Consider the following 135,939-nt stretch of genomic DNA (forward strand, 5'->3'; position numbering starts at 1 on the left):
AGATAAATAAAAAGTCTAAAATTTAATTTTAAATCATAAAAAAATACTTTAAAAAAAAGGTAATATTTTTTGCAGCTTCATCAGAAACATTTATTGAATAATATAATAAGATTATCCATGTAACAATGTTGAGGAAGTTAGAAAATTTCAGAGAGAGAGAGGGGGAAAAACACCTTTTAAAATTAATTTATAATATAATCAAATTACAATTTCTATATATAAAAAAAAATTTTCATATAAAATAAAGTATAAATAATTGTTTACTTTAATATTTATAACGTGTTTTTCTTTTACTGAATTGGTGGAAACACGACGAAGTACTTAAATACTTGAATAAGACAGCAATTATAGAGGTTAAACTGAAGTTTACAGGGTTTCAAAAGTCAGTTTATCATTCATATATAAGTGAACTGACAAAGCGATTAACTGTGTGTTTTCATGTGTGTGGTTATGTATACACAGCATACACAGATACACATACAGAGTGTCTTAAAAGTCACTGAACTGAGATTTCTTTGGTGTATATAATTAGTCAAATATTGCTAGAATATTTGAAAAATATCAAGTATCCAGTAATGGCCACCCCAAGATTTGTCTTCTAAAAATGTCAACTAAAAATAATTAAATAATATATTAAAAAATAAAGATCATTACGTATAACCAATCCTCCAAACAACGGTCATATGTTTCCGCCAGTGGCCATTGCATTGCTTAGAGGTTTGACTGTATACATAGTCCCCCCCCAGAATTCTAGCGATACGTTACTAATTATACACGTTAGAAAAAGTATAATTAATGTTTGATTTTAATTAAAAATCAAATAAATATCATATATTTTTAAAATTCTTATTATTAAATAATAAATATAGATCATTTATATATGTAGGCCTATACGTATTTTTTATATATTTGTTTTCTTTGGTTCATAAAATATTTATTTTTCCTTTTATTTTTTTCTTAAAAGAACGGCTTATTATAAAGATCTATAAAAGAAAAATTGGCATAAAAATTGGAAAATAAAAAAACTATATATAAAAAAAGAAAGAAATAACCTCAAAATTCTATTTGAAAAGACAGATTTTCAAATAGATTTTATTCTGACAGCATGAAAATACTTCATGAAAGTATTTATTTACTAAAAAAGAAAATATTATTTTGAATTTTAAATATTAAATATATATATATATATATATATAAACATACATACAATATATAATTTTCTTCTAAAAAATCATCTAAAACTTTTTTTTATTGTATAATAATGTATAAAAATATAAAAATCAATATATACAGGTTTATGTATTTTTACATATCATTTAAATATTAAAAAAAATTTTAAATAGATTTTTTACAAGAAATTCAAATTTTCTAGGAGAAAAATTTTAGAATATTTAACATATATATACAATCAAACCTTTGAACAACGGCCACTGACATTAAACATAAAAAAAAATGGCCATTGTTTGGAGATTATTTTGTATGCAGTTCAAAATATAACATTCCTAATAAATTGGCCGCCGTTTAGAGATGGCCGTCATTTAGAGGTTCGACTGTACACCTACCGATCTTTATTTCCTTATACAATAAAACCTGTTCAAAACGCAAACCTATCGTGCGAGTCCGGCTTATACAGGTTTTACCGTACATTATTTAAACTTTTAAACAAATGTTTAGGTGAAATTCCTTATAATAAATTGTTTTTTTTTTAAATATTTGAACAATATTTTATTTAATATTAATCATATAATGAGCAATATAAAATACATTTTTAGTATTGGTTTAAAATGAAATCAAATTTTTTAGAAGAAAATTGTTTTATAAATATTAATTTTATGGCATTGTTTTGTTTTTAAATTACATCTTTAAAGATGTGTTTAACTATGTTTTTATTGTATTAAAAGCATTATTATTATGTTTAATGAAGCAGAAACAATTCACTTGATGATTGTTAGCAAGAGAATTTTAAACAAGAGAAGGTGGAACTGATATAATTTTCTTTTTTTTTATTCTTTCTTTTCTTTTCTTTTCTAACATTTTACTCATTCTCAATTTTTGTCTTGCCTAATGGCACTCAAGAATAAGAAAAAAAAAACAAGAATTTTAATGGTTTTTTGATGACTTAGCAAATCATTTGATTGCATTAATTTATTGTTGAAAAATTGAGTAATTTTATCAACTGATTCTCTATATAAATATGTATGAAATTAATAAATTAAAAATAATTCTAAATAATAATATTTGAATTTATTTTATTTATTAACATTATTTTTTATTTATGTTTTTATTTAAAATTATACAAAAATTTCAAATTTATAATTTATATAATAAATATTTTATTTAGGAATTTAAAAATAAAATATTTTTTAAAACTTTAATGTAATATTTAAATATATTTTTTATTCTATAAATTAATTTTCTATATAAATTTATATAACTTTTTTAAATTAAAAATAATTCTAATATTTATTCTTTTGATTTAAATATGAAAATAAATATTAAATTCTAATACTGTATATAGATAAATAAATTTGCCGAAAAAAAAATATATATATATATATTAAATTAATAAATTAAATGATGTATTTTATAATTAATGTAATTAGAATTTTATTCAGTAATTTAATAATAAAATTACTAAATAAAATTTGAATTAAATTAATTCGAAAGATATATTAAATTAATGGGGACCAAAAAAAAATGTATTTATTAAAAAGAATTAAAATCGAATTTAAATTTATAATTATTAATTTATTATAAAGATATTTAATAAATGAAGTTTGTTAAAATATTAATTTTTCTACACATTTTTTTAAAGCATATTTTTAATTATTCATACAATTTTCTGACTATTCAGTGGATTAGAAAGGGAATAAAATTTTAAATAAATAAATAAGTGAAAGAAAAGAAGGAGAAAAATGCAAATTTATTGAATTTTAAAACTGATTTCATTTTACTAATTAAGTTATCCAAACCTTTCTAGCAATTCCTTTGACACTGTAAAGAGGGAAAGCTTACTTTCTGGAGCAGAAAGAAATTTATCTGTCGGAATTCTGTCAAGTATGCCAATTATTTAAATGGAATAACCTTAATGTATTGACTCGGCTACCTTTATAAATAATGTTTGAAGTTCAATTTGTTTGTTGCTACCATATTTTATTTTATTTTTTTATTTTTAAGAAACATCTACCATCTAATTTACCACTTTTATATATTTAAATTGTGACACATTTAACAGAATCATCTATAGAATATCTTGTTATTTCTTTGTTTCTTTCTTTTTTTAAATGGCACAGTTGATATCATCATATTTTAATATAAATGTAAAAGTTTTGATACATTAACAAATGCAAGTTTATGTTGAAATTTGTTCAATAATATTAAAATCAATAGACAAAATTGTTTCCTTACAAATTCTTACATTCTTCTTTTCTTTATTTTTTATTTAAAACTGTAAACTTTCTGATTTCTTTTTTTGTAAATTAATAATAAAAAATTCAGTAAATTATACCAGGAAGAAATTAAGCTTAATTTTATTAAATTTTTTTTTTGTATTTTTATAAGTAATTTTCTTGAATATTTCATTTCTTATTACTCATATTTTGCACATTTCTTATTTCATAAATTTTTTAATAATTTTCTTCTCATATTTTTTAGTTTAATTTTTTCAAATATATATATTTTTTATTTTCCAAATTTTATTTTTTTGATTTTTTATTTATATTTTGAAATTTTGTTTCTTCATTTTTTTAAATTTTAATTGTTTAATTTTCTCAGTTGTTTTTGAGATTACATTTTTTTATTAATTTTTTCAGCTATTTTGTTTGTTAATTTTCTTAAAATGACTTTATTTCCTTAGAATTTTTACATTTTCTTCATTTTTCAGATTAATTCAGTTCTAAATTTCCGATAGTTTTTAATTGTTAATTTTCTTTAAATTTTTTAAAATTATCTTTTTCTCGAATTTTTATTTTATTAAATATTTTACATTTTCCTTATTTTTACTACATATATACACAACATAATACATACAATTGATTTTAGCATTAAAAAAACAACTTTAATATATGCAAATGAGATAAAGTATTAATATAATTACATATAATTATGAAAATTTATAAAATATAAATCTAAAAAAGCCCATAATTTTAGATCAATATAAATATATATATATTTAACATATAAACTGACCTAAAAATTTTGTTTTTTAAGATAGAAACATGTAGAATTTTATAAATATCTCCTTTTTTTAATTTATTCGGTTCATAAATAACTATAAAATGAATTAAATCAAGATATAGAAGATATAATTTACATAACCTATATTATATAATGTAAGTATAAATCCTTTTTTATATATTACCTGGTAGTCAACATAAAAGATGACACAGTTTCAATGTTTAAAGATGTCACATTTGTGTCAAAAATATTTTTATTTTTTCAGCATCTTATTCCTGTAAGATAAACATTATTATTTTTAACTTATTTCTTTTCCTTTAAAGATAAACAAATGCAAAAAGATTTAATATGAATATATACAGATAAATGTGTACAAGTATCCATAACTCAGTAAAGGAAGGGGGTCATTTTATCATGAATACAAAAAAGAAAATTGGTTACTTTATCTAAAAAAAAAAAAAAACACCTCCAGAGAAAATTTGAATGCTGTTTACCATTCAATATTGCTAAATTTTATTAGATTTTGTTTTTTATTTTTTTTAAAGTGCATTATTTTGTATAATTTTATGCAATTTATTTCATTTCTTGCCTCAGTTCCATATATGTAACTGCATGCAGCTTTGTTTTTTTGAAAATATGTCTTATTATTTCTTCGAAGAATATTTAGAAAATATTTTTCTTTTAGAGTTTTAAATAAACATATTTTTTAAATAAAATATTTATGAAGAATTTTATGTTTTTAAAATTTAAATTTTAATTCTTGAGAGGCACAACCTAATGATATAGATATCATATTTTTGTAGGTGAATTTTCCGGTTAAATTATAATAACTTTATATTTTCTGAGTGTCTAGAGATTGAATTTCTTCTCAAATTTCAATAATACGAGTAAGAAAATTTTACTTAAGTTATGTAAATGAATTAAATTCTATATGGTATAATATATACTTCATTATTTAAACAAAATTTTAAATTATTCTTTAATGAAAATCCTTGAGTAAATATCTCCAAAAAAATTAATTCTATATATGCATATCTATACAAAAATTACAACTTTTTATCAATTTCTATGCAAAAAATCTAAAAAATTAGACTTACTTCAAGATGTAAGTTCTTAGAAATAATTATTTTAATTATATTTATAACTTTTATAGTGTATGAGTTTCCTTAATTAAATATATGACTGTAAGTAATATTTATTATAGAAAAAGCTTATTAATAGTTGAATGGTCAAAAGGCAGAAAAGACATTTTTTTTTAGATTAATTATCTTTCCTATCTTTTCTTTTTCCATAAAGGAAAAAAAAATAAAACAGAATATTAATTTATTTAATAAAGAAATATTACCTGAGGTATGTAAATTTTTCATAATTATTACTTTAAATTTTAAAAGTAATTTTTTTTTTTATGAGTTACTTATTGAATTAACTTATAGATTCATAATATTATATTATTTTTTCACTGTTTTGAAATTGTAAGTATATCCTTCTTGAGTTTTTAGAGCTATTAAAGAACTTTTTAAAATTAATTTTAGGTTTTTTTTTGAGAAGTTTTAAATTTCAAATAGTTTTTTAATTATTTTTTTAAATTGGAAAGGTATTTTTTCTCTGTTTTTTAGAGATTTTAGAGAATATTTAATGCTCTTTTAATCTATGGAGAGTTACAGATTCAAATAATTTTCGTTTTTCCGTGTTTTTAAGTTGTAAATATATATATTTCTTGAGTTTTTTTAACAGTTATTTTAGTTTTTAAAAAATGATAGATGCCAATAATTATTTTATTTTATTACTTTTTTGGAATTTTAGTCTATTCTTGAATTTTTTAGAGGTTTTAGAAGTGAAATATTTATTTTATTTATTCCCTTCTTTCAATTCATTTATAAAGTACTTTGTGTTGATGAATTAAATTTTTATTTCCCCATTTTTTAAAATTGTGAATATTTTCTATTGAAATTTGTAGAATTTTTTGAGTTATTAGAATTATTTTAAGTTGTTTAGAAGCTTATAGATTTAAATATTTATACAATTTGCCGATTTTTCTAGTCTCTCTCGGAGAAGATAAACTATAGATTTAAATAATTATTTTAATTATCTCATTTATTTTAAACTGTAGATATATTTGATATTTTAAGAGAGGAGTTAATATATGTTAATCACAGAATATTTTGATGAGGCAGCAGTTTAGTTTGAGAGAAAACAATGTAAAGTTCTTCGATGAATCAACATCGATGGAGAGTTGCTTTAGTAAAGATAAGGTGCTACTTTTGGTGCATAATCAATAAAGTATAGTCTGACCAGAGGCACACCGATCTTTTCTCGCAGAAATGGATCAATAAAAACAGGGTTGCTGAACTGTTAGAATGTCACACTAGTTCTTATTGGTGTATGACACCAATGTAAGTCCTTTGTAATATTCCTACTTAAGTTAATATTCTAAAAAATTCTTCAGAAATTGGGTAATTGAGTGACTTTATATAATATTTTTACTTCTAAAAAAATGCATGTAAATAGATTTTTTTCCATTCTTCAATTATATGAAAGCGTAATTCTTTTTTAATTTTTATGTCATTAAGGAAATGTAAACACCTAAAGTAAGAAAACACTTTTGTTTTAAATTTTTATTTAATAAAAATAAATAAAAAATATTAAACATAAATTCTGCTATTTTTGAAATTTTGTGTAATTGAAGGAAGCAAAGTTTAAACACAAAAATTGAATTTTTTTTTTTTTTGTTTGCATTTTATTCAATTAAAGAAAATGAATTATCTACCATAACATCTTTGACTTTTTTAAAGTTGTTTGCAATTGAAGGAAAGTGAAAAACCAAAAAACTCAATATAAAATCTTCGGTGTTTTGAATTTTTTTGTAATTAAAGAAAATAAAAATGCAACATAACTCAATTTTTTTAAGTACTATTCAATTAAAGAAAGTGAAAAACTCTTGGTAATTTTCATTTTTCTTTTTTTTGGGTCTATGTAAGGGAATAAAATAAAAATATCCCACATAAAATTAATTTTTTTAAGTTTCAATTCAATTAAAGAAAATGAAAAAAATAAACTGAAATTTTTTAATATTTTTAATATAAAAAATGAAAAAACTGAATATTTTTAAAAAAATTTAATATGAAAGAAAGCAAGAACACCATCAAAATTTCATCACATTTATATAAAAAATGACCCCTCCTTATACCAATGATAAGGTTCAGCAGCAATTTTTATAATTATCATTGGCAAATTTTATGTACTTAAACACTTCTAGAAAAATTGTTATTGATCTATATTAATAATTTTAAAACTATTTTAGTAGGAAATCAATTTAATTATCTGAAAGTGAATTTTTTCTGATAAAAAAATCATAATTAATTTAAATAATTAATGTTTTTGTAAAGGTTAATATACTTACCAATCAAGGAGTTTAAATTAGGTAAAATAAATTTTAAAGATAATTTAGAAAGTTAAAGAAAAATTAGAACAAACATAAAACTTTCTAAAATTGCCAAAAACTTTTTCTTTATATCTTTATGAAGGAAACTTTTTACCATATTTTACCATAACAACACAAACTTTACCTAATATAAATTTAAAAATTAATTTATTTAAAGAGATTTTATAACAAATATTTTTTATAAGAAATCAAATAAATTTTATAAAAAATTTAATAATAAATTAATATTTTATAAAACACATAATTATTATATTTACAGATCATTTTAAATTCAAAACATTGTCATTAAAAGACTTTTCAAAGCAGTTATTAGAAATTAAATTAGTTTTTTAAGTTTAATTTTAATTTTTTGTTTTCATTTTATAGTTGGATTTTTGTGATTTTTTTAAAATTAAAAAGTAAAATGTAAAGCTGTAAATATTGATGTTTTTGGGGGAAAAAAAAGACAAATTTTTCAGTTAAGAAGCAATTAAATTTGATAAAAAAGAAACTTTCTGATGAAATTTTATCAAAAAAATCTAAATCAATTACAAAATGATCAATATTAGATTAATAGATAAAAATCAGTTCTAAACAAAACACTTAAATTTACAAAAAAATAAAACTTTTTTTAGTTTTTTTTTGATGAAGTTTTATGATAAATTGATAATTAATCATTTAGATTTATTATTATTTTTTAAATTATATTTTTGATCAAAAACAATTATCAAATACTAAAAAATTCTATTTAAAAAATAATTTTTGATGAAAATTTTGAAACAAATTTTTTAGATTAAAAAAAATACATCGCATTCTACATTTATTCAGTCAATTTTTTCATATATTATAAAATATAGGATTTTTTAGATGCTAAAATCCATTCAAAATCCATTCAAAAGTATCAGAAAATACGATTAAACGGGTTAATTTATTGGATAAAATTAAGGGCAATTTTAGATAAAAAAAATAAATAAAATTTAGCTGAATACACCTAAAGTTTTTCAATTATCATCAAGATTTTGCTTCAGATTCAAAAAATCAACATGGGCTGTATCTATTTTGATGTGGATTTTGATGATGATTTTCATTCAAAGACTGGTTTACACTCTGCAAACATTCTAAAAATTCAATTGAACAATCTTTTTATTGTAATATTCACTTAGGAAAAAAAAAATCCTGCTTGCAACTTACTATTTTTGTCTATGTGCAACCATTGAAAGATATAGGGCAATATCATCTGTACAAGTGTCATAATTCAAAAAGAAACCATGATTTGCAAGGTTCTTTACAATTGAATTTATTGTACTGTTGGAAACAAGGATCATAAATAAACGGTGTTTCTAGTAAAGGGGGGACGAGTAGCAAGGGGTAGAGATGAATGTTAGCAACTAGGTTTGATGCTACCTGACAAGCCCATTGCACGTCGGAAAAGGGTGTAGAAGAGATGAAAGAAAGGCTTAATAAACAACTGCACAAAAGGATATTGTTGTTGGTGAGATGGAACAGCCATTGATACCGTCACCAAAGCACAAATCACGGGCACAACTCGCTCCCAAATTAGATCGTAATTCACAAGAATGTCTGCTGCATGCAAGACGTAACATGTTACATTATAACGTTTTTTAACTGTTGTACACTTTTGTTATGTACTTTAAAAACTAATTTAAAATCTCTTTTAGAATAATAAAGTATTATGCAGCTTATCTGATTCTTTTTTACATACGTTTTTATTGTTATTAATTGAGTGTTTATCTGGATAAAGTGTTATCTTCTAGAAACCATCTGAAATCAATTTTTTTGATTTCAATAATTTACGTATGTTATTAAATAAAAAAATATATATTTTTTTTATTTACTTTAGCTCTCATTCTTCTGTATAAAAATTTAAAAATTATTAGATTTTAATGACTTTTTACATGTTCGAAACAATCCATTTTTATCATTTATTGAATGTTATAAAGCAGCAATTTCACTTAATAATGGTTCTGATTTTCTAGATAATGTTTTTACAATTAATTTTTGAATTTTGTTTTAAAAAAATCAAATAATCAAGATTAAAAAAAACCACTAAAAAATGTTTAAAAAATAATTTATCTTGTTAAATCTGATAATTTATTATCTTATATGCGAATTTACTTACTTTTTTGGTTAATGTTACCTATGGTTCCAAGATGGCGGCTCGTCTGATTCCAGCAAGGAAGCAGTGGGGACGCACGTTCTAACCTAACCTAACCTATTCTAATAACTTTGTTAGTAATAATTATGGTAATTTATTAGAATAGGTTAGGTTAGGTTAGAACGTGCGACCCCACTGTTTCCTTTCTTCTATTTGCTGGAATCAGAGACGAGCCGCCATCTTGGAACCATAGGTAACATAACCATTTTTTTAGATTTGTTTTAAATAAATGCTGAAATAAGAGAAAAAATATTATAATTATTTTTTAAATCATTTTACACTTAAAGATTTTCTATTCAAAAATTCTCAAAATTTGTGAAATTTTTAAATTTAAAAATCTGTCAAATTTCTAAAAAAATTTTACATTTTAAAAACACAGAATTATTGTTTTTTTTATAAAAAAAATCAACTAAAAAAACACATTTTATAAAACTTAACAGAATTTTTGAATACTTTAAGAAATTCTCATTGATTTTATATTGAAATCTAAAAATAAGCATTAAATTATTCTTATTTTTATTTTAAAGTTTGGCTCTATTTTACAATTTCTAAATCATTATATTGAATTTTATTTTCTAAAAATACACAGAAGTGATTGATTCAAAATAAAATTATAATTACTAATAAATGGATGAATGTTTAAACTATTACCTCATTAATTATATTCTTAATAATTTTTAATTAAAATTATTATTTTTTAGGTATTTAAATTAAATTAATAAGGATTATATTTTGGAATAATTTAAATTTAATTTTACATTAATCATCTGTTTACTTATTTATTTATTTAGAATTCATAATTAGGATGGATTTTTATGTTTGTCTGTATTTAAATATATTTAAAACTATGAAAAAAAAATTTAGTTTTAAATTAATTAAATTCATAAACAGTTAACTTTTTGAATTTTTTCTTTTATAAAAGAAAATTAATTAATTAAAATGTAAGTAGTAAATTTGATTAAAAAAATAAAGAAAGAAAGAGAAGATTAAGTATAAATTTATTAAAAAATTAATAAATTGAGGGGAAAAAAATTTAAATATTACGTTGGGTAAATTAATATACATTTTAATATTTTAATAATGTAATGAATTAAATTTTTTTTTCTCTTTTAATTTTTACATAATTAAAAATAATTGCTTAATTTAATTATATTTATGAATTTTTTGTTTAAATTAAGCATTAATTTAAACAAAAATTAAATTAAATATTCCCAGACAAATAAAAATTATTAAAAAGTTTTTAAACATCACAAAAATTGGTGTAAAAATCAGAGAAAATTCATTTTTAACTTTTATGAATTATTTATTTAAATTTGAATAAATTAAATTAAAAGTTGCACCAAGTAAAAAAAACATACCGAAAACTTTTTTTTTAATTTATAAATCTTTTATTTGGCACAATTTTAGAAATTTTAATATTTTTATAATATTAAAACTTTTTTTTTTAATTTCAAAATTAATTTAATTTAATTATATTTGTGGCTTTTTAAAAATTAATGTTTAATTTAAAAATAAATTAAATATTCTAAAAAACTAAAATAAATATATTAATTTATATTTATATATATATATATATATATATATATATATGTTGCATGATAACATTTAAAAATTTATTTTAGATTTTTATAAATAATTTATTTATTTATATAAATAAGCTATAAGTTTTTAGAAATTTCCACATTACTTCTAATATTGAGAGGAATTTCTTTTAAAAAATACAATCAAATTTGATAATTCTAAATAATTTTTTTGATAGTTTTAAATTTAAAAATTAATGTTCTATTTTAGCACAATATTTATTAATTTTAATGATTCTTAATTTTGTATATAAATATATACATCTTAATTACACCTGATACACTGCAATAACTCACCTTCAAGGTGGGTTATTGGAGTGTATGTGTGGGGTGTAGAATATTTTAAGTTTAAATAAACACATTTAAAATATTGAAAATGTTTTTGTTAAATATAAAATTGAAAAAGAATTAAAAATAACTAAATTAATAAAAATTTAATTAACAACAATATAAAAGTTTTTAAATAAAACTAAAAATTGTGTCAAGTTAAAAAAAAAATGTTTAAATGTATAAAAATTTAAACTTTTACAAGAAATTTTCATAATTCTGTAGTATTGAGGAACTTTTTGAAGTATTTCTAAGGAATATTTTTTTTAATAACATAAATCTATATATATATATGTGTGTGTGTGTGTAATATGAAATGACCAGATCATTATGTCCAGAATATATTCAAGTAAATATCCTTTAGATACTATCAGGACATGTTATTCCAACGGCTACGAATATATTTAGACTGATAACATGGTACTTTAGATGATAGCATATCGTAAGAAAACCAATGTCAAGTACTATTTTTGTACTCTAAGATTATAATAATTTGTCTTATATTTGAATATCGTATGGAATCCGGAGCAAGAATAATATACAATTTAAATTTATTTATATAATTTAATATCACTATCCCAAAAAAAAGTACATTTTTAGTTTTCCTTGTTAACTCTACAACACTCAAAATTTTTTAATCAGATTTATTCACTCTTAATATGACTTTTTTTCGATTTACTTCTCGGATATTATTTACCCATTATAGCTTAATGGGGCCCATTGAAATTTGAATTAGGAGGCCTCATGTACAGTGTTGACTTCAGACATTTTTCTTCGGGAGAATTTATTGGGGAAGTATTTTCTTATAAAAGATTGTTTTGAGGCCTCCTGTGCCCCTTCTGCCCATTAGATAATCGGGTGTGAATACCGCGCGTTATTATTAAGTTTGAGTATATTCGAGATAATTTGAAAATTTATTTGAATAAAAAGGCGCCATTTTGATTTTTTTACACTTTTATTGTTTTTGTTTTGTTAAATTAAAGAGTCGAAAGTAGATATGATGAAATAAGAAACATCAACTCATAGGCGAACCGCCAAGGGAGGATGCCTACCGGGATGATTTTCTATGGAAATCATCCTGAATCAATTTTTACTTAGCAAAAATCACTTCTTTTTATTTAAATTTTTACAATGAATATTCTTTTTAATTTAATTCATCACACAATGGCATTTTTTAAATATTTAATTTAATACTTTTTACTTGGTGTCATCTTCAATTTTTATTTATTATCCACGTAAATGTTTTTGAAACTTATGATTTAAATGAAAAAAGTTTATCGTGACATCACAGAAAAAAAATATCCGGCAACGAGTTGCGTAACTTTCCCGGCAAAAGTTAACAATTGTGTCTAGCGCCATCTCTTATGATATTTTTATTTAAAAACCATTTTATATTATTAATTAATTATTGTAAAATTACGAAAAGCTTAATTTCGAGGGCAGAGAAGAATTTTATAAAAAAATAATAATAATTAAATTCTAATAACGAATAAAATCGTCATTAAATTCGACCCTACTCGAACTGTGACACGTGACCCTATCTCCCCACCTCCTCAACTTTAAACCACCAAAATTTACTAGGATCGATGCCCACAATAGAGAAACATCCCTGCAAAATTTCAAAAATTTTCGACAAAAGGCAAGGAATTATTAAGCTCCAAAGTGGATCAAATCTTGCTCCCCCACACACACACTAACATTCATACATACAGGAAACCCCCTAATTTTTTGCATTTCTCGACGTCTCAAGGACCTACGAGTCCAAAAATGTAGAAAATTTTTGGGAGGGTGCCATTTTTTCGAACCGATCGTCATACTGTTATACATAACAGCTGGGATAGTAAAAAGTGAAAATGTAATAATATCACATTCCATTTTCTCCTTTTTTTCACTTGGAGTTATTTTAAAAATTTTATTTACTTATATTATTATACATTCCCGGTACATTTCACACACCATTTATTTACATTATACATTTTTACCTCACCAAAAATGGATTTAGATTCAACTGTCAATAATAACTAAATTCAATACCAATGTGAGCGTGTATATAAATATAGTTTTTTTTCTTATCTATCGAGCTTTTTTTTCTCCTCCTTCTTCTTTTTTTGAGCAAGAAGTCCAGTTGAGAAAATGAGTGAAAAAGAAGTTTGGATCAAATAAAAATCCTAATGTACTTGTCAAGGTTTGAACAGGCGATGTCCCAGATGCGCCAAGCATGTCAAGCTGAGTGGACAAGTTTGCCTGAGGAAAGAACAGTCTTGGCATATCCTTGATTAAGTCTCAGCTTTCGTTAACAGATCACTATTTCCTCCTACTTAATACTCTAATCAATAATGCTGATATGGTTAAGAACTTCAAATCTTCAACTTGAATTTCTTGATTTATTTAAGAACTTGGTGAAGAAACTATCATCCTGTTCTGTTTTTTTCTCTCTTACTTATTTTATTTATTTATTTACTTTTAAATAGAATTTTAATTGTGGTCTGTTAACAATATATATTTTTTTTCTAATCGATAATTGATGTTTTATACATCGCTTCATTAAATAATACATTCATGTTTCGTGTCAACATGAACAGTAATAATAGGGGGTAGTTACGTTTGTTCTGATGATATTGAATATCGATAACGTTGTGTTTTTACAGGAAAATATTATATAATTGTTATCTTATAAATTATTAATGATAAATTTAAAGAAAAATGTTTTGTTTTCCTTGTTAAAAATTGTAATTTTTCTTGAATTTTCTGACATTTTTAATTGTTTTTTTTTACACAGCTATTTTACTAAGAATATTGATGAAAAGTCATGAGGGTTTTTGATAACAGATTGACTTTTTTTACAGTTTTTGATGTCAATAATACTAAAATAACTGATAAGAAATTCCAGAAGCGCACACAAAAACTTCCAGACTTAAATGAAGAGATTCTTACATATATTTTTTTTTCAAATATAAAAAAACACTGTTTTTAAACATTATTTTCTTTGTACTTGGTTGTAATCAATATTGCTGATATGAAGAAATTCTCGATTTATCTGAAAATATTTTTGCTATAAAGAAAACTATTTTTTTCTTCCTTCTCCACCTCTTCCTCCTCCTCCTCCTCCTCTTCCTTTTCTTCTTCTAAAAATACAGTCTATAGAGAATTTCAGTAATTGTTAGTAGCAGAAAAATGACAGCTTCTATTCAAAATAGTTTAACTTTTTAAAAAAAAAATTTTTTTTACATTTTTTCATGTAATATTTGATTAAAATTTAAATTTAGTTGGTTATTTTTATTTACTTTTTAGAAAAAAAAAATGTAATGAAATGTATGATTCTATATAAGCTTACATTACTTAACTGTTACTTTAGTTAAGTGTAATTGTCGCAATTAAATGTACTTAATTGTATGTTTTTGTAGAAAGAAATAATGAGTTATTTAATTCTCTCGTACTTTCTGATTGTTTAATTTAATGTTTTTTTTTTAGAAAAAGTGATAAAATATATACTAAAATGCTAGCTTATATTACTTTACTTAATTGTAGTTTTATCTACAGTAGTTTTAACAGTTAAGTGTACTTAAATATTTACTTTTATCTGTGTTTTTTTAGAAAAAGTAAAGAAATATATAGTCTAAAAAGCTTATAACACTTGACGTAAGTGCTTTTATTTAAGTTTTTTTTGAAAAAATTAGTTAATAAATGGATAAAACTAATGAAACATGCAATTCTATACAAGCATACATTACTTAATTATTACTTAAGTGTGTAGTTTCAAATAGTTTTAATAATTAAGTGTACTTACCTTTTATCTAAATTTAAAAAATGTGGACTTTTTACAAGTTTTAATTATTTAATTACTACTATAAGTGATTTTTATTTGTTTTTTTTTCAGAAAAAAGTAGATTTGTAATTTATTTGCAAACTTACATCCCTGAATACTTAAAATATATATTCTACATAGCTCAAACAAGTGCTAATTAAATGATATAAGTGTTTTTATTTATGATTTTTCAGAAGAACTAGTTAATAAGTGGATAAAACTAATGAAACTTGCAATTCTATACAAGCTTACATTACTTGATTATTACTTAAGGGTACAGTTTTAACTAGTTTTAATAATTAAGTGTATTTAAGTGTTTACTTTTTATCTAAATTAAAAAAAAATGCAGAATTTTTAGAAGCTTTAATTGCTTAATTATTACTTTATTTAAGTGATTTTATTTATTTTTCCCCCAGAAAAATAAAGAAATGTAATTTATTTACAAGATTACATCTCTTAGCCAGTACTTCATTCAACTGTATTTATTTTTGTTTTTTTTAGAATAATAATATATAATATATAATAATATATAATTCTAGATGTATTTATACTTATATATTTTTATAAAATGTATGTTTTTCTTTGTAAAAAAAAAATGTACATTTGATTTTTAAAAAATTTAATTTTTGTTTACCTTTTGTTTATTTTCTTAATAATTTTATTTTCTATCAAATTACATTTTTGATATTTTTATATTTATATGAGATATTAGAAAAGTAAAATAATAAGAAAATTCAATCGAATTTGAAATGAAATGTAAACACGAATTGTCAAAAAATAATAATAGATTAAAACAAATCCAAGAGATTTTAAGAAATTTAGAAAAAAAAAAAAAAATATTCGAATGTCGTTTTAATAAGATTGAAAGAAAATACTTTGACCAGATTTAATTTCGTTTTTATTTTAATTTTATTTTCTTCAAGTCATTTTACATAAAGAAGAATCAACAGTTGCAGATTATTCTATTCAATATTTTAGATCAGGGGTGTCCAACCTTTTTGTTTCATTGGGCCGCATTGGAAGAAGTCATGGAGTTATGGGCCACAAGTATATATAATATACTTGTGGCCCAATCCTTAAATAAACAAGTACATTTAAGGATTAACATATTTAGATTGTAGTAATAAGTATTAAAACTTTATCAGAAAAAAAAAATATTTAAAAAAATTACTTCTACAGACACTTTCGATTTTTACTTAGAAATAGATAAATTCATTTATTATAAAGGAGACGAACAAAAATTTATTTGAAAAACACAAATATTTGTTTTATTTGGGTCTCTAATTAATAAAAAAACGACGAAACACCCTTTTAAAGTGCATTTTTATTCGACTAATATATTTGTAAATAATATATAGCCCAAAAAGTAGCCAATGCGCCAAATGATATTTTTACGCCAAACTGAAAAAGGTAGCCAAATTTGGCGCAAAGTAGCCAAATCTTGCAATACTGGACGGAATACTAAATAAAGCTGGAGTTGGGACTCAAAGGATTATGGACCCAAATGCAGGGAAAGGAGAGGAAAAACAAAAGATAAAGAAGTGAGGAAGGTTGGAAAATTAATATTTGTCAATATTTGCATAACAGAAGATCTATTTAACCTTTCTCACTACTTTTCATCTTTTGGCCTTTCTTTGTTTTTCCTTGATTTGGGGTTTATAATCCTTTCAGTCACAACTCCAGCTTTATTTAGTATTCCTTCCTCATTCACACATTTCCAAATATTTGAAAATATTTCTTTTCCGCTCAAAAATAAAATATGTATAAACGTTTACGGCTTTGTGAAACTTCTTTGTTAAATTTATGCTGTTGAAATAAATAAATAATAAAAAAATATAACAAATTGTCGGTTTTGTTTACACGTTTATTGGGCCGCGGGTTGGACACCCCTGTTTTAGATTTAAAAAATGTAAAAAAAATAATAATAATTAAAAAAAAATTGTTTATATTTTTGATAATTTTCTAAAAATTTAGTACTTTTCTTGAAAAACTTTCTAACAATTCTTAACAATAAAACCTGTGTAGTAGTTGTTCAGAAAATGACCCCGAAGTTTTTTTATATTTTGAGGGTTTTTTTTCTGTATTTGTGTGGGAAGCGTGTTTTTTTTCCCCCACCCGATTTGAAGCTTAATAACTCCTGTGCTTTTCGTCGAAAATTTCTGAAATTTTGCATATAGGTTTCTGTACTAGAGTGAAATGTTTCTAGAAATTTTCAAGAAAATCGGACCATTGGTTCGGGAGATATAGCCTCATCCACTTAAATCTCCCGAACTAATCTGAAGACTTAAAGATAATGGTAGCAATTATTAAAGACTAAAACAAATAAAGAATGCCTGAAAAGTCCAGCAACAGTTTATCGAGTTTTTGTAGGAATTTATTTAATAAAATTCTCATAATTTTCGTAACTCCGAACGGAGGAAGTATCACTAAGTTTGTGTGAAAAATTCTTATACTTATTTAAAAGTTATAAATTAAGAATTATTTTTTAATCTGTAGAATTTTTTTTTTAAATAAGGAAATCGTAAAGGATAAGCTATTACTTTTGGAAAGATCACGGAAAGATGGAATTTGATGCTGTAGCAACTTGATACTATTAATACACAAATCCTCTAACGAAGCTAACTTTATAACTAAAACTACGTGTAACCTAATTATGTACTATGATAATTTATAATCAGGAAGTGAACGGAGATTAATACTTATTGGAATTATCTACAGTACAGTAGAGATTAGTGTACCATTTGTGGAACATTGGCTATTATTAGATAAAGATCATGTTTATCTAGAACATGAGAAGATCGTTACAAACAAGAAAATCTCCGATAAAATTTGAATATTTAATAGAAAAAATTAAAGATGTAAGATAATATTCTTTAAAAATTTACATTCTATTCGAAAAAATTCCCTGTTATTCTTACAGAAAAAATCTTCCAACAATGGTTGGAAGTTAACGGGGATACACGCAATTTCTTATTGAAAAATATTTATTAATTGGGTAGTAAAATCTAATAAAAGTTATAAAATTTTATCAATATCCTGTTTGAAACTATTGAGTTCCGTTAAACACACAAAACTTAAGAAGTTAAACTATTAGTATTAAACAAAGTAAATATAGAAAATAACCTCAGGGTAGCAACGTATTAATTCTTTGATGTTGTTTGATAAGAGGAATTAAAATCCTTTGGGGATTCTTCTTCAATTTTTTAATGAATGTATCATCAATATCTGAATGGAAATTAGTTATATATTAACATATAAATTTCCTATGCTGTCAGTTGAGAAAGTATATAAATCTGTACAAAAAAAAAAAATAGTCAAAGTATGTATGTATGTATTTTAGGTAAAGGGTTCTATACCGTTCAACTTCTCCTCACCAAATTTGGCTTGAATATTCTTCAACACTAGAAAATATACTATGGGGGTCGTCACCCCCAATCACATTTAAATCCCACCTCTCTTAACTTAAGTCCGAGCAATTTTTTGTGTTTTGCAGTTTCATTATGTAAATAATCGGTTCAATAAATGTATAGTACATTTTAGTTACTAAGATTATTGTTTTTATCACTCTCTTCAGTCTTCGCCCCTTCAAAGGCCCGAACAGAGCCAAATCTCACCAATCTTCACCCCCTCAAAGGCCCTAGCAGCCATGCAGCTAGTTATCAATAAAGTTTAATAGGTATGAATTCGATTGAACTAATTAAATGTTTGAAATTCATCTTTAATTTCTAATAAATTTATATCAATATGAGAAAGGAAATGATATAAAATGTGTTGTAAATTTCATGCACAGTAGTATCAATAGGAACTGGGAAGTCTTATGAGTAATCCATAGGTGAAATTCAGTAGTCATTGATGTTAGTAAAGGAAGTTCAATAGTCATTAATAAAATATAAGTTTTAAGTTTAAAATAATTAAGTTATTTCGGTTCTTCTTTAATTTACAATGAATTTATAGAAATATCTGAAAGAAAAATCATGTACAAGTTTCCTAAACCGATGGGAATAGAGAAATCTTTCAAGTGATCAATAGAAAGCTGTTCAATAACCATTGATGAGGCACGTATTCGATAAATGGAATTAAATGTTCTTAAGGCACTTCCCAATTTTTAATGAATATAAGTCAACATTTATTTGCAATTACGTTACATACATTATTAGAAGGTATAAAAGTGTATAAATTTCCGGTCAATTAGAAAATTCATGCAAGTTGCCAAGTTCAATAGATGATTAGAAATGCCAGATTACTCTTTAATTTATAGAAATATATGAATTATTTGATAATATAAAAGTATAAAAGTTCCCTAAACTATCAAGAAGAATAGGGAAATCAATAGAAGAGATTCAATAGATCATTGGTGAGGCGTGTGTTTTGACAGGAGAAATTAAAGTTTTATGGGGGTTTTTTTTAAATTTTTTAAATAAATTTTCATCAATACCTAGAAGTCATATGTTTCATTAGTGATATCAAGATATAACTGCTATTCAATAGAGGAAGTCGTATAAGTTGTCAATTGGGGAAGTTCAATAGTGATTGATGAGATGTGATTAGAAAAATTAAAGTGTTTGGAGTTATTTTTTAATTTATAACGGATTAAAATCGATATATGAGTGAACATGTGTCATATATTTTTATATTATAAGGTAAAATTTTTTAATCTTTTAACACAGGAAATCAGTAATCATTAGTGAGGTATACATTAGATTAGAAAAAAAATTAGAGCCTTTGGGGAGGTCTCCTCCAATTTTTTAATGAATGTGTATCAAAATCTGGACAGAAATATGTTATATGTTTCTTTTCAACGATATAAAAATATATAAATTTCGACTTGTCATTGAAAGAAGTGATACGAAGTCATTGATGAGGTAGATGACACGATAGCCTGCAGGCAACAGAAATAATCATCTCTTCATATTTATTATACTCAACTAAGATCTATAGGTACGAGAGCATTTATTATAAAAAATCTCATATCCTCACAATGTTTGGATTCATCTATTTGAGTGTCAATTTTAGTGAATAAACGTCTCTCGTGCGTCGTATATCATACGTTGCAAGATATTTATAGTTTCAGAAATATATTCGTCTCAAAAAAGGGGGAAAAATTGTTAAAAAATAATGTTTTTAAATTATATAAAAATGGATATATATATACACTTCTTTATCGCTTAAAAAATATAAATATTTTAAAGTAAAACTAACCAAAAAAATGCAATTTAAAAACTCTCCTCTGAAGTCCTCAACACGTTCAAGATTAATAGATAACGAAGAAGAATCATAAGAAATTTATATGAAATTTTAAAAAGTATTAATATTATAAAATTTCAATCGATTCTGTACTTAAAAATGTATACAAAATAGCTCTAATCTATCGAATATATCGATAGTCTATGATGTTATATACTTAACTCTTATACAGATAACCATACAACCTCATCAAATATCACCTATGGTTTCGGGCTAGTTCACGTCACGTATAGATTAGCGGTTTTGTCACGCACTCTTCAACGTGACCGTGTAGGTCACGTCATTATCACATTGGATTAACGAGTGTGCAATGGTCAGACAGTTATTTTCGATAGCCTCATTAGTCGCAAGCAACAGTTAAGATATCAAACTACTACACTACTTCATTATTGATGATGTGATTAAATATTTATTATCGAATTTCTATAAAAAAAAATTAACAATTATGTTGTGTTTTTTTGAAGAAATGAGGATCTAACTTACGAAAAACAAGTGGTTAAATTCGTAAAACCCAGTGTTTAAATTTAAAAAATAACTGGTTAATCAACAAAAAAGCAATGTTTACATTGAAAAAATAAGTGTTTATATTAAAAAAACAAGTGTTTAATTTAAAAAACATGTGTTCAAATTTAAAAATAAGTGTTTAATTTCAAAAAAACAAGTGTTTAACCTAAAAAAACAGTGTTTAATTAAAAAATAAGTGTTTAATAGACTAAAGTTTCCATTAATTAAATGTATAATTTTTTTTAATATTTTACTGATTTTTAAAAAAATTATTTACGTAAGATAGAAGAAAAGTAATTTAATAATTAGGTAAAGAAGTAGAAGAATTTTTTTTGGAATTAAATTTAGAAATATTTAGAAAAAATCATAATAAAGGATAAGAAATATAATAAAGTTGGAATACGAGTGTCTGGTTTCCTTAGAGTCATAAAATTATTTTAAAAATTAATCATTATAAACTAAAGCAAAATAAATGCAAAAATAAATAAATGATTCAAGTTAAAATTGTAGAAGATTTTTTCGTATAATAATAATAATAATAATAAACATAATTAAAAATATTATAAAAGTATTCTAGAATAAAAATTAATAATATAAATAAAAATATCTACAAAGTATCTTAGAATAAAAAATAAAGTTAAAAATTCTAAAAATTTTTCTAGAATTATTAAACAAAATTTAAGAAAATTCTTGAAAAAATTTATTATCAAGGAAAATTTATCTTTATATTTGTTCTAGAATAATTTTCTGGAACTCTAGAAAATTATCCTAGAAGAAATATTTTGAAAAAAATAATTAAAAATTCTAAAAGAATTATAAAATTTAAATTAAAATTCTCAGAAAATTATCCAATAATAAAAGGGAAAAAAAGAAAAAATTAAAAAGTAAAGTTGCGGTGTGTTTGCATATTATCACACAATTTATTTATCATTATTACAATTGTTTAAATATTTCAAAGAAAATTTACATGAAAAACAGAAAAAAATATCTAATTTACATTCATGGGATGATGATAGTTAGTGTGTGTATGTATATATAAGTCTATTGTTATTCATAAAAAATTAATCATTTAAGGACACCCTTGTCACAGGACAAATGATATATGATAAACACATTATTATTCAGAACACTAACCTCCTAATATCAAATAACTTTATTGTTTACTTACAAAACTGACATCATTCCTGATAAATGCTCTTTATCTTCTGTAAAAGTGTACATTTATCTAAAAAAATTTACAAAAAATTTTACTTAATTTGTTAAATATTTTAATAAGTAAGTGATAAGTTTTTAATATATATATGTGCCACTTCCTCGTTGGGTATTTTTTATAAAGATTTTAAGTAATTTGCATGTAAAAAATCTAATTCTAGAAACGAAAATGGATGGATTTTTTATTCGTATCAGTTTTTATGCAGTTTTTTTTTTGGTAGATTTTAATAAATTATGGATCAAAAAAATCTTCTTTTGTGTATTAAAATCTGAAACTAGGAAGGAGAATGGATACATTTTTTTTTTCTTTGAAGATTTTTGTTGAAATTATTGTGAATTTTACATGCTGTAATTGTCTTTTAGAATTTAATCTATTGTACAATTTGTTACGTGTCTAATTAATTTAAGAATTTTATTAAATTAAGTCTCAAAAAGCCTTTATTTCGTATAAAAAGTCTGAAAATGAAAACAAAAATGAATGGATAATATTTTTAAAGTTCGTAAATGTCAAATATTGTAATTGACTATAATATATTGTAAATTTTTTTAGATTTTAAATTAACTTAAAATGTATGAAATTATGGAGTGAATATTCTTATTTTATTCCCAAAAAATCTAAATGTAAAAAAGCAAGACTGGATGGATTTTTTTAAAATTAAAACCAATTTTTTAGAAGATTTTTCTTAAATATTTTAGTTCAAATTATGTTTAAAATATCTTACTTTGCTTCCAAAAAAAAAAAAAAACTTTAAATTCAAAAACAAAAATGCATTCGTGCTAGTTTTTTGAAGATTTTTCAGAATTTAAAGTAACCCAAGATCTATGTTAAATTATGTATTAAAAATCTTGAACTTCTTCTAAAAACTCTAAATCCATAAATAAAAACGAATAGATTTTTTTCCTGTTAATTTTTTGGATGTAAAGTTCGTAAACCGAAACTTTACTCGATACTTTACAAAATAAAAGCAGTAAAATTTATTCAATTTTCATAACTTTAACGGTAAAACGACAAGAAATTGTGTAGAGTACACTACATTTGTACTGATTTTTGAGTATATAAGGAGAATTTTTATAATTTTAAAAATTTATACTTATATTTATGGACATTTTTCGAGCAGTTTTTATATTCATTAAAAAGAAAACAAAAAAAAAAACTGACTAAAAAATTAACTTTTTAAAGTATCTTTATAATAATGTAAAGTCAAAAAATTAAGAATTTAGTGGTGTTTTCAAATTAATTGTTAAAACAATATTTAAAACTACTTTAAAGTAATTTCATTTACTCCAATAAAATAATATCTAAATGAAGATTTTACTGTGTAATATTTTTGAAAATGATCTCAGAATGATATGTTAAAAGGTTTAATTAATGCCTTATTACTCGAAAGCCTGGTTACTCAAAAATCTACTCCCTCGAAAGCTACTTCTGTATTTAAAATCCTGATTATTTAAAGTCTACTTGTAGAAAAACTTGTTTAAAATCGAAAAAAAAAAAAAATATTTAGCTAGGCAAAATCCCATTTATTGAATTTTTTAATCCGATTAATCAGTAATATATAATCAATAACTTGACTAGTGTTGTGAGCTTAACAATGAAGTTGACTTCTTTATATAATGATCACATATTGATTAGTAGATAGAGGGGAGAGAGAAAATTCAAAGAAATAATGTTAGCAAAACAAAACAAGGGGATAAAATTATTCATTTCGTGATATCATTAGTCATGCACTAATTTAGCAGCTGTCGTGCTTCAACTATAAAGATTTACAAAGTGGCCAACTAGAAGCTAAATTTAATCGCTTTTAAATTTATAGAACATTTTTCTTTTTTTTTTTTAATTTAGAGTATTTACTTTTTTTAGAAAAATCTATATATACAGTGTACGCAAAATATTCCTTAGAAAGTTTTTATATTTTTGAGAATTATTAAAGATTTTTGTTGTTTTGTGATCTAATTTAACAGAAAATAGATTTAAATTAGCTTAATCCAACCTCTTTGAATTACAGCTGTCAATCATTGTTACGTTGGCAATCGCTTCAACCAATCATAGTTTAAATATGTGTACATTTTATTCTACGTATATATCGCAGAGGACTACCGATGTTTTTTGAAGGTTTTACTTACTTTTAATAATTATTTTTAAAGTAATTTTACTTAATTTTAGTTTATTTTGCATTTCTGAGATCAAACAATAAATTTTAATTTAAAAAAAATATATATATATATATTTACTCAGGAATTGTAGCTGTAAGCTTAATTTAATTAAAAAAGGATTAGTTAATTTTGATTTATTTGACTGTAAATGTCTAAATACATAAACAATTAAACTAGTTTTTATTTATAAAGTTACAAAAAATATATTTATTATTAAAATAACAAATAAATTACTAATTATTCATGAAGAGAACCGTGATTTTTTCATTAATTATTCACTATATAAAATTGTATTTTAATTAATTATTTTTTAAAAATATATAAATATTAAATTAAAATAATGAATTCTATATAAACAAACGATTCGTTTGAATATTCCAAAAACCGAATATTTCTCAATTTAAAGAATATAAAGTGCAGTAATTCCATTATATTCTTTGCAATGTTATCATGATCATCAGGTTCATTGCTTTTGTAAGAGTGTCTCGGAATTTACACACCGTAGGCTGAATGTTATAAAAGAGGAGTTTATCTGAATGATACTACTCCTTAGAATGAATAAGGAGCTTCATTTTATATTCCTTTCTAAGAATTTTTCTTCTTTTCTTACGATTGAAAACTCTACTCTTCTATACAATTTACATTCTATTGGTAGTTTATAATCATTTAAATTTTATTATACCATTAAAAGGCTTTTAATTATTATAAAAAGTACTAATTTATTGAGAGTTATAGTAGAATTAATTCGTCAAAAAACTCTAAATTGGAAGAGAAAAATCGAGCTTTTAAATAGTGACGTATGCGTGTACTGTGTTAATATTTAATATAATTCAGGTATATTGTGTGCTAAGTTGAAGTGGTTACAGAAGTTTAAACATAGAGCAAGGTGTATAGATCGATGCCGTGCTATAATAAACAATTTATTCTCATAAATGCATTTGTTTTAATGCATATCTCTCACACATATATATTGATTTAACATTGTATCAAAGTGCACTTTTAAATAATGCAATTTGTGATGAATCATGTATATATGAAATATATTAACGTCTGTAGTGTCTTCACTGTCATTAGTAGACGTCAGTAACATCAATCTTCCATAAGGACTTTTGACACATATCCACTCTCAGGAGTACTATCAAAATACACTGGAAGCATCATTAAAGATCCCTTGGGTTTTTTCAACAATATTATTTTGATTTTTATCCAGTATTTTAAGAAAAATGAAAGAAATTTAGATGTATATATATATTTATTTATTTATTTTTCCTTATATTCGAATACTGTACAAAGAAAGATCTCGCGAAAGCACTTTGGTGTACAGTCAATGTGACGTTTGATTAGGGTAGATGTATCGAGCTTGACCAAGTCACTGCCTATCGCATGAATCTCTATCAGGCGTCAATGAAAGCACTCTTTCTCTTCAGACACTGATGTCTTGGGAATTGGATGACCAAAACTGATGAGCACAACCTATTGCCAAAAATAGAATCGATAAAAGGAAATTCACCATTGTGCTTAATATCAGATATGAAACCTTTCAAGATGTAATAACTAAGATTAAATAATAATTATCATCTTCATCCCTATTAAACCCTTGTATGCCACTACTTAGATAACGTTTCTTTATGTCTACTATCTAAAAATAATGGTGGTATTTTTTTTTTTTGATACTTTGGATGTATTAATTAGATTTAAGAGGAGGGGGAAAAGCACGGATGTATTTCCAACAAAATTTTCATACATAATTACTTTAAATTGCTGAAAATTTTTCTAAAATTGCTTATTAAGTAAACATCTTTGTTCTTATTTTCCAAGAAATAAGATTTTATTGTGAAGAATAAATTAGATTTATGAAGAATTTTTTTTCCACTTTCCATTTAAAGTTGTGGCACTAGTTGTGTACACTTAACACAAAGATAAACATTAATCTTGTGCAAATTTTTTTAAATATATTTTTTGGTGTTTTATTAAAAGCAAAGCTACAAGTTTATTCATGAGCATGTTTTTTTATAGATTTCTTTACTGTTTTTTTAGATAAATGGCACAACGTAATCAGTGCAACTGGCAATGAGTTATCGGCACAGAGCAGCTTTCCTTCTTCAGATCCGTGTAGGGATTTAGAGTTTGCCCTCAACTGAATAACCTCTGGAGGATTTGGATCCGTTTATCGATAGTGTGGCACAAATGCCAACTTTTTGGGCATTTTCTTTAACTTTAACACTTCTTAATGTTGTATATTAAATCGTTCTCTTCGATCGATTTCACTGCTTCGTGCATAGTCCAAAGAGTGTGAATGGCGCACAGAAAATCGATTGAAGAATATTATCTAATGTATACTTTTTTAAATTTAAATCACACTTTTCACTTTAATTCTGTGTATTTTACTCACATTTTTTGATAGTAATCACTCACTTACTTGATTAGCAATACATATTTCATTCACGTTTTCCATGATGACTTTGCACGCTTTAACTTTATTTCGATCACATTTTTATAGTGATTACTTATATCTCGATCACATTTTTATCGCACATACATTTATATGTTTTTTGTTCGATCCTCGTATAACAGCTCCAATCTTTCATTATTTCTCACTCGATTTTCACGCTCTTTCTCGAACATAGTTAATAAAAATGAATGGATTTTCTTGTATATTTCTACGTATTTACACAAATATAACAAAATATTGGCCAAATTTACCCCAAAAAATTAATCAAATTTATTTAAAAAATAGTCAAATTTACTCAAAAATTTCCCTAATTTTAATCTAAAATACCAAAATTTCGTCCGACGAAACTCAAATTTTACAAACAAAAAAAATTCAAATACTAACTTAAATAATAGTTTAACTTATCCACAAATACATGAATTTACCCTAAAATACCCTAAAATTATGTAAATTTATCCTAAAATACATAAAGTTTATAAAAATTTAAGGCAAAAGTCGAAAAGTTTCAAACACAAATTTGAAACTTTTTACATAAAATTTAAAAATTTTATGGTATTTCCGAGTAAAATTTAGGGTATGTTTTATGCATTTATAGCTTAAAAACTGACATAAAAATTAAATTCTACAGAAAACACCATTCAAAAAACATTAATTTAAACTAAAGAAAACTCTTTAGAAATTTATTTTATAAATAATCAACATAAAAACTTAAATATCCTTTATAAAAATAATGTCTTTCTCTTTAATAACAATATCTTTATATGTTTTAGTAATTAATAATCTCTGCAGCATTCTTTATCAAGATAAATTGTGCAAAGGTGCGGTAACGACCAACCTGTGTACAATTCATAGGTAAACGTGCAAGTAGAATGAGTACAATGGATAATTATATTTTCTATAAATAAATATATGCAATTGTTCTACTATAAATATATTTATTTCGGTATATTGAAGTATTAATTTTGTAAATAAAGATGTAACTTCATGATTAATATGAAACTCGTCACTCGAGTAAATGTTCTAGTTATGTATTTTTTATTAAGAAAGCGTAGGTATTTTTTTCGTTTTTATATCAGAAAAAATTCAAAAATATATAAAAATTTTCCTTAAAACATTATAAAATATGTAAAAATACTTTAATACATCCAAAAAAGCATTATAAAATATGCAAAAGTACTTTAATATATCCAGCATAAAGTATACAAATACATATACGAAAATTGTCATATAAAGTATGCAAAAATGCTTTAATATTTCCGAAAAAATAACCTAATTCATCCAAAAAGCACTTTTAAAGCGTAAAATATTCTACTATATTCAAAAAATCTCCGTATAATATATATAAAACAACGCTTTCCTACATCCATACAGTCAAAGCTCTGAACAACGGACAGTAGAATAAACATTAAAAATGGCCGTAATTCGAGGTTGCCGTTATTTTTATTAAATCAGAAAAATACTTTACTGAAAAGATGGCCGCTGTTCAGAGATGGCCGTCGTTTGCAGGTGGTTATTATTAATAAAACAGAAAATTACGTTCCCGAATTAGTGACCACAGTGATGGCCGCCATTGGAGATTCAACCCAATTTTCTACTAAAATATAATTAATTTAATATCTTAAAAAATCTTTATAAATTATTCAACATCCCTTAATAAATTATAGAGTGTTTTTTTCGAATAAATCCAGCGTTAACAATTTCGAATTGTAACTACTCAGCACGATTACTCGATACAGTCAATAGCATAAGAGCCATATAAAAGGCGGGGTGATAGTTAGAAAGGAGAAATTATACTTGGACCCCGCTAATGATTTCTGTTAACACTCCACCACCACAGTAGTAAAGTAGAAAATGTTAATGAGTAGTAAAGTCCGAAATCCACTAGCCATGGAGGAAAATGGGTATTGAAGAGTTCCCTCCCCCCCGTTCAACAAATACGTAAGTTGATGAGTGTAAACGAAGACCAGGACTTAAAAGCCTCTTTTGTCAAAAGATCTATACAATCGTCATCCTTTCAGCAAACGATGTCGCCCCGAAGACAAGGATTAATGGAATGTTTTAGCTTCTTTTACCCAAGAGATTCAGTCTAGACGAACGTAATCGATAATACTTAGTTGAAAGTTTTCATATCAAACCAATTTGATTCGTTTATTCATCTTTGCTTTTCACTACTGTAATGTAATTTATCCATTTTTCTTCTCCTCCTTCTGATGATAATCTTGCATACGTATATACTTTATGTGTAGTATGGTCTATAAATAAATATATATATATATATTGAATGCGAAAGAAGGTACTCCACTTGTATAAATAGGGGGAAAAGTGTGTAGAGGGTGTAATGTTTCGTAAGTCAAATAGGGTTATTGTATGTTGGAAATTATTTTTCTGTGTTTACTTGTTTTAATTCTTTTATTTAGAGTCCGGTTGCTGCTTAATTAATGTAAAGAATAGAGGTTAATTTAATTGTACAGAACATTCTTGTATAGGTATGTTCAGTAGAGTATTTATGTATGAATGTGAAAGAAGGTACTGCTGTGTATATAAACAGGGATGTAGCTTGATAATAAGTGTAACGAGGAGTGTTATTACGCGAAATATCACACACCCTTTATACTTTTTTCAGTCGACATCCCTATTTGTATAAATGGAAGTACTTTCTTATAATTCAGTATGTGTATATATTCGTAAGTTTTACATAAGTGCATATCTATGCAATTGTACAAGAATTGTACTATACAATTAAATTAATCCTTGTTCTTTATGTTCATTATACAGTAACCGAACTGTAAATAAAAGAATTAAAGAAAGAAAACACAGAAAAATCATTTCCAACACCACAATATTATGGTCTGTTGGAAATAATTTTTCTGTGTTTTCTTCCTTTAATTCTCTTATTTAGAGTCTAGTCACTGTATAATTAATATATAGAATAAAGGTTAATTTAATTGTACAATACAGTTCTTATACGGAAAAAATTATTTTAGGGTATTACCATTATATCATTATACAAATAGGAATATAGATTGAACAAAAAGTGAAGGTGGTAAATTCAATAAGTTCAATAGGGAGATTGTAGTGTTGCATATATAGGCCTATATATATATATATTTTATCTTAATGCTTTTAATTCTCCTGCTTAGAGCTTGATTACTGTATAATTAAGTTGATTAATATGAAGAGAAAGGGTTAATTTAATTCTCGAATAGAACAATTCGTTAAAAATAGATTTAATTCTTTCATTAAGAGATTAATCGTTTGAAATAATTCTTTTATTAAGTGTTTCCTGTATAGAGCAATACATGTAAATTCTTGCATAGATTAGTTTAATTCCCGTAGAAATCAATCCTTGCACTAAATACACTGATTTAATTCACGTACAGATGAATGTAATTCTTTGTACAAAGCAAATTATTATACAGAGCGAGTCCATAAGAAGATAAACTTTCTGTATTTACGTCTATACTTTTAAAACAAAAAATTAAATAAATTAATTTAAAAAATATACAGTAAATATTAAATTTTACAAAATATTCTTTTCAGAAGTTGTCTTTAAAGAAGGGGGGAAAGAATTCTCTTTAATGTGACAGAAAGATTTTTCTCCATCATTTCTATTTATCAAAATATATTATTAATTAAATTATTCGTTATTTTTTGAAATATTAAATTAGAATTGAAAGTCAATATTTTTAATTTTTCATTAATTTAATATTAGTTCTTTTTCCTTTTTAAAAAAACAAAACTGATATTAAATTAATGAAAACTTAAAGAATATTGATGTTCAACGGCCCAAGATTCAGTTAACGGTATTTTCGTGTGTTTAGGCAGAACACGGTAAACCGACGTGCGGGTAGACATACATACGTACGAATTTAAGAATTTCTTGTCATGTGAATTGTTCACTTTATCGATCTTCCCAGTTGAAAGGGATGATAGATCTGTTAGACTCTCGTCATCAATTTAATCTAAGAAAAATCAATATTTGAAATTTATAAATTGCAAAAAAATAAAAGAAATAAACAAAATTAAATCTTAAAATAAAATAAAATAAAATAAAAATTTAATATTTAAAAAAATAATAATAATCACAAATAAAAGAAAAAAGTCGTAACGGTGAGCCAAATTAGACGATGCTAAAACTCATTTTTAGACGTGATTTTTGGGTATTTTTAAATAAAATTTTTGAAATAATTTTTTTGGGAATAAGAAATTTACGTTTTAAATATTCGAAAAGTTTCAAAAAACGCAAAAAATATCAAAAAAAGCTTACGGATCAATCATTGTATTTCTCCATTCACTCAGCGAAAAATGGAGTTCGATTATCTATAATGGCAAAAATAGTAAAGTTGGTTTCACTAGGATTGTTTTCAGGAAACAAATACAAAATCAAATGAAAGTTTAGAACTTTTTAATATATATATATATATATAAAATAAATTTTTTAGATTTTTAAATATGGAAAAATCAAAGAAATCGCATCATATTTGTTAAGCTTTCTACTGTAGGAAGCTCTAAATCGAAGCGGCCATACCATAAATTTTTTAGATATTTCAATGAATCTTTTAGAAGAAAACTTTCCTCGAGTTATTAAAATCTAGATTTTTATATTTTTAATATGAAAAATATCGATTGCATTTAAAATAATCTAAAAAAAAAAAACTTTTGCAAACCTTTCACAATGCACAATGCTCAAATCAAATGGGTATAATATTGGTTTTTTTTTTAGATATATAAATGGTTTTTCTGGAAAAAAAAACCTTCCTTACTCTATTGCAGGATGTAATATTTTGATTTTTAAGTAAAAAATCTTAATTATCTTTTTAAAAATCTAAATTTTTTGCTAATTTTGCAAACCTTTCTGTTGCACGATGCTCAAATGCAACGGGTATAATATTGCTTTTTCTAGATTTTTAAATAGTTTTGCTAGAAAAAAACCCTTCTTAATCTATTGCAGAATGTAATTTTTAATTGTTTTAGTAAAAAAAAATCTAAAAATTTTACTAAATTTTACAAACTTTAATGCCATAAAAACCCGGTAATCAAAGAGTGCATAACAGGTTTTTGTAGATATTTCAACTGTTATTTTAGACGAAAAATTCTCTTAATCTATCAAAATCTATCTTTTATATATATATATATATATATTAATAAAAAAAATTCCATTATGAAAATCAACCACGAATGAGTTTATGTAGTGATCAATCACTAAAGAATTTTGTTATTTCGTTAATTTTCATCAAGTTTTATTTGCTATTAAGTCATTATGTTTTAGAAAAAAATTCAATTTAAAATTATTTTAAAAAAACAGTAAAAATTAGTAGTATCTTAAGCAGAAAATCACTATCTAAATCATCAAAAAAAAAAAAAATCCCTAAAATCATTCGACTCGAATACCAATTTAACAAAGAAAACATTAAAAAAAAATCAATTTTTCTTTCTGGATAAAGATTTTTTAGAAGAAGAGATTTTTTAATAAAACATTTATATACAATTGACTGTAAAGCAACCTTATTTAATTCAGTAATTTACAATACAATACGTTGAGAAACGATCCTCTTATTGAAACATTAGTTAATTAAACACGTTATCTACCCGACTAAACTCTAAAACTTTACAAGTAATTTAAGGACAAGTTTCAAAAAAGACAAGGAAAAAAATCCTTTAAAAAAACCTAACAATTGTTGTTACCTTAAATCCAATAATCTAAAACAGAAAACAGTGACAAGAAAATCCTTCTAATTGTCTGTTTTTGGATGGTTCGATGGAAGTAGAAATCCATTTTCAACTTAACAAAGATATCATGACAGCTGGCAATACTTTCAAACTATAACTTATTGATAATCGATAACCCGTGTAACTTGTCATAAATAAACATAGAAACATCTAAAAAAAATAAAATACTACAACAAACTTTGATATTATTTAGTTATTTACTTTCCTGGCTCTGTTATATATAACAGAAGGAAAGTATGGCGATGGGTCGAAAAATGACCCCTCGAGATCTTTACATTTTTGGACTCAGAGGGCTTTGAAACGTCGAAAAATGCAAAAAAAAATTCGGAGGTTTTTTATGTATGTATGAATATTAGTGTATGTGTATATCTAGATATGTGTGTGTGTGTGTGTGTGTATGGCTCGATTTTGTTCACCTTCTTTGAAGCTTAATAACTTCTGTGCTTTTTGTCGAAAATTTCTGAAATTTTGCACGGAGGTTTATGCATTAGTGGGATTGATGCTGTTAAATTTTGTTGGTTAAAGGTCAACTAGGTCGGGAGATAGAAGAGGTCGTGTGTCATATCTGGAGTAAGGTCGGGTTCAATGACAATTTTACACGTTATGAGCATTTATAATTTTTTATAAAACCCATCCCTGCCCTCAAAATTAAGATTTTTGTTATTTTATAATAATTAAAAATTATAAAAAGTTTTTAAATAAAATATAATAACAGATGGTGCTACCATATGTTGCCGGGAAAGTTAAGCAACTCGTTCTGGAATTTTTTTTTTTTGTTTTTAGAATTGAAGTGAATTTTTGATAGAATTTTAAAGATTATAGAAATTTTTGAGTTTTTAGAATAATAACGTCTGTATAACAGCATAAAAAACACACAATTTTTTGTATTTTATAAAATTTTGAATACTTTTCTTCTAAAGTTAAGACGTATCATCAATAAAATTCTATAAAATACAAAGAAATTTTAGTATATTTTTAATGATCTCTATGAATCAGTTATTTGAATAAACACAAGTATCTTCTAAAAATATAAGCTAACCTTCATTCTCTTATTTTCTATTTGAAATTTAAATAATAATTTTAGATTTTATTATTTTATGAAAAGATTTAGTTACAATTTTATTGACTATTCTCTTATGAATTTTTATGTTTTTATATAATCACTGTTGAAAATGTCTGAATCTAAAAATACTCGTAAAGAAAATGCAAAATATGAATTTTCACTTCATTTTCTTACAATTTTATAAAAGAAAAGGACATTTTTATTATAATTTCTTTAAAAATAAACAAATTATAAGTTTTTTTTTTAAAGAAGAATTTATTGAAATGTCAATTAATCACTAGAATCCAATAGAAAACGTTTCATCTTTATCTTGTTGACAGAGTGTTTAGCATTCATCTTCTGTTTCCAAAAAGTTTTACAAATAATTTCTGAGATTTTAATTTAGTAGAATTTATAAAACATAAAGAAAATTAATTTCCACACCATAGAATTTAATTTTCTTACGAAAACCAAAAGCGAAAACACGAAATTTCGCTTGATTTACATACAGTTTTTAGAAAATGATTAATGATGAACACCGGAAAGAACGGTTTATTGCTAATTTCTTTCAAAAAAATCACGAAGAAATTATTGAAATCTCGATCAGATTAAACACTAGTATCCATTAGAAATGTTTTTCCCTTGTGTTGTTGATAGGATGTTTACCATTGATTACAAAGTGAAGATTCTTTTGTAGCTGCAGATAGACTTTTGTTTTAATTGGTGGTGTTCAAGAAGTGATCACTGATTACTCCCAAGTCGATGTTTGGCTAAAGTGATCTTTCGTGTTGGAACACTGTCGAGTTCTTTCACTTCAACCATTGACATGGTTAGAAAGCAATGATAGATTACTCTATAGATGGGTGTTAAGGGACAAGTCACTATTTACTCACAACAAAAGTCGAATTTTCTTTTGATTTTTATGGTCTAACTTTATCCTCTTTTGATGTCTTTTTAGATCTTAACTCAATAATTGATTATATACTATTCAAAAAAATACGTTGCACCCTACAAGCTACGCGAGTATCTAAAAAAAAAAAAAAAACACTACTCGATACTTTGTCATACTGATGAATTGACTTTTCACATAATATTTTATATTTTAAAATATGTAAATTGAGAGAGAAGGGTGGTTTTTTTATGGAAAACTTTTTGGATAAATTACTGTATTTAAAAATTTAGCGTGTACTGTACATATACTGTATATAAAATTTTAAAATGCAAATTTAAAAATATTTCTCTTTTTTAATGTATAATTGTATAATACACTTAATTTACACTTAAAATTACACTGGAATTTTTAGATAATTTTTTTTACAGATTTTAAGGGAATTTTAGATGATTTTTAGTTTTTGGATGCGTTTTTGAAGGTTTTTTAACGATTTTTTTAACGATTTGTAGAGTAGTTTTTGGATGATTTTAACGGTTTTTTAGAGTAATTTTTGATGTTTGTAACGGTTTTCAAAGTATTTTTGGATGATTTTTAACGTATTTTAGATTAGTTTTGGATGATTAGTTAACGGTTTTTAGATCAGTTTTGGATGATTTTTAACGGTTTTTAGATCAGTTTTGGATGATTGTTAACGGTTTTTTAGATCAGTTTTGGATGATTAGTTAACGGTTTTTAGATCAGTTTTGGATGATTTTTAACGGTTTTTAGATCAGTTTTGGATGATTGTTAACGGTTTTTTAGATCAGTTTTGGATGATTAGTTAACGGTTTTTAGATCAGTTTTGGATGATTTTTAACGGTTTTTAGATCAGTTTTGGATGATTGTTAACGGTTTTTTAGATCAGTTTTGGATGATTAGTTAACGGTTTTTAGATCAGTTTTGGATGATTTTTAACGGTTTTTAGATCAGTTTTGGATGATTGTTAACGGTTTTTTAGATCAGTTTTGGATGATTAGTTAACGGTTTTTAGATCAGTTTTGGATGATTTTTAACGGTTTTTAGATCAGTTTTGGATGATTGTTAACGGTTTTTTAGATCAGTTTTGGATGATTAGTTAACGGTTTTTAGATTAGTTTTGGATGATTTTTAACGGTTTTTAGATCAGTTTTGGATGATTGTTAACGGTTTTTTAGATCAGTTTTGGATGATTAGTTAACGGTTTTTAGATCAGTTTTGGATGATTTTTAACGGTTTTTAGATCAGTTTTGGATGATTTTTAACGGTTTTTAAGATCAGTTTTGGATGATTTTTAACGGTTTTTAGAGTAGTTTTTGGATAATTATTTAAAACAGTTTTTAAGGAAATTTTGATAATTTTTAAGTTTTTGAGACGTTTTAGATGATTTTTCCAGTTTATAAACTGTAAAAAAACATTTTAAAATATGTTTTAACAAAATATTTAGATAATTCCTTTTTACAGATAGAGTTTTCAGATAACATTTTAAAATATTTTAATCACAAAAATTATCTAAAATCATCTAAAAAATCAAAACTCACTTTAATAAACTTACTAAAATATATCAAATTTTGGGTTTTTTGAAATCTTTAAAACTATTTTAAATACAAATATATAATTAAATGAGTTTAAACGTTTCTAAATATATATTTTAATAAAATCTGTTTAAAAATAAATTTTTTAAAAAATATATATATTTATAAGTTTATTTATCGTAATATTAAACATAAATTTTGGAAATTGAATTTTATTTTTATTTAACTCAAGAAATCTTTATAAAAAATGTTTTATTTTATATTATATATTTAAAAAAAAAATCACTTTAAATATGCACATTCAAAGTGAAAAAGTTATAGAATTATTCTAGAATTTTTTTCCTTAGAAAAATACTTTTAACTGAAAAAAAACGAAATAAATTGATTAAAAAATTCTAAAAACTTTATATAATAGTTTATTATTTATTTTTTTCACAAGTTTTTACTTTATAAAATGGAAAAACACATATGTAAAATTAATTTTTCTCAATTTATAATAAAAAAACTTATCGAATTTATCTAAAAAATTTTAATAAATTTTAATATATATCTACATATTTATATTATTTAAATATATATTAAGATATTTTTAAAAATTTCTAAAAAATTTTAAGAAATTTATGTTTTAGAATTTAGAATAAAATCTATGAAAGAAAAAGCAACAGAATTTATTATTATTATTTTTAAATTAAAAAGAAATAATAAATTTTTTAGAATTTAAAAAATAAATAAATAAATAACTTCGTTTATAAATTTATTTATCTACCTTGAAATTTATTATGTTATAAACGGAAAATATATATTAAAAATAAATTTTTTAATATTTAAAATATTGTAAAATATATCTTTAAAAAATCATAAAAAGTTATATAATTTATCTAAAAATTGTTTTAAATTTTTTACAACTATTCTCAATATACACATATTTACATTAAAATTGTGAATGCCACAATATGATAATAGTGACGTTCATAAATAAAATGTGACCTTCATAAGTAAAATATTGTGACGTTCACAAGTAAAGTATTGTGACGTTCACAAGTAAAGTAATGTGACGTTCACAAGTAAAGTATTGTGACGTTCACAAGTAAAGTATTGTGACGTTCACAAGTAAAATATTGTGAACGTCAAACAAACAAAACCAAAACAATAAGAATTTTTGAGTATTTTTTTAGAGTATTTTTAAACGGTTTTATACGATAGAAATTTACGAAAAAAATCGAAAAAATATTGTTTTTTTAGAAGAAAATATCTCATTTCTTCAATATTTAGTTAAGACGATCAAGAATTTTTCATTTCCTTTCAGAGAAGTGAAGAACAGTATTAGATGACAGACAATGTTGTTACTGACTTAACTCGCTCTTTGTAAAACTTATATGATTAAAAGATGTAATCTGCTGCTTTTATTTGAAAGAAAAAAATCAATATTTTTTTAAATATTTTTTTTTCTAAAAAAATGTAATAAATTAAAATTTAAATTGAAATCTGGAATTAATACATACATACATACATACATACATATATATATTTAAAAGAGATAAGTAGTTTTTAAATTGAAAATTTCTCTTCATATAATCATCAACTTTGATAAATGTAATTTTTTAGATGTTTTTCAGTGTTTGATGAGTTTTTCTTTGAGTTTTTTTTTGTTTTCAATTATTTCTTTTTGGTTGTTTATGAAGTTTTGTATGTTGTATGTTGTGTGCGTGTTTGTTTAGGTATGTTTCACTTTGAGTGAGTTTTTTTAGATACTTCTCAGTTTATTTATGTGAGCTTTTAGATGTATCTTGTCTACATGAGTTATTGGATACATCTTACTATATTTAATCTGTGTTTTAGTTATTAAAATAATCTAAAGTGTGACTTTTTAGTTGATCTTTAATTTAGTTACACGCTTTTACTTTCCTAGTTGTCGGGCAAACAGGTGAGATATGAGTATCTTAAGAATGACGTCGGTTTTTCCAAAATGAAATGAACGTAACAGACTCTTTTGGCACAGTCAACTTTTTCATAGACTTATCTCCATACTGTAATCACTTGGGTACCATACTCCGCTTCGTTTCTGAACTGCAGCAATTTTTCAAAAGGATTGTATTTGCTCATATTATCCGTAGGTTTGGGTAATATGATGTTGCACAACATAACTGGGTAACATAATGTTGCACACTGTTGTTACGGAGTTACGAATGTATGCTCTTATCCCCCGGTCTGCAATACATACAACAGAGGGAAAGTATGGCGATCGGTCAAATAAATGATCCCTCCCAGATTTTTTCATTTTTGGATAAGGGCATCTTCCTTCAAACGTCGAGAAATGCATAAAATTCAGGGAGGGTTTCTGTATGTATGGATGTTAGTGTGTGTTCGTTTGTGCGGTGTGGGGATCGCGACTCTGTTCACTCACTTTGAAGCTTAATAATTCCTGTGCTTTTTGTCAAAACTTGCCGAAATTTTACAGGGTCGTTTGGGTAATAGGGAAATTGACGCTGCTAAATTTTGGTGGTTAAAAGTCAAAAGGGTGGAGAGATAGAGTGGAGTAGGACGTAATGAAGACTTTACCAGTTATTTGCATTTACAATTATTTCTAAAACTCATCTCTGCCCTCAAAATTAAGCTTTTTGCCATTTCACAATACTTAATAATATGAAGATATTTTGATAAAATCTCATAACAGATGGCGCCACACACAATTTTAACTCTTGCCGGAAAAGTTACGCAACTCCTTTCCGGATTTTTTTTATATACTTCTATTACTTCTCATCTTCGATATATAATTTTATGTAAATCGCTGCATTCTTCTTACATTAACAACGAATTACGTAAATTCATGTAACAAACGAACAATTATTTATAAAAATTCCGGGCTGAAATTTTTAATCATATTTTTAATTTATTTAATTTAAAATATATGCTCTTCACCTCAAATTAGCATTGGCTTGTCCCTGTACATCATACTTTTCCTTTAACAATAGAGTCGTGCCGGTCATCTATCTAACACCTTTCGGGGAACATTTTCGAATTGAAATAATGTGACTTTCAGTGTAAACTGGAAGTATATATATAGTTAATTTGGGTCTCCTGCCCCTAAGCTTTCCATACCTTGTTCAGATTTTATCTATCTAATTCCATACTCGAGATTACGGAAAGACAGACAGACAGAAGACGAACGAAAATAGGAGTTTATAGGTCTACAATTTTTTTTCAAATTGCAGCCCAATAATCTAAGAAAATCATTCACTCTAAAAACAACAATTTATTGTTAATTAACATAAAATAATTTTTGTATAAATAAAATATTTTGGAAAGTTTTTTTAGAATCTCATAATTTAGACAGGGAATAAAACATACAAATAGGAAATTCATTATTCTGTAGAAAATTTTATGTTTAAAAAATCAAAAAGAAAATTCTTTTCTAAAAATCTACAAATTTTAAATTCGATCGTAAATCATATTTTTACTGTGTTTTTTGAAGTGTCTTTCGCTTCCTTAGGCTATTAACTATTCTGATTGAGAGGAAGGAGTTTTTGAAACAAAATTTCCACTTTGATATTTAAAAAAAAAATAGATAAAGATATTTTTAAAATGTCTTTATTTATAGAAAATTTTTAAAAAATATTAAGATAATTGAACTAAGTTATAGATAAATTTATATACTGCTTTGATTTTTTTTTAGATGTTGATAAATATTCACTTTTACATTCTACATTCTCTATAGATTTTATGTACAAATTCTGTATACATAATCTATAGAAATTATAAATATAAACTCTGTATATTCTGTATAAGTTTAATGTACTGTACAAAGTCTACATATACCATTCAAATTCTGTGTACAAATTTTGTGTATTCTACATAAATTTTATATACTGTTTTTACATATTTTATGCTATTCTATTCTAAATTTACGTATTTCAGGAAGTTTTACGTACAGTATCTATTTGAAAGCAAAATTTTTACAAATCTGTATACTTTTTACACAAATTATTAGTATTATACATATTCTACAAAACGTAGAAACTGAATACATAAGTATTGTGTATAACTGTTATATGTAGATTCTGTACAGATCATATCAGTGGTTACTATACGGAAATTTCGCTATATCGATGGTTAGTACATCAAGAGTTTACTGATTTAAAATATTTGCATTCTAGAATATCTTTTCTATCATTCTATATTCTAGAATTCCAGATTCATTCTAGAATTCAAATCTAAATAAATTCAGAAAGTAGCACATACAGTCTAGAAAAATCTACGAATAACAAACAAACAAACAACACTATAATTAATTAAAAAGTATACTTTTATATACTTTTACATAAATTAAACCGTCTTAAATTATGAAAGTTATAAAGAAAATATATCAATAAGAAAGAAAAATAACTTATATATACGCGTATATATAAGTTCACACTTAATTAATACCTCTGGTATCAAAACGTCAATGATTATGTAGGAAGATAGAAGGGATGAATTTAATTAAGCAAGTATAGCAATAGCAAAGTACATTAATGTTTGGCTGAAATATCGACACCCCTTTAGGCAAAAGTCAACTTGTTGAGTGTCATTGGTTGCTTCAGTTGATATTGTACAGTACATACTTCAGGCAGTTTCAGATGCAGGGGAGGCGTGTTTATGTCTTGAGAGCAGTTACTAAAGTGATTGCACACCACTGACAACATTAAATAAACCAGCTTTCAACCTTCAATAATATCTTTCACTTCTGCATAAACAATAAGTTCTATTTGATTATTTAAAATAGATCTAAAAAAAATTTTTCGATTTCTAAAAAATCATATTTTTTTTTTTTAAATGTATTTTGTTTATAACATTAAAAATTCTCAAAAGATTTGAGGATTTTGATACTTTCTGGGGGTGTAAATGTTTTTTTAGAGTGGTTTTGTGTTTTTTTATCTGCATAAATTTTATATTTTAATTGCTTTTTAAAAATATTTTAATGTACTTTACACCTTTATAACATTTTTATTATTTATTTTTTTAAAAAATATCAAAGATCTTCATGTTATTTATATGAAATTTCTCAAAAATATCTCCTTAATAAGGAAACAAAATTTCAAAGAAAACTCAACTTCAGATAGAGGAAATTTTTCAAAAAGATTCTCAAGTTTCTTAATTAAAATTCTCAATGCTAGGAAGGATTAAATTTCTCAAGAAACTTTCTTAAATTCTCCAGAAAGTTTCAAAGTTTAGAAGATGAAATTTTTTGAAAAATTTAACAAATTTGTCAAAAAAAATTCTAATGTTACGAAGGAGAAAATTTCCAAAAAATCTCAATTTTAGGAACAATAATCCTTTAAAAAAAACATTAAAAAAGGATATAAAATATCAAAAAAATTTGACAGTTTTTGACAATTTTTTGATTTCTTTTACGAAATATTTTTGTTTTCTTTAACTTTTCAACAATTTTTATTTATTGTTCCATTAACAACCTACCATATTTTATGCTGTAATTAATTGTTTTACGTAATTTACACCCCATAAATGTCTATATATTAAATGCATAATTTTAATTGTCTAATACATACAAAAAGTAATAAATATTATATAATTCATGTAGTTTTTTTTGGAAATTATGAGAAAATTAAATAATAAATAACTGAAGAAAAAGAACAAAGGAATTTACTTGTCACGGTGACAATGTGTAGGGAATTTCTCGCTATTGTTCTGTAAGGTAATATCCCTATTATCAAAGACAATCGATGTAATTATTTTACAACTTGACGTCAAAATAGATGTAAATCTTGTAATTTTATTCTTGCAAAATTTAATTGTTTTTTGTTTGTGTTCAAATAAATTCAAAACACTTTATTACTTCATTGAGATTTATTAGAATTTTGTGTGTTTTTTAATGCTAAAAATGTTTTTGTTGCGTTTATACTCAATTATACTCTAGAAAATACGCTTTGGAGCATAATTTCAATGAGAAAATATCAAAAGCGTTTTTTGGGGGGATTTTTCAACTAATATTAAATGTACTTCTACGTTGCGTTTCGTGTTTAAATTGCTTAAAATTACTAATAAAATTGTTTTCTATTAAATTTCACTCTTAATTTCCATCAAAAAGACTCTAAAATACTCTTAAATTACATTAAAAATATCAAAAACAACATTTACATTGAGTTGCAAGATTAATTTACGTCGAAAAAGCATTAAAACATACCTAAACTTCATCAAAAAACACAAAAATATATTGTTTCATACTTAGTTTCATTTAGAAATTACATCAAAAGACATTAAAATTTGCTCAAACCACATAAGAAAACATCAAAGATAATTGCTTATATTGAGTTTCACTGCTAGTATACATCAAAAAGCATTCAAACTATATAAAAAAATGACTAAAAAATAGTTAGTTACATTGAATAGCACATTCATTTTATGTCAGAAAACACCTAAAATATATTTTTTTTCTTATAAATCTTAACATACATGAAAAAAAATTGAAAACTACACTTAACTCTGCATCAAAAAAACCTCTAAAATACGCTTAAATTGCATCAAAAAACAGCAAAAATAATCTCTTCTGTTGGGTACTATTCTTAATTAACACCAATAACACTTCCTTATAATGATATTCGCAGTTATTCTACATTAAAAACACCAAAAACACATACAAAATAAATCAGAAATCACAGAAAACAGCACCTTACACCAAACGGTAAACTCACTTTATACGAAAAAAAAATAATAATAACCAACAAAAATATTCCTTATATTAAATTTTAACCTTAAACTACACCAAAAAAAAAAAAAAAAAATTCCATTGTGTTGAATAGCACACCCAAACACCAACATCAAAAACCACCGACATTTTCTCATATTGAGTTTCACGTCAACGTGTATTAAAGAATAAAAATTCCCAAAATATTTTCTTATATCGAGTTTTACGCCCAATCTACATCAAAAAAGCATCAAAAAAATACATTTATCTTGGCATTTTTTAAAGGGGGATCCGCAGATAAATTGATGTCACTTCAATTATATAATCAAAAACATCAAGAATGGTTATTGGCACCGTGTCAACTTTTATTGCAAGTGAATTGAACGTTTCTCTTTCTTACTGAATGTACATCGTTACTCTTAAAAAATATATATTTTTAGAATTTGGAGAAAGTTTTCAAATGAAACTAAAAATATCAAAAAAAAAAAAATTCTCCTGCATAAGATAAAAATCCTACTCCATTGTCTGATGTGTCGAAAAGAAACCATTTAGAGCAGTGATTTATCACCTATAGCACCTTTAGAATAAATTGTTGAAGAAATACCAAGGGCCAAAATATAAGAATCGTCCATCCATAGAGAGAGAAAGTGCTTCTAAAAAAACACGAAAAGTTTATTTCATCCGAGAGAGAAAGAAGAAAAATAAAAAAAATCCTAGTGTTGAATGGTCTTGTAAAGCATGTGTAAGCGTATGTTCTGTTCATAACATCGGTGTTCTTTCTTGCTGTAAATGGACAACAACAAATTATACCTCTAAAACTGACAGAAAATATATGTCTTTTCGTGTTGCAATTTTTATATTAAGCAATGAAAAAGAATTTTCATTTCTAAAAAATGCGTTTTTAAAATTGTTTACCTTATAAAATATATAAAACTGTTATTAAAGTTCCTTTTTTGTGTGTTTTTTTAGAAGTATTAAACTATGTACTGTGAGATTACCAGTAGTAGTATCATTCATATAAACCATTGAAATTTTTAGAAAATTTTCTTAGAATATGCATTTTCTAATTGTCATGAGAATAAGGCGTGAAAAAACCTCATACCAAAATAAAATCCCCAAATTTTTTGCATTTCTCGACGTTTTAAGAACTCTTAAGTCCATGGGCGTAGACAGGAAGGGGCATGGGTGGGCACCCCCTAGTTAACCTGGTGCCCCTCCCCAAAAAATCACAGCCCGGCCCCCCTAGTTAACCTAGTGCCCCTCCCCAGAAAATTACAGCCTCTACTAGGCCTCCCTAGACCCCCATAACAAAACCCTGGCTACGCCAATGCTTAAGTCCAAAAATGTAAAGAATATTGGGGATAATCAATTTTATATAATTATACATTTAAAGTTGTGAAAAATTTAGATATTTTGAGCCATTTAATTATAAATTCTGCGTTATTCTTTCTCGATTATACTTCAACCGTTTTCTCGCAAGTGAAGGGCACGATTTTGTTCACCCACTTTAAAGCTTAATAACTCCTGTGCCCTTTGTCGAAAATTTATGAAATTTTGCAAGACAATTTGCGTATTAGGGGTAAACATTTACAGAAATTTTCAAGAAAATCTACCCATTGGTTCGGAAGATATGGCCCCACAACCTTAATGGCTCCCGAACCAACCTGAAGACTTTTTAGATAATGGTAGCAATTATTAGGTATGAAAACATGTAAATAATGCTGGGAAAGTCCAGCAACAACGTTGTCAGCTTTTCGTATAAAAAATTAATCTGTAAAAATAAAAAAAAAATACTTTACATCATCAAAAAAATTCAAAAGTAATGTGCTAAGATATATCAAACGTGAGTTTTTTCTAACAGATAATTTTACTATCATTCTTAAACTGAGATTAATGCTAAAGTGATGATCATAATACTCAAAATATTTAAATTTTTTAGATATTTAGCAGCACGAAATTACAAAAAATCACAATTTTTACAAGTAATTGAGCTGAAAAATCGCTTACAACTTCAAAGAAAACCTACGATATATCAACCAATCGTGCATTTTTAGAACTAATTAAAGTACAAATTAGCTTAATTAGCTTGTAAACTGTAAACAACGCTGAATTTATTATCAAAACATTCAAAATATGCAAATTTTCAAAGGAATTTAACAGCGTGTGGGGTGTAAAAGTCACATTACTTCAGCGAGAAATTCAATTGACAATATTCACGTTTGGTGTAAAATAAACAGTAAAGGAAACAGTTTACATCTTGAAAAAACAAATTAAGGTAATATACATTATTTACTAAGGTACATCAATATTTGTATGATGCATCAAAGGATGTTTTTTATGCAAACATTGATATGTCTTAGCAAACACTTCGCTTGCTGCATCAACTTATGTGATAAATACATACATATATATATATATATATATATATACACGAAAGTTTCAATTCTAAACATTTCTACATACATTAAACGTTGTGTTTTTCTAAAAAATCAATTTAATTTTATAGATTTATAAAATATTTTTTTATTATTTGTGTAGTGTATTCATATAACAAAAAGTTGTATAGAAGCACTTGTACAATGGAAGTTTTTGTAAAAAACATTGTAAAATTTCAAAATGTTTCAAATTATAATATAAATAAGACGATTTTTTTCCAAAAAATTAATTATAATTTGTAAATTAATAGAACTTTTTTTTAATAAGAATAGTTAGGGGTACTTACTTTGTATTCAGTTTGCTGTGGAAGGTTTTACATAAACAATAGAGAAAAGTGAAGAAATTAAAAATTAAAATATTAAATTTTGTAATATGCTAAAAATTAAACAATTTTTTCTAAAAAATTTTAAATTAATAGAGTTTTTTTGAAGAACTGTGGATACTTGGTTGGTCTTCACTTTGCAACAGAAAGTTCTGTAGAAGCACTTGGTACAATGGAGGCTCGAAAAGACTGTAAAAAAATTCCAGTTTTGCTCATTTAAACACGTAATTTTCAAAAAGAATCAATTATAATTTGTAAATTAACGGGTTTTTTTTAATATAGATACTCGAACTTCGCCTAACAACACAACTTTTCTGTGAGGCGAAGAGCAGAAGATCTTTTCTGCAATGGAAAATTGAGCGTAATACTACAAGAAAATCAATTACAATTTCCAAATTAGCAAGAATTTTCCGATTATTTTCGATAGGAACACCATCAATTACGATTTGAATATAAGTCACGAGCAGTCAATTTGTCCGGGCGTTGCAACACGGTGTTGTATAGAGGAAACAGTGGTCACAATGGCGGATCGTAAAAAAGCATTGTAAAAACTTAGACAAATAATTAGACATAAACTGGAAAGAAACTTCATATTGTATTGGTTGAAAAAAGTGCTGAAAAGAGTTGTCTTGTTTGAGATTAAATTTAGTACTTGGAATCTCACGAACCGTTAGATGTCATACGTGGTAGAAATATGAAGCAAGACGATTGGATGGAAAACGTGGATGGAGTTGTTAGAAGAAACAGAATCATGGGAAGCACGTATATGACACAGCTCAGTTGAAAACTTCACCTAAAAAAATTCTAAAAAGAAAAAATAAATAAAACAGTTTTACAAACTTACACTTTAATAACACTTTCTCGTATGTTTATATTTATAAAAACAAATAAATATTTTAATAAATTGATGCCATTTTTTCTTACTTTTTAAGATTTAACATTATTTCCTTTGTATTAACTTTTTATATTTAAAAAAAGGGGGGGAGGATTTTGTAAGATTTTATAAAGAATTTTTCTTAATTTATAAGGAAATCGTTTAGTAATTTGTAAGTTTACAAAATATCTTTTGCATATTCTTCGTGGGATTATTTGTTTGTAAAATCTTAAAAATTGTAATTGTAATTACAGTTATTTATTTATTTATTTTTTATTAAAAATTCTCCAATAGTGGCCATTTTCTTTTCTTTTTTTTACAAAAGAAGCACAGAAAACCTCCGAACAACGGCCAATTTGGCCGTTGTTCGAAGGTTTGACTTTATAACGATTTTCTTATCAATTTTTACATAAATAATTTACAAAATCTCAATTGTAATTACAATTAAGTTACTTTATAATTACAATTTCTTGTAAATTTTTAAGAAAATGTTTATAACTTTGTCATTTTAATAAAATTTATAATTACAAAGTATTGTATTAGCTTCTTTATCGTTACAGTTTGTATCAATTCTTTGTTTTAATGTTATTTGAAATTGTAATTTGTAAGATTTTTTTTTTTTTTTTTGCAAATTGTTCTTGAGAATTTACAAATTTATTTTTGTAATTTTGAGAATTATAACGTTAAACAATTGTAATTAATTCTCGTTTAATCAATATAAATTACATAGAATTACAATTGCAATTGTTTGTAATCGTGAAGAAGATTTTGTAATTTTTAGAAAGAAAATAAAACATTTATTACAAATTATTTCACGGAAAAACTATTCAAAATTCCTTTTATTTTGATTATAATTGCGTTGTAAATTAAAAACAACTCTAAAACTATTCAAAAAATTGGATCCTGAATGTGTTAAATGTGTTGTTTGAATGTGTTTTTATACACTGTAAACTGAGTCAAGTGTCTTATTGTTTGAAAAAACAATGAAAAATTTAATTAATTTATCTGTTTATTCGTAAGATTTCTCATAATTAAACTGTATATTAAGTTTAAATTTCTCGTTCGTCTTCATGTCTGTCTTCCCTTTTATATATTTATTTACTTATTAAATATTTTATTAGAAGGACTGCTTCATAGCACGAAACATATTGAATAACAAGTTCAATTGACATGTATAGACACGTTCACGTATGTGGTCACGTGTCTAAATTTGTTTTACCTATTCTCTGGCATTGTCACGTTTTCTATAGGAACGTGATATGGCCAAACATTTTTACTAAGATTAAACCACAACAATTCTATATAAAATTACACCCCCCAAAAAAATCATTTTCTAAATCCAAAAAAAAACAAATATTAGAATATAAATACGGTATATTAAGATTTATTTAGTGATACGAGGGAATTTATTACTCTTTATGAAGATTAAAAAATGTAAATTTAAGACATTTATGACCCTAAATAACGTTATATTGTGCTATAAAGATAAAGGATAAAATATCAAAATTTCAAGCTTAAAAATGATGTTCAACTTGATTGATTTGACACTAATTATTGAATATGTTCAACAGAAAAAGAAGTTTTTTTTTCTATAAAATATAATTATGCTCCTTAATTAAAATTAATGCATAATATCTGTACTTTAAGTGACATAAATGCGTGTTTTAGCAGTTTAAAATTGGATAAAATTTGTTACCTTTGCCCGTCCGTTTGTCTGCCTGCGAGATTTATAAGGAAATATATTAAAATTTCGTACTTACTTTAGTTGTCTGTCGGTTGATCTCTCAAACTAACACATAAGCTATAATTTAATATTGAGTTAGTCAGGTTGTTTGTACGTTTATCTGTAAGATAACTCTATAAAAAAAGTTCAAATTTCTCATAGATTTAATGAATTCTCATCTACTCTATTCTTCAAGATTTCTCTCAAAAGTAAGAAGTTAGACTGTCTGTATGTTTATCGGTAAGTTTCTTGCAATTAAATATAATATGGGTTAAACTTTTGCATTCATCCGTCTGTTTGTCTATTCTCAACATTTCTCTCAAACTAATAAAATTTGCTTGTCAGTATTGTTAATATTTCCCTCAATTAAAAGATCTGTCTGTCTATTCTCATATACAATATAAGTTAATATTCAATTAGTTAGTCTATATGTCTGTCCGCATGATTTCTCTGTATTAAACATATAGAAACTTTGAATTTTACATTAAACTCACCAGAATTAGAAGCGAAAGAATAAAAATAAGAGGAAAATTATAAATGAAATAATATATTTAATAAAAACATTTTCCGTAAAAATAGAGCGAGCGATTACTAAAAAATCAATAAACCAAAAAAAAAAGGAAAAAGAAAATGATGTAAAAGAACACACAATCATAGATTATAATCCACTCACTCGAAAATTTAGAATTAAATATCCATGCAATATAATCAATTTAATGCTTTTTATTGATAAATGATTTTTCTTATTATAATGGCTTAAATACATTTTTTGATATTATTATTAATTTTATTTTTTTTAATTTTTAATACCGTTTTAATATTTTTGTACTAGTTTTTAAACGTTTAAAATACGTCATCTTAGACTATAAACATTCAAAATACGTCGTAACATTTTTTAAACATTTAAAATACGAGATAACATTTTAATAAATATTTAAAATACGTCATAGTAGTCTTTCAACATGTAATATACGTAACACTAGTTTTTAATTATTCTTCTTTATGATCAAGTTCTTACTTAAATGTTTTAGGACTGTTTAGTTTTTAACTATTCAAAATACGTCATATTAGTTTTTAAACATTTAAAACACGACATGTCTTTGAGCATTTAAAACACGTCATACTTGTTTTTAAATATTTAAAATATGCCATACTAGTTTTTTAAATATTTAAAATACGTCATACATGTCTTTAAGCATTTAAAATACGTCATACATGTCTTTAAGCATTTAAAATACGTCATACATGTCTTTAAGCATTTAAAATACGTCATACTAGTTTTTAAGCATTTAAAATACGTCATACATGTCTTTAAGCATTTAAAATACGTCATACATGTCTTTAAGCATTTAAAATACGTCATACTAGTTTTTAAGCATTTAAAATACGTTACACAACTTTTTAAACATTTAAAATACGTCATACATGCCTTTAAGCATTTAAAATACGTCATACATGTCTTTAAGCATTTAAAATACGTCATACTAGTTTTTAAGCATTTAAAATACGTTACACAACTTTTTAAACATTTAAAATACGTCATACATGTCTTTAAGCATTTAAAATACGTCATACATGTCTTTAAGCATTTAAAATACGTCATACTAGTTTTTAAGCATTTAAAATACGTTACACAACTTTTTAAACATTTAAAATACGTCATACATGTCTTTAAGCATTTAAAATACGTCATACATGTCTTTAAGCATTTAAAATACGTCATACTAGTTTTTAAGCATTTAAAATACGTTACACAACTTTTTAAACATTTAAAATACGTCATACATGTCTTTAAGCATTTAAAATACGTCATACATGTCTTTAAGCATTTAAAATACGTCATACTAGTTTTTAAGCATTTAAAATACGTTACACAACTTTTTAAACATTTAAAATACGTCATACATGCTTTTAAGCATTTAAAATACGTCATACATGTCTTTAAGCATTTAAAATACGTCATACTAGTTTTTAAGCATTTAAAATACGTCACACAACTTTTTAAACATTTAAAATACGTCATACATGTCTTTAAGCATTTAAAATACGTCATACATGTCTTTAAGCATTTAAAATACGTCATACTAGTTTTTAAGCATTTAAAATACGTCATACATGTTTTAAGCATTTAAAATACGTCATACATGTCTTTAAGCATTTAAAATACGTCATACTAGTTTTTAAGCATTTAAAATACGTTACACAACTTTTTAAACATTTAAAATACGTCATACATGCTTTTAAGCATTTAAAATACGTCATACATGTCTTTAAGCATTTAAAATACGTCATACTAGTTTTTAAGCATTTAAAATACGTTACACAACTTTTTAAACATTTAAAATACGTCATACATGTCTTTAAGCATTTAAAATACGTCATACATGTCTTTAAGCATTTAAAATACGTCATACTAGTTTTTAAGCATTTAAAATACGTTACACAACTTTTTAAACATTTAAAATACGTCATACATGTCTTTAAGCATTTAAAATACGTCATACATGTCTTTAAGCATTTAAAATACGTCATACTAGTTTTTAAGCATTTAAAATACGTTACACAACTTTTTAAACATTTAAAATACGTCATACATGCTTTTAAGCATTTAAAATACGTCATACATGTCTTTAAGCATTTAAAATACGTCATACTAGTTTTTAAGCATTTAAAATACGTTACACAACTTTTTAAACATTTAAAATACGTCATACATGCTTTTAAGCATTTAAAATACGTCATACATGTCTTTAAGCATTTAAAATACGTCATACTAGTTTTTAAGCATTTAAAATACGTTACACAACTTTTTAAACATTTAAAATACGTCATACATGTCTTTAAGCATTTAAAATACGTCATACATGTCTTTAAGCATTTAAAATACGTCATACTAGTTTTTAAGCATTTAAAATACGTTACACACTTTTTAAACATTTAAAATACGTCATACATGTCTTTAAGCATTTAAAATACGTCATACATGTCTTTAAGCATTTAAAATACGTCATACTAGTTTTTAAGCATTTAAAATACGTTACACAACTTTTTAAACATTTAAAATACGTCATACATGCTTTTAAGCATTTAAAATACGTCATACATGTCTTTAAGCATTTAAAATACGTCATACTAGTTTTTAAGCATTTAAAATACGTTACACAACTTTTTAAACATTTAAAATACGTCATACATGCTCTTTAAGCATTTAAAATACGTCATACATGTCTTTAAGCATTTAAAATACGTCATACTAGTTTTTAAGCATTTAAAATACGTTACACAACTGTTTTAAGCATTTAAAATACGTCATACATGTCTTTAAGCATTTAAAATACGTCATACTAGTTTTTAAGCATTTAAAATACGTTACACAACTTCTTTAAGACATTTAAAATACGTCATACATGTCTTTAAGCATTTAAAATACGTCATACTAGTTTTTAAGCGTTTAAAATATGCCGTATAGTTTTTAAACACAACTTACGTAGCCTAATACTAGTTTTTAAACGTTTAAAATACATCATATTATTTTTTTCAGTTCATTCATTCAATTTCTCCCCCCCCAACATTTAAAATACATCATAAAAAACTTAATAGTTCTTTTTAAAAAAAGTCTACATAATTTTAGAAAATACTTAACTGTTAAATTTCCAGACATATATTTTACCAGATGATTCGATTAAACCAACAGCGAATTACTTACACTAGATTGAATTTTAGTGATTCCAAATTCTTAATCGAGTTGCAACTAAACCTATCTAAAATTTTTCTAAAAATACTTTTTGGATATATATTTTCTCCCTATATATATATATATATATATATATATATTTTCCAAGTTAATTTTAAAGTTTTCCATGTATTATTCTTGGATTATAAATTTATAATAATGTGTAATTGAACACACGTTTTTCATTTGTAAATGATTATAAATTCCATGAAATGAATCTATATTTGTATGGATCTCTGGGCGTAACAATACAATATTAACTTGTGCTGGACTTATATAAGTCCTTATTCTATGCTTGGATGTAATTACTAGGATTTACGTAACGTAACGATGTTCCGTTTCAATCTTCAAAACATAATTGGAATTCCAAGCGTGAAGGGTATTAAAATATTTCTAAAATCTTTCAATTTTACTTCTATACAATTCGATTTTCCAATCGGTAGCTCGCGATTCCTATTGAGAGTTTATTCCTAAAGGTTATAGATTTAAATGAAAGGAAGGTTGAGGGGAATAAGCTATTGTTTCTGTTCTTTAAAGCTTTAAATTTATCTTCGTGAGGTTTGAAAATAGTAAAGTAAGATTTTGAAAATAAAATACACAGATTTATGAGGTTTAGAAGAATTTTATTTTATTGATATCGTGTTTGTTTTATATTTTTCTGCCGCATCCTTTATATCACATCCCAGTATATTCTTTCCTTTGTGAAAAACACTGGTTTGAACAACACGTGGGTCTCTAGAGACAAAGGCACTCATTTTCTACATTTTTCATGTGGAACACACATTAAAAGACAATAGGAAGCACATTGTTACGATGCAGTAACTAACATTAAGTCTCCCTCTCGACATTCTACACGTCATACAATTTAAAAATTCAAAATACGTCACACTTATTAAACGTTTAAAATACATTACACAACAGATGGGCGTGTAAATTTTATTTAATTTTACAAATAAGAAAGAATTTTTAAAGTTTAAATTTGTTAAACATGTTTAAATGTAAAATATCATAAATTAATTTATTTTTATTACACTATATAGTGTGTGTTTTTTAAAAAATTGTTTCTAAACGTAATTTAGTCGTAAATAATATCGTTTTAAACAACCATCTATTGGAATTATGCTAATTATCTGTCAACTTTGATCGTATGCAAGGACATCATTGTGTTGACAATTATTTAAATTTTATATGGATCGACTAATTATTACAAAACACACACTCATAATAAAATTTTACAACGCCGGTATCGTTTAACGTTAATGCATAAACAAACATCAAACTAGTTTTTTAAAACGTTAAAATAAAAATAATAACGTAAAAACTGTGCATTTATATCCTTTCTTTTTTTTATTTAAAAAAAATCAAATATATGTGTGACGTATTGAAAATTTAAAATACGTCACACTATAAACTAATACACGTCAAACTACACAGTAGTGTGACGTTTACGCGATTTTTTCTGTGCTTATTTTTTGTGTTTTTAATTTTCAAAATACGTCATAATACAATGAAGTATGACGTTTTTTGAAATTTTAAAAGATTTTTGTTATTTGTGATTATTAATTTAAATAGACAAATAATAGAAGAATACTAATTTTTCTATTTAAAACAATATATATATATATATATAAATTAAAAAAAATTTTTTTAATATATAATTATATTAAAAAATTTAACTTAGTCTCGATCGATTTATTAATCAAACGGAAGAAAAATAGAATAAAATAAAATAAAATATAAAAAAACAAAAACACTTCATCAGTAAAGTTTGAAAATAGGTTCCCCAGGTAACCAAAAGGAAGTTATCTATCGTTGCTATGACTACCAATACACGTCACTTTCCGATGAAATTGTCGAGAGGAAGTCACGTGACGGGAGCCTCTATTGACTCACCTTGAATGACGTAATAGGTTAACAAGGTTAAGGAAGGGGGAGAGGGAAAAAAATGTAGTTACTACAAAGCTGTATCATAACAACCCTAAACAATAGGCTCTAAACAAAGGGAGAAGAAGATTTAAAAAAAACAATTAATTATAAAATAATTAATTTAATTAATTCAAAATATTAACTTCAAATTAGAATTTAAATCTTAAAGTGGAATTAATATTTTGAATCACAATTAAGATATAATTAACCACATACGAAGAGATAATCAAGAAGAAAATGAATTGATATAGCAGGGAAATTACCATATTAATCTGAAAATATGATACACATGTTATATTTTAAATGTGTACTTTAACAAGATTAACTTAAAATTTAATCCAGAATTTACAAAATTCCCGTTCAGATGAACAAACAGAACGTATCAACTAATCTTCATCATATGATATTATCCACTTTAGATTCTTGAAGCACAAATTATAACACGTCCCTAATGGTGGGATGTTTGGAAGATCCTGACATTTTGTGGAAATGTATGCTACAATTTCCTATGCTAAATACTCTAAACTTAATATTTTAATTAAATACATTTAAAAAAAATACAAAACTACATAGGCTTTACGGTAGTTAATGAGTTTTGGGCCACCCTTTATAAGCAATATTTTTATTATTTTTGTATAAAATTTTAATAAAAGCATTCTATATATTTATTTATGTTATTTAGTTTTGGTTTTATAATATTTTTTATTTATGAAAGGAATGTATAAAACAAAATCTCATTTTCTTTGTCTAAACAATTATTGGTTAATGTTACCTATGGTTCCAAAATGGCGGCTCGTCTCTGATTCAAGAGAACAGAAGAAAAGAAACAGTGGGGACGTCCGTTCTAACCTAACCTAACCTATTCTAATAAATTACCATAATTATTACCAACCAAATTATTAGAATAGGTTAGGTTAGGTTAGAACGTGCGTCCCCACTGTTTTCTTTCTTCTGTTCCCTTGAATCAGAGACGAGCCGCCATTTTGGAACCATAGGTAACATTAACCCAATTATTATTATTATTATTATTGGAGGTTCGATTAGGTATGTATATACAATTGTATATACATCCCTAATCGAACCTCCAATAAACGGCCATTCCTAAGCACCATTCCATTAGTGTCCGTTCTTCAGAGGTTCGACTGTAGAAATATATCCTTACATATAACATTATTGATTTTACAAAATAGTATGTATGTATCGTACTGGTCTTGTATAGAAGGTTGATTCCATTGGCACGTTACCCTATGGTTAAAAAAGGTAATTGCCTGGGGCCCCACGAACAGAAGGCCCCAAGAAAATATTTACCTGGGCTTCATGAACTTATAATGTGCCAATTGTTGATTCAGTTGTAGAGACTCTTATATTAAATGCAATTTATTAATAAGTAACCCATTAATAAGTATATAAAAATTAATTAATATATAATAAATACAGTTTTTAATTTACTTTAAAAAAATCTAAAAATGAAAAAAAAAAAAAATGTAGAAGTAGGAAAGAAGGGAAAAGTCATTGACAGTTAAAATTTCACAAAGAAAATATCTTTTCTGAGTAAACCAATGAAAAGGAAGCTAAGAACAAAAAATAAAACCGGAAAATTCCAACCCCCTTCTATCCTTTGTCAGAACGGGGATCTACTATTGTGACGTCTTGTCTGGGCAGATGTCACCTTTTCTAAAACTTGTATCTTCTACTCGAGACTATCAGTAATGCACTGTCTTTCACTCTATATTGAGCTGATATATGCTGATATATATATATATATATAATGTTTAAAAATTTATAAGAGCAAAGTTTATAAAATAAAACTAAGTACGTGTTAGGATACATTTTCATACATCAGATATTAAAAAAAAAAATGAATATTTAAACCTAAATAACATTCATATTTTTACCATGTGTATAGGACAGGCAGGCATACTTTTCCATTTTTTTTTTTTTAATTTCTGGTCATTAATATGAAAAGCTGTATTGAATAAGATTGATAAGCATATACATTTTAATCCTTGGAATATTTTAATTTTCATCAAAATCAAGACAATAAGCCATAGACATCAGTTAAATCTGTCATTATATAGTTAACGAATCTCACAAAGTTGTACAGTACATGTTTATGACATGATACGAGATTAATAATACAGTAATATTGTTAAAAATAGATTATGATTAAATTTAAAAAATTCAATTTTCCTACCTTTTTTTTTCTTTACTCCAATGCTCCTTTTTTCAATTTTAAAAATTCCAAAATCTAACCTCTTTTTATGTATATTATGTATAAAGTATGTATGAAATTTATATGCATTATGTGAAATAGAGCTTTATAGAGCATGTTGTATATGTATGCATTTATGTATGAATATGCTACATATAGTGTGTACAGCTGATACTTTCATACAGATACTAAGCAAATAGAGCATACACATACCCATACGTATACATATAAATTGCATTCAGAATAGTGTATACTTCTACGTCAATCTGACGTCATTTCTATAATTTTTTGTAACGAGGAAATGTAAAATGACGTCAAATTGACGTAAAAGTGTACACTATTTTGACAGAAAGAATGAATATGTGTACACGTACATAAATATTTTAAATAAAGCATACGGATGCATGAATGCTTCAGAGCTCAAATGCATGCAATAACTAATGCATACATGTATATGCATGAATGTTTTACATGTAGAACTTAATAGTATGTATGTATGATGTATAAATTATCGTACGTGCTACATAAGAAATTTTACAAAAAAATATAAATTTACATAAAAAAATGTAATTATTTTCCAAAATTTTCTTGAAAAAAACACGCACTGTATGAGTACTTAAAGTATACAGAATATACTATGTGACATACACACTAAACAAAATTACATATAACAATTTTATACATAATATATGAAAAAAACAATATATTATTATCAAATAAAATTGCTTTTTCTCCCCTATTTCTAAAAATAGAATAACAAGAATCGATTATAAAATTCCGAGAAATGGCCGATTAATAATACTAATAATAATCATAATAATACTAATAATAATAATAATATATAAGTGTATGATTTTTCTTTGTAGTTTTACGTGAAGGAAAGAATGTTACTTGGGAGTGAACACAGTTGACGACTTGTGATAATGTTCCTCTGGTCTGTCAATAGGAACAGTTCCCATCTGTGCCGAATTGATTGTCGAATTGGCTGTGACAATTCACACGTGCGGACATTGTAAACAAAACGATATTCTGGTTGTACTATGTCAACTTACTTTCTATATACATATATTGCTATTTAGTCAAATAAACAATATAATTTGTAATATGCAGGGTGGCCTAATCGTCTGAGATACTGAATTGCTTCCTTCTTTTTAAATATTCAATCACGTGTCCGTCGAAATACGCTCTAACATCGTTGCGGTTAACTGAATTTTGGGCTACCCTGTAATATAAGACTCTTTACCGGATTAAATTATAATTAAAAACGAAAATCGATTATGATTGTTTTTTAATTATAATTAATTTTTATTGATTAATTAAAACGTTTCCTAGTTACAGCTTTGTGTTTTCGTGTTAATTTAATACATAAGAATGTATATAAATAATTATAATTATTATTAGTATTTTTTTTATTTTAAATTATAATAATTATGTTTTAATTAAAATTAATATATCTATACATTTTAATGAAGAGTTATAAATGACGTAGATAAAAATCTCATTTAAATATAAATATTTTTTTAAATATTTAATTTCATTTTGTTAATTATAAATATAATTTATTTATTAATTTCCAAGTTAAAATAACTTCATCTATGTACTATATTATTTTTTTTTTAATGTTGTTTTGTTGGTTTCCTTACATGTATTTAACCTATTTTATTCTTAAATTAATATTTTAAAAATTTATATATTTATTTCTTTTTTTGGATTGATTTAATTCAATTCTATTTTTAAAAATTCCTTAAATTATGGCTTAATTTTTAGATTTATTTTGCGTGAGTGTGAATATATTAAAGTGTATAATATATGTTTTTGTATTTATATAAAAATTGTCTGTATATTGAATATTTTTGCATAGTTAATTTAACATTTTGGGCTGATTTTAAGTGTCAAAATTGAAATTTTGTGCTAATTTTCTGTGTTAAAAGAGGAATTTCATGCTAACTTTCCGTATTAAAAGTGAAATTTTGGGCTAGTTTTCCGAGTTTAAAGTGCCATTTTGGATTAATTTTGTTATTTGAAGATTATTGTAGACTAATTTTCTTCATTAAAGGTAAAATTTTGGGCTAATTTTCGGTATTTTGGAATAATTCTCACTTCAAATAGAAAAATTTCAGATTATTTTGTGTGTTAAAATAAAAATATCCCTAATAATTCTTTACATTGTTATATTTACACTAAAATCTGTATGCTAGAATAAAAGTTTTCGAACTTAGTAAGTGAATACGAAACTTTTGATGTAATTACGTATGCAAAAACACGAAAAATTCGAATGTATCTTTATGCTAAAACTAAAAATTTGTCTAAATTCTTTGGCCTGGAAATGAAAAATTCCTTTTCGAAGTAATTCTTTGCTATTGTAAAAGGGCCACACTACTTTACTAACAATTCACTTAAAGCAGAACCGAAGGTAATCTGTTAATTAAGGGTGTTACACTAACAAAAGAAATGAACTGCTATGTTATGAGAAAGCATTAAAAAGCAGCAGAGAACCCGTTTCAAATGCACAATAAGATATCTGGGACAATGTCTGTGCTGCCCACCTGCAGAGATTCCCGGAACTGAAACATTCTCGACATTCCTCGTGTCATTTCTGTGCCAATAAGATGTCACTTTAACTTGATCTTTACTAAATGATTTCACTTATTGTCATCCTCCACGAGGTATTTTTTGAAAAGAAAATATAATAAACTTTATATTTATATATATATTGTTTACTTTAAATACTTTAAATATTAAAATAACATCTTCCTAAAGATGCCAGATAACGTCGTTAAGATGGTTGTTTTCTTTGATGTTTATGTACTTACTGTCGACTTTTGAATATATTTATGAATAATATTTTCTAAAGAAATTATTTTAAAGCTTTTTAAATCATTTATAAGATATTTTATACGGTAAATTTATTTTATTACTATTTTTTTCAGCATGTGACAAATATCTGAAAATGCCAGATGACATTGTTTTGATAAGAGGTTTATGAAGATTGTCTTGGGAATATTTTTATGTATTTATTATTATATATTTTTTTAAAATTTTATTTGTCATATTTTAACGCTTTTAAAATGAATTTTACGTATGAAAATTTTTTATTTAATTCTATAAAGAGTGTTTAAAAATATATAATCGATAATATTGTTTTAATTAATAATTTAAGTATCAATTAATACTTTTTATAATCTGAAATGCCTTTACATGAGCTTTATACTGTTTATACTGTTTATACTGTATATATAGGGTGGTCCCAGAGATGGTGAGGAGGCCCTACACTGACGACGTACAGTACAAGAGGCCCTCCTTCCTCCCAACGGAATAATAATGGGCGACACGTATAAAGTATCTTTTTAATAAACAGAACGAATGCCCTAAGAGCTAAACTAATGCGTTTTCTTTAAATAAAAAAAAAACTTACAATTTTAATAGAAATAAATTACAAAATAAGACTTCCGATTAATTTCTGTAATGGTTGACTTTCGGGCTACCTCGTATATATACTAATTTTATTTATAAAACATGCAGGGGGGCCAAGAAATTTGATCAATTAACCGTGTCGTTTGCCAGCGATTCAGTAAAATGGTAAAAGATTTCAATAAGACGGCGGCTTTTGGGCCACCCTAAACACACAAAAGGTGTGATAATTTAATTTTTTTTTTCCAATATTTTCTTTTGAAAATAAATTGTTTAATGTTATTTATTTATATTTTAAATTCTTTTTTTCACTTTATCCTTTTATTTTTATTTTTTTAAATTCACTTTCAAATAGCTTTTGGAATTTTATTTCTTCCAACACATTGTCGTTCGTCCCAATCTTTGTCAAACTTATTTACACTCGAGCATTTTATCAATTAAGTCATCGTTCAAGTACAATAGAAGCTCTTTATTTTTTCTTTTTTTGTCTTTTAACTTGCTTTTGTTTTTCTTCTTTTCTTTTATAACAAACTTGTATTTTGTTGGAATGTTATTGCTTTTATCATGTCCTATATTATTGCTAGTCAAGTCTTAACCTTAGAAAAATTCTTTTCTTATATACTTTTTTATTTTCTTTGGTTCACTACAAAACAGTGGTTTTAATAAGAATTCGATCTGACGTTTTGCATATAGAAAAATATAGAATTTCTAAAATAAATAAGAGAAAATAAAGCTAGAAGTATATATATTTATTATTTCTTCTCTAAAATAAAAGTTTGTACATAATAAAATATTTCTTTTTATTATCAATTACTGCTTCTCGGAGATCGAGGAAAGCCGGGCCATTAGCTATTTCAGATCCCTTAGTGTAATAGAAAAATAAAACAAAGTTTAAAAATGGTATTGTATTTTCTAATTAATAAAATTTGGCAAGAATTTTTAAATAGACAAGAAATTTGAGACCCTGACCAAATGACTCTGATGGTCCTCATACTAATTGAGGACCTCAAAGTCATTTAGTCAGGGCCTCAAATTAAGAAACAACCACAGTAGTTGAGGTCCTATAAAATCCACGCGATAGGGCCTAATTACAGTATTACAATACGTTTTTTTTTTCAATAGAATTATCATCTTGCACAATCTACTAACGAACCATTGTGAGCCACGTGTCAAAGCGCCCTGCAGACCAATCACTAAAAGTATCACCTGTAATTGAGGCCTTATCCAACAGCGAGGAGATGAGGCCTAATTATTAATTAATATATCTTTGATTAAATTACCAACTTGTAACAAATGGGGAACAGTATTAAATAACACAAGAACAAATCGAAGTATTGTACATAATACAATATTTAGTGATTTTTCATCAAATTATTCACGAATATTCACGATTATTGAAATATGTATTTTTCCACTAAATCACGTTTCACAATCTTACAACAAATAGGAGTGTAGATAAAAATAGTATTAAATATCGAAAAGGACAAAGCAATATTTCTGAATAATTACAGAAAGTATCATTGCACAATTTAAGGAAACAATAGGAGAAACTTGTCCCAATTTGATTTGCCCAATCTGCAGATAGATAAGGCATTTAAAAAACAAAACAAAATATCGATAAAACATCAGAAAAAAAGGACAAACGAGTAGTAGAATTTTTATCAAGATACGCTCTATATGAGTTATTACTTTGTGGAATTAACTTTAATAAAAAATTGTAATGGAAGTTAACTCAATACACTGAAGCAACAGTGCGACTCATTTTTTCAACATCAATCAGAGCGTAATCAGGATCACATCCTTATGTATCATCCGAAAATTCCCTTGTGAATATTAACGACACTATGTCAAAACTAGGTTGGTCAGATTCTCTCGTCTAAAGACAGGAAATAACCCATCTATCATTGCTGGTTGACAAGCACAGAGTGGCTGAAATGTGGATAGAGAGTATCACCTGGCAATTCCCACGTGGTCCCTGTTAATTACTAACACTACTGCACAAGAGATAGAACTAAGTCCCATTTGACAAAACTATTGATGTCTTTGTTATCGACTTGTTCTATACCATTATGCTCCATCAGATGTTCGATACTTCAATTCACGTGCCTATCAGTAACGCTTAACTTTATCTATACCTTGATTGACATATTTCTTTCTTTTTTTTTTAAAAAAAAAATAATGTATTTTGTGTTTTACAATCGATATCGAAGAATTCTTTACAGAAATATGTGTGCTATGCGGGGCCAACCTGTACATTGTCCAACGTGTTTTACTTGGCGTACAGCCCAATGACCTTGCTCGCACTAAGGAAGTTAGTCAGTCACACTTCTTGCCCAACAACTATGAGGTGTAGATGTTGGATAATATTTCAAATGTCTTCCTTATAGTTACCCGAGATGGTATAGTGTTGCAATAAACGTATTTTATAAAAGGTTTTACACGCGTTATAACGTTGAGAAATTCACTAGAAAATGTGTAAAATTATTACAAATTTTACTTGATATTTTTCGGCATTTCCTCTAAACAATTTGAAGAAATTTTTAGATAAAAGAACCTCTATATAACCTTTATATTATAAAAGGACTACCTAATTTATTTAAAAAGAACCCCTATGTAAAGTTCCATAAAGTAATGTCCTACCTAATATTATTACGAAGGTACTGTACCCCTATATAACGTCGAAAATTAATTAGAATAATTATTTTTCTTATAACACACATAAAATATACATAATTGCTATTCAGATGATATAAATAATTAATGCTTATAAATTAAAACGTGGATGGAAACGTATAAATTTCAATACATTTAAATTAAAATATAAATTTGCTCGTTAAAATATTAAAGAATATATTTCATGAATATTGTAATTTAAAAAAAAATATATTAAGAAGAAATATATTAAAATATAAGCAATTATTATAATTTAAATACATTTATAAAAATGAATAAAATAAAAGAGAAGAAAAAAAACGAGTAATTAATGTATAGAAAAGCAGGAAAAGAGAATGCGCAATTAAATACGAAACAAGCGAAACCATTAAGCATGGACAATTATTTAAATATTAATAAATCGTCTTGAATAATGTTGGACCAATCGGTCTCAAATCTCTATCGTGGGCGGCCTTCTAAAGCACGAGCGCCCTCTGTCGTCACACAGCAAGTGTAAACAGTGGACAGAGGGTACAGCATTTGGTACGTTGCTAGATGATGGGCGAAACGCGTTGTGACTCACAGGTTTAGCATGTGGCTGATACTTGTATGTTGGTGGAAAATTTGGTTTTCGATACACACAACGTCCTACAACCGTCGAGACAATTGCCATTCTTTAACTTGTCTCGTTTGATGAGATTGGATTATGACCTTTCGAAGACCCACTACGTACAGGACGGTTATCTCTCGTCCCAGGTGAGTCACGCCATAATCTTTTATCATTACTCATAATATATGTAACTTGCTCGCATACGTATGTATATAATTGTAAGTAGTAACAGTTAAATATTATTTAAAAAACTCTACTGTACAGTAAGTACAATACGTTAATAAAAAAATAACTTTTAAGAAACTAGTAAGATAATTACTTTATACTGTCGCATGCTGTTATACCGGTCAGAGCAGGAAGAATACCAGACAAACAATTGATGTGTGTGTGTAGTATATATATATATATATATATACATATACACACACACATGATGTGAGGGATAGGTTTACCTTAATTTTTTCTAATTTTTTCTACTGTAATAAACGGGTCATACATACCAAACAATGAAAGCTGCTTTAAGTAATAGTAAGCTATAAAAATGGTGGAAAAACACTTTTGGGTTTGTTATAATTGATCAATACTCAGCCGGGTTGGTAGATCACCCCGTTAAAGCAAAGCAAGCAAACTGCAAAACGTGACTTGGTCCAAAGAAGTTGATTGTAGTTACGTACCTGTCGGTAAACGTTCAGATCAGAGACGAAGCTAATTCACTTCCTTCCGTTCGCGTAAACATGAAAAGAAAGTTTTTCTTCCACTCCATATACCAATCCCCCTTTTTAGTATATACAACCATTATTAATATAAAAGAGGAGGAAGGGGAGGGAGGAAAAAAAACCATAAGATAATTATATTTTTCCTACTCTCTTACTATACAATTTGAGTTAATGATGGTTATTTTGTAATGTTAATTTAATTAAAACTCCTTCCATTTCCGGAGAAATTCTAAAAAAAAGCGTATAAAGTTACTCTTATATTATCAAATTACGATACTGATTCATCTAATACTCGAAAGATGATTAATGTTTTCTTAGAATGTCATTATCTAAAAAGTGTTCTTTTATGAAAAGGACATTTCATATTATTAATCAAAACGAATTAGATTTGGGTTTCTATGTCAGGTACGTTTATTATTATTATACCCATTTATCCACATGAAATCTAAAGACAAAAAAAAAAAATGGCTGACTTAAATTTACAGATAAATAATCTGATAAATGAATGAGTGTAATTTATGTATTTACCTGATATAATTTATTAATTTACTTACACTCATTAGGGGGTCATTCTTTTTTATTTATTTATTTGTTTTTAAATTTTAGTTAAATTTGTTCTCATACATTTTGCTTAAGAAAAACATGTTTTCAACACAGTTCACGACTGAGACACCTGGAACAGCACCTGGAACACACAACGAAACTCGGATAACCGACTTTTAGACCACCCTATTTTGTAATAATAATAAAAGTAATAATAATATTTCATTTAATGTAACATAAACTTAAAATATTTAGACAAAACACACGTTTCTAAAAATTCCAATCGATATTACGTAACTTTGAAAACATTTATTCATAACAGGATACTATTTCCTGTAATAAACAATCATCAAAAACATCTTACGCAATACGTAATAAATGTCCTTTATAACAAAATTACATATTACTTCTTTACATACCCAAAAAATGTACTTTTAGAAAGAAAAATATATTTTTAAAAAATTAATTTTTGCTATTTTAAATCGATTAAATAATTATTTTACATCAATTTTATTCAAGAAAAAAGGTTTTAAAATATCCAGAATGGAATTTTTTGTGGGGAAAAAACATATATATATGTAGAAAGAAAGTTTATATATATATATATATATTGATACAAGATATACATAAGAGAAGATAAAAATCAAAGAAAACTATCGAAAAATCTCCAGTTTTCTCTTTCTCTTGCTCTTTCTGAACTAAAATAAAAAATAATAATAATAAAAAAAAAAAACAAATTTAAAAATCTTTTCATGCAAGGAAAATTTCAAATTATTTTTCCATGAGATTTGGACCGTGTAGAATTATCAATAATCGCCGAAAAGAAAATCCTTCTAATAGAATTAAAAACTTGAAAAAAAATCAAACTATAACAATAACAATAAAATAAAAGCATTTATCAATTTGTTTCAAACTAATCTTTTAATTTAATTTAAATATTTTTTTAACCATGATTAATTTAAGCTAATAACTAAGAAAAATCATTTTGGTCAATATTTTCAACATAAATTTAAATAATAATAAGATAATAATTAAGAAATAAATAAAATTCTGTTCCTTCCTAACAATCAATAGTGTTTCAATATAGATATACTGTATTTCTACTTTATTTTAATTGTTATTGCTCCTCTACCTAGATATAGGTATCTATTATTAAAACATAGAGCATTAAATATTGCATAGTAGCTTCTTCCTAAATAACATACATTTATTAAAAAAAGTTAAAATTAAATATATATGATTTCATAACTAAAACATCAATAAGGTAGATTGTTAATTAAAGAATAATATTTTAATTAATTATTATATAAAATATTATTACTAATTTTTTTACAATATAAATAACTTAACTGTTGTAAAAAAATAATAATTAAATAGGTATTTATATAGAAAATTAATGTACTTACATATTCATTAATTTCCACGTAAATACCTGTTTAATTGTTGTAAAAAATAATTTTATATATGAAATTATATAAAAATTATAAAGAAACTTTTTATTTTTTTTTTAAATAAATATTTTAATTAAAGGCTTTTTAACTTGAAAAATTATAAAAATTAAAACAAATCTCTACTGATTTCACAGTATATTAATCATTGTTCTCTATATAAATACCTATTTAATTGCTGTAAAAAACAATAATTAAATAGGAATTTTTATACAGGAAATTATGTAGGGAAATAAGTTTAATTTACTTTATTATTTTTCATGACATTAACAAAGAAAATCATTCTCTATATAAATATTCAATTCGTTATTTTAATTTGTAACTTTATCATCTCAGACAATTATAAAAAAAAATCTACAGAGAGATTGATAATTTTGATATTTAATTTAAAGTTAATAGTATATGAAACTTTAGTTATAAGATACTCTTGATTAATTTTGTGGTCGAAAACTGTCTTATGTTTTGATGGTTTTATGAGATATCACTTTTAGAAATTTTGGCATAACCTAACTTTGAACTTGCTTTTCTCTTCTTTAAAAATTCCTTTATGAGATAGAAAATAAGTAGTTTGAAGAAGAGAAGAGGGGGGAAGAAAAGGAGAAAAAAAAGGCGACAAGATGATTTTCTTCGCACTAAGATGTCAAGTCTGTCAAATTAAATATCCAACTGGCGTCCTATTATAATAATTTAACATTTCTCAGTTTTCTCATCAAATTGCCTCATCCATAACATACTTGTCTCTTAATTTGATAAAACCTGACAAATTTATTAAGCGAAAAATAAAAAAAAATTGTGGAGTTAAAAGTATATTAATCCCTGTTGGTTCATTTTCAAGTTAAAGTATTTATCGATGTTTTAATTGTTATTGTTTTTTGTAACATGATTTACATAAAATTACAAAAAAAAATCTGGATATAATTTTATTATTTATACATTAATAATTTTATTAGATTTTAATTTTTAATGGCAGTATTTATTTTATAGTAAGTAAATTAAGAATTTTAAAATAGTAACAACCTTAAGAGTAATTTTGTATTTATTTTTAAATAAATAAAGAAGAACTTATATATTTCTAAGCGTGAACATTTATTATATAAGAAAATTGACTGCACAGGGCATAAAATATTTATTTTTATATTACATTTTATATTCATTTTTTATACAAAATTGTATAAAAATTTTACTGTTAAATATGCACTATTTCATATATTACTTCACCCATTTAAATATGTATAAAATAATAAATAAATTACTACACAGTACTTGACAGTTGTATTAATGCATTACTTACCATATTGAATTTATTTATTTTTAATAAATATAACTTTTATTTTTCTAATTTAATTAATAAATTAAAAAAATAAAGTATTTTACTTTTAAATAAGCACTGTTTTATATATTACTTTACCTATTTATGATTAATAAAAGTAAGCATAAATAGCAGAGTCTACTGTTAATTACTACAAAGTAATTTATTTATTATTTTATACATATTTAAATAGGTAAAGTAATATATAAAGTAGTCCATATTTAAAAGTAAAATTTTTCATATAACTTGATATAAAAAAAAATATAAAATATAATATAAATGTAAATATTTTATGCCTTATATAGTCCATCTGTGAGGGTTATTTGTGTTCATACTTAAACGTAAAACATGTTTTACTTACTTAAAAATAAATGAAAGTAACAAGTAAATTACAATTATTGAATGTTTAATTCATTTAACTGTAAAATATTTATATCTTTATATTATTTTTAAAGCATTATAAGTAATTAGAGCTGTTTTCTATTTAAGAAAAAGCTTGATTTAATTACTATAGTTTATTTATTATTTTATACATAATTAAATTAGTAAAGTAATATATAAAGTACAATATTAAAAAATATATAAAATATTTATATTTAGACCACATTTTGTATAAAATTATTTTAAAATTTTACTATTAAATATGTACTATTTTATATATTACTTCACCTGATTTAATACGTATAAGATAATAAATAAATTACTTCTTAGTACTTGATAGCAATCTATGGTGCATTTATGTATTACTTGAGTTACCCACTTAACTTTCTCAATTTATATTATTAAAAGTAAAATAACATAAAAGTATAGTGTAATATATATATATATATATACTTAAAATTTTGTACGAAGAAATGAAATATAAAAGTGTACAATAAATATAAAATTTTATGTATTGCTCAATCGATTTCTGTATGTAATTGCTGTCCATGCCTGAGCAATATACAAACAGACGTTTGCAAAATTTTAAATGCTGATCACACACGGAAATTTATAGTAGAGTTTATATATAAATTTATTAGTTCTGATGCTCTAGTTTAATAGAAAAAAAAAATCATGTACTGTACGTTAGCCAATAGTTGCAATTACATAAACAAAATGGGGTTTCGTTTTCATTAACGTTTGACGAATCCATCGATCTTTTCTAACAGCATTCAAGAGACAATTTGAAAAGAAAATCTGTTTGCAATCATTATAAATTAATTTACTTTAACAAGACGAAAGATCAGTTAAAGTCACATTTTATGTACTCCTTTAATTTTTGATGATATTCTTAAATCTTACAAAAGTAATACAATTTAACATAAATAATATATTATATTTACATCCTATATACCTTTTAATTATAAGGTAAATAAATAAGCAATACGTTTAACTTTTAAATATATTTTTATATAGAAAATATATACAATAAAACCTGTGTAAACCAGACTCGTGCGGGACCGAATATTTATTTCCGTTTTGTATACGTTTTACTGTATACAAAGTAAATTAATTTCGTTTTTAGAGAAGTTTATAGAGAATATAATTAAAATATTTAATTATTTAAAAATTATATTGAAATTAAATTTAATTATAAAAGATTTTTGTTATGTAATAAATTAACATATATACACATTCTTTAGTAGAATAAAATAATGATGCTGATGATGATAAAGCAAAATACTTAATAGTAATAACTAAAGCTTAATTTATTACATAATATACATTTTAAACAGATATTTAATTGTAATTAAATTTTTTAATTACATTTTCTACGTTATAGATTTTTTTGATGACTTTTTTGAGACTGAAAGTGCTTTGTGTTTCTAACTAACAAGGTTCAGTCCATCATATAAAAATCATATTAACACGGAAATTTAATAGAAAAATATAGAATATAGAAAAAAAAAACACTTATCTTCAACTAGAAAACGCTTAGGATGACAAAAAAACACTCAGAAGTTAGATAAAAGACATTATCTTTTCAGTAATCGCGCTTGAAGAGGTCGAGTAAGAACGTCAGAGATTACACATTATTGTCATATATACTGTATATATATATTTTTAATCTTTATGACAATCGTAACATCAAATTTTCCCACAAAAATTAAAGAAGAAAAGAAACTATTTTAAAATATTGACAATTTAAATAAGCCATTAATACATTTACTTATTTATTCATTTAATTCAAACTCGTTAAAAGTATTCTTTAGTAGTGATAAATCTTTTAATAAGACTACTGACATTTACTTTTCTAACATAAAAAATAGATTAAAATTCAATATTTACTAGAAAAACTCATTAATTTTTATCGTTGGAGCATTATATATTTTAAGTCTGACAAGTTCGGACTTGTCCAAATTGATTATTTTTTTTCTTTTAAATTGTTAATTATATATAAAAGACGAAGATCATATATAATTTTATTTAAGAGCTTAAAAAACGAGTTTACTTGATATTTTTTTAAAAATTTAATTCCTTTATAAAGGATTTAAGTGGTGGAAAGACGTGTTTAAACATGTTTAAATTCGAAAATAAATCCATTAATTTTATTGTTAATTATACACGAGAATTGAAGGCCATTCGTAACTCCATTTAACATAGTAATTTTATTTGCTTTCTTTGAAGTTAATAATTTAATTCTTTAAAGGATTTATAAATGGTCTATTTATCACGAAGACTTTCATGAGTCACCTAAGTGAATTTCAATAAAAAAAAAAGAGAGGGAGAGAGAGAAAAAAAAATGGAGGATGTGATGCCAAATCGTATGATGTTTGGAAGAAAGATGTAGACAATCTGTCTTAGCTATGATTTATCGTCGACAATGATATGGAAGCTTCAATCTTCCCTATCTTGGCGCCAACCTGCTAGATATTGCATGTTCAGCTGTCACTTACAGCTTAGTAAATTTTGGTAATCCAATCTTGTAATCTTCCATAATGAAATCATGTTACAACTTCTAAGAAACGAACAATCAAAACATGGTTTGGAAAAATAAATTTTTGTCAGCTCTTAATTATAAACTCATGCTGCGAATGACATTCAAAGAAATCATTCAATATGATTAAATTTTTCTTCTAGAATTCTAATAAATTTAAATTTTTTTTTAAAATGAATTATTTCTAGATAAATAAGTGCACTCTCTTGACTTATAAAAAAAATGGCGTAGTTTTTGATAAAATAGAATTTTAAAATGTAAAATTACTTAAAGTTGAAAAACTTAATTATAATAAATTGGATTTAAACAGTTTAACTATATTTTTTATTAATTAAAAGGAGAAAAAAAATGTAGTTTAATAAAATTAAATGTAATTAATTAACGAATCGAATTTACTTAAATGTTACGCGTTTTTTTAAAGGTATTTGAAAAATTGTTACAGCGTTTATAAAGTGAGGACATTAATGAAAAAGTAATTAACCTTTTTAGAAAAAAATATTATAAAAAATTAAAAATGTACTGAAAAAACACAAGAAAATTTATAACATAAATAAATTGAGAGAAATAACAGCAAAAATAAAAACCAAATTCTACCTCTTGGATTGTTTTGATTTTATTTTTAAGAAATTGAATTTAGTAAAATTTATATTATGAAAATTTAATTATTATTATTATTATTTAAACAATAAGAACTTTAAAATATTTGATTTTCCTTTATAAACTTTTCTAACATTCAACTTCACTTAAGAGCTTTGTCAATAATCTAATGAACCATATTAAGATGTAAGTGATCAATATGCTAAAATATGCATATTATTATTATTATTTTCTAAAAAATCTTTCACTTTTTTTTTCTTTTTCTTATTGAATACGTGTGTACTCTATATATAATTGAATCATGTCAGCAAAGATTTCCATTGATTTGTATGCGGTTGACTTGAATCAGCTTCGTTTAATGATGAAAATTTCACACATGAAATCGCCCTGTAGTATATATCATTACAGGAGGACGTAAATTTTCTGGTGTGTTAATTAGACAGAGACCTTTGGGGTTTAATCACACACCTATTTAATAAGGCTTGTTTCATCCCCATTCTTCCCTCCTCCCACATCTTTCTGGACAATCACCTCCTCAGCCCTGAAGCAGTTTACTATTTGTTCTTCCTTAAAACATTGTTTTCGTTCTGTTCAATCTTCTAATTTTATCAATTGAAATTAATGTTGCATTTTTTTCTTTTTTTTAGAAAAAAAAAGTATACAACAATATTGCGCATATTTAATTATCTTTTTGGATTTTTAAGACAAACACAGAATCAAAAAAAAAAAACAGCAAACTTAGTGGAGCTTGTATGTTAATATTATTAAATATTAAAAGTAAATATATAATTAAGTAATAAAAAATTAATTATTTAAAAATTTTAAATAATTTCTATGCCTGGTTTAATTATTTTTAAATTATTTCTTAGAGTTTCTCCTATATGTTGTTTACTGTATTTCCAGTTGTACTGTAATTATCTGATCTTTGTTAGAAACCATAGCTATGACCTTTGAACTAGGTTTGGAAGCCTTAGAATGACCTTTGAACCACATTTACTTTAACCATTGTTAACAGAAACCTTCAAAATGATTTCTATCTTCAATCGATCTTTGAAGTAAAATATATAAAAATATTTTTAAAAAAAATTAATTAGTTTCTAATTTTATAAAACATGTAATACATTTAAAAATAAATTTAGAAATCTTGTTTATTTCTAAGTATATTTAAATTAAAGTATCAAGTTTGCTTAGGTATAAAATTAAATACTAACAAAAAAAAAAATTAATTAATTTAGAAATTTAATTAAATTATTTTTTTGAATTTTTTTAAAATAAAAAAAATATATAAAAGTGAATATTCTAAAATATAAATAAAAAATTTTTGTATAAAATAAACAAGAGTTTTATATAAAATTTATGCAAAAATATATATAATTTAGAATTTAAAAGTAGTTATTTTTAATTTAAAATATTTTAAAGTTACTAAAAAATTATATTAAAATTTATATTTTAATATTCAACATCAAAAAAACATCACGAATAAATTATTCAAGATATATTTTGTTTTAAGTTAAAAAATAACTTATTTAAGAATTTAATGTGTATAAAATTTAATAATAATATTAATAATAATAATAATAATAATAATTTCAAAAGAAAACCCTGAAGAAAAATTCAAAGAATTCTTAGAATATATTTTAATTTTTAGCACTTTAACACGTAAATAACTAATTAGATTTTTATTTATTTTAAAAATAATTTAATAAAAATTATATTCATTATTTTTCATTTATAAATTATAATTCTCCATTTTAAATTCATTAAAAACTTTTTAAAGTTTTAAAGAAGTTCTTAATGAATCTTTATTTATTCATGTAAAAAGAATGAACGTTTAAAATGTTTTTAACATATAAAAAAAATTTTTTTTAATTATATAAACCGACTAAAAATGCTATTTTATTTGGTAGAAATTGAATAAAATTTGCATTTTGTATTTTTATATTTATAAAAATTTGTTTTTTTTTTAGATTTAAGATATTCCAAATGTATATATTTGTTTTATATTAAAAATAAAGAATACAGTTCTAAGGAAGTTTTAACATCTAAAAATATAATTTTATATATTAATTTATATATATGTATATATTTAAATTAAGAAGAAGTATTTTATTTTGCTAATATTTTAATTAAAACTTAAAAGAAATCTTTAAAGATAAAATAGAAAAATTCCTGAATATTTAAACATAAAGATACATCAGCATTAAGTTCAGTTACAGTTCAGTAATGGGGAGTTAAGTTTAATCCTGAAAAATTTCTCTTTAACTTTTTCATAGTCCACTTACAAAGCAATAACCATAACAATTCCGGGGTGAACAGCCATGTAACAAAATACTATACAAAGGAGTTTACTGTTGTTTCAAAGAAAAAAAAAAGTAAAGAAATACATCACAAAATACTTAATCGTGTGAGATAAAGGTAACGCCTTATTTTCATATGTATTTAACGGTATCTAAGTTGGTGTTTCCTTGAATTTTTTAGAATGTTATACTTCACTATGGTCCTTTACAGCGTAAAGTAAGTAACGTTTCCTTATTCTTTCTCTTTTGATGTTCCATCTGACAATGATTGAAGTTGGGTTCCATATCAGTAAGACATTCCTGAGGGAGTTTAAGAGGCGGTGTATACTTCATGGTAAATTGTGGAGTTGGATATTTCTCACTTTAAGATTTCTCATGGGATTATAGGAATTATATCTAGCGTAAGGTGGATTTGTTTTGATTTAATTCTCAAAAGATTTTTCAACAATTTATCACACAAGTCTCAAGATATTAAGTAACAATGGTAAATGAGAAAAATCCATCTAGCAACGTTATAAAAAAAAGGCGATTACTCGCAGCGAACTTCGAAACTTTCTTACTAAAGCTAACTGTGCTTTTATTTTTAACGATATTAAAGAAGGTTGATTTATTATTTATTAAATTTGACGATATTATATTTTATATTTGATCCAACTATTGATATTTTAATCAACTACTTGAAATATTTTTAGCTTCCTGCAAGGGAGGGAACAACCTTCGAGCGCTTTCGCAAATCGATGAGATTTTTGTTTCCATTACGTTTAAATTAATGTGTTGTTTGGGTAATTTAAATTTTATTTGGGGGTCCATTAGTATAGAGAGGATCTTAAGTTCCACTTAGTAATTACTTTCTTTAGGAGTTACGTTGTGAAGAAAAATGATTCCCTCCTTTTCTTTGATTGTTATTACCTGTTCTACTTAAATGATCGTCTTATAGTACACATCTGTAGGTACTTCAGTATTTTCACAACAGGTTAGATTTTATAGGTCATACATTTATTTATATTAGGCATGAGAAAATGGATAAATTGTTTCTGTATACCTAAGCTACTATAGTATTAGTATTATTGTTACTATAGTATCATCTCTAATTATCTTCTGCATCGAGTATACGACACGAAGAGTGATAAAGCTTTCAACAAGGATTTGTACATTCTATAAACTCATTAATTATGAAATAGCTAATTTAAAATTTAATTTGTATTGTTTTGTAACTCAGTATTTAACAAATTAATGAATAATCTTATTTATTGTTAAATGCTATACAATTAATAATCTAGAAATTGTATTGAAAGTGATAATTAGATTCATGACTGTAATAGTAAATAAATAACTGGAGTGTTTTGATTTCAATTGGATGCGAAGTTTAATAATAGATTTGTGCGGATTATATCGGAAAAATGAACTTATCTAGAATAAAATGAAGTAAAAAAAAACTACAACGTATTTGCCAGAATTTTTAGAATTACATTATCAGTTGTTAAGAATTGATATGATTCAGTTAAAAATCAAATAGTATCTTTCAAAGGCTATTACGAAATCTTCTTTCAAAGCACTCAGGAAGAAAAAAATTTTTTTTTCGAGTTTTTATTATTATTTTTTTGTTATTCATTGAGACTTCAACTTTTATAAGTGTCTGATGTATATTTATATAAAAGAATTCATCCTGAAGGCTCATGTTTTATGATTAAATCAGTCAAGTTAAGGGATAGTTTGAAGAAGATATGGGATTTTTGTATTCTCAAAAATACAATAGACATTTTAAAGGGTATATTTTCGATTCCGGTTTCGATCGCTTGACTAAGACTTTCCATCAAATGTCCCTAGAGAAAACTGCAGTTCAATTTTGCGACTTTCTCCATCAAACTTCGCGCCTGGAGGCACAAGAAAGATATGATTATGCAGAACTTCTACATATATACAAAGAGTGATATATAACCACGAATATGTAGCAAGAGTCATTTTTAGAAAATGTATTTTGTTTGAATATTGTTGATATTTTTATTTATATTGGATATTTTTATATGAGGTTCTTTTTTTATTTATGATTTCCCAAGTCACTTATATTGGTGATTCACTTGAACCAGTTGATTTTTCAAGCAGTATTTCATCGTATTCACAGTTTATTTTAAATTTTTAATTAAGTACATAACTAGAAAAGGGACTTAAATGATTTACTTTCGAATTCCTCCAACTCAATTATATGTCAAGTACCTTCTTACGTTTCTCCAAGTAACACCACTTGGTTCGGGACGAAGACACGAATACTGTCCCACATTTTTAGATAAGTGGATATTCGATAACATTCATAGATAAGTGAACAAGTAGAGTACTTACTTTCATAACGGAATTCTCAATATTAACTATAATAACTGGGTTACGTTAAAAATAGACATGATGATGATAAATCAACAGTATTACCTTTAATGGCTTTAAATATATTAACAAAAAAATGTAAATGATATAACTAATTTTAATCAGATTAATCGAAAAACTAATTGACATTCTCCACACATTTAACAATTTTAACATTTACAAACTCTTATCTGACATTTGTGTTAATAGTGTAAGGGGGTAATCAGCTGTATTGTAACTATTAACTGATAAAAATAATAGTCCATACCAGGTTAAGAGTTTCAAAATTACAAGTTATTTTCTTAATTTATTTTTCTTTTATTTTTTTTTCTATTGTTACAACATGATGATAATGTTTATTAAGGGAATTGTTTGAATTATTGAACCTAAGAGTAATATTATAATGCTATGATAAAGTAGGGAATAATTCATAAACACTTCATTTAACTCTTCCATTTTTGAAATATGATGATAATTTATCCTTTTATTATATTTATTAATTATCATACAGGAGCGATAATTCATTTTTATAATTAAACATTAAAATTATTATTAATTATATTCTAAAATTAATATTAACAGAAAATACAGAGAATTCACTAATTAAGAAATGATTTTTCTTTTTTAAATTGTAATTTTGTTACAATTGTTCTAATAATTGTAAAAAATTTCTAATGAATTTTAAAGTGATTTAATCACTCATCATCTATTAATGATAATTTAAATTATTTAATTAATATTTCACTAATTTAATTATAATTATAATTAAATTGGCGCTAATTGAACGTTCAAGTGGCATTTGTAAAAAAAAAAATATAAATAAAATTGCAATTAATTATTATTTAATAATAATAATTACAATTTGTTATAATTAATTTTAAAAATATTTTTTACTTTAAATCAAACGACAATTAAAATTATTTTAATATGTGTATGTAACATGTTACATACACATATTAAACTAATGTAACATTTAAAATATAAAGTAGTAAATTTTGCAATTATTTATTAATAATTACCATTATTTAATTAATTTAATAATTATTTTGTAAAATAATCGTAAATTTTACAATTAACTTCTTATTTAATAAATAATAATAATAATAAATTTTTAATTTCCAATTTTATTTACTAAAATTTTAATGTTTTTTTTTTTCAATTTTCTTAATGGAATTTTATAAAATAAATTGTAAATTGTAAACTTAATTATTCAGTTAACATTTTAATTAATTTTAATTTTAATTTTGTTCAAATAATTTTAGGGACATTTTGTAAAAAATAAAAACTGTAAATCACGCAATTATTGTTTAGGATTAATTATTTTATTAATTTAAATTCCAATTTTATCTCAATTAATGTATCATTTTTCAATTAAAAATAAAACTTGTAAAATTTTGCTATTAATTAATTGTAATTAAATGCATTTATTAATTACAATTAATTGAGAATTTTAACATATTTTGTACAGTTTTTAAAATAATTTTAATAATTTATTCTTTCATCACCAACTTTATTAATCATAATACTTAATGCGCATTTTCAGTAGAAAAATTAAAGATTAAATAAATATAGAAAATTTTACTAATTAAAAAAGAAAAAAATGAAGATTTTTGTATTTTTAAAATGAAGAGAATATTTTTACAATTTTTAATACAAAATGTGATTTTTTAGGGCTTCGTCTAAAGAGGATTTATTCTTTTTCAAGTCAATTTAACTGGTTTAATCATTAAGAATTTGTTGAATTTAATAATAAAAATGTAAAAAAATTTTAAAAAACATAAATAAAAATAATGTAAAGTCAGTTTGAATAAGATCGATTAATAGATTTTGCATTAATTAACATGGATTTTTCTTCTTCTTCTTGTTTTTTTTACTTTTTTGTTTAAATTACAATCATTGTTGGTTTAAAAAAGGAAAGAATTACTGAATACTCTTGCTTTGTTAATAGTTTCTTTCTTTTTTTTTAGGTATTTTTTTAGATTTAACATCCTTTTATTTGAATAATGAATGAATATTTGAAAGTAAATCACACTCAACCAGTATCATTAAACCTATTAAACACTATTTTAAAAATATCCAGTTTTTTGTAAATTAAAGTGTAATATTTTTTAAAAATAAATGTAGAAATTTCTAAATAATTAAAATTATATGTGTACATATTAAATTTTAAAATATTCAGCCAGGTTAAGGTCACGTCTGCATGCTTTACAAAGTATGTTTGTAATGTTTAGTGGGTGTTTCGGGTACACCTATGTCTCGTAATGCGCTATTATTCTTCTGAAATATTTCATCATGAAAGGTAAAAATAACATTTATAATTTATATAAAAAATTGATTTAAAAAAAATGTATTTTTTTTTGAAAGATGTGTTTCCAATCTGTTAGTTTATTCTCAGGGAATCAAAAAACACTTCATTGATCTTATATTTGACATTTAAAAAAAATATAGCTGAAGCATGAGTCAGGATTCTGGATAGGGAGCAGCAGGTGCATTGAATCTATGTCTGTAGAAAAGATCTAAAATGTTACTTTTCTTGTATAAAAAATGCATGTTTGCAACCAAGCATAAGCAAAAAAAGATGTGAAATATTCACAAATTCTTCACTTATTTTTAAATAAATAACAATTTCTTCCTTTTTTTTAAAAGAATAATGAAGTTCTTTCAGTTATCATTTTCTTTAAAAGGCAGTGATAATTTAGTTTAAGAAGAGAGAGAAATTTCATAAAGAACTTTAGAAAACTTAATTTTTTTATTAAGAATTCCTTTTATCTGAAGAATTTACTAAAATAACTCTAAAAATGCAATTAATTTTATTAAAAAAAAAAAAAACTACAAGTATTATAAATCATAACGTAAGGTATAGTAAATTTATAGAAACAATAATTTAACACTTAAATAGTCATGTAAATTGCTAAAATGTAAAAAAATGTGCTGTGAAAAAACAGTAATATATAGTTGATTTATTAAAATATATTTTATTTTTATAATAAACTTTAAACTAAAAATGTATCTCATAATCAGAAGATTTAATAAGGTGCACTTAACTAAAGTGCACTTTCAATAAAGTTACAGTTTTTTTAACCTTAACAGTAAACTATAAAATAAAAATATACCTTAAAAATAAAGTTTACTTTAAAATATCCAGGTAAATATATATATATATATTTTACCAAGTAAAGGAATATAAATTTATTAAGATATTTATTATTTTACAATAAATTCTTAATTGAAAATGTTTCTCAAAATCAGAAGATTTAGTGAGATGTATTGTGCATAATTAAAGGATATTTTAGCAAGTTATATTTTTTACCGTAGAGTAAATTATACCATAAAAATACACTATATTTAATAAGATATATTTTTATTTTAGAATTTACTATAAAAATCAAAACTGTATCTCACAATTAGAAGATTTATTAAGATACACTTATTCTAAAACATACATTTGTAAGATATATTTTCTTAACCTTATAGTAAACTACTGAATAAAAATATACCTTAAATTTTTTGCTAAAATATATCTTTTTAGTAAGAAGTATTGTAATAAATTACATTTGTTATTTTATAATAAATTCTAAAGTAAAAAAGTATTTTACAATCAGAAGACTTAGTAAAATACACAATCTAAAATTCATTTTAGTAAGATACATCGTACTATATCTTATGATTGTAAAATAGTTTTTTTTACTTTATAATTTATTATAAAATAACAAATGTAATTTATTACAATGCTTCTTACTAAAAAGATATATTTTTATGTACTAGTTAACTGTAAGGTTTAGAAAATGTATATACTTATAATAAGTGTACTGTACCTTAATAAATGTAATTATGATGTATATTTTTATTAAAGAATTTACTGTAAAAATCAAAATTGTACTTTACTAAAGTGTATTTTTATAATAAAAAATGTTCCTTGATAAAACATCCTTTAATTTTTACCTTGCTAAATATTTTAGAAAGATATTTAGGGCATACTTTTGTTCTATAGTGCGAAACATGTACCTTAAATATTGTAATAAAGTATACAATTTTTATTAAATTACATACAGTAAACTATACATTTCAATTAATCTAAGACACATTTTCTCACCTTACAGATTAAAAATCTACCTTAAAAAGTTCATACTCTATATTTTTTAAGCAAGATGTAGATCAGTAAAGTGTCTTTTTATTATATAATAAGCCCTAAAGTAAGGATATATATCATAATTAGATTTAATGTGTTTACTGTGATGTATGTTGGAGTAAGTGTAAGTTATTAATGTTAATTAATTATTTTTACTTTACAGTAAACTGTAAAAATAAAAGTATAAGTAAAAATAATTTATTTGAATCTAGTTCTATCATTAAATATAGATGAAACGTTACTAAAGAGAAGTAACACCTATTTCTCACAATATCATTAAAGTAAGTGGTTTCAACTGGAACGATTGAAATCCCTTATTTTTTTTTTTTTTTATTATCTCCCTTAATGGTCATACAGCTTAAAATTATTATCATCAGGCATTTTTACATCTTATTTCTTTAAATTTATATATAGTTTAACTACAGAAGTGATCGTTAAAGATATAAATTTTATTTTTTCGGGGGGAACAAATGTAATTCAGCGATAATCTGGAAATGAAATATTACACGTATATTCGTCCTGAAAATGGAAAAAAATATAATAAAAAATTAAAGTAAAATATATATATATATATTAATATATAGAAAGAGATTGATTAAACCCTGAAGCTAGATCACGATAGAGCTACATATCAAAAAATAGAAAGGAAAGTTTTATAGATGTAGCGTGTATGATTTGTAATTGTATTTTCTTTTTAAAAAAAGGAGGGAAAAATACAATTTTTGCATTTAAAATAAAGATATATTTAATATTTCTAAGTATCCATTTCGAAATTATGTTTGCGTAAGTTAAATGTTTAAAAAAAATAATAATAAATTTTATACTCTGTTTATGTTTGTAGTGTTATAACGGGGGGTGAATTTTTGTATTTTTATAGATTAAAATATTCTATAACGAAAGATATCTTTTGTCATTTTTTTATATGTTAAAAGTCTTAAAGAATTTTTTTAAAGATGAAAGCTGTAATTTGTAAGCATTTATTCATCTGTTATTCATGTGTGTAAATGACATAAAATATGTATTGCATTTAAAAAATGTAAAAAGTATTATTTATATATGTTATATAGGTTTACGTATATGTTCTTACAAAGGGATGCAAGAGTTAGTGGCGCGTTATAGCTTTATTGGACCCCGAGTACAGTGTTGATTTCAGATATTTTTCTTCGTGGAATGTTTTGTGTGAATATTTTCTTATAAAAGATTGGTTTGGAGGCCCCTCTAGGTGTGGACTCCAGGCAATTGCCCTTTTTGCCCATAGAATAAAGCGGCACTGGCAGGAGATCACTACCTCAAGGGTTCTACTCACTCCATTATACGATCAAAATCTGCCTCGAATTTATATATAACAATTACTATAAGATACATGTATATATGCCATAGTACATTTTATGTATTGCCATCTACCAGGGGGCGTATCAGGGAATCTCGAGCTCACGGGGATGCTTAAGCGATGCCAGGGGTCCCGATTTTGCGTTAAAGTGTATATTTTATAATACCTTTAGTAATTTTTTCAGAAGAAAAAGATAAGTTTTCTTGGGTATTTTTTTTTTATCAAATAAATTTGTTTAGTTTTGTAAGTTGATCAATTCCTTTCTCAGGAGTACCATCAAATGTTACAACGATAAGAAAAGTTAACTTCAACAGCCAAAATGACTTTCTGTTAGAAGAGCAAACTACCAAAGTAATATAGATCTTTCTCGTTTTGTAACGTTTGACACTCCATCCAATAGGATAAAAGCAAAATAGCATTTCTCTTGATGAGTCAAAAATTACATTTCCTAGTTTTCTTCCTTTTATTTTTCTTCTCTTCCTTCTTCGAAACGTTCCTCATTACGTTTTAACTTTACCACACCAAAATATTATTTTTCTTTTCCATTATTTTCTGTGTTATTTAATGAAAAATTCATAAATATGTTAACGGTTTGAATTTCTAAAAAAAAAAGAAGTGACGAAAACATAAAATTTTGCCATTTTTACATATTGATTACACATTTTTTAGTAGTTCTCTTGTTTTTAAAATAATACTGTTTAGTGTCTTATAATAGGGAGGTTTTTAAAATTTAACCTTTGACATGAAACTGGAAGTAATATCGACCCCTTCTCACAATATTGGATTTTTGTCAAGCTCAGCCTTAATGTTATCCTCGTCAACCTTTCTTTTCCTTCTTTCTTCTTGTTTTTTTTAAGTGTTTATCCCCTTCTCTTCAACTTCTATAAATGCACTTCTCTGTAAATTTGTATTTTTAGAGCTTGTATATCCTTAATTATAAACATGTGCAACATAACGTGCGTTTAAAACAAAGATTTTGCATTAAAATGATGCACTTTAATGCATTTGTAGTGTTTAAATGCATAGGGGTGTAGTGTAGTTGTACTTAGTAATTTCTGGATGCACTATACAGGGTTAAAATACATTTATAGTGTCAAAACACAGGGGTATACCCTGTATAGGGATAAAATTCAACACAGGATATACCCCCTGTGTTTTGATCCTTGTATAGCCAAAACAAAGCCAAAAATCCATGTTAACATGGATTTTTGGCTTTATTTCTTTACCTAGCTGCATTTAATTAAACATTTTACAGTTATCTACGGTTCTTTTTTGTTATATAAACACACGATACGACTGTGAAATGTGTTTCAACATCACTGTTGCTTACTCAACGCTTATATTCTGTGACTGTTTTTACATCTGGAATTTGTATCACTCTTACATGTTAGTGTATTTACTTATAGCAGATGTTTAATGACTAATTTTATAAATTACGCTTGTTTTTATTCTAGAAATGACATTAAACATACGTCACACACAGTATGATTCATGCGTATGCTTGGAAGAATATACTGTTTATAGTTTATAAATTCACAAAAGTCAATAATTATAGTGAGTCATTTTAATCTTGTGAGATATATTTACACACCTGAAGCACTAACAATATATTCGTTTACATAATTAATTTTATGTAGGTGTTTCCTGTAATGAATAAAAATAAATTTATTATCCAACTGTGGATAATTTTGTAAAGTTAAACACATAAAAAAAACACCGTGTACTCATTTTTATTGATTATTATTTTTTTAAAGTGAAAGAAAAGAAAGAGAAAAAAATTATTAGTGCATTGCAGGGAAGTCAACTTTAACTCCTATGTTAAGAATGTTATAATAAAAGTAATATAAGTACCATGTTTGAGATGAATGACTGAATTATTTGCCAGAAGGTCATTGGACACAGTACAAGAAATTGTTCTGTACTCACCAAGTAATCAAGCTGCAGGGATTATAAGTACTTGTTCTATCGTGATATGAAAACTTTATATCAGAGGAAACTTTACCTTTTCATATCATTGTTTTATACCGTTTTTGTTTTTATTTTAAATCACTGTTTTATTAAGAAAAGCTGCCGTTTTTATAATTTAATTTTCTTAAGCATTTCCTCTCGTATATTTATTTTTATTCTGTCAAACACTTAAATATATGTCAGTCCTCATTTCCACCCTTTCGTAAGCACATCCTTTCTTACTTCGTGCAGTTTCTTTCATAGATTCACAATTCAATTGTTTCTTACGTAATTCTTTTCTCGAACTTACATCCGTTCTTTCGTCAGGCATAAACTCATTTGGATCCTTTCTTAAATTCATATTAAATACTCCCTTTCTTCTGGCATCCTTTCTGAGATTTGTTTCCTTTCTTAAATTTCAAGAAAATCCTTACTTAAGGTAAGTATTCCCTACTTTTAATCTTTGTTAAACACTTCCTTCCTCCCTTCTTTTCTTAAATTTACTTCCATTCTTCCTTTTTCTTCGGTTAAATCTTACACACTTCCTATCTTAAACCCATTCATTCTCCCGTGTGTATACCCTTCTTTCGTACGTCATTTCCGTCATTTTAATTATAATTTTATAAAAATTTCGATCATAATCAAAACTTCTTTCTTCATTCACTAATCTAAGCAAATGAACAAGTGATTATTATTATATTTTTTTTGGTGGGGTTATTGATTAATAATCTTTTGTCTTTCGAACTGAAACTGTACTTAATGATCTTCCATTATAAACTTAAAGCAAGTTTTGTCTGTCTCTAGAGTAGTTAGTGAGAGATTTATAGTCTAGCATGAAACTACTAATTACATTTCAGTTACTTACCAACTTATGTTTTGTAAAAAGTTTTTTTTTTTGTAGGGATCATTATACCTTTCTGGGTTACTAAAGGTAATTTAAGTTCCTGACTGTTAGTCGATGACCATTAACAAGAAAATAGCTTTTAAAAAACACAGGAAATAAAGTTTACTAAGACATTTTAAACCTCTTTTTTTTCCCTTACTTTAATTCACTTATCATTAATTAATTTACTTTAAAAGTGTACAGGTTAATGGGAATCAAGTTTAATACTTTCTCTCCTTTAATTAACGTTTGGACCATTTTTACAGCTTCAATTTTTGAAAAATTAAACGTTTAAATTAGTCAGGAAGACGATTTCAATCAAGTTTTAATAATGTTTAATAGACATTCAAATGAACATATGGTGCATTTAATTCATCTCTGACATTCAGTGTGAAGCATATTAAATCAAATTTCCAATTCGATACCCCTGGATGGTGATTTCGCCGCACAGTTCACGGGGGTAACTTTTATGAATTACAGATCAATAAACAATCTTCTCTTTAAATTGCATTATAAATTAATTGGATTTTATATATATATATATATTGGAGAAAATGGATGGAATTTAATGAGGATTTAAGATTATTTTCGGTAAGAGAATTATTTAGATCTATGGGCCTAAAATATAGCTTTAAATTTATATTTTATGTACGTAAATTTTTGCTTGTAAGTTGTCTTAACACCTCAAAATGTATCATAAAAACATAAATTTATATTCGAAAATTGTCTGATAAACACGAAATTTAATTATAAAATTATTTTACAGACAAATTTTGACTCCAAAATGCTTTTATAACAGGAATTTTGACTCCAGAATTGTCCTGTTACAAACTTCAGCATGACTTCTAACAGAATAACAAATATATACAATTCAAAATAATTATTAAAATCTTAAATTAGCAATCATATAATATATTATATATATGCTAATTTTAAGATTTTATAATTATTTGAATGTATATTTGTTATTCTGTTAGAAGTCATGCTGATATATATATATATATATATATATATATATATATATATGCTATATATATATATATATATATATTTAAAATTTTTAAATCTATTTAATATATGTTTACGGAAATAATTTGAAGTAGCAACATTATAAAAAACAAGTTACTTAAATATAGTAACTTATACATGCAAATACAGTATTTTTATACCGAATAAACTCGTTAGACTCGCTGTAAAATGAACAAAGAATGAAACAACTTTTTAAAAAATTTTTCTATAAAAATCAATCTAAAAAAAAAGACAAATAAACTCGTTATATTTTTGGAAAATTGGCAGAAAAAACTTTAAAAAGATAGAATTTTTTTAGAATTTTTCATGAAAATGGCAAAAACAGAAAGTTCTTAACAATCTGAATGACTCGTTACAATTTTGTAAAAATTGTAACGAGTCATTCATATTTTTTAGAAGAAATTGTTTTGTCCTGAAGTCAACCAAAATAAGGAAAATTTGTTATAATTTATTTTTAAAAAAAACAAGTAAATAAACAGAAAAAATTAACATTTTTCTTTTCTTTTGACAAAGAAAAAGACTATATCAAGTGGTTTTTATTAAGCGTGTTTAGAATTTAATATAGATTTAGAAGGTCTACTTAACATACTATTAGCAAAAATATAATCTTTTTAGAATTTAACACAAGTTCAACGAGACTAAGCAACAAGAAAAATACATTTTTTAGAACTTAACGTGTGTTCAAGTGAATATTTAACACATAAGAAACAAGAAGAATGAATTTTTTTTTAGAATTTAGCACAGATTCTACACTATTAAACACATCAATAACAATACAATTTAATTATTATGCCTATCGTAATTTAAAATTTATCTTGTATACTAGTACTTTTTATTAATTAACAGGACTTATTATACTGGAATTATGGATGCAGATATTTAATCTTACAGGTGAACTAAATAAAAAATATTCTTAATTGATAAAAAGTACTAGTATACAAGATAAATTTTGTTATATTTTTTAAAATTATCATTGAACTTTCTTAAAAACACACACACACACACACACACACACACACACACACACACAAAATTTAGACGTAAGCTAAGTGCATAAAATTTATTTGAAAGCTTAATTAGAATTACCGCAGAACAAAATGACAATTACCATTATTTAAATTAAAAAAATAAAAGCGCAGTCTAAACCTTCGAAAAAAATCATTAATTACAATTACAAATGATTATTATTTTAAGATAATAATAACGTGATATCGTGATCGTTAGATTCTAAAAAGTCACAATATTCTATCCATTAAGCAAATACATATCGACTGACTTTTTTCGAAAAAGAAAAAAAAAATAATAATAAAAATTCCTGACATTTTACTGTTGAAATAATAATAATAAAAAAATTATAATTATCAGGAAAAAATCTTCAGTTATTTTCCATTAAATCTATAAATGAAGTATAAATATTTTTATACTGTGTTTTTTCTGTGTTTTTTTAATGATGCACGCGCACGATACACCACACACACGTTTGATAGACACAAAGTTGCTTATTGTAGATCCAGTAAAAGTTAGGTAGGGTTTTTGCTGTTAGCATGTGCTGTAGTTCACAGAGCATGGTACGTTAGGATGTCTGACAGTGACAAATAACCCAGCTGGTCGAATACTTTAGTGGAGTCGTTATGGGTGGAGACTGTTTCCATGCAATAATTTACCATCTTTTCAGTACTATATACCCTTTAAACGTATAGTTTAATCAATATTATAGTCACTATACTTCTTTCAGTAAAGTCTACTATAGCATTTATTTGTTTTTTTACAGCATTTATTACTTTATTGACTTCTGTCTTGCATGCTGAATTGTGTATATGTGTGTGTGGTGTTTAGGTGTGTGTGTGTATGTTATTGTTAACTTTAATAAATCGATACGGCTGTAAAAAATAAAAAAAATAAAGTAAAAATAATTGATTAAAATGTTATCTTAATCGTGACGTTTACGTTTTTGATTGGTTTTTATCGATTTAAATAAATAAATAAAATAAATTTAATTTAAGAAAATTGGCTTGGTTTCTGTGTTTGTTTGTGTGTGTGTGTGTGGGTTACTGGTGTTTCAAGTTCTCCCCCTTGCTAAAATATTTTTGGGATCTTTTCTCTCTCCCTGTTTTACATTCCTAAGGCTGAGAATCTTCTAAAAAATCCCCACAACGTGGTTTTCTTCAAGGTTATTTTACAATTTTTTGTGTGCTTAATATAATACTTTTGGGTGTTCTTATCCCTCCTGGTTTGTATTTTTCTTGTAGGGTATTTTCTAAAATATTTTCTACTCTCGAATTTTATAGACTATTAAAAAGAACTTGAGCATTTAAACAACGAATGACTTTCTATAATTATTTTATATTTAAATGTTTACGTAAAGTTTTTGATGGTGATTTGCTTCCTTTTGAATCTGAAAAACTTTTAAAAATTCCCTAAAACAGAAAATTTTTTTAAAAAAATTCCCTAAAGCTAAATATCTTCTAAAAATCCCTAAAACTGAAAATATTCTTTAAAAATCCCTAAAGCTAAATATCTTCTAAAAATTCCTAAAGCTAAATAAAAAATCCCTAAAACTAAATATCTTCTAAAAATCCCTGAAACTAAAAATATTCTTTAAAAAATCCCTAAAGCTAAATATCTAAAATAATCCCTAAAGCTAAATATCTTCTAGAAGTCCCTAAAACTGAAAATTTTCTAAAAAATCCCTGAAGCTAAAAATCTAAAAATTCCCTGAAACTTAAAATCTAATTTTTTAAAAAATCATCATAAGATGGTATTTTAGAAGATAATTTCACATTAAATTTATTTATTTATAATTTACAACAATATTTAAACAAAAAAAAAATCGTACAGTACATTCTGAATACAAAATAACCAATTTTTAGATGTCCCTATGGGATTTTCTGAGAAATTCTTACGTTAACTGCTTGGATAATTTTATTGCCTTGTTGTTTAACTTTATATATAAGATAATATAATCAAAGATAGGTCGAAAGTTCATTAATATAAAACATTTTACTCTTGAACATAAGCAAAAATTCGTCACGCTAAGAATAATTGTAAGCTTATAAATTATTTTTTTACTGCTCAACCAATTTCCCATAGGAAATAATATAAAACCTTATCACTAAACCACAAACGGAATAAATTATTTATATTGTTTTTACTACTCTTTATGCTTCCTTATCATAAATACTAGCAAAATTATTTACCAGAAAACGTTTAATTCTTCTTAAATTGTACGTTTTACTTCGATTTTAAGCACTTAATTGAGGGCTTTTAACATAATTTGCCGTTCTTCTTTACTACAAAAACTGGTTTAAAAGTACAGGAAATTGTGTTAAAACCCTTAATTAAACCCTTAAAATTACAGCTGTAAATGTTTTTGGTTAAATACTCTCACTAATTACAATTAAAACGTAATTTTAATTCCATTTTAAGCCTGTAATTAAGGTAATTTCCTGTGTACTTTACTGGTATTCTAGACTAATTTATTCAAAAAAAAAAAAAAAGTTTAAGTGTAATTTTACCTGAGTTTTAAGTATTTAATTAAGGATTTTGAACAGTTTCCTGTGTCTTACACAAAGAAAATGGCCTTATTTATTGTATAAATTAATGTGTATATATATATATATATTATTATTATTATTATTAGTCGTCTCGTTTCTGTAAGTAAATATTAGTTTAATGTACAGTAAAGTTAGATACAAAAATTCAGAGCTGTTTACAAAAGTCTGCTTCCTGTTATATAGTAAAAGCACACACAAACAAAGCACTTCTTGTTTTGAACATCTGGTAAGACGAGTTTAACAGATGTGAGGTCAGCAGTTGGACTCCTAACAGTCGACACCCCCCACTAGTTTTTAAAAATACAAAAGTTTAAATCGACATTCCACGATCAAAACACAGTTATAACTTTGAAAAAAAAGGCAGAATAAAATTGATATTTATTGTTTTTTTCCACGTGTTTCTCTTGTGTGTATTCGATATTTCAAGCCTGGTCAAGGACAGAGACTTTTCAAAGTTTGTACACTTGCAAACGTCTTGTATAAATTTAAGTGGTGATTGTAAATTAGTTTTGTGAGTGGCCTGGTGCCTCTTTGTCCAAACATAACTAAAATTAATTCATAAGTTACTATTTTTAAGCATTGGCAAAAGTTAGAAATGAGTAATCAATTTAGTGTCAAGTGCTTTGTTGAAAAGTAAGTAAATTAGTTTCAGATGTGGTGCTGGTAAGCTTGCCAGCCAAGTATTAAGCATTATGTTAGAAGGTATATAAATATGCAGCAGTCTTGCTTGGACGTATGTAAATTAAGTTTCGATATTATGTTACGAAGTGTTGAATTTAAATGCAAGTATTGTTAGAGAGTGTACAAGTTAGAACGAGGAGTAAATGAAAAGTAAGTAAAAATTAAGTACAAGTATTGTATTAACGTACGAAATATGATATCAAGTATCGTTAGAAAGTAAGTAAATTAGTACAGTAGAGGTTTTCTTAGGTAATTTGTATATTTAAACACCCTCTAACAATGGCCACCTCTAAACCACAGCCATTTTTCAGGACGTAATTCTTTCAGTCGGAACAAAAGGGCATAAAAAATAACCTCTGATCAACGACCAGTTTTTACAATTTCCCTTCAGTGTTCGTTATTCACAGGTTTGACTGTGTAACCAATTAATCTAAACTTAACTTACACTGTTAACGTTAGTATACCGTATATAAATTAACACAAAGTACTACTGTATATTTAAATCAATATCAGTACTATTGCAGAAAAATTGACTATGTTTAATACATGTAAATTGGTATAAATATTATCACAGTATAATATCAAAAAGTACATAAAGTAGTGTACATTAGAACATAATTTTACATCTAAAAAAACCATTTAAATTATTATTCCTGTTTACTAATTTTTATTATTTAAAAAAAATAATAATATAAATTAGTAAACAGGAAGCACACTTAATCATATCAAGTAAATACACTTAGCATATTGATGTTTTTTTTTGTTTTTAATTATGATAATTAGATTTTTTATTGCAATTTCCTTATTAGCAATAGATTTATAAATAAATATAACAGCATGAGACACTGCTGAATATTTGTAATTGATACATCCCATCAAAAGAATCGTAGTCTTATCATATAATTAAGATTAAAATTCCACTTAATTCAAAAAAAATCACGTATTAAAGCTTTACTAGGAATTCCTTTATGTGATTTGACCTGAAAAAATAACATAAACACATATAAAAATACTCGAAAAACATCAAAAAATATCTAATTTTATACGGAATTCTTTGTTTTTTTTTGGATCACGAGTAGTCTTGATTAGACGTAGTGCAGTATAAATGAGTGATTTATAGAAATGAATCATCAATCACATGACTTGTCATTGCAAGATGTAAGAGAGAACGATCACATCTGATTGCTTGTATATTACTGTTTTACAGTGATGTGTATATGTCCGTAAAATAATATATAGGCTATACGACAGTTTAACTTATGATTACTTTATTACGTAAGTAGATATATATTTTTAAATCGTTATATTAATTTTAATACGTTTCTACTATAAGATAGAGACATAAGAACGCGCTGTTCGATACAGTTTTATAGTGTTAAAAGCTCATTTACTAATGTATAAACTTGTATATTTATACATTAAAATGTGTGCATTTTTATTTTACGTACATATAAAAATAAATTTGAAATATTTTACTTGTAAAAATATACTTTTTAGTACATATCTCTACGTAAGTAGCTTATATGACACATTTATGAGAATGCTGTATACATGCTATATACATTGATTTACATAAATGCTTTAATTTTTACATTTAACAAGCATTAAAATGTATTTTTAGATGTAAAAATATACTGTTTAATACAGCTGACAAGCGTTAAAAGTTCATTTACTTAGTATAAACGTATAAGTGCACTTTAAATGTCTATACCATGTATGCATTAAAATTTATACGTTTTAACGTTTTTTACATGTAAAAAAAAGCATAAAAATGTACAGTATAAAATACATAAGCTTGTATAACTCTACATAAGCTGTGATGAAGTGCACATTTGCCATTTATCATACTTATTTGCGGTAGAAAAAATACAGATAATTGTTTTGTAGTAAATAAAAAAATCATAAAAAACAAACAAATTAAGCAAGTATTTTTATGTAATTAGATGTAAATAAACCAAGTAAATAAAAATTAATATACCCAACTAAACAGTTTATCTACGATTAATGTTTATCATGCATTGTTCTTATTAATATTATTCTTTGTTTGTACTCATAAACATTAATATATGGATTATGATACGTTCAATTTGAGAAGTATAATATATTATTTATATATTAATTAATCATAAATGAATAGCGAGTTGTATTATTCATCTGGTGCAAGGTTCCATGTCATAATTTCTACTTCCCATATGTTGGCATGTGACAGATGGCAACAATTAAAGATCAAAATGGGATTCGAACCCGGATCTCCCTGCTGTAAAGAAGATTAATGAATTACTAATCGATTAATTACGTAAAAACTGTCGATACATTTATAAATTTTTAAAGAAATTCATGTTTTTTCAGACGTTTATATAAGTTTTTAGTTGGTTTTCGTGCTTGCTTTTAATTTAAACTTATTCAAAAAAAAACTTTTTTAATAAGAAAAAAAAATTATTTACTTAAACTTCGTAATGAATGCCTATTAACGTATCGAATTATCTTACAAAAATTAATTTTTTTGAATAAATAATTTAAAATTTTAACACATTTTATACACTGGAAAATCCATAAACCTATATTAAATAAGGGATTTAATTTTAGTTTATTTTTGAAACAATTACGAAAGAAATTAGTTTAAAAATGTAACGAGGACGTGAGAAAAATAGATTTTTAAGAGAACAAAATTAAATCGAAAAATAATTTAGAACGACGATTTACATGTATGTATAATATATATATATATATATATATATATATATAAGGCATAAAAATATCTTAAAACCTGTAAAATTCCTAGTAAATTACCGTAAACAGTAAGATATTATCGATTGATAAATTCCAGAGAGGAATTTCTAAATTACTCTTGATTTTTCTACAATTTTTTTCCTCAATTTTTAAGCACGGAAATATTTATCTAGAGTACGATCAGTGTATTGAAAACGTCAATTGTTTTTGAACGGTTTCAAGAAGAGTCATCGATACACGAAACGATCCCCAGGGAGATTGGGCGGAGCACCATCTTTACACTTTATGCGTCTATGGAGAGAGGGCGGAGTTCGATAACTTGCAATTTAAATAGGTTCATCGAATGGTTTAATTGTGTTTAAATATTAAAGATCTTTACGGAAAACTCTGGTATTTTTTCTCCTGTTTAAATTATTTTAATACCATTTACTTTAATTTTGATTAAATTAATAAAGAGGAGGAAGTGTTCGACGTTGGTTTTGTTTTTTGTTTTTTTTTTGCCACGTTTTCGCTCCTCTTTAATTAATTAAGATTTATGTCGAGCGTTAGTTATATTGTTTTAATTTATTACGCTTTGATGAGATAGAAGTACGTATGAGTAAATATTCTGTGTAATGTAATACAGTTTTTCTTTTTTCTCTATTTGGTAGGTGGTCCAGATTTCGGAATTCATCATCGAAACACTCTGGGAAGATATGTAAGAAGTGGGACAACTAGCTCTCAGATGATCAAACATACCAAGTCCATAGGGGAAAAAAGTAAAGTGTGGTGTTGAAAGAAAAAGCGTAGGTTCGGCGAGTGAGAAAGACATACTCATCCATCCATTTATCCTCGAAGGTATTGGTCCCTCAGCACCTTGTATGTCGATATTCGAAGTCGGTAGTGAGATGGCATCGATCAATTGGATTATGTCTTTAGGAGCACTGTTGGTATTACTGATATCGCCTGCAGATACAAGCCATTCCCAATGTCCAAGTGTTTGTTTGTGTAAGTGGAAAAGTGGAAAACAGACTGTAGAATGTATAGATAAATCACTGACGAATATACCATCAGGGATACAAAATGGCGTACAAGTACTGGATTTAAGGAGGAATAATCTTGGTGGATTACCTACTAGGGTATTCCTTCAAAACGGACTTACTAACTTACAAAAAATTTACATGCCTAGATGTAATATAAGAGAAATAGCTGATGATGCTTTTCATCAAGTGACAAATTTGGTCGAATTGGATTTGACTGCTAATTTACTCAATGAAATACCAGCTCAAATTTTTAAAGACTTTCCATTACTCCGTCGTCTACAATTGGGTCATAATCCCATCCAAAGGATAAATAATGGTACTTTTGTTCAACTACCTCATTTAACATTTCTCGAGTTCAGTAATTGTGAGATTCATACAATCGAACCGGAAGCATTTAAAGACTTAAAAAATTTAGAATTTCTCATGTTAGATAACAACAAAATTAAAACGTTATCAGTGCATGTCGTGAAACCTCTCAATAAATTATACGGTTTGGCTTTACAGAATAATCCATGGTACTGCGATTGTAATCTTCGTGGTGTTAGAGAATGGATGATGGAAAATAATATTCCAATTAATTTCCCACCAAAATGTGATCTTCCAGCTCGAATTCATGGTGAAATATGGAATAATCTTGAACTGGATGATTTCAGTTGCCCTCCGGTCATCCATTGTGAAGAAGACGTCCAAGTTCAAAGATATCAAAATGGCACATTAGAATGCCAAGTAGAATCGAATCCAGAAGCCGTAATATCATGGACAATGAATGGTGTAGATATTAATAATGGTTCTGTCATCTTTGCATGGGAAGAGAAATATTTTTTGGAAGAAGAAGAAATGGAGGATGAAGATACCAAAAATAGTAGATTAATTGTTATCAGAGTTTCCGAAGAGGATTCGGGTGTTTACACGTGTGCAGCAACAAATTCTGCTGGCACAACAGTAGCAAACATCACTTTATCCGTTGTCTTGCCACCGGTTCCATTGATTGGTTGGAGTAACGCACAGATTGCAGGATTCGTGGTAGGAATTTTGCTTTTCGTTATTTTAATTGTAGTATTAGTTTGCATAGTGATGATAAGAAGAAGAGTATTAAGAACGTCGGACAGTAAGTTAGGTGGAGTAGGATTTTTAAAGCACTTAGCTTACGTCAAACAGAATTCTGTAGAAGTTAAAAACGACAAAGAGATAACAGCTAACGATAAACATTTAAGGCGCGAAACTGGTAGTAGCGGTTACGGTTCCGATCAACAAACACCGGATCTGGTTAGTAGAGCTATGGAAATTGATGGCCCATCCCCACAAAAGCCCAGTAACCATGTTGATTCTGAAGAAACGTGGAATATGAATAAGCTAAGGTCAAACGAATTAGAATGGTTGAATAACAGGGTTGGTCGTTATGTACCGTCTTCGACACACTACGTTCCAAACTACATGAGTGAGGCCGAGTATATAGAAAGAACACACGCTGAGCCTAGTGATACGGGATCGTTTCGAGACGAAAGTTACCACAGTTATACTAGTCCTGTCCATAACAATTGGAAAAGAAGCCCGTTGGTTCTACCAAACAATGCATATCTTTCTCTATCCCACGATATGCATTGTTGTTCACCGGATGAAGGATACGACGAAGGTGCTCTGGAAGGAACAGAAGTTTGATTTCGCACATTCTTTTCTATGTATGAGGTGCTGTCGAGTGTTCATTTCGATGTCATTTTAAGTTTTAATTTTTAAAAAATCAGGTTGCTGAGTCACAAGAGAGAAAGTGAATTATGCCTTAATTCAAAAAAAAAGATACTGAATTACTCAAAAACACACACACACACAAATTGTTTACTCCAGCCAGACAGTTAAAGAGTGCTTACAAAGTTACAAGGAGTGAAAAGAATATTTTTAACCTTCTAAATCTGCTTACGAAAGGTAGATTACATGCTATATATATACTTATAAATACATATACATAATATACACACGAACACAAACCCACGTATATATAATATAAATTGGATAGAATAAAATTTTCATATGAAGAGTGATTACAAAGAAAAACAATTGTGGTAAGTGTTACTAAGAAAACTGCACATTTGGGTGTGCAAAATTGAAATTTCAAAGAAGAATAACTGAAAAAAAACATAATGTTTGCTGTTTTCTGATACAGTATATATGCCGTCAAGTGATTTTGATGTTAAAAAGAAGTGCTTTTTATTGAATATTTACTTATTTTTTACGAACTGTTGCATGGTGTACAGTCGTTTTATATATATATAATATATATATATATGTATATCTTTAACAACATCTTGTTTTACAAGAAAATACATGGTGATTCTTTAGTTATTCGATATTTGTTTTCACTGTGTAATGTATTCATGATTCTATTTTATTTATACTTTTTTGTGTAACAAATTTTATTTAAAAAAAATGGAAGAAATAAAAAAGTATATAACGATATTTTATGACTTATCGATTCTTTATTCTATTTAGTTTCTTTAAAAATTGCGGTTTTAGATGGAAGATTGCTATTAATGATTCAGTTTTAAATTAAGAATTCCTAACAGCAGCAACAGTAGTTAATGTTTTAATTCTAAATTAAGAAATACACAGAAACAACAGTAAATTCTTCCGTTTCAAATTAAATAATCTATGGCAGCAATAGTTAATAATGCTTTAAATGTACAGAAACAACAGCAACAGTAATTAAAGCTTAAGATCTAAATCAATAATTCTCAGAAACAACAGTTACACTGAATGCTTCAATTCTACATTAATATTTTATAGTAACAGCAACAGCAACAATAAGAGTTTTATCATCATTAAACATTATAAAACAGCTTTCATAAAAATTAATTAAAATTAATAATGCACATAGTTTATAATCATTAACACCTTAATTTTTATTAAAGCTTCAACTCTAAATTACAAGTCAACAACAGCAATTAATTCTTCAATTTTGAGTTAACAACAGTTTTAATATCATTTTACACATAAAAAAAAAATTAATATTATCTTCAGTGTAATTTTCTATCCTGTTAATCCTATAAATGAAGGATTAATTTCTATAATCTTTTGTATTATATAAGTGATAGTTACTTAAAAGTTGTAGCCTACACTGTTTACAATCACTAACACTTTGTAAATAGTAATTTTGATTTTTATGTTCCTATAAAAGTTTTAAAATTAATCAGGATAGTGTAATAATTACACCTATAATTAGTTAAAAATCAATTCTCTAAGAGTCAGTGAGAAATTCCAAAGGATAAATGAACGATATAAAAATACTTTAAAGAAAATTAAAGCATTAAAAGCAATAAAATTCTTTTTTACTTTAATGACATATTTGTCCAAAAAAATAGCCATAATTGTATAAAAATACATATAAAATATTTATTTTAAGAGGTTTTAAAACTATCTTTTTAGTGTTTTATTTGAAATTTTATGACGTACAACATCTAATATATATATTTCGATTTATATAGTTCAAATTTCTAGAAATTTTATTTCTCCTATTTTCCAATTTTAACTTCTTAAATTTCAAAATGGGACATCTGTCAAACGTAATAATTCTCATTTTCTATATTTTCTGTAGAAAATGGATGAAAATTACATTATATTTTATTCGCAGTTGCACGAGAATAATAATTTAACATAAAATTCCTAAATGTTATTATATACATGATACTGTAAACTCATGATCTATACTTCATGTATTGTATTCTTTTCCAATTTATTGTGGGAGCTGTATAAATTCATAATATACATTATGAGTAGGGTTTATAAGTACGAAAGTATAGAAAAGAATAAATTCCTGATCATATAACTGTAATTAAGAGTTTTGCTATAGTTAGGTATTACGCATGAAAACAGAGTCTGATTAAGGAAACTCTCCCCAAAAGTCTTAATATATATTTACCGTTGAATCTCTCGAAAAAGCTGCAAATTCTTCTACACTTAAAATTGTATTTATTTATTTATACATAAATTTACATAATCCTCATCAGATGTGGACCCTAGACAATTGCTTATTTTGCATAAGCCAAAGTTGGGCTCTGCAAACTTTTGGTATTGTTCACGAGAATAGCATAAACACTTGATATTATACGTATAAACAGCATAAATTCTTGACTTTACATACGAGAACAGTATAAACTTTTAATGTTAAATAAGGGTATAATTATAGGGCTAATTACGAGGGTTGCTGTTATAGGATACAACTCGTGTTTTAGTACAGTATGCCAGAATGTAAACACCTAAGAAACAATACAGTGTTGTACTGTACTTATATCACAGTTTATAACTTGTCATAACTATTAAACATGGCGTAGTAACGTGTTACAAATCCCAACATTGTTCGTGTTTATAAAGTTAAATTTTTTCAAACATTAACTAAATTAATGAAAATAAACATCATCTTAATAAAAACAAATGCTAATCCTCATTGTAGACTATTCAAAATATAGTAGAAAATCCTTTTAAGTTTCTGATACATTATAACAATTTTAATTGTCAAACATGTAAAGTAAGAATTAAAACCAAGCGAAGAGATAATAAAGGATCAGCATTTTAAAAATACGTATTTAAATCTTAAAATAATGTTAAATTATTAAAATGGCAATATCACACCGTGAGAATTGTTAAGTATAGCGGATTATATTGACACATTGATATATTGTAAGTAGCTCATTAGATATTAATCATCGCTCATAATTTCTCTTATAAACTTCAGAAAACGTTATTAAATAGCGTAACATTTGCTTTCCACAAAATGATAATGTGCTAATAATCAAGAAAAATCTCGAAATTTACGACAATTCTCTAATGAGGATTATTAAAATTACTATTAAGTGCTTAAATATATCAAAATTTCGTTGTAATTTGGCACGCGAAAAAAAAAAAAAAGTGAGCGGCACCCATTGAATTATTTGTAATGTGTATTATTTTTTTTTTCGTGTGCAATTTTCATACGTTAAACAGCAGTTTATCGTTTTCCAATATTAGTAGATACTTCTTGTTGTTTTCCTTTCTTTGACAGCTTCATCTACTATCTATTACCCCATCTGACAATCTTGCATGATGGCAATTTTATGTCTGCAATTATGACAGTATACTCTCGATCGATTTTAGTTAAATACATTGCAAAACTTGTATAACCTTTCATATTCTTCGAGATAATAATAAAAAAAAAAAAAATAATAATAATAAAGAGAAGAAGAAATCAAGTGGGATAATAAATTGCAAACATCTCACTTGAATTAATTTTCTAGAAACGATTTTAAAATTTCTTATGGCAACACTCGCTCCGTTCGACAAAAAATGGAGTAACGTTCAGTTCAATTTTGATTTTTAAATTAAGTCATCTTTCGTGGCGCTGTATTAATTTTTTTGTTGTTGTTTTCTGCTAGTGTTTTCTTATTAAAAAATACTTTAAACTTGTTATAAATTACTATGTGAAGAATTTTTGGAGGGATTACATAACAATCTTACCAACAATTTGTTTGCAGAAAAGGCACGTTATCTCCTCTGGTGCATTTGTTGTGTTGAGGGGTTGGTGTCTAGACCAATCGTTCACACTGTCATCAGATGTGACCTAGTTGTACGTGATTGATTACCACGTGGTCCGTGACTTGGGAAATCCAGTAAAATAAATCAATAAATCTGTAATGGTTCTTTGTCTTTTTTCCCCCTTCCTTCCTTTCTCTCTTTCTTTTCAACAGTATAGTAGTTAATGGTATTTTTAAAGTCAAGTGACTTTTCGGGTTTTTATATTTACATACATAAATTCATCTTTCTCTGACTTGAAACATTGTAAACAGGAAAGAATCAATCGATAAACTAATTATATATTTATAAACATTATAAAATTATATAGTTTTATCAAGAGAAATGTGTGATAAAGTTGTATAAACAAGGGTATTTTTCTTAAGGAGGAAGACATGTTTCTTTTAATTTCTTCTATTTTATTTTTTAATTTTAAGGCTATTTTCTCGTTAAATGTATCCTTTAACAAATGATTTAAAGTTTAATTTTCAATATAGAAATTCGTTTAAGCGTTTAAAATACAGGGTGATTCAAATATCATTAAACTATTGTTTACCTTATTCAAATACTTAATCTTTTCTTTACAGGTTAATTAAATACTTAATTACATATCTTTAAATCATATTTCCACCACAGTTTAGACTTAATACTCGGAAATTTGCCCGGAAGGCACACTTTTGGACCAACCTGTATATGACGGAAGTAGAGATATTATAACTGTAAATTAAACAGTTTATGTGGACCTTCTCAGAAATCGGAAGGTCCCTCAAATTTAATGTTAAAAGAGGGTTATGCAAGGTTATTCAAACGTACCCATTGTAAGTTTAATTAATAATAATCTTAAATAAATTATGCTGTACTTTGAAAATAAGTAAAAAAGTTATAAATTTATTTAAAAATTGGTAATTTTAAAAAAAATATATATATATTTTTAAATAATATATGTACAATAGAATAAATAGTTCGGGTTTATAGTAATATTTTCCAGACCGAAACGTCAAGCAGATGGGTGTGTCTTTATCATGAAAAAGGTTAGTTATCAGTCATGCTAGATTCTAAGAAAACCTCTATAAAAACACAACCGCTTCTGTACTGAAGTGTAAAATAATGTATTTAAACTTCCTACTTTTTATTTTTTATTTTTAGAGAATTTTTTACAACTTTATCCAAAAATAACGGCATTTTTCTTGTGGTTTATAAGAGAAAAAACAGCGTTTAAAAAGTTCCTCCCCTTCGAAAAACTAAAGCGAGATGTATAAAAAGTTAACTGTAGATAAAACTAAAGTTTATAATTTTTAAACGAATAATGATATCTTTAACGTAGATTACAGTAATTATTCATTTGTTAGAAGTAAATTAGACATTTCAAATTATCAGACAGAATATAATTAAGTCTGTTCAAGTTGACAGAGTGAAGGGAGCTATTAAGTGATGTGATGTCTTGACTAATTAATATCTATATATCCCTCGTCTCATTTACGTCAATAATGCTGAGAATGACTACTGAATATCAACTTTTACTTATTATGCAATGTTGTGTGTTGTGTAGCTTCATGCAAGCTTTCACTTTCGACTTTCTCCTCTTCTACCCTCTGAGAATAACGTGTGTTAAAAGTCTTTGGACCAATAACAATGTTAAATGGGAATTTACGTTAGAAAGTTCAAGCGGAAACATTTGTTTCTAAAGCAAACTTGGCTAATTATTATAATATCCAGTTGTGTTCATGTAACTTTGTTTTGTTTTCTGATATTTTCTTCTAATTTTGTTGGAAAATTATATTAATTTTCTAGCTTTTTTTTTAAAAAACATTCTGTTGGATACGTTAATTATGTATATTAAGTTTTGTTGTGTAGTGCATATAAAAATCTACGTAAAAATGAAGTCTTGTGTTTTTATATCTGGTCTTGAAGTAAATTTAACTTGTTTAAATAAGAGTCTCAAAATGGCTAAAAATATATATTATTTGTGAATTACTAACCAAATTTTGCAACTATGTGGCTGCACTTTCTTAAGTTATTAGCCACGTTTGGTAGTAATATGGCCGTGTCTTTGTAAATTAACAGCTGCATTTTGTAACAATGTGGCTGACTTACAATTTACTATAAAGGGCGACTGTACTTTTACGTATTTCTAGTAACTTTGTAATAAAATGACTTGACTTTATTAAATTACAAGTCATATTTTGTAATAATGTTGCTGTACTTTTACAAATTACAGCTACCTATACCTTGTAATAATAAAGTTGTACTATACTTTCGCGAACTACTGGCCACAGCCACATTATGTAGCAGTTTGTGTGTACTCTTGTAAATTACTGGCTACATTTTGTAGCAGTTTGACTGTACGTTCATAAATTACCAGTGTATTCCCTAACAGTAATTGTACCGTACTTTTGTAAATTACTGACCAACAATTTGGCTATATATCTACAAACTACAAATTACAACTTTTAATATTCTGGCTATATTCTTATAAATTACTCGAAACAAAAAAGAATTTACTACCTCTAATGATGTGAAATCAATACTTGACAGTGTAATTGATGTAAACATTAATTTATTTAAATAAAATTACCATAAAATTTCTATCAAAACTTCAGAATTCAGAAGAGAAATCAAAAATTTCATGACATTTATTTGATTTCATAACACAGAATGAATAAGCACAGTTTATAATGTCGAATATGAAAGGTTTAGGGTCAGTTTAAAAGATCAAAAGAGTAAATATTCAAAGAGCTAACCATGATTATGTTAAAGAGGTCGAGGTTAGTAGAAACTAATGCAGCGTGGAATTCAGTTAAGTTGCTAATTCAGTATTAAGCAAAGTGTAGCAACCCCCAATCTTCATAACGAGCAACATTAACCTAAAATTGCTTTCGAAACGACTGTCTAAAATGAATTTACTGAGGATAATCTAATGAAGTAGTCAGCCAAGGTATCATGAATGATGTATCACAACAAATCAACAAAAGTCATTAAGTTAACTACAATTATTAATGATGAAGATATTATAATATAACTCAGCAGAAATTAATAGAAAATTCAAGTAGAAATGTTTATAAAATACAAAGAAATTTAATTATTTTTCAAAGTATTTAAAGATTTTAAAACACATAAATTACTCACCCCCCTTTCTTCGTATAATGAAGTCGTTAAGTTAAATGATATTTTTCTAAATCTTGTTATAATGAAAGATTTTAATAAATATTTAAATTCGAAACTTTGTAATAATTTCGTCTTCGGGCATTATTCAAATTTATAATTTAAATTATAAACATTTGAAGGAGGGGAAAGAGGGGATAAATTCTGTTGCGAGAATCAATTAATATCTTATAGATTATGTCGTCCATGTTGGGACTACTTGACTATTTTGTAGTTCCTGAGAGAAGTCACAGCTATATCTTATCTTTTCTTTTACTTCTTAGATAAGAAACTAGCCCCTATTGACACTAAAAATAGATAGAGAGTCTCTGCAACATGAAAAAAAGGACCCTCCTTTAGATATAACTTACAAGCTGAAGTAACAAATAAGTTAAAAGTAAGGAAAGATAAAATTTAATATTTATCAAAAATATGGCTATATTATCACATGGAATTAATAATTTAAACAGTTTAAAAGAATCATTTCTTTAAAAAAGGTAGCCTTTTATGATCATTATTTCCTACTATTAAGAAATAAAGATTTACTTTTATGTATAAGTTGTAAATAAAAGGTTAAAATTAAAATAACTTAAATTATACGCAAAAATAAATTTTATAATCATTTAAATTTATATAATTGACAGTTTAAATAATCCAAAAAAATATACTTTTTTCAAAAAAGCAAAGATTTATGATCATTACTTTCCAATAGTACAAAAAACAGACCTTTTTTTCAGATATAAATTACGTACAAAAGTAACAAAATAACTAACTTAAAATTTAAAAAGTAATAATATTAGATATTTAAATTTACAAAATTAATAATTTAAATAATCTAAAATATTATTTTATTTCAAAAAATCAAAGGTTTACGAACTATTTTTCAATAGTATCAATAAAAAAAACACTTGTTTGTTTGCCTTATTTTTCTTTTATTTTGAATTAATTTTACTGAAAAATAAATTCGCGAATCATTTCTTCACATTAAAAGTATTTTATTAAAGTTTTTTAGTTTAAAACATAGTCATTTTTCATTATTTTAATACGGGACTTAATATAGAAACTCTCATTTTTTTCCGGTATAAAATGTTAGTAGTGGGTTTTTTTTAGAGAATTTTCATCTGTATGATATTTTATTTGAACTTATCGTCGTATCAAATACTAAATAACAGTTTACTTTAATGGAAAATTCTTATGCTAGATCAAGTACTTTCAGCTATCTTACGAAATAAATGGGTGAAAAGTATCATTTCTAATCTTTCAGTGGATTTTTCAACAGTTTCTTCTTATCATTTTGCTCCGGCCATTTACTTATAAGACGGAATTATTGAACAGCATTACAGTAGAGCAACTATCAATACAGATCAAAAAATATTTTATATTAAAGTTTTTCTAACGTTTTGTAAAATATTAACAAATTACTGTTGAAAATAATTAATTTATTGAGGTCCCCATAGAACCACAGCGAGAACGGAATGGAGCTTTCGAGCAAAGGGCGTAAAATTAGCTTTTTTAATATAAAAACATGATAAAAAATTATAGATTCTTATGATAAACGATGAAAAATTTATGTTTTATTAATTTATTAAATATTTTTATAGATTTCGTAGGGGGAGGCCTCATAAATGTGTTTGTTCGAACTCCGTCTTACCTCTCTATCGCCCTATACAATATATAGTAGCTATTATAAATATTACACACAACTTGATGTAATATATATTAGTTACATTAAGTTTATAATGGGTACTATTAACGTATACATTATATATACACTTATATACAATACTAGTTAAATACATTACACTTCAATGTATAATATGTAGTATGCCGGCCGGATAGCAGAGGCGGTATAAGGTCAGTTTTCCACTCTAGAGGGTCCGAATTAAATCCGCATGCCCTGTCCCTCACCCTTATGAGCTTGGCCGAACCAACGATAGGCATAGAAAAAGGGCTGAAATAGCCAAAAATATATATTGTGTAATTCATTATATACTATTTATATTAGTTATAATTATGTTACACTCTTAAAAAACATGAGTAATAAAATCTTCTATGAGCTGTACATAGAAGTAAATGCATAAGTAATGAAACTAATTTATAATAGTACACCTCTATAAATAATCTACATCAATAAACTTTTACAAACAGTATTTTTTCCCTTTACAATCTAGCTATAAGATATGGAGTAGTAGGCATACTATAAATCACATTTCTTCTGTAAACAGAGGGAGGAAGATAGGAAAAAAAAAATAAAAGAATTAGTATCGAATGTAGAATAAAAAAAAAATATTTGAATACTCGATTGAAATTTATTTTCTTCTTCTTCTTCTTCTTCTTCTTTTCTTTTTTTACATTTAAAAACAACATTTAAAAAATTCAATTCCAGATGGTATTGATATATCCAAATAGAATACCCAATGCAATTCGATAAAACTGCATATCACGGAGTGTAGCATAAATAAAAATAGCGATCCTTCGTTGACACTTTCAAGTCCCTTAGAGCTTTAGATTGATTCTTAACTAAGACAGCCTAAGAAAACAAACAAGGAAGAGTCAAGATTTTTGCACTATTATCGATTCTATAGATGTTTGTTTGACTTTTTGGATATCTGTCCAGCGAAATCGGACAGAGGGATTTCTTCAAGACATCCATTTTTTTTTTTTCCTTTTTTTTTTTCGTTCCTTAACTGAAGAACACTTCTTTATCTTCGACCACAGTATAGTTTCGATGAAACTTCATCCATCTAAGATAAGATCCCCAATCTATATAGAGATATAATATAATTATTAGCTTCACTAGATTATGTATGATTTCATTAAAACCAAACTCTCTATCGATCACATATTGGATTATGACGCTACCAATTTCTGATGTTTTTTTTTTTTTAATATTTTTCTCTTGATGCGGAATATTTTTGGATCTTAAACTAGCTCTTTATGACGTACTCTTTTTTTTTTTCGTGTTCAAAATTTTCCAACGAGTAGGGATTATGAATATTTGAAACTCATTCTAAAGTTGAGGATCCAATAATCTTTGGATCTAAAAGATTAAGTGGAAATTTCTACTTCCAATTGAAAAAAGAAACAAGATTTTGATAGTGGAAAAAGAAACTCAAATACTACTTGTACCGTTTTCGATTGAATGCTTTTTTTTCGTCTCCCTTTCTTTCTATCTCTCTTTCTATTCTAAGAAATAGAGAGAGAGAGAGACAGAGAGACTGAGAGAGTTCTCTAAGTTTGCAATTTTTTTTTTATTTTGTAAAATTGGTTTACTGTTGACACCGTGATTTTTGTCTTCTTCAGTTTTTGATCAAGAGGTAAAATATTTATAAAGATAGAGACAAAGAAAAAGTTACAAGAAATCAACACACAAAAAACAAAGGACTAATATTTAATTCAATAAACAATTGACAAAAGTTTGGTGTTCTTTTTTGAGGCTTCATAATTGAAAATATTTAAATTTTAAAGTACCTACATTCAGAAAAGTATATTGCAATTTGTGTTTTTGGCTTAAATTCATTTATTTAACATAAAAAGAAATGTTTTTTTTTTAATAATAAGAGAATAACTTTTTTGAGTAGAAACCTTAAAAGAATCGAATATTACACTAAAAAAATACTATGCCATACCGGTAGTTAAAATAAAGGATTAGCTGCCAGGATCGAATGAGTTGCAACGTTGATGCAAATTAATAGATTAAATGACAGAAACACAGAAACATCAACATAATCAGCTTAACTAAACAGCTTAATGAAGCGATTTAGCTATCATCAATTGGTCCTTTCTAATGTAAAATGGCTTATTGGTAAAACGAAAACACGATTAGAAAATTCGTGATTAAAATATACATTTAACTGGATAAAATAACAATCCCAATGATTAATGGTAAAAGATTTCAAGATTATTTTTTTATTCTGTGTTGTTTAGAAGTTGGGTATAGCCTGAAGCTAGTAAAATATATATATATATATATATATATTCGATCAAGCAGAGTATGAACAAAAAAAAATATTTTCTTTTTGTTATATATTAAGTCATACGAACTGGAAAAAACAAACTACTTCAAAAACTTTATATACTTTAAAGAAGAAAAAAAAAGAAGAAATGGAATATTTCAAGCTCTATTTAAATTTAATACATTATTTAGAATGTAAACATGGAATAGAAATGGAAAACAATTAAGTAAATTGTACTGTACATATGGAAGGTTTCGTTGCTAGCATATTTTGGAGATCTGTTAGAAGTGGTCTTCTAAAGAGACCTATAATGGGCACCTATTATAAATATCTGTTACACTAAATCGATTTACAATAGAACCCCTACGAAACAGATTTGTAATAGTACCATGTTAAATAAATCTGTAAAAGGAGCCTGCTTATAATTGAGAGAGCATTTTCACAAGCCTTCTGAAATTTCAGTAATAGGAACCTATTACAAAGATCTACTATAGTAGGGTGATCTATTACAGAGATGCTCTAGAAATCTGTAATAGGACCTACGAGACATATCTATAATAGGAGTGAGTGATCGCTTGTGGAAAGGTCTATTATTGAAATATTTGTAAGGGGAGCCTACCACAAAACCGTATTATACTAGAATAAACTATTACAAGAATATAGTAGAGTTTATTACAAGGGCTTTGAGAGAATACGATCCTGTTAAACAGATCCATAACAGGAACCTAATGATATACTACAGAGACCATTTAGGGGTGTCTTCTGAAATATTAGTAAAGGAACCTATTACAAAGATCCATTATACTAGTGTGATCTATTACAGAACTGTACTGGAGATGTGTTTATAGGACCTACGAGACATATCTATAATAGGGGCCTACCACAATTATCTCTTGTAGAGAGTTCTGTTAGAGAATCCACTGAAATACCTGTATTGCAGAGGTGTACTTGAAATTTATTATAGCATGAAAGAAAATGTGATCACAGATTTATAATAGAAGCCTAACTGGTCTATTATGCTAGATCGATTTTTTAAAAAGACTTCCCAAATATCTTCCATAGAAGCTAAAAAAAGCTAAGAAAAAAAATCTATTATTCTATAGTGATATATTATAGAGATCAGTTATAGAACCTGTAAGACATCTGCAATAGGAGACTACTACAATAATCTCCTGTAGAGAGATCTATTAGAGGGGTCCACTAAAATATCTGCAATAGGAGCCTGCTAGTAAGATCTATTATACTAGAGTGATCTATTATAGAGGTGTACTAGGAAAACTCTTAATAAGAATTTACTGAAAGTAGATTCCTATTTAAGGATTATATATTAGGAAAATTTGTTTACTAGAAAGAAATGTTGTAGAAGGAAAAGTTAATAGAAGAGCTGGAAATAGTTAAACTAAGAAGATTTGCTGAGCAGTACGAATGGTAAAACATAGTTTTAAATTCTTTACAAGAATAGCAATTTTAACAACTATGTTAATTTATTTAAATGAAACTTTACAACTTAACCAAACACAGAAACAGTAATTTACTTCAATTAAAACTGTAATATTCGCATAGCAAGAAAGCATATAACAGTAATTTCCATGAATAAAACACTCGTAATTTTCATTACAACTTTGTAATGTTCACAATTACAATAAATTTTACATTTACTATGAGAACAATTTGTATTATTATAATATAATTTACTATTAATTTTTTTTAAACATTTTTAAATATTTCATACCCATCAGTCACTCATGCCTATAAAGTACAGTATATCAAAATTTAAAAGCAATTAAATTTTAATTGAGGAAGGAAATAATAATCGGGTTATTAATTTATAGAACTTTAAAAGCCATTAATATAACCTAATTACTTAATTCATTAAGCAATAAATTCGTTCCGAAAACGTGACTAAGTTTAAGGTATATGACGCCCACGTCACGAATGATGTCATAAAGGACCAATAATTATAAAAATTATCAAAAACACGTCACACTAGTTTCGCAAAAATTATAGTGCTGCCATCTGTTAACAAAAAAATAATAATAATGACACAGAATATTGTTTTTATAAGGAAAAAAAGAAGTTTTCTTTAAATTAAAATATCAACCGTGAAATAGAAATCAATATTACGGAAGCAAAAATAAAAAAAAAGGAAGAGGAAAAATGATAATTTACAATGTGACGAATTTTCTGATTTAAAAAAAACGAAAAATAATAACAAAAAAATAGGAAAATCAATCAAAGAACCTTTCACAAGTATAAAAAAAAGGGCAGAAAAATGATTGATTGCTCATAGAAAATTGCTAAACATGACAAAAATAGTCCCGCGAGTATCTAATTTTGTAAATGTTTGGGAAAAAAGAAGGAAAGTTTTGCGTAAATATCACATTTAAAATAAATTGGAGAAAGGGAGAAAGAGAAATTTCTCTCTCTTATTTTTTTTAAATTAAACAGTTTGAAAAATATAAAAGCTATAGATATTGTAATGGTTAAAGAAAATAATGATTCATGTAAGTTGCCATTTGTAATTCTTCTTATAAAGAAAAAAAAAAAAATTAGTTTCAAAAATATGCAAAAATTGAAGTTATTTATCATTATGCCAACATCTGATATCGATTTTTTTCTCTTTAAATTTGTTCTTTAAACACCTTAATATCAATTTTTTCTGTATGGCGATTTTGTGACTTGTTCACTCTTTAAGTAATTCAAATTAACAAATGCTTAAATGGAGATTGTTTATGTGTATATGTATTTAACAAAGAACTTTTCAAGATGTTGCGGATTTTCAATTTATTTTCTATCCTTATGATTTATAATTGAAAAATTTACCCTCAATCTTCATGGAAAACATATAAAGTTTACCCATATGCAATCAATTGAGCGTTATAGCCTTATGAGAACCATATAAATCTTTAGGGGCCTCTATGTAAAGTTTTGTTTTTTTTTCAGACATTCTTTTCAATGGAATTTTTTAAGGGAAATGTTTTCTTATAAAAGATCGCCTAGAGCTCCAGGCAATTGTTTTTTTTTTGTCCATTGGATAACGTGTCACTATATGCAATGGTGGATTATGACTTTCGGAGGCCCTAGATACAGAATATTCGGGCACTTCTACGTAGTTTTATGACATAGTAAATTAATAATGTCTTATTTACAAATTACGACGGTAAAATTATTTTTTTTTTACAATTTTGGAGCCCCATTAGGCATGTAAGACACGTACAGTACCTCAAGTGAATAGTAAGGCAATGCGGCACTTTGCTTATATTTTCTCATAAAAATAGAGAAAATAGAAGCAAAGATTTAGTTATAAAATTCTAAAAATTACTTGTAAATATGCAATAATAAGGTAGATGTTTACCCTTATGAATGGCTCTCTATTCTTTACGAGAGAGAACTTTTAATAGTGAAAAGTTCATTCTTATGAATGGAAAGTTTGTTCGTAAAAGTATATAAAAAAAAAATAGGTTCAAAAATTCTTCCATAAAAGTATTAAAAATATAAATATTCTCTTGTAAAGAATAAGGGTTTATTGTTATGAGCGAATCTTTACTTTTCACCCTTAAAGATTGATCCAAAAGTTCTCTTAGAAAGATATAAAAAAATAGATGATAAAAATAGATCCACTCATACGGAATAAAGAGGTTCACTCATAACATCTACTCCTATGAGAGAACCTTTAAGAATGAAAGCTTTATATTTATAGGTGAAAGGTTCTCTCATAATAAATGTATATAAAATAATAAAATAGATGAAAAAATTCTTTCATAAAAGTGTAGAAAATAGATGAAAATGTATCTTAAAGGGGTAGAAGTTCACCTTTATGTGTGAACCTTTAAAGGTGATTCACCTTATTTTAGTGAAATATTTATTTATAAAAGATTAAAAAATAAATGCAACCGTTCACTCATAAGAATAAATATGGAAAGTATTAAAATAAATAATGAAAATACTTGTATTTTTATTCTATTTTTGTAAAAATAATCTTTTATACAGTGCATTATTAATGTCTACTCTCTTAATATAATACTGGAATTAAATGATATTTAATTCCAGTAAGTTTTTGAAGTAAACAATTTTATTATTTTATTTATAAAAGTCGCCAAGAAAATTATTATTCGGAATAATTATTCAGCGTGAATAATTTTATATTTTAGAAAAGATACAAAAACAAATTGTATTAAACAGGAATCAAGTATAATTAACCAAAATATTTACTTTTCAAACTTTAAATTATCAAACAAGAAAATGGTAATTTTTAAATATTTTCTTGTTATTTCTCCAATAAAAATTTACTTATATTCATTTATACAGGGATTACATTAAATTTAAATAGACGATGGCCAGTTACCTATCTTTTATTTTTATGTATTTTAGATGTAAATAGGAATGTCAAATTGACTCTTGGACCGCTCTTTACACGCTGATTTTATATTGTCGATTATATACATTTTTGAATCATCCTCCTTTATGTTCCTGTATAATTATTTGAAAAACTATTCAAGTCATTTATTAATTACAAATTTAATAAATTATAATTAAAAAAATTTGTAAATATTTATTGTATTATTTTAAATTTAAGCTTTATTTATTTATTTATTTATTTATTGGTAGATTTAATAATTAATATATATATATATATATATATATATCTTTTATTTTTTTAATTATTCATTAAATCAAATAATTGTCTCGTTTTATTTATCATTTAATTAAACTTAAAATAATTAATTTAATTTGTTCCTTGAAAGATGAAATCGTATTTAATTAAAGTAAAGAATAACTCAAATAAAATGTTTTTAATATTAAAGCCAATTAAGTTATAATTAGAATTTCATAAATGGAATTTAAGCGAGAAGAATTTTAATTTTATTTAAAAAATGCAGTCGACCTTCCAATAACGGCCACCTCCGAACAACGGCCATTTTTTTTTTTGTTATGTTTTCTACAGTAACCGTTGTTCACAGGTTTAAATGTGAAATATTTGTTTAATTAAAGTATTAAATTCGATTTTATTATGTTTTAAATAAATAGATGATAGTTTTATTTATTAATATTTAAATTACATTAAAATAGTACTTAATACAATCAAACCTGTAAACAACGGCCACTGATGGGAACAAAAAAGGCAGTAGTTGCAGGTTATTCAGAACGCATTTCAAAAACAGTTACTGAAAATATGGCCGCCATTTATAAGACGCCATTATTGGAAATTCGATTGTATTTTATTGAGTATTTTAATTTATTAAAAATAAATACAGCTTTAACTTGATTTCATTTATTCTTTATTTCCTGTTTTTATTGCAGTTGTAATTGTAAACATAACATATTTTATTTTTAATTATTTTATAATTTTAGAATTATTATTTAATAAGAATGATAAATTAAATTAATTAACTAGTTAGCTTGTCAGCTTGTAATGATAAGGACTAAGAGAAAAGTATTTACTTGAAATATGAATATTCCATCTCTCATCATCTCAATTAATTTTCTCATGCGAATAAAGGATATATTGTTATGATAATAGAAAAGGAAATTATGTTTCTAAATATATTAAAGGAACGTGATAAAATCACAAATGAACTTATTTCCTGGACAAATGATATGAAATTCTTTGATGGAAATTGTCTTTTGATTAAATTCATTTCTGTAATATTTTTTAAATTCGTTTTATTACGTGAATTATATGCGTTACATTCCTGACTTTTTACCATTTAATTAATTTCTAGGAAACCTTCGTTATGCGAGCCATTGTAAATCGAATTCTTCTTTCCTATAGGTTTAGTGTCATAAATTGGGATTCTGTTCACGAAATTAACATTTGTTCACGTTTGATATTTATAATACATCCCGAAAATGGTAATAAAATGTGTTTTATAAATTAGGGATAATTTTATAAATTTTGTAATGATATTTTTATTCATTTCAACTACCATTCCACCACCTAATTGGCTGGAGGCCAAGCTGTTAAAATGATAGTCTACTGCTCTGGGGAACAGAGATCGAATCCGGAAGGGGCGAAAAATTCCTCAAATTTTTCGGAAGGTTATTCATCCGAATATTTCAAAGTCCCTCCTTCATCTCCTGGCTACCTCATTGTGAATATAGCCGAATCCATGACGAACCTGATAAAACGTCTCTCTTAGTGCCCACGTGGTAGAGAGTTAAAAAAAATAAAACCCCCACCCAGTGGCAGATCTACTATGAAACTAATAAAGCTTTAGCTTTAGGGCCTCTAATCCCGAAGTAACTTTTTTAATGAATAAATTTTTCAACAAAATAGTTTGTTTATTAAAATTAAACTATTTTATTGATGGAATTAGAAGCGAATAGATTGAAATACCTAATATTGACTTTAGGATATGCTCTAATACCCATTTCATATGGCTTCAAAATATGCAGGTAATTAATCACATTTAAAAATTTTCTCGATGGATTGCAGCGCCCGAATTCCTAGCTGCATGATCTTGCTGAATTCGCCAGAATCTATTTATGGCCTATTATGGCAAATGGATTCTCGAATACACCCTCGGAGCACGACTTAATAGTTCCTCAGCTCAGCCCTTAGGCTAGAGTCGGTTCGAACGATAAAAAGACATCTGAATTCTCTATTCAAGTTGCACTCGTCTCGCTTGTGCATTTTAACATCAAAAATCAGATTTCCACCTCTTTATCCTAACAAGCGCCCCTCTCATAACCTTCTATCTCCCTAGTAAGAATGAACCAATCTCTTTTTCCGCACATTGATATTGAGTGGTGCGATTTTTGTCCATCCAGATCTTTTTTCTTTGTTTTTTGGTAAGTTTTCGTTATATCTTTATATCTTTACTAGTGTTTAGTGTTAAAGATACATAGGTTAAGCTTTAATCTATATATTTCCTTTAACCACCAGCACCATAACCGTTAAGGTGCTGGTGGGAAGGAACTCATTATGGCCCATTTTGAATGATTTCACTAACACCCTGTTTTTCGTCCTTTGGACCTCGAGAACCTTGCAAGGGCAGCAAGATCTTTAGGACCTTCTTGGATGTTGTCCTGTTTTTCCTGATTGCAAAAAAGGTCCCATAGCAGTTTAAACTCCAGGATACCAAAAATGTATGTCCTCCACTGCTGCCATCTGTAACGATTTTTTCCGAATTTACCTAAATATTTAAATAGTACGACGAATACATGTAAAAGACTTGCAGATATAGAAAAAAGATATCTTTAAAAAGTAATAAAACAATGTTGTTGAATAATCTTGTTAAAACGATAAGTGTTTCCACTCAGAAAACATCCCCAAGCTGTAAAATTAAAAAATTAGAATTAAATTAACAGAATTTATATTTGTAATTATTAAAGTAAACATTAATTTTATCTTAAAAACGTGGTCTATTAAATTGTTTGTTTATTTTACAATGTAATTAAATATAGTTATTTTATATAATGTATGTATTTAAATATTGATTAATGCAATGTTAAAAACACATGTTTATTTTCATGTTATATTAAGTTCTAATTTTTCTTAATTTTGAAATATGTATCTTAGCTTATGTATATGTATTTTGCAATAGTGATAACTCATTATAAATATACAAATAAAAGAAATACAAATAAAGAAATACAAATACTTAACTTTGCTTGTATTATTATTATATAAACTCAAAAAAAGTAAAATTTTACTCTATATTAATGTGTGAAGTTTAAGCGAAGCGCAAAATATGTTCGTGATACAAATACGATATGCGATATTTTTGTATAATTAATTTTTCTAGAATATTTACTATAACACCACATTATACTGGTAGATAGATAGACTAGTAGCACTAAGTTGGTCACGTGATTTACCGATGTTTCGACCGCGCCCAGGCCTGTCTTCCTCGGATAATCCCTACAATTTAAAAGTTTACATAAAATTTAGATACGTGTAACAAAATAGTATATCTTATTCGATTTTAAATACAATAGACTTAGTTCTACGTCTAACTAGTTCAGTACCCTCATTTTTACGACCGGTATACATTTCCTATTCGATTATAGAAGATTATTAGTAGTTGTAATGGTGGGAATACAGAAAAGATTGGACGTAAAACGTGTCCTAGTTTATTTAAAATCAAATCAAATAGGTATATGTTACAAAATATTGCGATAAGTTTATGTTTAATAACAAACACTAAAATAAATAAAATGTAGAAAATAGAAATGTGTTTTAAAAGTGAATTAAATTACAGTAAATTCCCGATTATCCGGCCTAATGGTGGGGAGAGGTGGCATGGATAATCCAATAACACGGACAATCCGAACTATAATTATTTTTTTCTAAAATACTGTACTTTTAATAAATAAAAACTAAAAATAATTAAAAAGAAATTTAAAAGTTAGAATATTTAAATTGAATTAACATTTTACAAATACAGTATTTTAAAATTCAAATTCAAAAAAATTGTCAATATTATGCATTTTATTGGATACTACACAATTGACGAAATTTTTAAATAAGCGCCATCTGTTGAGTAAAAACGAATACACAAGTACTGTTTTCCGATTTTTTTTTTAATATACTGTAGTTTACAGCTTAAAATTTTAATACATTTAATAAGTATTTAAAAAATTTCCTCAGACAAAAAGTTATATTTTAAATAATCATTGTATTGTTCAATTATAATTATATACTAATAAAGCATCAAATGCTTTTTATCTTCTACTATTGTTAAAATATCGAGGGGGAGATTTTTTAGAAACAGCAAATATTAATCCAATAACATTAAATAAACGGTAGTTCTTTATTATGATGTAAAATTTGCTTAATAAATTAGATATTTTTTTTCGTTGTTTGTTCGCTTACACGAAAGTAAACAATAGAATCGAAAATAAATTATGTGTACTTATATATTTGTATAAACTACTTGTTTAAACAAGTTGTCGTGAGTTAAACACTTGCTAAATCATGAAAATAAGTTTTTCATGAGTATTTTTCTAAGAATTGCTTCTATTAGATATTAATCTATTGAAAGTCTAGACATAAGTCAAATAGAATTCTAAGAAATCTTGAAATAAAATGTCAAAAGGTATAGCGGGAGTCTAGACATAAATTCTAATAGAAATCCATAAATTCTAGTGAAAATCTAAGAAATTTACTGGAAACCTAATGGGTCTGATGAAATTCTAAAAAATTCTATCAAAAATCTGATGAAATTTTAAAAAATTTAGTGAAAAACTAAAACATTTGGTGAAATTCTAAGAAATCTAGTAAAAGAATAAGGATTCAGGTAAAATTCTAAATCTATTAAAAACGTATAAAGTATAATGGCATTTTAAAAAAATTTAGAAGAGCATAAAAAGCCTGGTAAAAATTTAAAGAAATTTGGTGAAAATCTAATAAGTCTGTAAAAATTTTTAAAGATTTAATTGCTGTGTAATAAGACTTGAAAGTTTAAGTGAAAAGATGACACGTATAGTAATGGTTCAAGAAGTGTGGTAAATTGACTTATTCCGAAACCGTGTCTTCTTTTAATTATTCTTTACTTTACAACTGGCTGCATAGGTAGACACTGGGCATCTTTAACATCACTCTGAGGATATTCCTGAATAAAGAGTGATGTTAAAGATGCCCAGTGTCTATCTATGCACTCAGTTATGAAGTAAAGAAGGAATAAAGTATGGTAAAATTCTAAGAAAAGTAGTGGTTTTCCGGAAGGATAATGAAATTCTAAGAAGTCTAAAGGAAACAGACTAATGGAAGTGTAAAAAAATAAATGTAATAAATTTTTACAAGATGATTGATTTACCAAAGAAATAATTACACAGAGAAAATTAAAACTTCACCAAATATTTATCATCTTAAATACTATAAAATCACCTAAAACACAATAAAAATATAAAGAAATAAGTTCTTACCATTTTAAATTATATTTAACAATACTTTACAAATAAAAATATTAATATTGTTACACCATTGTTAATCGCAATGAAGAATTAATAGATACTATGAAATACTTGATTCAAAATTAATAACATAAATGAGTCAAGTAGGTTCTAATTCTAATGTAATTTTATGAATAAGCATGTGTTGAGACTTATTAATTTGGTTTATTGGATTTTTAAGGATAAATTAGTTTATGAAATTCTGGAACCCATTTTACAAGAAATGGAGGAACAACTGATTAATGAATTTAGTGAAACTTTCGATAGAATTAAAGGAACAGTTAGCAAAACCAAAATTATTATTCAAAAATTAATTAGCCAAATATCTTTAACAGAAATGACAAATGAAATGAATAGGATGGAGGAGAGATTGAATGAAACAGTAACGTAAGTTTAGGAGATAAGTTAATAAAATTTTATGGAAAATATTTATGTAAAAATGTAAATTAAGAAGTAATAATATATATATATATATATATATATATTTTAAAATATTTTAAATTAGTTTTTTATGAAAAGAAAATTGGAACAATATTCAAAAAAATGAAACTAGCAAACGAACGACGAAAGAAAGCTTCTTTATCATTATTAAAATACAGTACCGTGGCTAACTATACAGAGTATTTCACTAAATAAAAAATTTAAGTATATTTTAATGCAAAATTCTAAAAATGTAAAAGATAAAGCATTGAAAATAAATATCGTTTTATCTCCGGAATCAACTGTAAGAACTATGGAGTCATCAGTAAAGAATTATCTATATTATCCAAATTAACTATAGAATCATCCATACCAGCTATGCCATACAATCATTCATGTAAGCCAGGCCTGGCCAACCCGCGGCCCGCGGGCCGCATGAAACCCGTCACGTTAAATTGTATGGCCCGCTAAGTGATATTATATATCTATTTAAACTTTTGTTTCCCGTTATGTGTATACCAAAACAATTAAATAAATAAAAATTTGCATGTGTCATTGTTATAATGCGCAAGTATGAGTACGAACTCTTGGTATAACAATAAAATCTTATTCATTTTGTATTTGTTTTACTTTTTTAAAAGCATGTTTGCCTAAATTGTGGCCCACCATAATGTTACGCGTGATCAAAGTGGCCCGCGAAACAATTTGGGTTGGCCAGGCCTGACGTAAGCCATAAAATCAGCCATACAATCATCCATATAAAGTCATTTAACTATAGAATCATTTATATTACTCTATAAATTCGCTCAGATTACCTAAAACACATGATATTTTACATTACAAATGGAGCCGGTAATTATAAGAACCGGAATAAAGAGATTTAACATAAACTTTTTAAATAATTAATTATAATAAAATATTTATAAATATATTTATAATAAATGTAATAATGGCACAAAATATTAGTAATATTAATTATAAATTAGCGTAATCGATTTTTAAATATAAAAATTAACGCAATTTACTCCTAAATTAAGTAAATTTATATTAAATCTTTATATGAATTTGTAATTGAATTAGTTTTATGTAAATTAAGTTTAAGAATTAATAAAATATTTTAAAAACGTGGCGAATTTTTTTCCTCTGAAAATTTTGGTATTCTGCAATTCAAGCAGAATATTACGAATTTTAAACTTGTAATTTGTTTTTTATACTAAACTAATTTAAATATTAAGCAAATAAAACACAAATTTACTATTTTTTATAATATAAAAAAGAGAAAATTTATTCAAAAAAATATCAGAATAATCACCTCGAAGTTTGTTCTTCTTGCAATGAACGTAAAATGATGAGTTTATTTTGCATTTTTTAGATTATAAAATTTGGATTTTCCTCTTAAATTACATTCATATAAGTTTGAATATTTTAATTTAAAAAATACACAAAATTAATTTTTGTTCTACGAACAAATTATTTTAAAAACATCAAATTTTTTTTTTCGGTGCAATATAAATTACATGTTGCCATCAGCGATACCATTTTTATAATTTATTATAAAATGATAAATTATATTAATTTAATATAATATTTTATATTAAGTTAAATATAACAATAAATAAATATTTAAAACATTTATACATATAAATATTTATGTCCAGTATGTTTCACAATCACGAAAGTATTCTTCATTGTTTCTCAAAATTTGATTGGATTCAGTTGGATCAAAATTTGGTAATTCTCCACCAAATTCTTTGGGTAGATATTTTGGATCAATGTATGTATGAAGTGAATCGATATCAGATCCATATAGATGTATCTGTGAAAAAAATAATTACAATTAATAGAACATTGGATATCAATTATGAATATCAACAAAGATTTTCTCTGAATATTTATTAAATTTCTACCTTGCAAGTCACAAAATCATCCATGCCAGCCATACAATCATCCATGTAAGCCATAAATCATCCATGCCAGCCATACAATCATCGATGCCAGCCATACAGTCATCCATGTAAGCCATAAATCATCCATGCCAGCCATACAATCATCCATGTAAGCCATAAAATATGTGAATCATTAAGATAGATAAATTAAAAATTTATTTTGAGAATATTGAGATATATTTGTAATTTAGAGAAGTTCACCGAAGATCTTAATGAATCACAGTAAAAAATGATTTGAAGATCTTAATGAACTACTTTATGAAGATCATTGACGATCTTAATGGACCACAGTAAAATGTTCAGTGAAGATTTTAATGGACTACATGCAGGAGCTCGTTGAAAGAGTTAATGAATCACAGTAACTGAGCTCTTGGCACATTTCACAAAAGAAATTTTCAAAGAACTTAATCATAAATATTTGATTTTATATTAATCTTACTCTTTTTCTTAGCTTCTCTGGCAAGAGTGGCAATAATAATGTTATCACGCCTTTGAAATACTTATTAACATTAATGAAATGAATTTCTTTATATTTCATTTGATATGAATCCTGTAAAAAATTGAAAAATAAATTTTTAAATTAAAAAATATATATGCATATAGCTAAATTTGTTTAATATTTGTTTAAATAATTTGTTTAATATTTCTTGAAAGATATTAAATAACGTCAACTGACAGACAATTCAGTGGAAAAATATGATTATTTTTTTTCGAGAATACTTCTGAAAAATCAGTAATTTTTACTCATTTATTGTTATATCGATAATAAACTTTAATGAATCTAACAAGTAAATACGGGCTTTATTTTATTAGTATTTAGTTTTATTGCAGAAAAGGTATTTTATAGTTGAATAAGAGCATCTGTATTATTCTCTGTATAAGAGCATCTATATTACTATTCACGTATGAATATATGAACCATGAATAATTGATAAATTTATAAATTTCAGTTGATGTTTCTTTTTTACAATCAAGCCATTATAAAGTCTAGAAATTAAACAGAAATGGTTGAGTCATTCAAGTAAAATCTACACACTTCGCCATTTAGTTATAGTAAAGCATTAAATTTAGATTGGATTAAATTGATGGGTTAAGGCAACACACATATGGACGATCTGCCAATCCCGTAATGACTTTTTCTAGGGAACTAGCCCCCAGTGAGAGGTTAGACACGCGAAGAAAGCCCGAAAATTCCACGTGGCCAGTCCGTTGGTGAGGTGCGAACTATCAACAAAGTTCAGTGGCTTTATCCACTCGACCGTTGGTAGACCAAAGCTCTAAAGTTATTAAATAATTTTTGAGCCGTCTTATATAATTATATAGATTTAAATTTAAATATTACAGAATGCTCAGAAAGCAAGTTGCTTTGTATAGATTTGCGTGTTTTCAAAATAGGGATGTCAAATTAATTAAGAAAAATTTTAATACTTACGTATAAAGTTGTTATCAATACATGAATGAAATTAGGAGTGAATTGAACAATATGTTTCCAAGAAATATCTGCAGCATTTACTACTACAACTAAACCATTTGTCTGTAGACGATGGTAATTAATATATAAATCTAAGAATAAAATAGCGCATCGAAAAACGTCGACAATATTGGCAACATCTGTGTTCCAATGTCCTATCATAAAAAAACCAAGCATGTACGGTAATTTGCACTAGTTAGCCTTTTGCAAGTTGAGAATTTATATAAGAATTTTACAAAATCAATGATTTAAATTACCATAAAAATTCCAAAATTTATAAATTAATTTAAAAAAATATACTTACTGCCACGTGCAACACCGATCAATCGTCCATGTTGATCAGGCTTTGGCAAAAATTGCATTATGTTTAAACGAAGAACCTTTTCTAATGAAGAGGGATTAAGATTGTTAAAAATTGCTGGATACTTTCTTCTTGAAGAATAATAATTACTTATTAATTTATATGCTCTTTCTCTATTAAACTTTCTTGCTCGAAGAATGCCAAGAATAAATATGTCGTCTGTTCTGCATCTTAGCCTTTTGTTAACTAAAAAAAAGAAAAATACATTTTTTAATTACGAAATATTATTTTTAAATATTAAACTTCCAAGACAAATAATAGTTATTATGAATGGTAAGCATGCGAGAATGAGATCCAGCAGCCAGATCCAAACAGATCCAGGAAGAGATAGATGGCTATAGCAAGTGGAGGAAACATGAAGGACTATGAGCTTCAGAAACAAAAGACAATGTGTAAGAGGAAAAGTTGGTGTGAGGAAGGCAAAGACAATACTATTCCATGTGATACAAACTATTTAGAATAAGTGATATCCTTCTGTTTGGCTTACCACAAATGTTGAGAAAATGTATATGATATATGCATGTATCAAATATCGGATCCTAGTAGTCTCGTACAGAGATTACTAGGATTCAATTCAATTTACTTTTTAGATTTTAGCAGTCTTGTAGGCTATTAAGCCATTTGATTTCTTCCTGCTTTGAAACGTGAAGAATGTTGTTTACAAGACTCTCCCTGGTGATTTTCCTCGATGAACTGAAGCTCATAATTGTAACTGAGGTAAAAATAGTTACACTACAAATGTTGGAGAACAGAGAAGAATTAATTGTCACTTGGAAATACGTGGCATGAAAGGCATGCATGCTAAAGTTGTATTCTGCAGAATTGATTCTACTGTATATTTAATTTAGAGTAAAACTTTTTGAGTTACGTTTTCATGTTTTATAAGCAGCTTTAGTTTGTTTCTTTTTTATTTGGAGGAGTCCACCAGTGGCAGAGTAGATAAAACCTCTGAACACCGATAGTTGGAACCTCACCAATGAGGTGGCCGCGTGGAGTTTTCTGGCTACTTTTTCTCACGTGTCTAACACCTCATAGGGGCCAGCTTCCTATAGAAAATCCTCCAGGAAGATCGTCAACGTGTTGGTATGCCACATTACAACAAAAGTAAACCATTTGGAAGATTATAAAACACAGTAATTCCGATAATAATGTAGAAGCATCCTGTATTTGAATTTTCAATCATCATCATGTTTCAATCATGTTTTAAAACTAAAACTTTAATTTTTAAATCTCAATTAATGATATATTTGTACAGTTATGAGAAAGATGTATTGAATGTTGCATTAAAAAGACCTTTATTTTCCAAATGATATACAGTATACTCTCAATATAATAAACTCTCAGAGGACTGAGCTAAATCTTTCATTATGCAGTTTGTACGTAAAGAGTAGTAAGGACCAATGGAATTGTTCACTATATCGAGAGATTGATTATGCTAATATTTTTACAGTGTAATGATAACTTATATCTTAAAGTTTTTAGCTTATTGATTATTAGTTTATTAAGTTTCTTATAAGCGATATCCATACATCAATAGCTTCAAGTATTGAGTATTTGGTTGATAGAAAAACCAAAGCGTGAAAAAAAGCAATGTTCTCAATTCACTTAATAAAATTTATTAAGAAATTAACTTACTGAGAAATTCCTTGAAGGCTTCAACTTCTTTTCGATTCCAAGGGAAATCTTCATTATCTTCTGGAAGATTAAAGGTTAGTTCCATCTTCGATGAATCTTCGTTTATAAAGCGTAATATTTTAAAAAGAAATAAAATTTTATAAGTAAATGCATGAGTTTGTTATCAATAAAAACATTTTATGATACTGATAAATTGTTTTTATATAATATAAAACTAAAATAAGCTGAATAATCTTCAATCTTTGTGAATGTTTTGAAACCGTAAGTCCGGATTTATTAATAAACATTTATAATTAAACTTATAATTTTACATGGACATTACAGAGAGTTTTTATTTGCCTTTTTGGATAAACTGAAGTTTTTTCAACATTCTTGAATGATTATTATTACTATTTAATTTAAAAATGGGCTTTAATAAGCTTAACTAAATTTAAAAATGGGCTCTCGTGGATTAACTCTTTAATAAAGAAATGGATTTTAAAGAGCAATTTTAATTGGTTTTAATTAAAAAAATTGAACTCTCTTGGGATTCTCAGAAAGTAAAAATGGCTTCAATTCTTTGTTGGAATTAATATTTATGAAGAATAGAAAGAACTTTAAAAAATAAAAGAAAAATTAAATAAAATTATAATCTTTACTCTGTGAAAACATCCAATAAAATTCTTTCAGAAAGTATTACTCACCTGACCTGTAGCAGTACGAATAAATCAAAATGCACAATAATAAATTATTTTAAATGAGAATTTTCCAACCAGTAGGTCACGAACCACATAGACTTGTAAACTGATAATGATAAGGCACGTTCACTCTCTTCCACTTCGTTAAAAACAGGTCACTAACTAATTAAGAAACTGATTTAAAGCTATTATAAAACCGATAACGTGTCACAAATTCATTTATTCATTACAATTTTTAAAAATTACAATATTCGTATTTGCTTTCTAAATAATATTTCGAAATGAACAAGGTTAGGAAAAATTTTTTAAATATTGGTCAAATTTATGATAATTTTTGTAATTTTTATTATTTACGTGACATGAATAATATAGTAATTGACTCAATAGGCATAATGCAAACAATAAAGGGTCATCAGCATCTTTTTAACCGAACATAATCATAATCTTTAAGGCCACAGAGCATGCTTTATAAGGATGATTAAAGTGTATAATGACGTACAATTTTGTCATTATTTCTCATACTTTGCTATAGCAAGGTATGATTAAATTTAATCCCTAAACTGACCAAATTCCGAAAGGGCATATTAATGCATGTCTAAACCTTAAGGATGATCGACATTTGTACACGAATAGAGAGCAGAATGCAGACAAATATGGCAGAACTGAGAATCGAACACAGGTCTAATACACAAGAACTCGTAGGATTTTACAAATTAAAGCTATAAAAGTAAGCCTTTGATGAAAGATACATACAACAGTTGAATAGGTGAAGAATTGATGGATGTGCTTACCAATACAGCAGCGCGTTATGCTATGGGCAAAAACGGCAATTGCCTGAAGCCTCCACCAACAGAGAGGCGAAACCAATCCTTTATAATAAAATATTTCCTCAAAAATTTCCTCCGAGGAAACATTTCTGAAATCAACACTGTATACGGGAACTTCCTAATTCAAATTTGTCTGGGCCCCATAAAGCTATAACACGCAACTGTACCAATACACAGGAAGAGAGAGACCTGTCAGTATGGAATAAGTTCATTTCGAACTGTAGCCCCCTCATCATCGCCAAGACATTTTCTAGCTAACATACTAGAAATTGTATTCGTCCTTAATTTTTAAACACGTGTATACATCAGAGGACCACATACTGAAAGTGTATAAAGGTATTACTTGAGTATAAAATGATATGACCCAATTTAATAAAGCTCTAAAAATCTTTATTAAAATTATATATTCTAGGAACTTAAACCACATCTTCGATTCTCACTCATTAAAGTGTATTTTACATCTCCATATTCATTAAAACACAAATAGGCAGGATATACAACTCCATATTTATGATCCAATCTCGACAAATAAACAGTATAACACAATACATTTTTTATATTATTTTTCGAATTTAAAGCTTTAATAATAGTAAAATAAATAAATAAAGAAAATAAATTACAAGTTTAATCATTTTATTCTTTCAACACTTCTTATCATTGACCAATAAAAAGTGGTTTTATTGCTTGACACACATCCGTCTATACACCAGACTTTCACTTTTATGTCCTAATTGTTTCCTGAATAACTGTTGTAAAACGAGACGTCATATTTCATTTAAGCTGTGTTATAAACTGAGATTACGTTTCTACAAATCAGTAAGTTTACGGAGTCTGTCTGTAAATAAGTCCGTATTACGTAGAAATGTCCAAAACTACGTCACGATAAAAAAAATTAATATTAGTCGTTAAAGCAAATCTATATACAGCCTATATATATATTTAAATATTTATTTTAGTATTTGTGATGTTTATAAAAGAAATTAAATTGTTTCTAGTAATAAAATCTATCTCAAGTTCATAAAAGATATTAAAGAAAAATTGAGGACATATTTCTTCATATTTATTTTCTTTAGTAAACATTACGAAACACAACAGCTGTAAAGCTATTAAAAATAACCGCCCGTTTGTCTGTCTGTAAAGACATATTAAATTTAAAATTTCTGTAAATGTTTACAATTTTTTCTTATTTTTGAATATTTGTTTCAAAATGGTGGCTATTTTAACCTGACAATTCAACAAATATGTGTAAAATTTTAACGAATTTGTGCATAAAACTACTAATTTCTAGCAACATATAATTTGATTGGTGTGTTTTATTGGAGCAGAAATTACTGCATTAAGTGAGAAGCTCTAGCCATTATAAACAAACAAACATAAACTTATAACAGAATATATAACATGGTATGTATATATCTATATACAAAATTTTCTAATTTTAATACTAGAAAATAATACAATTTAGATGAATATCTAAAAGGGAGTGTGCAGTTTAAGGAGCTCTGCGCTATCATTGTACCAGACAGGGAGGGAGGGAAGTGTCTAAAAACAGTACAATTAATTAACAACGGTCCCTTGTATTGAATAAAGATGTTTATATATGTATACGTACACACAAGCTTACTATACATATATATACCTAATAAGGTCATTTATTAGTCAGTTATAATATATTATGCACATATTAAAAGCGTACGTGTGTTACATATATCTAAATAAAATTGTATATGTGTATACTAACATAAAGTATAAAGTGTGTATATATTTATTTTTCACTTTAAACATCATTCCTAATTCATATTAAGTACTATTTGCCCTAAATGTCGTAACAATGTTATCTGGTCAAGGCGAATGTATTACTTGAAACTAGAAACCACTTTTTTTATGTATTATTTTAACGATTTTGTAAATACAAGAAGTAAAAAAAAAAATGTTAATTTTTAGAATAAAATATAATAAAATTTACTCTGAAAATTATAATATTTTTTAAAAATTATTTCCACGTTAAGTAAAAATGAAATTCATAAAATAGCAGTTTGTGAGCTTATAATTCTGTTTATAATCCGCTGATTACATTAAGAAGATAATTAAAATGTATACATCTTACGTTTATATATATTTAATACAGATCGAGTTAATATTGAAAACAATGTATAAAGAAACCACTACTAATTTAAGGTGGAGAGCATATATTTTAAATTAAATAAATTAAAAATATAATTAAAAATTGCATCCCGGCATTGTGACGATGTCACAATATATATTTGCAAAGGACCCCAATGAATTTAAATTGCTTGGGGTCCATTCGAATGTAAATTCAAAATTGCCTTTAATAAATAAATACAGTACATGATTATCAAAACAGCAAGCAAAACGAATTACTTATCACCCTCTAGCGGGCAATGCATACAATTAAACTTAATCTATTCGATTCTAACTCTGATTCATTAGAAAGTTCAGCCTCACGCATGCTGAAATTAACTGTGGATTTGTTTTATAAATGTAAATATCTGTTTTCATCGTTCAAGAATAAAATTCTCCTTTCTAATTAAATGATTTCTTGTCTATCCAACAAAAACTTTTAAATTCCCAGTCAAACCATAAGTTTTCGTTAATAATCCCACTATTTTAGATTATTATTATTAATCTTCGATTGTTATAAATGGATGAAAGTAAAATTCGAAATAGAAAATCAAGATACCAGTGGCGTTCCGTGACATTTGATGATAGGGAAGCTGTGTTTCTGTAAAGAGCCGACTTCCAGGGGCATTCAGTTTATTGCGCGTCAGCGATGACCTAGGGTCCATTCGTACGTGCGTGGTGATAGAAGAGACGTACCTGACAAAAACCGACAAAAAAGAAACAAAATAAACATGTACTATGTACAAAATAGTTTGCTTTAGGACAATCAGCCGTTCGAACATCCTGGGCGTCGATGTGGTTCTTCGATGGTCGATCGAAGGTGGTCCTGGGACAGTGGCGTTGACAAGTCTGTAGGGCACGGGGAGACTTCCTCTGTTGGCATCGGAGACACGGTCTAAGTCCGAAGTGGCACGGGTGACAGGTTGGCACAATAGACGAGAAATTGTATTTTTTTTTTTTTTTGCGCGTTGACACACGGCATTTTGGTTATTCGGAACGTTAACCGAGTGGCAGGTGTCCTCGATTGTCGGGGATTATATTAATCTCCGTTCTTTCTTTCGTCCATTTGATTTGAATTCGATCTTCCACCGATCACAAGACGACTTCCTTTCGCGATTTATGGTTTCTGCCTGGCAGTTTGATATAAACAACGGGTGTCCGACTACAAACGACTTTTACCTATGTTTTTTAAACTAATAAATTTTTCTCTAAATTAACCGTATTTTCTCGTCTTTCGTGACGGGTCACACCTGTCCGGTACATGACATTTCCATAAAAGTTTTAAACAAATACCGGAAATGACATAAATAAACAATTTATGTATTTCAGTTCTAAAATACAAATAATATATACATAATACAAATTGATACGATACAAACAATGATAGAAAAACTTGTTTTTTTAATTTTTTATAAAATAACTCTATTCGGCAATTTTTTCGCAAAGTCGTTAATTACCTTATCATAAAAGTCGCTGGTCGTCGACTCCATCGACGTATTTAAAAGCACTTTTTCTATCGAAAGCAACGCTAGCGACAATTTTTCCTCTGACCGAGTGTTCCTGGCCAATGTACGAATTTGCTTCGTGGTCGAAAAACTGCGCTCAGCAGACCCACCGGTAAATGGTACCGCAAATATTAATGATATTAAATCATATAATTCTTTTAGTACGTCTTTGTTCGGATTGACATTAATTATAATACGTTTTATGTTTAAGAGTTACTTGTCAATATGGTCGTGACACGAATATAAATATTGCGATTCGCTACGTAATTTACATAAGTAAATTTTATGGGAAATGTTTTGATTTAATTCATAGAATTAAAACAGGCTTGGAAAAATTGTTTTTCATAATATTAAAATTATTAACATCTAAAAGTGATAAAAATTCTAAAGATTTTATGTCTGAAAATCTGTCAATATAATTACAGTATAATTAAAAGAAAATTATAATTAAATATAACTTTGCAAAAAACGTACATAAAACTAACATTGAATACTCTTTACTTTTTAAATCTTAAACAATTCACTTAGTCAGATAGCTCCCTACCAGTGGCTAAGAAATAGAATCGTTGGAAGCGTTACGCGTGCGTAGTTTCCACCAGCTAAACCGGCTGAGGTTGGTGCTCTGTAAAGCGCATGCGCCAATGCCTTCTGGCTGCTTTACACCATTCAGTTATTCTCGCCTTGAAAGCTGTCTAGGAAGCGCTTCCATTCCGCCACTGACATTCGAATATACAATAGCAATCTTATCGTTTTTTTTCACATGTAGTATAAAAATTTGTAATAAAATATTAATTTTAATTAATTCAAAGTACGTTAAAATATGAAAATTTATATTTTAGAAACTACAAGAGAAGGTCATTGGAAGGTGGAAGCGGTGGAAGTGCCGCTTCCAATGACGGCACGCCACTGCAAGATACATCAAAGTTCTTTAGAGTTATGACGAAATAGAAGTCCCGTTACACTTTGCAAAACAATTAATTGCTATTAATCTGATATACTGTATTGCTTGAACTCTTGCCAGTTGGTCAGCTTGAAGGCACTAAGAAACTTTATAACAGATTCGTTACGAGTTTGGCTGCAACCGCGATGGAGCAGTTGAGTGATGAGTAACGGAGGTTTCCACATAATCAGACTAGACTACCCATAAAAAAACGGACAGACGAGCAATTAGGGTGGTGGACTTTTGCTCTGGGAAGCCGAGATCAAATCCAGACCGGTCGAAACACATCAGAAACTTTTCTGAGGATAGTCTGTTTCGCATATGTTAGACCTCGTCTTTTATTACTTGATTTCCTTATTGTGCCCACAATGGCTGAACCCGGACTGCTAAAATGTCCTTATAATGTCCATAGGGCAGAGGGATTTCAAAAGTCCATGTGAAAATTTTTGAAAATTCAACCATAACTCGAATCCAGTTTTCGGAGAGTCAGGCTTGACATCTTGGATTCTTATTTGTTCCAATCTTGAATTTACACAGCATTTTAAATATTTTAATACTTTCCATTTTAACTGCAAAAAAGACTAAATGATTACAATGATGACTACAAATGAAGATTACAAACTTTCGCCATACTTTCTTTCTGTGTATATATATAAAAACATGGGTTGTTGATGATAATAATAAGCGCAGAACCCAAACGATTAGGAGTTGAAAGATGAAATTTGGTACACATTTAGTGTACATGAGATTGCACACTAAAAAGGAATTTTTGGAAATTTCTCCGCTGGGGGAGAGAGAGAGGGTTAAGGAAATAAAGGAATTTATTTTTATTATATTTACAAAAATATTGATTCTTGTGTTGTAAAGAAGATTCACATTTCACAGTAGTAGTATTTAATAAAGTAAGAATAATATACAATTACTTCACTTGATTGTAATGCTTAAATATAATAAGGCATATCTTAATTTACAGTAAAATAAACAATTGACATAATGTAATCTACATGGCGTCAGATCTTTCATATATCTTCTATGGCGTCATTTAAATGACATCTTGACATATTTGCAACGTGTGTAGATTAAATAGTTCATATCAAAATATAATTTACTTCATTGTAATTTAAATACATTTATAAAAATATCTTCCATGTAACTGACTATGCAATTCTGAAATATATTTTTAGTGCATACGAATTGTTCTTCTCACTTCAAGATAAGTTACAGCTACTTCTATCACTCCAATATTTTTCTTGTTCTTCAAAGAATTCTTGGAACTCTAGTAGTTTTTCATTGCATTCAGTAGGATCGAATGGTGGTAATTCACCTCCGAAGTCGGCAGGTAAATACTTAGGATCTACGAATTTGTGCAGTGATTCCATTCCAGAACTATGAAAGTGGATCTGAAATTATTCGTGAATGAAATTATTTATTATAAACTATCAAAAATTGTAAGATTTTAATAGTATAAGAGCCTCAGGCCCTATTTTTAAGTAATAAAGTAGAATAAATTCTTCTCTGGGTATAAAATCCAATCTCAATTAGAATAGGATAGCAGTTACCCTATTTGCATTGAGATTGGATTGGATTGATAATGCAACACAGATAATAATGGATTAGTTTAGTGGTAGAGAGGAGCTTAACACAGGACTTACTGTGGGAAGTTGGACTCTATATAGGTGTTAGACACGTGAAGAAATCCAGAAAACTCCACACACCCAGCCTGTTTGTCAGCACGAAACCATGACCAACGAACGGTCTGGCCAATGTTCAATAGTTTTATCCAGTATTCTTCTGACTTCGTCATATTTTCTGGGTCAGTTCAAGATATTTGGTTTTAAATCACCATTACTTAGCTACCCCCACTCATTATCACATTTTCAGGAATTAGAAGCATTTAAAAATTCTGGGTTCCGGTGGTTCTCTATAATAAACTATTCTTGATGTAATGTTGATTGTAATTGATAATAAAATTTTCACTTTGCAAAATTATTATTAAAATTTTGAAATATAGCTAAAGTGATCTAAAATTCGGGACAGCCTAATGACCGAGGCGGTTTGAAGATCCGCGTTCGAGTTCGGTCTTCTTTGGTGGATAGTCTGAATACTGTCAGCTGCCACCTTTATGGACCTGGCCAAATGAACAAAGAGAGTATAAAAAGGCTCTTGATTATTATACATTCAATTAAAGCAATAATACATTAATACAAGTGTAATATTATATGTAGAAACATAAAAACCTTGTTTCGTTCAGAACACTAATTTAAGTACTGTACCTACACAGAAAACAGTATCAAACGTTTATCACAAGTTATCTGTATATCTTCGTCCATCATCTTCAGAAATTTTTTATTTATTTTTCCTCTGAACAATGTCTTTCATATTGACGTTAGAACTTATTACAGCAGCCTACTGACAGCTGTTTTTAGTTCTTTAACTGTTGCAAAGCCAATTTTCATATACCCCAAAACGAATTATCGTGCATTTTTAAGTCTATTCTTTGTAAAGTTTAAGTCTATCCTTCGAGTACAATTTGTTTACTGGTTTGTCATCGAGATATTCTATAACTGGGAATGGCCAGTGTTTAAAAGCACCTCATTTAGGGCTGGCCTTGATGGGATTCGAACCAGTTTTCTTCACGTATCTAACACGTAAATAGAAGCCAGTTTCCCATAGAACGTACTTCCCTTGTCAGATTGCTCATGCGTTATGTTGCGTTATTCCATGTCGTGCGTTATTCAATCTAAATCTTGCGATTCTCTTCTAATTCTTCCAATTAGAGAATATAGATATACACGTTTTAACGCATGGCTTTAGGCCTATACACGATTTCCATGCATGCCATAATGCGTGAGCTTGGAAACTTCCTGACCACTGTAGTTAGAAGACAATTTTATATGATACTTTGAGTCTTGACATTTAACGACGATTGACTGTTGATCATCATTGTTTTTATAATTTAAACTTATTGTAAATATATGCTATAATTAATTTATAATAATTTAATGCTGTATTAGAGTTATTGTTAATTAAATAAAGAAAGCAATGAGCAATAATTATCTCTCTCATATTAAGTTGGATTTCTTTATATTCACTTGAAAAATTATTGAATATAAATAAACTTATTTACAATTATTAAGTATAGGAACAATTAAATTACTTACTCTTTTCTTAATTTTATATGGTAAAAATGGCAGAAATGCTGTGAAGAAAGCCTGTACAAATGTTCCGATATTGACCACGTGGATTGCCTTGTATCTAACTTGACTGCAACCCTGTTTAGAAAATATATATGTGAATGTTAATGATGAATGTGAAACTTATTTATTTACCGTATATTTAAAATAAGTATATAATTAAATATAACATTAAATAATATTTAAGAAACGTAATTATATAACTTATTCTAAGTATCTTGAGTTTTTTTTATAAGCCACGTATAAACCAAGTTCGGGAGCCTTTCTGGTTCAGTGAGAGAACTGTTCACTAGATGTTCGTTAGAGAACTGTTCACTACTAATACTAATACCATTACAAAGAGTCTACCTAGGCAGTGTCTCGACCCAATTTCTCCCCATTGTGTACAATGATATACTTTTCGTAAACCCCTTCCCCTTAAACTGTACAGGTAATTAATAGATGGCCGCATATATTCATTAGAAAACACGAGATACATAACTTCAATTTACATAAAATAATTAAATGTATTAAACTATAAATATTGTTATATCATTATGAACGGTGCTTAAACATACAAAGATCAGAGAAGCAACAGTGTGAACGGTGCTTGGTGTCATCTGTATTATATGCCTCCAGGATAAAGTTTCAGCATCCAAGATCATAACAAAACCATTGACTTGCATTACGTGCTCGTTCAATAGTATATCATGAAACATTAACTTGCACTTTATTATTGTTTTAAAATGAACTTTACAAGGATCCCACTTAGCTAATAAAAAGAAAAATCGAATAATTAAATTTTTTGAGAATAATTTTACAACAAATAGTAAAAATTTATTAAACTTTTTATAAGGTTATTGATAGTTTGCATACGTACGGCATTTTGCAATTCCTATGACTCTTCCTTCCTGATCAGTCTGCTGAAGATATCCGATCATTTTCATATCCAAATATTCTTTTACAGCCAGAGGATTAAAATCTGTAAACATACTCGGGTTTTTTTCTCTTGATGAATAATAATTTCTTAATAATTTAACAGCTCTCTCTCTATCAAATTTCCTAGCTCTGAGGAAGCTCAAGAGGAACATGTCGTCCATACGACAATTTATTTTCTCTTCTGTAAAATTTTTAAATTATAATTTTATTACATATATATATACTGCATAATTGTTAAAAGGATAAAAATGTTTTAAAAACTCAATTTTCACTAACAAAAATAAATTAAGAAAATATTTGCGAACTTTATCGTTGTCTAAATCAAGGGGGTTATTGACTAAAATATATCTTGTTTGTCAATTATAAATCTAATACAAGGTTAAAATATAAACTTGTAACCATTTCTAGACAAATGATATATTTGATAACTAACTCTCTTGCTGTAATCCTCTAACACATAGAGGAAACTGCTGATTTTGTATCTTTGTAATAACAATTGTTAATCCATTCCTTTATGTAATTTATTGAATAATAATATAGATATAATTATAGAAAATTCCAATTTATGAGCTACTGTTCGGAACAATAAAGGTGACTTTTACTGCTACCAGAGACGCGACTATGGTTGGTGTCACCCCAGTGCTGTAACTCATGATGCAGAGGTCTAGGACCCAGTTGCGTGACTTAGGAAGATTTTGTGTTTTCTTAGCGACTAATTCGCATGCGTATCCCCTCTTAAGAACAAGGGTGCATCTGTATAGGTGAGGAATAGAGAAGACACTCACCTCTAGTACAGAGGACGTGGTCCCGAAAATATAGTAGAAACAAGCCGTGTTTTCGAAGCACCTAGTTTGCATAATGTCGCTGGGGACAAATCCACTTGGAATGCCCCTAACTGTCCAAAATCTTTATAAAACTGCCCAATGGGGTGAAAGGTCAAAGTTCAAACAACTAAAATACAATAAAAACTACAGTTCCCTCCCTTCTAATTTGCATATTCTTGCGTATTTATATCCTATATAAATACGCAAGAATATATTATATTGTGTAGATGGATTTCTTTTCGTAATAGACCGTACAGAATCTTATTAATGTTTTTTTATACGTATTAATGTTACTGATAACCGTAATTCTATCTTTTAATTACAGTGTCACATGCAAAGTTTAAATGTATTTATATTTGTTTATTTATTTAATTTTCTGTAATCGTACAGCCGTTTTTCTACCGACCCCGTATTAGTGTATATTTGTAAAATATAGAATAACTTATTATTATTATTTTTATAATTGTAATTCGGTAATGACGGATTCTCTGAGCAGAACGGATTAGAAGGTTCAAAAAGTAAATTAGCATAGAGTTTTAGCATTGTGGGTATATTGATACAAACGAAATAAGATACACAAAAGAAAAGTGCTGAAAATAAACAAAATATTACGTTGTTGCTGACGTGAATAATACGTAGTCAGACTTACGATGATTACAACTGTACTGAACATATAGGCCTATAAACGTTTTCCCCTTGTCAATATTTAACTTTATATACGACAGTTATCAGTTTAGTATCGTATCACATGTATAAACCGATACATTAATCATTTAAAAAACAAGATACCATTTTATGTTTCTATAATTCTGTTGATTACAAGGTAATCAATTAATGTTAATTAGACAGCCTGATTCCTGATCGGTCAAGATATTACACTTTCATAATGGCGGGTCGAAAAGCCTCAGAAACTTTTCCACACCATTGTGGGACTGGCCAAACTCATAATCGTTTTATTAAAAGGCCCTTTTTTCCTTCCTTTTAAGACGTTTATAACGTTATTCTAACTCATTTAATACAGTAAAATCCCGATTATCCGAGGTAATGGGAACTGGTTCTCGGATAACCGAAATTTCGGATAAAACGTATTAAAAATTACGATGACAAAGAATTTATACGGTGGCACTTTTAAACCACCTCTTAGTGAATTTAATCCTATAAAGGACACTAATACGTACAATAGTTTTAAGAATAGTTATTGTAGTCAGGTAACAGAAATAAATCATTTTATAAGTGTTATTGCTTTAGACCTTCTTTTAAGAATTACACTATACGAAAACAAATGTATTCATTCACGGATTTGCCTCGGTGTCCTACTGTACTAAAATTAATACAAATTGCACAAACACTTTGCTCTTAATGTCAGCAGAACAGAACAATATCAAGTTCTACTTAACTGCCCTCCATTTGCTGTATTAAAATAGACTTTCTTAGTTTTTATACTATGCCTTGTTTATCTTTCTGTTTTTAATATAAACAAAATTTTAAATTACTTAATTATTGGACGATTCTCCCAAATGTTATAAAAATTAAATCACTATTGACCTATCAGATAGTGTATCTCGATATTTTAAACTGTGGCATTCCTTGTTTGTTCCCTTCACCCTTCATTTATAGTAAATATTTAATATTAATTACAAATTTGTTTGTATATAAAATAACACTTACTGATAATGATATCCTTGAAATTTCGAATTTCTTTATCGTTCCACGTGTATTTGCTACTTTCATTTTCGGATCTATCTACAAACAATCCAAGAGTCATTCCTGTAATAGTTAAACTGGATTATTAAACCTAAACACATTTAGTAATAGCCTATTTATCAATAAAAACATTAAACATAAACGAAATTCTGTAACAAATGTTAGTTAGGTAGACTTACTAAAATATATTTGTGTAAATAACACAGAATTTCTGAAGAAATGGTACACCATTTCTCCAGAAATTCTGTATTGTGATGTTTGAAATGGAAATTCCTCCAGAATTACCTTTTCTTAAGCATTTCCAATAAATGGGAATAATAGTTGGAAATTGTCATTATCTCGAGATACAGTACAAGTACATGACCTCCCCCCCGATATTCTCTATCCTTCTGGCCTTTAATTACCAAAATTTAATAGCAGTAATACACCAAATATAAAAATAACACTGTCAAATTTGACAATTTTTTGGTTCACTCAGTCCTGAGGTACCGTGAAAAGTAGATGCCAACATGCACACACACACATACATTGAATTTTGTAAAGGTTCTGTTTATATTTCTGAGCTCGCATAATGTCAAAAATGTCGAGAATTACCCGGGAGGGGTCAAAATTAACTGGTCAATATAACAGCCGGCAAACTAAAATTCTATTTCCTTCAGGGTTTGTAGATTCGCATTGTTCAGGATTACATTATAAAGAATAGAATTTTTTAAATATTTGATTTAGATTATTTTAAAAGTAGAATATAGCCTATTATTATTATTAAGTCTTAATTAAATAGTGTATACGTAAATGGAATAATAGTAAGTGTAGCCATGTATATGACGAGTGTTCGTTCTTATTAACGGACTTATTTTGTATGAATTTAAATTAATTAAACTTTAAAAGTAGCTTTTGGATAATTAAAGGCTTAATATTTAACTAACTAAACCTAAAAATGCTATAATTAAGAGCAATTCTTGAATTTTATTGTGTTACGGATGTATCTATATCTTATATTCGTAAACGATATCATAATATTACATACAATTTTTTAATCAAGATTTTTAAATATTTAAACTTCATACATTTCAAAATATTAGCATTAAATAGTATAATGTTGATAATGATTTTCATTTCTTAAAACATTACTCTATGCTAATTTAACCATGAATAAAAGAACAACAGAACAGTAAATACTTACTTGTTTCTATAGTGAATGTGTTAAAAGAGTATCTATACTGATTTCATTATTTGTATCAATAGATAAACAGTTTGTACTTGTTATCTATTTGCATCCAAAGTTCAATAATAATATTGATTATTTTTTTTTATATTGTATGACAGTGTGTTGTGTTTAAACCTTTAGAATGTTCCATAATTAATACAGAAATTTCATGATTGAAACAAATAAATTATCAATACATAGTTTGTTTTTGCTCTTTTCTCCCTGTGGGCACTCAGAGAGCCTTCTATCGAGCCTATTGTGGTTCCATCCAGACCCACAGTTTCAGACTGTTGAAAAGGCATGAAGCCCGACCCTTCTATAAAAAAATTCCTGGGTTGATATGACTTTCCGGATTCGATTCTGAATTCCCAGAGTATTAGACTGATGCTTTAATCTCCTCATTCTAATGTAAGTATAGTATATTATCATAAGAATATGAATATAAGTATGCAGATATGATTTAATACTGTGGAATACTTTATAAAACTCTTTGATTTCAGTAAGAATATCATAAAAATCTTAATATATTACATATAAAATATTAAGTTGAAAAACTAACGAAAAACAAAAGGATATGAAAATTATTTATTTTCTGATTGATAGATGAGTTGTAAATTGGATTAGATTTTTCACTATCAAAGAAAATATAAACTAGAAATGTCTTTGACACAGTTTATTGTATTTATTGACTTGAAGTGATGCCAATTTATTTATTGTTTAAACACGAGGCACTAGTAGGGTTGTTGTCTTGTCACATCATCTTATCCGGAGATAATAGTAAAAAAAGGGGGAAACTTGCCATTATAAAAAACTAAATAAAATATTATAGATTTTTTTTTTTATTTTATACAACAATATCGAGATGTAATAATATAATATATACTTTTTAAGCTCTTTCAGTTTAGTGGGCACTAAGAAGGCCTTTTTCTTTTAGCAAGCCTATTATTGTCCGGACCCTCAGTGGAGTGGCCGAATGGTCCTTCACATCTGGCAATACCACCCCTAGAAATTCCTTGGAGGTTATTTTACCTTTCTGGATTTGATTCCGGGTCCCAGAGAGATAGTCTAACACCTTAAACGCTCGGCCATCCGCCTTCGAAATATACTATATTCGCTTTATTACATAAAAGTTTTTCTGACTTATTAAACACTAGTTTTATAGTGTATTTCGAAGACACATGGCAAGTTTTTCATCAATTATCTTTATTTAGTTGAGTTGAAGTCTGAACGATTCATGTTACTCTATAGAATTTTTGTTCATTGTGAATTCATTTTGAAGAAGAGAAATTGGTTTGGTTTGATGAAA

General features: G+C 26.1%; 3 protein-coding genes and 1 long non-coding RNA gene across 6 annotated transcripts in view; 2 read left to right on the top strand and 2 right to left on the bottom strand.

Annotated features, from left to right (window-relative positions):
* Positions 1-3,364, top strand: part of LOC136981725 (uncharacterized) — a 3,902-nt gene extending 538 nt beyond the window's left edge. Inside the window, exon 3 of the long non-coding RNA XR_010881764.1 lies at positions 2,981-3,364. This is a non-coding gene — a long non-coding RNA (uncharacterized lncRNA). The remainder of the gene's footprint in view (positions 1-2,980) is intronic.
* Positions 3,365-62,737: 59,373 nt separating this feature from the next.
* Positions 62,738-94,149, top strand: LOC136981750 (leucine-rich repeat-containing protein 24-like). 3 transcript variants are annotated; one of them, XM_067278115.1, is made up of 2 exons: positions 62,738-62,992; positions 91,965-94,149. In XM_067278115.1, exon 2 carries the CDS (start codon positions 92,175-92,177, stop codon positions 93,993-93,995), a length of 1,821 nt encoding a protein of 606 aa, XP_067134216.1. In that variant the 5' UTR covers positions 62,738-62,992; positions 91,965-92,174; the 3' UTR covers positions 93,996-94,149. The 3 variants fall into 3 exon arrangements, with proteins under 3 accessions (XP_067134216.1, XP_067134218.1, XP_067134217.1); XM_067278117.1 differs by lacking the exon at positions 62,738-62,992 and adding an exon at positions 88,411-88,734; XM_067278116.1 differs by lacking the exon at positions 62,738-62,992 and adding an exon at positions 89,711-89,859.
* Positions 94,150-116,933: 22,784 nt separating this feature from the next.
* LOC136981771 (alpha-tocopherol transfer protein-like) lies at positions 116,934-120,783 on the bottom strand. The gene is made up of 5 exons (XM_067278145.1): positions 120,699-120,783; positions 119,007-119,249; positions 118,664-118,857; positions 117,671-117,781; positions 116,934-117,101 (listed from the first exon to the last, which is right to left on the bottom strand). The coding sequence occupies exons 1-5, from the start codon at positions 120,781-120,783 to the stop codon at positions 116,934-116,936; spliced, it is 801 nt and encodes a 266-aa protein (XP_067134246.1).
* A 7,161-nt stretch (positions 120,784-127,944) lies between these two features.
* Positions 127,945-134,620, bottom strand: LOC136981753 (clavesin-1-like). The gene is made up of 6 exons (XM_067278122.1): positions 134,610-134,620; positions 133,391-133,489; positions 130,840-131,079; positions 130,538-130,731; positions 129,948-130,058; positions 127,945-128,186 (listed from the first exon to the last, which is right to left on the bottom strand). Exons 2-6 carry the CDS (start codon positions 133,485-133,487, stop codon positions 127,995-127,997), a joined length of 834 nt encoding a protein of 277 aa, XP_067134223.1. The 5' UTR covers positions 133,488-133,489; positions 134,610-134,620; the 3' UTR covers positions 127,945-127,994.
* Between the last annotated feature and the right edge of the window lie 1,319 nt (positions 134,621-135,939).

The sequence above is a fragment of the Centruroides vittatus genome, unplaced genomic scaffold, assembly GCF_030686945.1.
Source record: "Centruroides vittatus isolate TY-2023 unplaced genomic scaffold, ASM3068694v2 contig_790, whole genome shotgun sequence".
Classification (NCBI taxonomy): Eukaryota; Metazoa; Arthropoda; class Arachnida; order Scorpiones; family Buthidae; genus Centruroides; species Centruroides vittatus.

Coding starts and splice junctions, on each gene's coding strand:
- LOC136981771 (XM_067278145.1), bottom strand. CDS start 120,783: ATGGAACTAACCTTTAATCTTCCAGAAGATAATGAAGATTTCCCTTGG. Junction 117,782..118,663: donor TATTGATAACAACTTTATAC/GTAAGTATTAAA, acceptor AATTTTTTACAG/GATTCATATCAAATGAAATA. Junction 117,102..117,670: donor CAGAGAAGCTAAGAAAAAGA/GTAAGATTAATA, acceptor TTTTTTTCACAG/ATACATCTATATGGATCTGA.
- LOC136981750 (XM_067278115.1), top strand. CDS start 92,175: ATGTCGATATTCGAAGTCGGTAGTGAGATGGCATCGATCAATTGGATT.
- LOC136981753 (XM_067278122.1), bottom strand. CDS start 133,487: ATGACTCTTGGATTGTTTGTAGATAGATCCGAAAATGAAAGTAGCAAA. Junction 130,059..130,537: donor CTGTTGCTTCTCTGATCTTT/GTATGTTTAAGC, acceptor TTTTCTAAACAG/GGTTGCAGTCAAGTTAGATA. Junction 128,187..129,947: donor CATATAAAATTAAGAAAAGA/GTAAGTAATTTA, acceptor GAATAATTTCAG/ATCCACTTTCATAGTTCTGG.